The sequence below is a fragment of the Talpa europaea genome, assembly GCF_964194135.1.
Source record: "Talpa europaea genome assembly, chromosome: 6".
In the NCBI taxonomy this organism is placed as follows: domain Eukaryota; kingdom Metazoa; phylum Chordata; class Mammalia; order Eulipotyphla; family Talpidae; genus Talpa; species Talpa europaea.
This window is the reverse complement of record NC_140072.1, coordinates 78,965,648-79,109,826: the sequence shown is the minus strand read 5'-3', so window position 1 is coordinate 79,109,826 and position 144,179 is coordinate 78,965,648.

The following is a 144,179-nucleotide window of genomic DNA, read 5'->3' as shown; positions in this document are numbered from 1 at the left end:
TCAATCCTTTGTTATCTAGTGGAGGATCAGACACTCAATAGTACTCGATGTACTGATTTTGTTGTAAGAAGGCAGCATGTGCGTTCACAACTGTTGCAATCAGAGAAAGCCTGGCTTTGAAATTTAATCTTGCTGCCTATGGGCTTTGTGATATGGAGCAAAGCACTGAACATCTCTGGGAGTGTGGGCCCATCTCTAGAACACAGGTGATTATTTCTTTAGGGTTTTAGGAGATCTACATGACCACATGTATGTGAATACACTTTGAAGATTTGTGAAATGCACTACCTAAATGTGATGTATATGATACCGCTACTGGTCCTGATGTCAGCTGTTGGTGCTGGACCTTCCACATCCTGTGGCTGAAGTTGCAGAAGCGTGTGTGATAGCCCAGCACCCAGCAGGGTTCCTTTAGAGTAATAGATGCCACTAATCAGTACTTCCCATGTCATTTAGATAATCTGCTTCATTTAATGTTGACGTAACCAAAGTGATGGATTTCAGGCTTATATTCTTTCATGTCTTCGGCCCACATTTGCTCCAGGCCCTCAGGAGATGTAAAATGAGCATAACTTCGAGAAACTATTAGGAAAAGGAAAAGCTGTGTCTATACAGCTCAGGTAGCAGATAATTGGCTTCCTAGCCATTGAAGGTTAAGTATAGTGACTCATCGAAACACAATGTTCTTCCTAACAGTCTTTATCATCCACATTTAACCTGGTTTGTTAAATGCAGGAAGCTGACATCTTAAAAAGCTTTTAGAAGTAATGAATCAAAGATTCAAGAATTCTCTTCAAATTTGACATTCACTTCAAATTCAACATTCCCATGCTTTTATTTTTTATTATCAAATTCCTTATTTTAGGGGAAAAATCTTTTTTTTTTATTCCAGTAGACTTTATCTTCAGTCATCACACATTCTCTCAAGATTTTCTGAAGCCCTTAAACACCTACTAATCTGCAAAGGCAAATATGGTTTCCAGACATTTTCTTCTTAATTTTTTTTTTAAAGATTTATTTATTTATACAAGCACTGGGTACAGTCAGAAGTGCGGGAAGGTGAGAGATTTCACCAGAGCCAGAGCAGGGAACAGAGCAGGCAGACCGACGAAATACACTGCTAAGAGCAGCGGGTGGCAGGAGGGATCTGTGCGCCATGTGGGACTCTTGCGGGCAGCCGGGGATCGAACCGGTGCTGCAGAGGTTGCAGGCAGCCTCTCAGCCCAGCGCTCAACCACTATGCCACCAGGGGGGGTCCCCATTTTCTTCTTAATTTTTTTTAAAAAAGATTTATTCATTCAAGTCAAAGTGATAATTTTACCAAGAGGGAGTTAGCAGCAAAAACCTAATAAGAACTTATCTAATATAAACTCAATGTTTTAGCCAACCATACCAAGAACTATATTAATACTTAAAATAAATTATTAGATTGTAAATAGTTTAAAATGTTTAAAAAATAGGGGCCTCCCCGGTGGCGCAGCGGTTGAGCGCTGGGTTGCGAAGCTGCCCGCAGCCTTTGCAGTGCCGGTTCGATCCCCGGCTGCTCCCCGGCCACCGGAGGAGGGTCCCACATGGCGCGCAGACCTCTCCTGCCGCCCGCTGCTCCCCTCAGCAGTGTATTTCGTCACTCTGCCTGTTCTGTTCCCCGCTCTGGCTCTGGTGAATTCTCTCACCCTCCCGCGCTTCTGACTGTACCCAGTGCATGTATAAACAAAACAAATAAATAAATAAATAAAACATGCCTCTATAAAAAAAAAAAAAATAAAAAAATAAAATGTTTAAAAAATAAAATGTTTTCCTCACCCCTTTCTAGTAGATGATTTTGATGAATAATGAGAGAAATGGTATTTCTTGTAACAATGAAAAACAGGGGCACATTGAAAGACCCAATTTTAGGAAGATACTTAAATTATTGTTTATTGAATAATTTGCACCCATTAAAATGGTATTTTCAAAAAAATTAATTACATGGGACTATGTTGGCTAACATACTATTCAGTGGATAACCAGGTATACATTTTTTTATATCAAAGGCATCCCACCTAGAAAATATGTACATATTCATATAGACAGAAGACTGGGAAAAAACCTACCACTGAGGTACTGGGTGATGGAATATATGTAAAATTAATTGCTGTTTTAATTATTTTGTATTTCCAAATGTTCTGTAATAAGAACGTTTAAATTTTATAATCAGATAAAGCTTTGCTTTAAACATGTCTAACAAAACACTTCTGGTTACTACACTGCCAAAGTTTTAAATTATGACAAACATTTAAAGCATTATATTAATACTAACTTCAAAGTATAAAAACAGAGGAGCGGGACAGCAGAACTCAGTTGTCTTTAACCTACCGGGGCCCTTTTCTCTATATGTTTTTTTCTTGGCTTTGTAGGTTCGCTTGATTGGGCAGACAATAGAACTTTCTGGAAGAGTTCCCTGAATCCTGTAGGGAATTGGACTAATAAAACAGCTTGGGTGTCCCCTATCATTAGGTCCTGTTTAAACCCAAATGGAATAGACTGGGGTTGTGGGTGGCGAGGACTGGTGACCCACTTTAGTGCGTGGAGTTTGGTGTGGTTATGGTTATGGGTGGGCCATGATTTTCAATCACTAACTGCTACTTCTCTGCTACTACTTAGTTTCCATACATGGATTAGCTGACATCTGAGGTTAGCACAATGCCTGGCCCCATAGTAAGCACTCAGTAAAAGTTAGCTCTTATTGATCTTCAAAAGAAGTAGAATCCTTTCATCAACTCTGCAGGCATAAGTTAGAACAATCTCAGCAGGTTAGTCTACCAACTGCCTCCTTGTGGGAAGGAAGTAATTAACAGGGGGTGGGGAGGGAGGAGGAGCTCAGAAAACCCCAGAAGTGCTGTGCCAGGAAACACATAGTTGGAGGCAATAGATTAAGGGTTGCAAGAGAGGGTTCAATTTTGGAGAGGCAGCTTGCGGACGAAGTGGAAAAAGCTACATAACCTTACCTGAAGGGCAGCAGATTGGGGGTGTGGGAGCTTCTGCTGCTCCTCAGCCTGCCAGAGACCTTGCCTGAATAGACAAGGATGGGGGAGGTTTCCACCACTCCTGTCACTTCATTTCTAGTTCCTTCTCCTGAACCTGCAACTCAAGAAGATGAGCAATTGAGAGAGTTCAGGCTACATTAATGAACTTAACCCAAGGAACAACCAGAGCCCCTGACTCCTGAATGGAGTATAAGGGGCAAGCAGTAGAAAGTAACATTTCTCATTCTCCCAACCCATTGACTTCTTGCTGCCAACCATGGCAAATGCTATTTCATCAGTTCAAACAGGTGCTCACGTGCACTCAGGGGAAATGAGGCAGGAAGAAATAGCCAGGATGGCAGAAAAATCAGTAATTTAACATTTTGGGCTTTGAATTACTTAGAGAGAAATTAGTTTCCTAAAAGTTTATAAAAGAGGATCCTTGCCCTGGAGGTAAGGAAACTTGAATGAAAATCAACAAGCAACTATAAACCAGAGACACACTAGGTGGGGGGGGGGGGTGAGGAGAGGCGGGATTAGGGTAAAAATAAGGGGGGGTGGGAATTGTATGGGGAATATGACCAAGGTGAAAATGCATACATTGTGCAAAAATGAAAAATGATGTAAAAAATATATAAAATAAAAAAAAAAACTTCAAAAAAAAAAAGAAAAGAAAAGTGATGTGCTTTGGTGCTTTGGTGTTACAAGATGGAAAGCCATTCTTTCACAAACAAAGACAGAATTTTCCCTTTCAAAGACATCTGGATGTTTCTCGTGATTATCAGCTGGCCTAGTGGCAGAATGAGGCTCCACCCAGTTCCATCCTCTGGTGTCTGACTTGCGGCTCAATGTAAGAAGATAAAACTCATCTGTGCCAAGTCACACTTGCTTGGTTCCTGTGTGTTGAGGTAGGGATAGATTTCTACTCGGATTGACTTTATTTATTTATTTATTTATTTAAATAGAGGCATGTTTTATTTATTTATTTATTTATTTGTTTGTTTGTTTTGTTTATACATGCACTGGGTACAGTCAGAAGCGCAGGAGGGTGAGAAAATTCACCAGAGCCAGAGCGGGGAGCAGAGCAGGCAGAAGGACTGAAGCACACTGCTGAGGGGAGCAGCGGGCGGCAGGAGAGGTCTGCTCACCATGTGGGACCCTCCTCCGGTGGCTGGGGAGCAGCCGGGGATTGAACCGGCGCCGCAGGCAGCTTTGCAACCCAGCGCTCAACCGCTGCGCCACGGGGGAGGCCCTCGGATTGACTTTAAATAGCCTCTGGTCCAGCTGTTAGGTGCTGATTTTCATTCACCCATCTGAACTTAGATGTGGTCTCTTTCTACCTCTGGTAAATATAGATTTTTTTTTTCCCTAGTAGGAAAACATAGTGGGCCAGGATAATAATCCAGGAAGAGTCAGATCTCTGATTAAAAAAAAAATGGGGGTGGGAGTGAGGCCTTGACTTCGAGCAAGCATCTTTTTTGGTGGTTTGTCAATTTAGAGATAGGCAAGTTTTCCCCATTATGCCTCCTGGCTTTCCTACTATACGAAGGTGGTCCCCAGGGGAAGGGAAAGTTCTAGGTTCCCTGTACCACCCAAGGGAGGATGACGCTGAGCAGGGAAGAGGACAAGCAGGAGAGAAGACTGGAAGAAGGAAGGAGGATGGATGGAGAACAAGAAGAGACCTGAAGGAGGCACATGGAGCAGAGAGACATTTGAAGAAACTGTGTTGGCTTCTTGGTCTTGTACTGGTTGAAACAGATGTGAGCAATAACTATGTGAGCGATAACAGATGTGAGCAATAACAGGGTGAGCAATAACTATGGTAACTTTTATCTTGATTTTGCTCCTTCTGTCCCAGAGGTGCTGGGCCTGTTTTGCTTCCTTCCTATGGAATCCCACCAGGAGCTGCCTTAGACTTGTGGCAGGTTTTCGGGCCTTGCTTTGGGTCAACCCTGTTTGGCTGGACGTTTACCCATGAGGGAGTGGGCAACTTGGGTACTTGATTTGAAAACTATATTCTGTCTTCTCATTGTTGCACACTAATTATATCAAAGTTCCTTTCCATCAAAAGTCTTACACGCTAGAGTATATTTTGTCTTGATGTGGCAGGTGGTAGAACTTATTTAGAGTGGGCAGGTTTGGGGGTTTTGGAATGCCCCTCTCCTTGTCCTGTAATACTACTAGCCTATCCTTTCATTTAGAACTTCCTCTATGGATTATAATAATTCAAATTGGACTTCAAAAAAATGTATCTGCTAGAGGCTAGCTTTTTGAGGGTCTTAAATGCTTCTTTCAACTGTAAGAATTCACTACAAATGCAAACATTCAAGGGAGGAGTAAAACCTGTAGCTTTGATGGCTAATGATCACCACCAATCATCATTACTTTAGCAAATATTTACTGAGCCTTTACTATCAACTCATTAGTTTATTCACTTGTTCACTTATTTTTCTATTTATTTAACATGAGGTTTATTAAGGTGTAACTGCATATAGCCAAATTTGTGTTCTCTAGTGTATAGTTCTGTGCCTTTTGAAAAAAGCCATGGCAGTAGTATAACCACCCCCACAATCCAACTACAGGATATTTTCATCACCCAGAAGTTCATTCACACCCCCTTCCTGTACCATCAGTTCCTGACAACAATGGACCTATTTTCTACCTCATAGTTTTTCCTTGCCTTTGCTATTTATAAAAATAAAATATCACCTCCTCAGAAACTAACTTTAACTTATGTTCAGCTCTCTTTACAATCTAGTTTAACTATTCCCCTTGGGGAAGGTGTGGGAAACCTTTCAGAGGCGTTTACAGTCTCGGCTGCTAGCCAAGCATTCGATAATTGAGAAGCCAGTGAATAGGAGCTGGGAAAAGGGGGAAGAGAACAAGCCAAGATGGACATTAGGTGGGCAGGGATTGGCACTTTGCCAAACACTCTTCTGCCTGCAAGCCCTGAAGGTGAGCAAGTTCTAGAACACCTTTTATCAGGACTTCTGTTTGCCTACTTTCCCCAGAATGAAAACCAGGTCAGAGGCAAATGTGAACTCCATGAGAATTGTTTCCCTTTTTTGGTTTCTATCTTCCCCTTTCCTCATCCAATGGCATCAGCTTTGAGTGACTCCGGATGTGGAGGGTTAAGGTCAGAGGACACTAGCATTAAACCCACGGTTCTGGCTTCAGTCACTGGGTAGGTAATGGTGCTAGTAGTAAGGGAGAAAAAGGAAGGAAAACAGTGTTTCTTGAATTTGGAGCATGTGCCAGGCAGCCATGATTTCATTCAATCCTCTGAGTACTCTGAGCAAGAGTCCTCCACCTGCCTCAGGAGTCCTGTTCCCCAACCGCCTGCTGTCCAGCATCCACTCTGGTCTCTAATAAACAAGGATCCCTGATCCAAAGCAAAACCTTCTTCCCACCTCCTCTATTGTGCCCAGAAATCTGCGGGTGGTCTAGATGACGAGGGTAACTCATGCTAGTCCTCCCCCTCTGCCCTCTCCTAGCCATGCCCTGGGCTGCATGCAAAGGTCATCCTTGTTCTAACCCTGCCTGAGAAGTCTCTGCTCTGGTTCTTCATTACACCCTGATAACTTTCTATCTAGTCCCTACCAGAATTTATTGCATTCATGTGCTGGTAACTGCAGTTGATAAGCCCTCTTTCTTGCCTTCCTATAATGCAAATTCTTGATAAAGGCAAAGTCCAATTTGAAATTCTTATTTTCTATAACATTACTAACTCAAAGAGTTGAAATTTGAACCTAGAAAATTGGCTGAGACACAACATATTCTTTTTCTAATGTATAAACAGTAGAAGCACATTTGGGAAGAAAGATGATTTTATTTCAGGATGTGTTGTGTTTGAGATTCCTGTGGTCATTGAGGCAACTATGCAGTAGGCAATTGGAGAGGACAGTATGGTGCTGAGGGAGGAGTTTTGGGTTGGACTTTCAGTAAATAGATATGCTTGGTTTGTCCTATGCACTGTTAATTTTGGAGGCTCCTCCCAAAATCAACAAGCAACTATAAACCAGAGACACACTATGGGGGGGGGGGAGGGAGGGGCAGGGAGAGGAAGGATTAGGGTCAAAATAAGGGGGGTGCATTTGTACGGGGAATATAACCAAAATGAAAATGCATACATTGTGCAAAGATGAAAAATGATGTAAGAATTATATAAAATATTAAAAATAAAATAAAATAAAACCTCAGGTGTTCAAATTCAATGAACAGTCCTTTCCCCCTCCTTACCTTTCCACGGCATTTGACACAAGCGATCACTCCTTGTATTAAGGTACTCTTATGATTTGACTTCTGCTCGTCAATCTTCTTGTCTTTTTTAATCTATACTCACTCTCATGGTGATTTCACCCTAATATCACCACTTTATATGCCAATTCTCCCCAGAACCACAAACTGTGTATTCAGTTGGACATTCAATATCTGCACCAGCATGAGTAATTGATTTTCAAAACGGATCTGCTGATGTTCTACTACAGTACTTGATTCTTCCAAAACCTTCCTCATCCCAGCAAAATACACCCCCCCCCCCACAACAGTTACTCTGCTCAAAGCCTCAGAGTTTTCCTTGACTTTTATTCTCATACCCTACCTCTGATTTCTTAGCAAACACTGTTAACTCCACCTTCAAATTATATCCAGTATCTGATCACTTCCTACCATCTCCCTGCTACCCGCCTTGTGTCTAGGTCCTTGATGGGCCACCATCACTGTTTACCTGGATTTTCAGCACTAGCCTCCTGACTGAACTCCTGGTTTTCACCTTTTTGCCCTTCAATCTATTCTCAACACAATAGCTAGGATGCTCCTATTTAAATGTAATTCAGATCACATCACTCCTCTGGTTAAAATCCTCCAATGGCTTGCTATCTCAGAATACAAGCAAATTGCTCTGACCTATAAAGACTTCACGATCTCCTTTTTTTTCAGTTGCTTGGTAACCTGAGCACACACTTGTTATTCCAGGTGTGACACCTCAGCTCTCCACAGACTGGCATGCTCAGTCCTTCACTCTCCATTTTTTTGTTTAAATGTTACCTTCTCAAGATGACATTGATCATTCTATTTAAAATTGTAGCATTCTCTCCTTGACACATCATTTCCTCTTTTCTTCTTTATCTTTTTCCTTGGGGTAAGGATTTTAGTTTGTTTTATTCACTGTGATATTCCCCAGTGTTCAGGACAGTGCTTGGCACTAAGGATGCTGAATAAATGAAATTGCTCATACTGGAGAGCAGAGGGATAATTGATGGCTGGAGGTTAAGAAGGGAGCATGCAGAAAGACAGATGAAAAAAAAAAACAAAACACTAAGTTCTTATTTTAGGAGGCAGGCAAAGTAGGAAGCTGAGAAAGCTCCTGATACCATCATTTGCACAATGACTGAAGCAAATCAATATCAGTGTCACCTTTCGTACACATTTACATTTGTAATGTTTCATGTCTCTAATTGTGGTAGGAAAAAACTTTGTCCTCATGTTAAGGGAACTGCATGTGCTATTAAGATTAGTGGAGAGCATATAAACCTCCTTGACCTTGAAATCATCTTATATCTGAGGTAAGTCTGCTTTACTCATAAACTTAAATCATTTCTGAAACATCAGGCAGATTTTATCATCACCATTATTATTGTTGTTAATAGTAGTAATCATAATACGAGTATAGGTTTTCCTGGTTGTGAACTGGACTAGAAGGATTAGTTTCACTGTGTCTTCTTCCAAACCTTGGATCCCAGGCCCCTCCACAATCTTAGATCCCCTAGCATTCCACAGGATTCTTCAGTGAATTTGTTTTGATACTTAAGAAAGATCATTTTGACTACTTCATGCTTCACTTTATTGACATAAGCGTAAGAAATAAAATTAATATGAATGAGTGGTCAAACAAGAGACACTAATAGGCTAGAGAGAATTTAAATAATGCAGCATTAATGTTCTAGAGTATTCATTGTGTTTTGTTGATGCCCCATAAGGATCTATATTCAAGGATTTTTTTAAGGTACCTAGTTTGACATGTACTCTAGTCACTTTTGATTCCAGCTAGATTTTTTTACTTTAGTGCTCTTACTTTAGAGAAGATAATTCATAGAAGAAATGTCCTTGTAAAGGTCATTTAGATAACTTAAGTCACACAGATCTTTCTCTGTATTCTAGGAACACCCTGTGATTGCTACTTGCTTATCTAAAATCTACCTGGTAGACTTGAGAAAATTTTACACTGACAGTAAAATGTGACCAGCCTAATTAAACCCCTTAAAATATACCAGGTGAGGATTTTTATGTTACTACTCCATGGTGCTTCTTTTATGAAAAATGAGAAGTTTATTTTTAAAACCGCTATATATAATCAAGGAAAGTGTCTTCAAAAAATTGTGTTGGGGGGCCTCCCCTGGTGGCACAGGTGGTTGAGCGTAGCGCTGTGAAGCTGTGTGTGAAGCGAGTGTCTCACATGATGCGGCCTGTACCCCGGTTCTTGTATAAATAAATAAATCTTTAAAAAAAATTGTGTTGGGGCAAGTGAACAGTTTAATGCAAAAGAATGGAACTAGACTACTATTGTTAGCAGGTAGACTGAGAGGTACCCTGGAACCCACAAACTTGCATGCTTTAAATGTGTTCTCCCATCCCCTGCATAAAAACAAAGCATTCTCTTAGTGTGAAAGAGCATTAATAGCATAGTATACATAGAGAGAGAAGAGAAGAAAGAATATAGTTTCCAGTAAAACACCCAAAGTTACCCATGTCTCATGGGTAGATGCCCAGCCAAACAGGGTTGGCCCAAAGCAGGAATGCTGAAGCCCAAAAACTTGTCCATAAGTCTAAGGCACCTTCTGTTGGGGAACCATAGAAAATGGGCAGAAGGGCAAGTCTGGAAGGAAAGAAGTATAAACAAAATACAAGTCAAGATAAATGCTGCTATTGTCAGCCTCCCCACAGGTCTCTCACCCACATCTCTTCCAAGTGTCTCTACATGTCTCGATTCCATGTTTCTCCTTCCATGTCCCCCACTTACCTGGTGTAAGTCCAAAATAGAGAAGCAAACACACTTCTTCACTTTTCTCTCTGATTCACATGCCTCCTCCAAGTCTCTTCCACATCTTCTCTCATTTCCCCTCACCACTCAGCTCCGCCCTTCAATAGGTGGGACAGAAAACAGGGAACCTCCCCTTTTCATGGAGATTACAGCTACACCATCTGATACCATACACACAAATTAATTCAAAATGGAATAAAAACTTAGATGTAAGCCCTGAAACCACAAAATACACAGGAGAAAATATAGGCGATACACTCCTCAACACTGGCTTCAGAGATGTGTCTGTGTTCTAGACTCTTCTGACAAGGGAAACAAAGTTCAAGTAAACAAATGGGACAGCATCAAACCAAAAGGCTTCTGTACAGCAAAAAGGTTATCATCAAAACAAAAGATATTCTTTTGAAAGAGGGAAGATGTTTGTACATTCATGCATCTGATAGGGGATAATATAGAAAGAACTCATAAAACTCAGTAACCAAAAGCCCAACACCAAATTAAAAAATGGGCAGAGGATTTGAATAGACAAAATAACAATGAGATGTCACAACCATGCGAATGGTTACTATAAAAAGACAAAAAAGTAGGTATTGAAGACCATTTGGAGGGCTGGGAACCCTTGTACACATAAGATCCATTATCCCATTTCTGGGTATTCATACAAAGAATACAAAAACACTGACTCAAAGAGATAGATGAATCTTCACGTTCATAGAGGCACTATTTGCAATAGCCAAGAACTGGAAGCAACCTATGTATACTATCCTATTAAAGTTTTTTCACACTAAGTGCCCATTGATAGATGACTGGAAAAAGATGTGACATATCCCAAAGTGATATATCAGCTATTAAAAGAAGAACGATAAAGTCCAATCATTTGCAACAACATGGATAACAACATGGACATTATCCTTAGTGAAATAAGTCAGATAGAAAATAAGAACTATGATTTCACTCATATGTTACATGCAGAAAAAAAAAACACTAAGCAATGAATGAACTAAATAAAAGATAAACTTTTACACTAAGGAAAATTAGTGGTTATTTGAAGGGTGTGAGTGAATCAGGAAAATGAGGATCATGTATGGTGAAAGATGATATTGGACTTTAGGGGTGAATTTAATGTAGTCCATACAGATGTTGATTTATAATAATGCACAACTGAAACTTGCATACTGTTATAATGCAATGACACTTCAAAAAATATATTTAAAAACACAGCTCCTGTATATAAAGCATTTATATTTCAGTAGGAAATACTTAACATTTTATACAGTAAGGACAGAATCTAAAACAATGGTCTAATACCCATAACTGTGTATAATTAAGATATATTAAAAGCTGATCTTATTTTTATTACTTATTGTGACCCATGTTTTATTTCTAATATTCTTATTTAGATGTTTTCAAATATTAGAGTTCATTCTATAGTATGTAGCTATGGGTCCCATGCGTTGGTCCCATCGGTGCTGCGTCTCTGTGTAAAGCTGTCTTTGGTTGCTCCATACTTACATAAAAACTGTATTATTAATGTAAGGAGGACATGGGTCAAATACACGTTTAGTGTTGGAGTTGGACCTATGATCCTTCATATGAATTGAAATATGAAATTAAATCTTTTAGTATTTTACAAAGAAAAAAACAATAGTTTCTAGTAAAAATACAGCTTGAATAAAATTTGAAAACTCAGCTTCCTACAATAAAGTTTGTCCTCTATTAAAACATGGTTTCTTATTGAAAGAAATAAACCGTGAGATGTCAATTTGGTTCCAGAGAAATCCTGTGTTTTTTCTTACATTATGCACATGATTTATTCAGTCACTTGTTGAAAGGTATTAGGTCCAAAGTAATAAAAGAAAAATGGAAGAGAATCTATTATTTTGGCATTTCTTTTCTCTTTTTTCCAAAAGAGTCAGAGGAAGGGCAGTATCTTGCATCACACATAAAATCAATAGGTGAGTTAGTTGGACGTGTTTGCCACTTTAAAGTAGCACAAAGTTCAGGTTTCCTCAGCAAAATCCCCAACTGAATGCATATCAGACAATATGCTAGGATTCTAGGACTTCTCAAGTAAAATAACCTGGAACCCCTTTCTCAAGCTTCGAACTTGTGAGGCTCAGAAACAAAATGACAAGTTACTTCTTGCCCCATATTTCCAGTGGCTAAATGAAGCCCTAATTATCTCTCATTGCTCTCCCCCCAACCTCTTTAATGCACAGCTTCAGCATTGTAATCACTGCTTGCCTTGCTGCCTGCCCCTCTCACCCCTGAAGGCACGGCCATAGGTGGGGACCTAATCCTAAGTAAGCATTTGAGGGTCCAGTAGTTAATGTGTTTAAAAAAAAAAAAAAAAAGACATTCCGGGAAAAACACAGGGATAACTGATAACTTGCCCTTACAAATGAATTTAGAATTTTCTTTTCTCTCCCCAGTCACTAACTTCTTAGAAATATATTAGTGTAAGAAACTTTTTATGGTGCTATACCTGTACAATGATTTCTCAGTTAGACTTGAGAAATGCTTAAAGATAAATTAGTCAATGAGTAAATGGGAGTAATGAGTTAATGCTGCATTCTCAGGGATCTTAAATGCAAATCCTCTCTTTACATAACACATATTTTGAGATGTCCCTTTACTATTATGAAATGAAATTCACAGATAATACGATTGAACTGTACATATAATCAATATACATGTAAATTAAAACATAAAAGAGAAATATAAAGATAACTCAAAATAAAATACTTCAATAGGTAAACTCCTCACCTGATAAACTACTGGAAAGATAAACTCTACAAATTTCCAAAACATTTCACAGGGAATGCAAGTTATCTGGGTGAGAACCACTTAGCACTCTGCCCTCCCTGGTGTTGGGCAGTGCAGTGAGTATGTTTAGAATTAAGCTCTTTGTAATAACTTAGAGCAAGTTACTCATTTCCCTTGAAACTAGTGTCCCCATATTTGAATGAGGACACCACTTCAGGATACAAAAATGCTGTTTGTATTACATTATATATTATATATGAAACACCTAGCACAATGCAGATGTGTTATGTATTGTAAGATGAGCATATTGTAAGATGAGCAAGACTGCAGCCATTTTGAGAATTAACTGCCATCTCAGAAGGGCACAGCTAGGTTTCATTTCTGGGCAGAAACCACAACATAAGGAGAAATGAAACCTAGCTGGCACCATGAGAGCTATCCAATCAGGGTGGACCCTGCCCCGGGTGTGAATAGTCCCTGCATTCTGTCAACAAAGTACAAAAACAGCTGGTTGCTCTGGGAGGGGGTCCCTCTCTCAACCTGAGGAGACTGCTATGTCAGTACTCCAGGCAGAGTTGGGCCCTAGCTTAAGCTAGCAATAAAGCCTTTTTGCGTTTGCATCTCTGGCTCCGTGTGGTCTTTGGGAACCCCAGACGGAGTTGAGGTGCCAACTCCTAACACTATGTCATATTTAGTACATATCATGTGGTATGTCTACTATGTAATATGTCAACTCCCTGCTAGAGTTCACAGAAGGATCTCAATGAATATTGATTCTTGTCATTTCTTTCTCAGAGAAGTCAAAGTCACCATGAGTCAAAGGCCTCTTTACGTCCTTTGCAGTTTCCCCAGTTAGACTTACTGTATCAGGGTGCTCCCCAGGAACAGGGGATGTTCCAGGTTCCCTGGCCCACACAAAGGAGGGTGGAGCTGAGAAGGAAAAAGAGCTGGAGAAGAGACTGAAGAAGAAAAGAAGCAGGATGGAGCCAGAAGGAGACCTACAGGGGGCACATGGAGCAGAGAGACACATGAAGAAACTGCACTTGCCTTTTGGTCATGGACTGGTTGACATAGATGTGGGTGAGTGACCCGCGGAGAGATTAAGAATGGCAGCATTGATCTTGATTTTGAATTTGCTCTTTTCCTCCCAGACTTGTCTGGTTGTTTCTGATCCTTTTCTGTGGGTCCCCAACCAGAAGGTGCTTTAAACTTGTGACTGTGTAGTGCCAGGAAGGGCACTGAGCAGGTTTCTATGATCTGGCAGATGGGTAAAGGAGAGTCCTGGTGCCCTCAGTGGCTTTCTCAGGCTTTTATTGAGATTTTACATGTAGTGCAGCAACCAGGTACACAGTAGGCAAGGGTTCCAGGGGGCCAGGAGGCCAGTAGGCCTCCAAGCCCCTGGCAAGTCTTCACTCTGGGCTTCCCTGGCAAAAGAATGAGCTTCTGGCTTCTCTTTCTTCCCTTTTCTCTCCTGCTTCTCTTCTGCTTCTGCTTCCCTTGGCGAATACCTCTATACTGCTGCTATGGCCCACAGAAGTAAACAATGCAACTATAACAATGTAACAAAATGCAGGCACCCCATCAGGCATATAATCCTAATAGCTGAGAGCAGAAAAGCCTGAAAATCACTTACCCTACAGGCTGGTTTTAGACCTTGCTCTGGGCCAATCCCATTTGAGTGGACTTTTACCCAAGAGGGGATGGGTAACTTTGGGTGTTTGATTTAAAAACTATATTCTTTGTCTTGTCTGTATTGTTTACTAATTGTATTAAAGTTCCATTTCATTAAAGTCTCATATGTTTTGTGTTGATGCTGCCGATGGCAGAACCTATTTAGAGCAGGCAGGTTTGGGGGGTCTGGGGTGCCCCTCTCCCTGCCCTGTAACATTACTACTAGGGGAAATGAGACTTGGGTGTAATTCAAAGATTGAACTGTTAAAGAAACACTGAACTTTACTGCTTCCCTTCCCCCTTTTCCAAGTAGATGAAATAAATATGGGTCAAGTTTCTAGTTCTCCTCTGTTGAGTCTTTTCATGCTAGTGACCTTATGCAGATTCCAACTACCTGTCATTGGAAGCTAGGGCACTTTGCAAGTTGTTGTCAGGTTTGGTGAGGGCTGGACTGTGATTTGGAAAGCAATGTGAAAAGCAATCCATAGCCTGTATGTTTCCAGGACAATGGTTTATGAGGTTTAGGCATTTGCAGAGGGAGGACAGAAGTGGTAAATTGTTTCCCATTCTATACTATTTGTGCAGTTAACATTCTATGCTAACTATGAAGCAGACAATTCGGGGATTTTCTTTTTCGTCTCAAAAAGAATTTGCCAGTTTTTTCTTAAAACTGGTAACCTCCAAATCAAATCATCTAAAATATTTTAGAGAAGGAAAATGCAGCTTTTTAAAGAAAACAACTCAGTGTAGACTCTTAATTTTGCAGTTTGGGGAGAGATTTCTTTCAGTGCATTGAGAGAAAATTTTAAAGGTACATTTTTTTCCGATTCATTTAGAATCTTTGTTAACCATCATGTTTCAACGTTTCAGAAAGCACAGAATTTTTTAAATTCTGCATTAAAAAAAATGAGATCCTTTAAAAATTATATAGAGCAGTAAAATGTCATCCCCTCTTAAATACCCTCATAAACAACTCCAGTTGAATGAAAAGTGCTTGTGGAGGTACAGGCCTCTCTGGTTACTGCCTCTTCTAGGTTTCCCTTCTCTGCTTGATTCTCCTTTTTGATAAGAGATCAGGTAACCATGACAACACTGCACAGTGGAAGTCCTTTCATTTTTGTGCTTTACATAATCCTGAAAATAAATCTGCTATCTGTTTGACATTTGCTTCCTTTTCTTACAAACTTTTCTTCTTTAATCTTAGCACAGTCTCTCCTGAAAGAAACTTGCCACTTGAGAGGATTTGCTGCATCCATGTGACTTCCTATTAGTACCAGGGTTGACTCTGTTCTCTGAGGCTCGATTTCTTGTCATGGATTCTCCCCATACACACTTCAAACTAAATTATCACTCTATTATCTAGTTATTGAAGACTAGCAAGACTGTAATGGTTCACTGGGGCCCTTTCTGATTTTAGATTTACAAAGCCCTAGTTCATGTCATCCAAAATGGCTGTTATTGTTATTAAGCTGCCCTAGGATTCAGCTTTACAAGAGCTAGTTTCACAAGGGCTAGAAAACTTTCTAAAGTCCATGGTGAATATGAATCACTGATTTCTTACTCAAATTTTCACGTGTGATAAGATAGGTTGACCTAAAGTTTCTACAAAAATCAAGACTAATATAATTTAGCATATGAATCTGATAATTTGCTTTTGAAATGAGAATATTGTTCCCATGTGGAAACGTTAGAATTTTCAGCAAACGAAATGATTAGCCTCTTTTTTTGGTCATCCTACCAACATAAAGGAAGATTTGATTCCCTGCTCTAGATTCTAGAAACTTCCATAGTAATTACAACAAAGGAAATTGTTCCACAACAAAGGAAATGACTCAGTTTCCCACATGAATGGCTATGAGGCCATTCAGACAAGTTGAATACTGTATAGTTTCTGTTGACGGGGAGAAAAGTTACCATCAGGGTCAGAATCGGACCATTGTTTTCAAAGCAGACCTAGATGTTATCTTTACCCGCTGGCTTGGATTATGTTCAGGCAAACTGTTATTGATTTGATTTATTTCCCTAATGGCTGCGTTCTGTTCTCTCTCAGGAACTTTAATATACAAGACACATGGAGCTTTCCCCTGCCTGTCTGCCTGTTAAGCATTATTGAGTTTAATGAGTCTATTCAACAGCACCCAACTCTCCTGTCTTTATTTAGACGATCTTCTCGGAGCTGGAGATCAGAGAAAGCACTGCAGGAAGAAGTCTACTAATTTGTTGAATAACCTCATCTTTCCTTATTAAGGCCATATTTGTTCTTGAAGATATGTTAGTCCATGTGTAATCACATGCAGTATAATCATACCATTGTCAAAAATAACTGGACAGTAATGAGCATCATTCAAAACCACTGAGGTAAGCTCAGGGCCTCTCTGTAACCTGCAGATGTTGTGCCCTCACTAAGGATAGCCAGCAGAGAGTGAGAATAAATTCAGCTAGTACTGTATCAGTTCAGAGGACAGAAACTTTTCCTAATTCCCACAAAGACCCTGGCTTTGGGTGGCCTTGGGTAAGTTGGTTTGCGTATTTCACCATCCAACCTTGAACACCTGGCTGGACAACCTCAGTATCAGGATGCTATAATGACAGGCAATATCGAGAAAAGAGTATGAAGATCAATGTTGAGGCAAAGAGGAAAAAGCACAGCGATCTCAGTATCTTAACCTCATACCACTGGATAACCGATAATAAGATTAGATTGAGTTCTGGATTTGATGCGACATAAAGGGGGCAAGTTACTTACCTGTCTGTGATTTGGTATCTTCATCCTAAAACAGGATAACCCCACCTCACAGAATTGTAAAAATCATTGGTAAAATGAACATAAAACTCTTAAATAGTAAGGACTCAATGATCTTATTGGCTGTAACTATTATAATTGTTATTCCCTACTTCCAGCCTCTGACTGTAAATGTAGTGTTTACCTGCAACTTTTTAGTGCTGATGGGGACTGTGACTGCCTGGCGGAGAGAGAGGAGGGTGCATGGAAACTGGAGTGCATGTTAGGAACAAACACATGGAGACAGGACAGGAGGCATTGGGGGCTATGCAGAGGTGCCATATCAACACACATTTAACCAACAAGATTCTTTTTAACTCAAACTAGAAGGATTGAAGTTATTTTATTTATTTTTTTATATCACATTTTGTGATTCTAAACAGAGATTTCTCTGAAGGTGATTAAGAGCTTGCTTTTGACAATTACTATTTAGGAATTCAAAAACTGGTGGGCAGGTTGTTTTACTTCTCTGTCTTACCACCAAAACTTTCTTCCATCATAGGAGGGGCAAGTCTTTTGCTTGTTGCTGGCCAGTAAGTTCATCCCATCCTTCTATCCACCATGGGCAACAACCTTTAAATACTCAAGGAGGCAGGGCCTAGGCCCTCCTCTGTCCACATTTAAATACTGTATGTACTGTATGTTTTTTTTTTTTTCTCTTTAGAAGTTTTTACTGGAAGACAGCCAGGGTTACAAATAGACCTTTAATCTGAATGGGTTCCCAAGAACACCCCTATGCTGTATATACAATAATTTAAATTCTCTGGTCATGGGGAAATTTGAGGCCCAGAATATATGCTCAGCTGCTTTAAACAAAACACCACAACACCATCTCCAGAGTCTGTGAGCCACAGGCAGCAAATGTGTCTAATTTGCTCATTCTTTGAACTTGCTGAATTGAAATACTGTATAGGAATCCCTAGTTAGAAGCCAACTTGGTTTTTTGCTGTTTGATTTTCAACAGTGACAAGAATGGCAGAAAAAGCACTGGCCTGGAAGTTGGATCTGGACTGTAGAGCCAGGTCTAACTATAGTCTTGGGTAAGTCACACAGTCTTTTCCAGCCTCAGGTTGGTCAATCTATACTAGGGGGAGGTCAAACACTTACATTTAACAGGATTGGCTTCAGAATTTGTGAGGCTTAGAGCAAATGAAAATGTGGGAAATAGTGAGGAAAAAGTACTGCTACAGGTACCATACATAATACTTTCATCTCTTCCAAAATCTCTCAACTTAATCATTTTTTTTTTGTTATTTAATGTCATTCTAAAAATAACTAAAATTTAAATTATTAACATGAATTTTACCATTCATCTTTATATTGTACAATGTCCACTGTCCATGCAAATGTAAGAACATTTACCTCTCACAGAACCACTGATACACAATCAGTATTTCACAGCTCTTATGTGCATATCTTTCATTCTTACAGTAGGGGAAAAACACTGCCTCAAACAAACTCAACTGTTTTCATTTCTCTTCTTGATATGTCTACATTTTATCAACACTCCCTACCTTCAGGAAATGGAACCGGGGTCAGTCTCTTTCCCTTTCCTTCTAAGTCATCATTTTCAGTGCAAATGATTGAATAATACAGGGAAGTAACACAAGTCAAAAGGATATGATAGGCTTTTTTGCTGGTTCCATAGAACGCAATTGCCTTTTTTTTTTTTTTTTTTTTGGCCTTGGAAATTAATTCTATTTCAGACAAAAAGTGTAGCCTTTTGGGGCTGATATTCCCCTCCTTTCACCTACTTAGTTGTAATAGTAACACGCTTATCTCATGCTCCCTTTTAATTGTTAAAAAGAAACAACAGACTCAAAATGGAGTCACTTGTATTAAGCCCTTCAAGGCTTAAAATCTAACCTGAATGCAATTACAAACTCCCCCTGGAATGTAGTCTTAACAGATCAGTGTGGAATTTTCTGGCCAACATCCATGAGGTAAATCTTTCCATCCCCCAAAGGAAGATGATGTAATCTGCGACATAGACCCCATCGATTCCCCAAAGATAGGTTACCTAAACCTGAAATAATCTGTTTTTGTTTGACTTCCTTGTGCCTGCCTTTCAAACCCATCCTATTTTATAACTCTTTGTAGCCCCTTTCTACTTGCTAGATGAATACTGCATGATTCATGAGTTCTCTAATAAAGCTCATTAGCTCTTTAAATTTACTCAGTTGGACTTTGTTATTTAACACAGCTATGCTGAGCTCCTAGGTATCTTGGTTCACTGGGAATTCTGTTCTCACAGGACCTCAGGAATGCATATGCAAATAGGACTATAAGTTGCTGTGGACGCACCCATTGCACTATTTTCTTTGCACATACACGTGCCCCGTTCTCTCATTGGTTACCATTTACAAAACACAAAGTGCAATGATAAAAGCATTAGTAACTTTAATCAAGTCCAGGGTGGGGCCCTTCTGCACCCTGGATTACGTGATTACACAATCTTTTTGGTTCATGAAGCCCACCCTGCTCTTTAAATCTCTAGATCCCAATTATGACATAATTCTATCATGACTTTATTCCTCTTGGATAGGCTTTATCTTTATAGAGTGACTTTTGAGTATGACTCCAACTTAAGGAATTGCTAATCTGATCGTGACAATTTTAAAAATCAGCCTTATGGAAGTATAATTTACATACATAAAATTCACTCACTGCAAATGAAGTTTGATTATTTTTAGCAAATTTATACAGTTGTGTACCCATCCCTACAATCCAGTTTTAGAACACTTCCTTAACCCCCTACCCCCCAATTACCTTGTGCCCACTTGCGGTTAATTCCCATCCCTACCCCAGCCCAGTCAACACTGCTAATCATGACAGGTTTACACAACAACTGCTATGGATAAAACATACTGTGGTAGTTCTGGTTCAGTCACAAGGGTAAGATCCTAGTAACTTTGGCTCTCTGGAGTAAGGATCTCTAAGGTATGAGAACTGATGAGAAGGACTTGGACCACCACTGGCCTGGAAACATGCCTTTGTGTGGATTTAAAAAATGTGCCTCCATCAGTCAGAGGTAATACCCATGGCAGAATAGTAAGCAAAGGCCAGCCTATATTTTCAGTCTTCACCTCCCTCTGCAGCCTCCATCTACAGTCTGAGCTCCTTTGCCTCCATCTATAGTACCTGTAGGACTGTACCCAGTATTCTTTGGAAAGGTACTGGTAGTGTAGTGGGAAATGATAGCTTACAGCAGTCCTTCTGTATGAACAGGGGCAACTTGTAAATTTCTCTGAACCTCTGTTTCCATATCTGCACTGTGAGGATAGTAGAATTTACCTTGTAGAGTTGTCATGGGAACAAAGTGTGGCATGAGGAATAATGCATCTAAAGCTTCTAGCACATAGTGCTCCAAAATGTTAGTAATTGTTTTATTGACTGAAAAGCATCACAAGTGCTATTGTTTTCAGCACTCTATCCCAGAAGCAGCAGCAAAAAGAGGGTGTTTGGCTCCCTTTTTAACTCTTAAATTATCAAATGTTGGCCCTCCCTAGTGGCGCAGTAGGTTGAGCGCAGCGCTGTGAAGCTGTCCTCAGCCTCTGTAGCATGGGTTCGATTCCCGGCAGGGCAGGGAGATACCCGAATGGTGCGGCAGACCTCTCCTGTCTCGCCTGCTGCTTCCCTCAGCAGTGTTTTTGTCCATCTGCCTGTTCTGCTCCCTGCTCTGTCTCTGGTGAATTTTTTCACCCTCCTGCACCTTTGGCCTGTACCCCAGTTCTTGTAAATAAATCTTTAAAAAAAATTACCAAATGTTTTCTGCAGAGTTCATTGATAGGTTACTAGTACTTGCCTACAACAACAAGAACTGCCCCGGTGTGTATTGTCCATAGCAGTTGCTGTATAAACACATCACCATCAGCAGAGTTGCCTGGGCTGGGGTGGGAATGGAAATTAACCACAGGTAGACATGAAGCAACTTTTGGACATGTTCTGAAACTGCATTGTAGGGATGGGCCCACACTACATTCTTTTTTAAAAAATTTCACTCTATGGGGCCTCCCCTGATGGCGCAGGTGGTTGAGCAACGCGCTGTGAGGCTGTCAGCAGCCTCTGCAGCAAGAGTTTGATCCCGGCCGGCCGGCGAGGGTCCCACATGGTGAGCAGACCTCTCCTGTCTTGCCCGCTGCCCCCCTCAGCAGTGTATTTCATCAGTCTGCCTGTTCTGTTCCCTGCTCTGTCTCTGGTGAATCCTCTCACCCTCCGCACATCTTGCCTGTACCCCAGTTCTTGTATAAAATAAACAAATAAATCTTTAAAAAAAAATTTCACTCTATGGACAACTTTGCTGGAACACAGCTGTTCTATGAGCTTCTCCTTTTCTTTTCCTCCTTGTCCTTTCCCTTCCCTCCCTTCTTCAATATTTTTAGTTAATTTTCATTTAACTAAAATCTTTCAAAATGCATGTAAGTTTCTGCCAGTAGTTTTTTCAGTTTGGCCCACTCTTTTGACTTATCTGGGTGTTAGTTCCCTCAATTATTTAATGGAAAGGATGGACCACAGAGATCCTAAGGGTTTCTAAGATGTAGTGATCACTGGTTAGCTCTGGGGAAGGAGGAAACATACTTACACAAAAATGCCATAGTCAATTTAGATAGAATTTCTTCTCATCACATCTTCTTTGTGTTCCTTTTTAAATTTTTTCAGAATATTTGTAATATAATTGGAAAGTATTGTAATTGGCCAAATCGAAACAGTTATCTCCTGATAGGTAGAACATTAAAATTTGAAAATTGATGGGAAGCAACCTCCGGACTCCCTTTGGCTCCAGGGTGCTCTTACAATGTAGGATAGCTTTGCTGTGAAGGAAAGAGGTGAGGAACAGGAAGTGAGGAATCTGCACTGGCCAGGTGATGCCCCCACAAACATCCTCACATCGGGTGGGGGTGGGGCTTTCTTTATCCTTGGCTTTGAGTTATAACAGGATTCAATTGAATTTAGAAACTTTTCTGGTTAAAAAAATAATTAATGAAAACTTTGCCCTTTATATGACTGACACCTTTGCCTTTCTTTTTATAATGAGAAGTGATATAAAAAGATGAATGGTAAAAGATGTGAAGGGGACATTTAAGGGATTTGAGTTTAATTCTTTCTTTTTAAAACTTTTATTATGGAAAACACAAAAGCAGAGGGAATAACATAATAAGGTCCCTTGTATCCATCACCTGTATCTGACAATTATCACTCTGGCCAATCTTGTTTCATCTATAGTGTCCCTATTACTAACTACTACCCAGAGATTATTTTGCAATAAATACCAATTACACCCTTTCATATGTAATGTTTTATTATATATCTCTAAAATGTTCCTTTTAATAAAATCACAACCAGAATATAGTTATCATACCTAAAGGAAATAGAATAAGAATTCCTTAATTTCAGCAAATAATCAGTAGTCACATTTTCCTATTTATTTTTTAAAGATTTATTTTATTTATTTATACAAGCACTGGGTACAGTCAGAAGCACGGGAGGGTGAGAGAATTCACCAGAGCCAGAGTGGGGAACAGAACAGGCAGACCGACGACATACACTGCTGAGGGGAGAAGCGGGCATGGCAGGAGAGGTCTGCGAGCCATGTGGGACCCTCGCGGGTGGCCGGGGATCGAACCGGTGCTGCAGAGGCTGCAGGCAGCTTTGCAGCCCAGCGCTCAACCGCTGTGCCACCAGGGGAGGCCCTATCTATTTGTTTTATAATTGATTCAGGATTCAAATAAAGTCCATATTTTGCAGTTTATAAATTTGTTTCACAAAACTCTTATCCAGTGGTTCTTAAAGTCTGGCCTCCTAACCAGAAGCATCAATATCTTCTCGGAACTTCTTAGAAATGTAATTTCCCTGTTATTAGCCAAGATTTACTGAATCAGAAACTCCTGGGGTGGGACTCTCCAAACTGACCTCCATCTCACTGATGTATACCAACGTAAGGAAGTACTATTCTAATTTTTTTAGGGCTCTGTTTTGCTCTCTCTCGCTCTCTCTCTCTCTCACATCCATCTACCTACCTATCTGAAAAACTGCATATGTAGTATACATTTACTTATTGCATGCATTTTTTTTCTTTTTGCATAGAACTGGGGTGTAAGCCAGAGGCGCAATGGTTGAGCAGATTCACCAGAAACAGAGTGTGGAGCAGAACAGGTGGGTTTACTGAAATGTATTGTTAAGGGGAGCAGCAGGCAAGACAGAGAGGTCTGCTGTGCGGTATATGGGTTAGCTCCATGGCTGGGGATCCAACTCAGGCCATAGAGGTGATAGTGCTGAGACTTAACCCCTAGGCCACCAGGGAGGCCCTGATTGCAAGCATTCTTATAGTATTTTAACACTTTCGTAAACAAAATAATACATATACTCACTCCATGTGGATGCATTAATTTAGGCATTAGTAAGTCAGTGTGGTGAACTGCTCTCAGTGGGCTATATTGGTTGTTGTTTGTCAGTTTGAAAATGTCTAAGAGGGGGCCTCCCCGGTGGCGCAGCAGGTTGAGAGCCACGCTGTGAAGCTGTCCGCAGCCTTGCAGCGCGGGTTCAATTCCCTGCCAGCCGGGGAGAACCCCACATGGCACAGCAGACCTCTCCTGCCCTGCCCGCTGCTCCCCCCAGCAGTGTCTTCAGTTGTCTGCCTGTTCTGCTCCCCTCTCTGGTGAATTCTCTCACTCTCCTGTGCCTCTGATTGTACTCCAGTTCTTGTATAAATAAATAAATCTTTGAAAAAACAGAAGAAGTCTAAGAGAAACCTATGTGTATTTTGGAACTATTCAAACTTTATATTTGCTAGAATTAGAAATATTCCATTTTCAGATTTGATATAATATCCACTAAAATAATGGGCTTATTAACACACTATTAATAAGTTGTGCTAAAAATGATAAGACAACTCTTTGGGGGTCCCCTCCCCAATTTTTAGAATCTTTATGGTATAAACACTCGTTCATTGTTAATTTCAGGCTGATGCCACTGAACGCAGTTTTGGGAAGACAGGAACACATCCAGCAATCAAGAGCCAGAAGAGGCCAGCTCCAGCTCACCACTGACCCAACCCACTTAGAATCTGCTCCTAATGGCTGCAGTAACTTGTATACTTTAGGCAAAACCTGCTCATTTCTTTGGCTCTGTGAAACTGGATTAAGACATATGTGATGGTTAACTTTGTCAACTTGACTGAGTCCCAGTGCTCAGATATTTGTTAAAAAAGTATTCTAGGGGTTTCTATGGAGGTATTTTTGGGATAAAATTAACAATCAAATTGTAGGACTTGGAGTAAAGCAAATGTGGGTGGGCCTCATTCAATCAGTTGAAGGCATTTATAGAACAAAGACTGACTTCCCTGAGGAAGGGGGAATTCTGACTGCATCTGCTTTTGGACTCAAACTATAACATTGACTCTTCCATCAGTCTCTTGCTTGCTGGTTTGTCCTGCATATTTTAGACTTACTAAGCCTACAAAATAATGTGAGACAACTCCTTAAAAGAAATCTTTCTCTCTTCTCTATATACACACATACATATGCTGTTGATTCTATTTTCCATAACTCTTTAAAATTTTCATGTAAAATGATAGTCATAACCCTGATTTTATAACTCATAATAGGTGGAGATCAGCAGATAGGCTGATTTAGGGGCTCTTCTCGCCCAGGCATCTTTCTTCTGCCTTATTTTAGGGACTTGAAACTCTCACTTCACTCATATAATGTCAGATCTTGATGGCTTTTGTTAAAACATGAAACAGGACAACAATCAGGTTAGTATCTTATCTTGTAAGTATACTTATATGCTATAAGTATATTAATGGGCTACGTTGGCAGATTTTTCTGTTTACTCAGCACCGAAAAATCAGTAAACTGCTCTAGATATGTTATTGGGCCCCCACGCAGTTAGGGTTCCTATGAGTCTCTATCTATTCAAAGATGGGCCTCTATTGACTCATGTATATACTTAAGCATATCCTTAGCCATGAGAAGGATTTAAGATGGTGTACAAAGAAATATGTAGTACAGCAAGGACACATGGGTTAAAACAAAGTGAAAAAATGGTAGGAGAAAACAATGGAGCCAGGAACAATGCAAATATACAAATTATTTTTCTTGAAATTCTATGGGGTTATAGATGTGAACTATGTAGTTGAGTTAAAATTTTCTAGAAGAATGTGTGAAGCCATGTAAAATAAGTCACATGACATAGAAGATAACAAAAACAAACTCATTGCTTAGAAAAGCCCCAATACTTCTGCCATTGAGACCAGAGTGATGTTCTCCAGAAGGTGTTACAAGACAGAACATTGTGTAATGTAAATGATAATGTCTTTGCAACATGTTTGGACTAAATGAAGTAAAAAGCTTCAAAAGACCCTTTTAAATAATACTTTTCTTTTAGCCAAGGACATTATACCAAAGGACAATTCAGGAAGACCTCAGTAGGTGCCCATGAGGCACCCCAAATATGAAGTCACTGCTAAACTGATTTCAGCTAAGGCTAAGTTATAAATTACCTACCTGTTCTCAAGTGCCAGTCAGTTATGAAATTTCCATAAGTTCATGATAAAAATTACAAATAATGTAGTGAAGAGTGAATGTTCCATAATACTAGATTTCCATAAAACTTCAATTTAAAGGACTATCCTTTTGTTATATCCTTATTTGATAAAAGAAGTCATCAGCCCAAGCCAGCAACCATAATTAAAAATAATTTTAACCAGACTGTGAAATATACAAATTTGGGAAACCATTAATCTAAGAGATAGAAACACATGTATATAATTTTTCTCAGCAGGAGTTTTGATAACTTTATAAATTATGGCAACACCCTAAGATATGCTAGAAGTTATATTCTCTGACATATTTCTGGAATGCAACTTTTAAATGTTACAAGTTTACTACAAAGTCATATATTTTAAAAATCAACTAAGCTGGGGGTAGAATTGATTCATTTTTATAAAAATTTAGCGGTAAACCAGGTTCCGGTTTAAATAGGGGTCACCCCCACTGTACCTCTAAGTTGAGCCAAGGGAGAGCAGGTCCAGGAGTGTCCCCGGGAAGTTATTTCAGATGTTCACTGACTCAGATCAATGGACAAGAGAAGTTCCCAAGTTTTATATCACTGAGCACTATTGCAATTATTCTAACCCAGGAGCATTTTAAAGTAGATATAACTAAGTTTTCATCTAGACCGTGAAACAACAATAATCAAAAACTACAAATAAAACTGTATAGTAATAATATCTATAGAATCCTTAGCTTTGAATAATTCAGCTTTCTTGATAGACTAACAACTACATATTGGCAATGAATGAAATCATCTGGTGGACAGGATTATGAATGATATATAGTTACTATTTATTGAGCACTGTTTTAGGCATTTTACATGTAAATACATTCAAACTCACTAAAACCTTATGATATAATAACTATTATTATCATTATTAGTATAATATCCCCATTTTACAGATGAATAAACGGAGATCATAAGTTGTTAGATAAATGGCATATTACTAATGAGAGGTGGAACTGTGATAGTGTGACCTCAGATGCCACATTTACAGTACTCTTACTGTTTATTTTTTAACTTTATTATTTTTAAAAAAGATTTATTTATGCATATAAGAACTGGGGTACAGACTAGAGGTGTGGGGGATGAGAGGATTCACCAGAGACAGAGTGGGGAATAGAACAGGCAGACTAACTGAAATACACTGCTGAGGGGAGCAGCGAGTGAGACAGGAGAGGTCTGCTGCACCATGTGGGTAGCTCCTTGGCCGGGGATCAAACTTGTGCGTCAGTGGCTGCAGATAGCTTTCTAGGTTGTGCCTTAACCCCTTGCACCAGGGAGGCCCTACAGTAAGATGTTTAATTGACTCCTTACCTAGCTATCAACATGGAAGAAGTTGGGAGATGGCTGCTAAAAATGATAACCTTGAACTTAGAATAATTTGTGACCATTCTTTCCGACAGTAACCAGATCATAAGGACGGTTTTCTTGGAAGGTCATTTCTAGCTTGTAAAATCTCATCATCTTCAGATAAGTCAGGATGCTTACTGTTCTGTTCTCTGGAGTCCTTGGCTTCTAACTCATCCAGAAGGAGCATCAACTTGTTTCAATATGAGTTAGAAACAAGGGGGATGGGGAGTGGAGTGTGACTCTGGTGCTCATGCCATATACAGCATTTTATTGGGTTGGCCAAGAGATTGCTCCTGAATCTCTGGGCTGTGGGAGAGGTACTGAGGTGCAATGTCTGCATGAACACACATATCCATAGTGTCTGTTGAATTCTGGTGACTTGGTGCACATCAAATTTTATTCCATTGAGTCAAAGATATAAGGGAGATAAAAATAAACTGCAAACTATCTTTTATTATGCCTACAGGATTTCTTCCAAGAAAAGGGCATAATGGTCAACAGCAGATTAGCCGTGCCGAAGGCTGGCCTCCTGGGAAGCAGGTGGAAGCGGCAGTCAGCTTGTCATCAGTCTCCTCGGGAGAGTTTGGGGCCCCTCTGTTATGCTCTTAGCCTGGAAGCCTTCCAATCACTCACTCTGACTTCCCACTCCAATTTGTCCCACTTTTCATGGTAAGTTGTCACCATGGAAACACATTATGCCCTTTGGGTTTCTGGTCTGCAGTAATCTGTGCTTTCTCCAGCAGGTGAGTCAATAGAAGTTCAAAGTATTTACAAGTTAGAAAATGACAGGTAACCAGAGCTGATAAGGGTCCAGCTTTTGAGACTATTCTCACCAATGTCCCTGAGCCCAAGCACTGCACTTCTGTCTTCACCCTTCTGGGCACTTTATTCTCTTGGTTTTGGGCTGCTCAGGAAATCAATTCCATTTCTACCTGTAATATTTTCAGCTCAAACTCTTCTCTGCTTTCCTAACCTTTCTTTCTTTCTAACCTGCAGTCTAGAATCTTTGCCCTTTTTGTGTTGCAAACCATTTAAAGTCTCTTAGTTTCTCCTCATGAAAATAACCTTGTTTATCCACAGTTATCTGTCTGGTGATTGACATATCTATATGCAATAGATAATTCACTAGAGGCCAGTACAAATAGTGGAGGCATTTTGCCACAGGGAAAGGGAAAGGAGCAAAAATAGAATTACAGGGGAACAGAGGACATATTTGCCACCAAATTTTTCTCCTCCCAAAATCGTTACTTTTGATTTGACAGAAGAGTATCATCTATTCATGCATAGACTCATTCAATCACTCTTTGTTAGGAAGGCACTGTGCTAAACTGCCAGTCTTGGAGTTATTGGCATCCTGCCTTTGAGGAATTTTTAGCCTAGTAGGAAAGTTGTGGTATGAATTATATGATATAAAATAGGATGTTTTAAAAGGTGGGCAATGATACAGCCATGAGAAATGTACAACGAAGTTGCTATATGATTTTAGATTACCTTGTTATTGAGAAATCAGAAATGAATCAAAATTAAAGAAAGTAGGAATAAGAATTCTAGAGGGAGTAAATTTAAAGGTCAACTTGTCTATGATTCACTCTATAGGTGAAACAAATAGACCCAAATATATCTTTAAAAGTAAATAAGATACATAGTTTAATTGTAACAAAATTTGGTACAGAACACAAGTCTCCGTATTTCTAGCTTGGAGTTATTTTCTCTATATCAAGTAGATTTCCTCAACATGTTCTCAGAACATGTGCGCCAGAAATTGAATCTAAATTAGAAATAGCCAGGAAAGCTGTTTCTTAAAAACTAAGATGACCATATTAATGGGAGACTGTGAAAAGTCATTGTCTTAGAACTCGTTGTTATATTTGGCACTGATTCAGTTTTTGTTATAAGAAACTACATGCATAGGAGATATATGAAAATAAAGGAATAGGAAACAAGACTGTAAGAAAGATTCTAGAAATCAGAGTTATTTATCCAGAAAAAAGAATATTAATGGGGATTTCTTTAGCCTTCAGTGGTTAGGAGGTCTCCAGCCAGCTGTTCTCCATCTCTCCAACGGGCAGAAAATCAGAAAAAATAGACTGACTATCAAGCAGAACAGATGAAGTTAGATGTAAAGAAAGGGTCCCCGATCTAAAGGACTAACACACAGATAAAAAGGCAGATGCAGAAAACGCTGTGTGTTGTTTGTCCTTTTCAGTCTTTATGCCTGAAGAACCTATTGTCCCTTCTAGGCATCCCTCCACTGTCTAGAAGTGAGATTGGAGTGAAAGGCCTTGTAAAAATTCCTCCCCAAATTTGGAAGATTCTTCCTATCCTGATACCCATTCCCCTTTGATCTTATACATTAGGAAATGTGACATTAAGACAAGAGAATCCTTGAACTGAAAGTGGTAATAAAATGTATTTTACAAATGGCTTTTTTAAATCAAGGCTAACCAAGGGATGGAGAAGGAGCCATGTTTGTTTTTCAAGTCTTTCTGTGGAATTTTCCAAGGCTTCCTGCTCCCACTCTTACTTCCTTTCTCTTCCACACTATTATCCTTCAGGGAAATTCTCAGTTGTTGATGAATCTCTGAACTATTAAAGGAGAATGGTTTAAGTCCTTGGTTCTAAAACCCTAGCATAGAATCATCCGGAAAGTTGAAATGAAAAAGTCCAGATCCCATTCTAGAGATCCTGAGTTAGTAGGTGGAAAATAGGGCCCAAGTATCCATAGTTTTGAAAAATTCTCTAGGTGGTCCATTGCCCAGGTTGTGGGTATTTTCTCTCTCAGTGGTGTTTTTGCTTTAGCAGGGATCTATCTCTTGAAAAACACTGAAACTCCAAAATCCCCAGTGAATCTGAGATGGTGAAATTTTTGCTGCAGGTGGTCTGAGAAATAATTCTGGAAAGTTTATCCCCTGAGTTGTCCCATGTGGACTCTCTCTCTACTCTGCACACTTGATAATGACCTTGGTTTTGGCAAAAGGCAGCGTTGCCTTTGCATGGGATTAACTCCAAGGGGCAGAACTTCAAATACTTAGAATGTGTGCCAGCATCCCGAGGAAAGCACATAATGAAACAAGACTGGAAGACCAGAAGATCAGCTTTAGGGAACCTGGTTGGCTAACTATATATAACCTGCTTTTAACTGTTTTGTATTCTTGTAGAAGGTGGTCACAAGAGGAGGTAGAGGAAAGGCTCAGGAAAAATAAAGTGTGTGATACACACAGGTCCCATAGACCCGCAGAACATGCCTCCCTGGGTCACATGGGAAAGACACCAAGGTGGTGAGGAGGCAGAAAAAAGGAGAGAAAGGAAGGATAAGAGCAGAACTTTTATTTCGGTTGCCTTTGGAAGGCAAGGCAGTATGGGCTAAACAGTTTAGGGTTGGCTACTTTGAATAATTTCCCCACTCTGTAGGCTATAGAGGTCACCTATAGCCTGGCACCTGGCCTAGGGATGACTAAGGCCAAGGAATCCACCTCCTGGGATGTAGCGATCAAGTAGAGGAGGTAGGATTCTGGATTGGTTAGTTTGCATATCAAGGGCAAATTTCTGGGTCCTTTGCTGTGTGTAGCACTGAGAATTGACTAGCCCAAGGAGGGACAACCTCTCCCCAGCCAGAAAGTTTTCTTTTTAAAAAGATGTCAAAACATAATACAGAAAATTAAAAATATTTATAATACAATTGATTTCCTCTCTGAGAGGCTTTATTTATTTATTTGGCTATACCCCAAGGGCTGGTCCCCGTAGTGTTGTACATTGCTGAGGTTGTAAAAACTCCAGAAAATCGAACACATTTGCCAGTTTTCCTCCTCTCTTGAGTCATTAAAAAAAAATCAGCAAAGCATGTAAAGGACAATAAGGAATGAGTCTGCAAGGATATTGACGATGAATTGTTTACTGACCCTCAAGCCTCCCTCAGACTTGTCGCAGTGAATCTCCAGCCTTCACAGATAATCAGAGCTCTTCTGAGAAATTCTGTGCTTTATAAATTGGAGTAATTGAGTATCATACTGACAGGAACTCAATATTTTTCTTGGAAGTATTTGGTCAGTTGGAACAGGCTGTTCATTAGTAAATGGTAGCAATGCCCAAACAGTGATTATCAACTAGTATTTGTCCCAATTATGGCATGGCAGAATCTTGCTTGTGCTTCCAAAATATCTTCTTCTTGAATACATAGCTGCCTATCATGAGACTGGATTTCTCCCTCAACCTTGCAGCTAAGCATAGCCATGTGATTAATCTGTCCCCAAAGAAATGTGAGCAAATTGACATATGTAACTTTAATTGTACTGAATGGCAAGGAAATTTCTTCCCTGGTACTCATTTTATTCTGAAATGGAAAACAGTTGTGTTAGCTAGCTGTAGCTTTCCAGAAGGGATGAAGCTAATGTCCCCAGGGAGCAGAGCAATGAGATGGAAGGAACCTGGGACCCTGTGTTGTCTCTTGGAGTCAAGCCAAAATGCCAATCTGGGAATTTTACTTACGAAATAAGCTTATTATTTAAACCACTGTAGTGTGGGTCTCTTGGTTACAGTTGCTGATTGTACCTAATTGATGCTCATAATTTTTGTTTTTTCTGAAAGGGAAGTTTGGTTTTCAGAGAAACAAAGAATCTTAGAATATAGAAAAAGTTAAAGGTCATCTTGTCCAACTTCCCTACTGAGCAAGAATGTCTTCTACAACATCCTTCAGAAGGTACCCAGGCTCTGTGCCAAGGCTTTGTGATAGAATCCATACCACCTCACTAGGAAGCCAGCCATGGGGTTTCTTTGTTTATACCTTTATACCTTTTCCACTGATAAAGGTGACCCCAGATGTAGTGTGTTGCTATAAAACTAATTGGTGTATAAGGCATCAAACTCACCCTTCCCTAAAATATGGTGTGTTACACCCATTTTAGAAAATGTTCCACATAGGAAGTACTCTGAATTCAAATGATTTTTTAAATCACACTATATACCTCCTCCTGAAGGAATATTAGAAAATACATAATTAATATATAGTTAATATATATTATACAATAATATATAATTATGATATATTTTAATATACAATACAATTATTATGTAATATACTCAAAGTGTTCGAAAAATCTGAAATAAAAAAAAATTATTTAATGTGGTTTCATCCAGAGTTTCTCAGACATATTTGGCTAGGAAAACCCCTAGATGCTGCTTTTTAATCTTGAGTTATATCTGTAAATACCATATGCAACCAGTAGAGTCTGTAAAACACACTTAGGAAATGCGGGTCCTAACCCATTATCTGGCCTTAAATGCCACTATTTCCTAAACCACTGAGCAGGTTAATCAGAGCTAAACAGAAACTAACACTACATAGCCCAGAAAAATGTTGGAAATTGTTTATATTGCCTGGTTTTTGGATGTTAGCCCAGTCAGCAGTAAACAGGAAATGTTTTTATTTGAGAATATATCAAGAACTCCAGAGACAAAGGAAACACACATCCAAAATAAAATCCTCACCCAACAAACTATAAACATACAACTTAACTTTTCCTTCTCAGTACGCCCTTTTGCAGGGCTTCCTTGTAGAGAGAAGCTAATCTTTTCTCACAAGAAACCTAATTTCTATTTAATCTCAGCCTGGTTTAGTAGAAAGAATGTGGCTTCTATAGCCAAACAGAGCTAAATTTGAACCCCACTTACTATCTGTGTGATTTTTAAGAAGTTATTTATTATACCTGAGTCTCAGTTTCACTTTTTTGTGAAAAGGAGATTAAAATATCTCATTATGTTTGCAGAACTCAAATGAGACAAAACCAGTAAAACCCCAAGCAAAGCTTTGAGCACATAGTAGGAGATCAACAATGGTAGAGTTATCCTAAGTTCTCTACTTTACCTCACCCCTCTCCTTTTTAAATGTTTATATGTATTTCAGATTGGCCTTACCATATATTTCATAACTATAAGATACATGCTATATTCCCTGGCGATAGCTAAGAAATTTATTTAGCATCCATTTAAAATTAATGTATATAATTTGTTCTTCTTGCTACCTGGGTATCTTTCTCTTCCTTATAGTTGTTATAGACTATGAATAGTCAATTCCACCTTCTCTTTAGTCAAATGGAAAATTTGAGTTACATCTTTGAGGGTGCCCTTACTTAATAGTAATTGATTCATATCTGAATGCTCATTTACACTTTCCAAGTGTTTTTTTTTTCTTTCTTTGCATGGATAAAATATTACTATTAAATTGGTGGTGCAAGGGGTTAAGTCTTAGCACTATGAAGCTATCTGCACCCACTTGCAGCCTGAGTTTGATCCCAGACCAGGGAGTTAACCGACAAGTAGCTAACCTCTCCTGTCTCCCCTTAGCAGTGTCTTTCAGTAGATTTGCCTGTTCTGTTCCCCACTCTGTCTCTGGTGAATCCTCTCACCCCCCTCCCTCACCTCTGGCCTATACCCCAGTTCTTGGAAGCATAAATAAAATAAATCTTTAAGAAAATAATTTTATTTTCCCCTAAATGACACTGAAAGTCAAAACTGCACTTTTAGTAACTCAAGAATTTTTCTTTGACCTGAAACAGGTCAAAGAGTTAACTAAAGCTTAGAAATTTGTTTGAAGTTGTGTTTGTTCATCAAGTTAGTAAAAGGCAAAAGTTTTTCTTGCAGCTATCAGTGAGTAGCTTGTATTATACAAACCCTCCCCTGAGAACAATTATAAAAGCTGAATAACATTTATTAAAAAATCCAGCTATTTGAAGACATTAGAGAACAACCAAGGCAGCCAACCAAGAACTTCAGAGAACAAAACTCCGGAGATATCCCTTGATATAAAAATCTGGTAAAAATAGAACAAGAAAGAACTATTATAGGCTACTCACATTTGTAAGCACAGGTGCAAAAAAATCATATATAAACTATTTATAAAAGGAATTCAGTACTAAGTATAAAATGAATAATATATCATGACCAAGTTGAGTTTATTACAGGAATGCAAGGTTATTTAACATTAGAAAAATCAATCAGTGCAATATTCTACCTTTTTGACAGAATAAAGGGGAACTGTATGATCAACTCAATAGGCGCAGGATAATTATTGGATAAAATTCAGCACCTTTGGGACTTGTAGAGCTAGATATAGACTTCCTTAATGTAAAATTAAAACTGTTTCTGCAAAACCTACAACAAACACTGTATTTAATGTGGAAATATGAAAAGTTTTTCTCCTGTGATAATAAAACAAAGATATCTATATCAGTACTAATCAACATTATATTAGAGGTTCCAGACAATTAAATAAGGCCAAAAATAAAGAAACAGCATAAAGATCAAAAAGGAAAACATAAAATCATCATAATTTACAGACATTATGATTGAGTACATTGAAAACCCATAAAGATAGACCATTATAATTAAAAGATGAATTTAATAAGATTTTTGGATACCAGGCCAATACACAAAATTTAACTGTATATCTACTTGCCAGAAAACATTAGAAATAAAATTTATAATGATATATTGGCATAAGACATTAAATACCTATTAAAATATGTCCAAGGCCCCTCTCTATACTGAAAAACATAAACCATTATGGAGAAAAATTAAAGAAAACTTAAGTAATGGAGAAATATACCATACTCATGGACTGAAAGACTCAATATTTAAAAGTCGTCAGCTCCCCAACCCCAAATTGATTTATAAATTTAAAGCAATTCCAATCAAAATCCCATAAGGTTTGTGTGTGTGCATGCAAATGTGTGTAAATTAGCAAGTTAGTCCTACATTTTACATGGAACATCTAACAACCAAGAATAATCAAGACACTTTTGAAGAACAAAGTTAAAGATTACTCTGCCAGGTATCAAGACTTTTACGATGCTACAGTAATTAAGACAGTGTGGAGTTGCACAAGGAGAGAAAAATGGATCAATGAAAAAAAAACAGAATCCAGAAATAGAACAACACATTTTATGTCATTTGATTCATGACAAAGATTGAAGCTGCAAAGCATTGGGAAGGTTTAGGTTTTTGTGCTGAATGACACTGAGTCAATTGGATATATATATGGAAAAAAAATACATGTGAACTTTGAACTGCATGGGTCCTCTTGTACATGGATTTTCTTGTAAATCAATAATGCAAATTTCTATGTCAATAAATACAGTGCTATAAATGCATTTTCTCTTTCTGATTATATTCCTAATAATACTTCCTTTTCCCCAACTTACTTTATTGAAAAATATAGTATATATTACCCATAGTATACAAAATGTGTATTAATAGATTGTTTTATGTCATTGGTAAGACTCCCACTAAAACACAGGCTGTTAGTTGTTTTCAGGGAGCCAGAAGTTCTATGTGGATTTTTAACTGGGTTGGGTTGCTGCCCCTAATTGCCACAGTTGTTCAAGGGTCAACTGTATTGACTTCTACTTTGCACTCTTCATTAAAGTCAATTCCAAGTGGATTGTGGACTTCAATGTAAGGATAGGGGAGGAATGTAACATTGGAATATGCAAAAATATCTTTCATGGGATACCAAAGGCATTAAGTATAAAGAAAAAAATGGACAAATTGGACTTTATTAAATTAAGAACTTGTCTTTATCAAAAGAGACAAACTGAAAAAGTACACCTGATATATCTAGTTATCATTATATATATATGTATATGTAATAATCTCTATAAATCAGTAAGAATAGGTACCTCTTTCTTGTCCTTCCCTCCAAAAAAATGAGCAAAAATTTTGAGAGGCATTTCATCAAAGATGATAGCTAAATGGTCAATAGACATATAAAAACATGTTCAACATCATTAGTTATCAGGTAAATGCAAATTAGTTAGAGAGGATCCCTTTGCAACTAGTCAACAAGCCCTACACATCTCAGTTGCAACACTGGGTAATATTGACATGCACAAATACCTTCAAAATTCTGAGGAAAAATTATTTTTTTCTATCTAGAATTCCCTATCTAGAAAAACTATCACCTGTGAAGGTAGAATAAAAACATTTCAGACATGTGAGTTCTCAAAAAAAAAAAAAAAAAAGATTTCCTATGTACCCTTCTTTAGAATTTACTAGAGAAAAGTTTCTAAAATTAGATTAAACCAAGAAAGAGAAAGACATGGCATCCAGGAAACTGGAAACCTGGGAGGGAGATGAAAGTATTCCCAGATCATCAATGCTGAGACCCGTGTACAGCAGGTCATGAGAACATGGTCCAGACTGAAGCAGATCAGAAAGTTCAGGAGAGATATGTTCAAGAAGATATGGACTGAACTATAATGAAATGACTTTTAAAATTTAAGACAGACACAGTGATGGGGAGCTTGGGTTGAATTTGTGATTATTCATAGCAAATTTAGGAAATATAAACATAAGAATTATTAATGCCAGGGAAAAGAAAAGAGAAGGGAAAAGTAATTATAATATACTATACAGCTCCACTATGAATAGTATTTGTCATGAAATTACTGATTACTGATCTAAACAAGATTATAACTACATAGGAAGAAGGGGCAGGGAGAAACATTTGTGTTTTGTGGGTGAGGCAATACCTAAAGCTGAAAAAATATTTAGAGATATTTGGGTAAATAACTATAAGAATCAGTTAAAAACACTTTAAAGAGTAGGTGCTTTCAGGGCATAGAAAAAGAAGTAAGAACAGGTAAGAATAACCTTTTCATAATAAGTCTCATAGAGCTATCTTACTGCAAGAATAAGCATGATGAATTTTTATAAACTTAGAAACAAAAAATATAACTATGAGAAGACTTGGATTGTATGTGATCTTGGACAAGTAACTTATGTTCTCTGGACATGAATTGTAAAATAAAAGAACAGGATAAGTAACCTTATATTTTGGACCCACCAAATTTAAATGTTAACCTATCCAGTTTTAGATTTTCAAAACTCAGTTAAGATCCCAGGAATGGAGTCCGAATTTCAGAACTGGAAGGGATAATGGTATCACCTAGGTCTATTCCTCAAGAAAATGTAGAGAAGCCATCTGATTTGTTTAGGGGCACCAGCTCATTTGTAGCTGAGAACACACTGGAATATGAGTGCTCTTAATGCAAACATTCTTTTTTATTTTACAAAAATGCCAGTGAGAGAAGGCTTTGTGAAACAGGTAGATAAAAACCACATAAACCCAATTCTTAAACTCTTATTTCCTGTGGTTAAGATGGGTAAGTGGTTTGCTTGAAACTCCCTTCTACTGCTCCCACCGTCTCTAGCTGCAGGAATGTTTAAAGGCCAGAAAGATGTATTTCTGAAATGAATCCATCTTTCCAATACAGAGTTTACACTAATACAATTTCATTGTGTGACCAAACCTTCTCTGAAGCGATTAGTCATTTTCAGGCTTATGTCCACACTGAGTCTACAGCTGAATCAGAGCCGTGGTTATGACAGAGAAGCAAAATGAGTACATAAAGCCTGAGATGGTTGGCAAACAGTATTACAGGTGACATTGTGCCCAGAGCACTCTCTGCCTGCTGTGAACCTCTTCCCTCCCCCCAGTCACTCTGCAGCGCTCTCGCCTGCATGCAAATGCAAGAGGGAAATCTAAGACCAGTTACTAAGGAGACAAACAGGTGCTCCTGTGAGTCATCCTCTCTTTGGAGGGAACCTGGGTAAATTTTCCATGGTAGAAGCTTTGGGGCTGATTAATTCAATTTTGACATCCATTTCAATGCACAAGAAGTGAATAATTAATTTCAAATTAAACCTTACTTTTCCCAACACAGGTAGGTAAAACATAAAATGACCCACTGAGATATGGGCTGGGGTTACATGAAAATTAAACTGCTGTACTCTTGAAGGGGTGGAGTGGGAGAGGGAGAAGCTTCTGAATGAATGGCAGCTCTGCTTCTGGACCGAAGAAAGGCATAAGTGACAAATCAGTCATTTGGCGCAGCAGAGCTGGAAGGGGGACTGGATGTTAAAATGATCCTATCTTGTTGTGTTAATCCTACAGAACAGCCCGTCCATCCGGGCAGTCGACTTGATAAGATAAAGGATTGGGAGGGGTGGAGGGAGGGGGGGAGGGCAGAAAACAAGAGGGAACACTTAATTTAGTTCTTACTTTCATTCTGGAAGGTGGCTGCATGATGGAAATGGGCTACGATTTCAATCCCAGTAGTGCCACCTAACAACCCTGCATCCTTTAACCTTCTGAGCATCGATAACATGTGAATGATGTCTGCCTCCAAGGCTGTGGTGAGCAGTTACATAAGAAACCACCGAAAAAGTTGTGGGATTTCCTTCCTTTACCCTATGACATAAAAATACAAATTTTGATAGAATCATAGAATCCCAGAGCTGGAAAAGGATATTAATGATCTAATGGGGACTCAGAGTTCTTGAAGACATAAAAAAACCCCTAGACATAGTTCAAAGTTTTAGCTTAGACACTTCCAGTGAAAAGGAATTTCCACATCTTGAGGAAGACTTCTTGTCTTTTGACAACTATTTTAGAATGTCTACCTGCTTATTTTGGTTTGAGCTCCCAGAGTCACACAGCACAAGCCTAGTCACTTCCACAAGAAACAAAATGCTTGTTTTCTTTGGATATGATATATGTTCTAAACATGCTATGCAGTTTCTCTCCACCATTCTGATTGCAGTTTCTCCAAGGTTTTGTGATAGAGAGTGTGGTCAAGGGACCCGAATCTGTTCTCCCTTTCCTATACAGTCACAATTGGGTTGATGGGGCTGTTAGCTGGACTGACTTTCCCAGTCTGCCATGCAGTTAGATGTGGGCACACTGGGTGACTGTGGAATGTGAGCAGAAGTGATGAGTCCCAATTTTTGTTCAGCACCTTATGGCACTGGACATATCTTCTACCTGCCCTTCCTCTATCCTTTCAACAGTAACCTGGGCATGGGAGTGACCCTGTTTCAACAGGTAGTACATGGTAATGTCCTGGCGGATGATAAGCAATGCTGGTAGGAGGAATTTGTTTCCTTGGATGAACAGATGGAACAGTTACTTGCCATTCCAGAACACTCACCTGGAACTGTTGAACAAGGAAAAAGCTGGCCTTGTTCTCTGAGCCATGATATCAATAACTCCTTTTGGATGAGCAGCCCAGCCTTACCCTAACTAAAACAGATCCTCTTAAGCAAAGGTACCTCTTTCCTGAAAAAATGGGCACAATGATTAGATTGTATTGTCGTTTTGCTTTCTATTTCAATGGGTACTATCATGTTGTATAAATAGAATCCAAGGGCCTCCCCAGTGGCGCTGCGGTTGAGCGCTGGGTTGAGAGTCTGCCCGCAGCTTCTGCTGCGCCGGTTCGATACCCGGCTGGCTGCTCCCCGGCCACCGGAGGAGGGTCCCACATGGCGCGCAGACCTCTCCTGCTGCCCGCTGCTCCCCTCAGCAGTGTACTTGGGTCCTTCTGCCTGCTCTGCTCCCCGCTGTGGCTCTGGTGAATTCTCTCACCCTCCCGCGCTTCTGAATGTACCCAGTGCTAGTATAAATAAAATATAAATAAATAAATAAACTTTAAATAAATAAATAAATAGAATTCAAGATGAGTTATTCTTGTGTAGTCACATCATACTGACTATAAAGTAAGCTAAACCTTTAAAACTTTTTTCCTGTGTTGTTACTAATCCACATATTCTCCAACCCATACTTCTGGAAATGGGTTTGGATACAAGGGAAATTTCTTATACTTATTTGTATCAAACATCAACTTCATGGGTCTATACATCATTCAAGCCTGCCAAGATCCTGGTTTTCTGGTTGTCATCCACTTTCTAGGTTGTTCAGCTTAACTTCCCGTGATCCATGCTTTTGAACATCATGCCAGTTATAGCATTAGCTTAGCTTAATTTCATCTTTTGCTGCTTACATTAAGGAATAAGATTTTAAATGTATTTTTTTCCTGCTAAAATGATCCTAGGGTTCTTAGAGTACAGCATAGCAGATTGGAATAGTTCCCTAAAGTGCAGGTAATAGTTACCTTGTTTCATTGCAGTGAATAGTGCAAAAATGTCTATGTGAGCAACAATACCAGGGGCCCAGGCTTGGCCCAGCGTCTGTCTTCTCTAGTCTGCAGCAGGTATCAAAACCTTACCCACCTACAGGATTATATTTCTGTCTCTAATGGAAAAAAAGCTCAACTCTTCTCAGTGAACAATTTCCTTTTTGTTAGTCCTCATTTGCAGACACAAACATATAAACATCTATAAATGGACACACTCATGTAACAGACTAATTGAAAACTAACAACACAACATCACTCTGAAGCTAAAAGCCAAGTTTTATCTTCTAGTAACTATTTAAGATCAGAGTACAACTTCTGAGTAAAAATAGTTTGACTCATTAATTTTAGCAGAAGTGAGGGGGCTGATAATGCTTGCTTTATACAGTTGGAATTTGCCTTCCAAATTACCTTACATTTCTGTATTTTTCTGTTGCCAAACATAACGCCAGTGCTGCCTGAACAACTGGTTTGGGAGGGCAAGCTGGGGAGGCCCTGTTCAGGGGCCCTGTGCTCCTGCGCATCCCTGCCGGCTCTTCCCCTGGGGTTCCAGCAGTGCCTCTTGAATTCCCAGGTTTATTAGGAAATTTCCAGCTGCATGTACTCAGTCCTCTAATCATATGCCTTCTTAAAAGTCGCCTTAAGAAGACTTGATACACACTTGCTAAATCAAAAGCAGTCATCAGAGTTGAACCCTGTTTGGAGTGAATTCAGCCACCAGATCTTAGGAATTTTAGAGTACCTGAGAAATTTGCTATGTTCCCACAAAATAAGTACCTAATCACTGTGTCTGGAGTGGGGTTGGTCTTCACAGAGTCTGCCCTCTCAACACCTGCTATTATCAGTTAGAGTCTTCTGGTTTCTCTGCCTCATGTGATCTCAGAGCAAAAAAAAAAAAAATTTTTTTAATCTCTCAGTGATGAATATTTGCAAAGTTCTTTCCATCTTAGCACCTCTTAGGTTTATTTGCATAGTTCCTTTATGTGCAATATTCTGTAGTCTTAATAAATTTGTGTGGCAAATATTAACTCCCTGTGGTTTCCTTTGAGGCTGTTTTTCCTCATTGACTCAGTGATTTCCCATCTTATTTCCTGCACGCAGTTCCCAATGCTTCTCTGTACTTAGGGCAAACCCACCAGATCTTTCTCAGAATGGAGCAAAACATTTCATCTTTCAGTTTTTCCTTTTGATGACATCCATATTTGAGATCTGCACTGGTCTTAGCGAAAGGCACTAGAAGGAGTTTTTAGCTCAGGGTTGCTTCTTCAGCCATGTCAGTCTGCTAGCATCACAGGCATGCTCATTTCTGGTACAGTGTTTCTTTTTTGTTTTGGTTCTCTGTTAGGATTTCTCTCTCTGCTTACATGACCTTTGTGCTTTTGCATGCTGCCTACTTTATCTATCAGAACATTTAGCGTATTAAACATAGTTTCAATTTTCCCACCTGATCATTACAATATCACCACCATGCCTCTTTCTGATGCTTGCTCTCCTCTGCTCAAACCGTGTTTGCTGCTCAGTATAGTTTGTAGTTTTTTTCTTTTTTTTTTTTTAAGATTTATTTATTCATGCATATAAGAACCGGGGTACAGGCCAGATGCACTTGCGGGAGGGTGAGAGGATTCACCAGAGACAGAGCGGGAAACAGAACAGGCAGACTGATGAAATACACTGCTGAGGGGAGCAGCGGGTGCTACAGGAGAGGTCTGCCATGCCATGCGGGACCCTTGCCGGCCAGCAGGGATTGAACCCGAGCTGCAGAGGCTGCGGACAGCTTCACAGCACTGCATTCAACTGCCTGCGCCACCATGGGAGGCCCTGTAGTTTTTTTCTTAAGAGGTGGATGTGATGTACTGGGTTAGGGATGTACGTGATGTACTGTAAATAAGCCTTTAGTAAACTGTAATGTGATGTGGGGAAGGGATTTGCTCCATAGCCATAGAAGTAGGTCTCAGTCTTAGTGAACCTGTGTCTCTGGATTGTGAACTTCACAAGAGTTTCTCAGTCCTCTCCCCACCCCTTACATTGGACAGGATAGCTAGAGTGTGCTAGAACTGAATTTGTTCCTGCTCTTCAGTGAGTTCAGCTCTTCTGAAACCCAGCATGTTAAGCTCTGGTTAACTAGTTCCCCCTGAGGGCTGTCCTTGTTAAGAAGAACATAACACTCTGGCATATTCAAAATAATTCCTTTCCCTTTGTCCCTGCTAGAGCATTAAGGGGTTTTTCTCTGATATTTACTGTGGGAACCTGGCAGAGTTCTAGGGGCCCTGCATGACTGGATCTCCTGGAGTTTTTAACTCCCAGAGTTGTGTACATTGAGCCTCCAAAAATTCATCAATTTTAGTGCAGGCTTTCCTACCCCAACTCTGGCACTTGCCAAGGTTTACTACTGCGAGTTTCTGACTCTGTGAACTGTGACCCTCAATTCTCCAGTCTTTCGCTCCAATCTTGCAGGTAACAGTTTGCTCTCTGTTCTCCCCTGTCTTAAGGATTAGGAAGAGCTGTTGATTTTTCAGTCTGCTCAGTTTTTATTTGTTGCTAGGACGGAGTGGCAATATTCAAACTCCTTCCATAAAGAACTGGAAACAGGAAGTCTTCCTTTGTGAGATTTAAATGAGTTTTGGAATCCACCTAATTGTGTAGTTTATAAACCTAGCATCTCTCTTTACATCACATGGAGCCCTGTTGACGCTTAGGTCCTAAATTTCCATGTCTCTGTTCACTCATCTCCTTCATCTCTCTACACTGCTCCAAGCCACCACCACTTTCCTACCATTCTCACTATGCCAGGGACTCTCTGTACCTGTCCAAACACCAGAGCCAGAATGACGCTTTCAGACACCTCTTTATATCACTATTCCTCTTTTGAAACCCTCATCAACGAGGCATTGCCATTCCTTGCCAATGCAAATGGGCTAAAAACAGAGAGTTCATAGGTTCTGCAATAAGGCACAGAAAATTCTTCAAGTCTAGGAAGAATGTCCTCACTCAGAATTGGGCTGTTAAGGCTGGGTAATGTGGAGTCCTGAATGGGCAGAACTGCTATCTTGCTTGGATGGAGATAGATATTGTAAACATTGGGGTTTACCCTGAAAGGAAGGTTCACTCTGACAAGTTGCTGGCCATAGCAGATACCCTGAAACATGTGAGGACCAGATGAGTGGAAATGGGGGGCATCTAATGTCCACGCTGTTTTTCTATCCACTTTAACAGTTCAAGAATCAGTGAGGGAGGGCCTCCCTGGTGGCGCAGTGGTTGAGCACTGGGTTGCGAAGCTGCCCGCGGCCTCTGCGGCGCTGGTTCAATCCCCGGCTGCTCCCCGGCCACCGGAGGAGGGTCCCACATGGCGCGCAGACCTCTCCTGCTGCCCGCTGCTCCCCTCAGCAGTGTACTTCGGTCCTTCTGCCTGCTCTGCTCCCCGCTCTGGCTCTGGTGAATTCTCTCACCCTCCCGTGCTTCTGACTGTACCCAGTGCATGTATAAACAAACAAACAAACAAATAAATAAAAATACATGCCTCTTTAAAAAAAAAAAAAATCAGTGAGGGAAACTGCTTTCCCCATCCTCGAGCCCTGTCCTGGTCTTTTATGCTAGAACCTAAGAAACCTTTCCATGACGTCCCACAGCTATTACAAGGCAGCTCATCACTGTAGTCCTTGGCTAGGTTTTCAGATTCCTCTCTGTTTCCCTTTCCTCTCTCTGTCCAGACACAGTGACTTTCTAGCTGTTTGTATTTGCCACCAAAGCTTCCTTCTGCCTCAAAGCTATTCTCTTAGCCTGAACTTCTTTTCTCTCAGCTAAACAACATCCACTCATCTTTCTTATTTCAGTGTAGCCATCAGTTCTTCAGGGAAGACATTTCTGACCTGTCTAGCTAATCAAATCCCATAAGTACAGGGTTTTATAGAATTTTGTACCTCTTCCTAAACTTGGTTTCCACTGTACTTTGCATATCTGTGTTATTACTGATTAATATCTGCTGCTTCCCTGACAGCAGCCACCATGTCTTGTTTTGATTACTAGTGTTTCCCTTGAGCCTAGCCTGGTGTCAGGCCATGCTAGGCACACGATCAATTTAATAAGTGAATTAATGATTGTTATAAAGAGGAATCATTGCATAACTAACATTCTTCTTTTTTTTGGATGTGGTTTGGTATTTTTTGTCAGTGTTGACAGAACTTGTAGAAAGCATAGAATTTCTAGTTTGTTTTTATATATTTTAATAGTCCCATGGCTGTGCGGTGATTCTGGAAGACAAATCAGGCATACCAAAAAGAGGGTGATCTTCATCTTGTTTGTAAATAAGTCACAGTAAGATAACTAACCAACAAGAAAGGAATAACATCACTTCCCAAAATATCACAAAAGACAGGTTCAGAATGATAGAGGAAATTTACCAATATCGATCTCTTTCTTCAGCAATTTTGTACATTTTTTAAAGAATTCCTCTATTCTAGACAAGTCCAATATGATCTGGTGACTCACTGCAGGTAGTGCTGGGTATGCATCGTATAACATATCTCAAGCAGCCAGAGTGGCTGGTATAAGTTTCTGTCTCCAGGAGATGGGGTGGGAAGCTATTCTAGACTAGGGCCCTGAAGAGGGCTAGCCTCTGTCAACCTGTGGCACAAAACAAAAGAAGCAGGAGTCCCAGTCCTATTCTGTGGACTGATAATTGGTGTAGAGAAATGCCACTATTTTCACCACTCCTCTCTGTGGGCTGCATCTGCTTTATTGAATGGTTGTGCAACAGAAAAAATGATTCAAGGGGAAATGAAGGCTGCAGGGTTGTTTACCAAATGTTAACTTTGGTGCAAGCATCAAGTCACTGTGGTGTGCTGTGTACAACAACATGATTTCATCTGGGAGAGATGTTAGACTGGCACAAAATATCCAGGAAATAAGACTGAGTCTGGAAGCCTTTCTTGATGGGCAGTCAGCCGACATGAAGGAAGGACTCACTTTATAAATATCTGATGACTGTTGAATGGTATGTGTGTCTCACTAGAGAAACACCATGCATCTTAAGAGCATTTTTGTGGAGAACATGATGTTTTGTTGATTGTTAAACCAGAAGCTTAAGGGGAAAAAAAATTCTTATTTATCCCAGATGTCTACTGGAAATCCAATGTACTAAATGGGGAATCTATCCAACGCCTGGAAAGGTAAAGTCTCATTTGGATTTGCTTTGCAGGGGATGGTAATAGAATGTGCACTGACACTTCACATCCACTAAATATTTTGCAGATTATGAAATTTAATTTGAAAAATAGTTAAAAAATTTCCCCAAACATGTGATGATTCAACTCAAGATAATTGACCTTTCAAAACTTGTGGATTAAAAGGTGAACAAAGATAACTGGGGATTTGTGAAACACAATAGAAATATGTGGTTGTGAGAATGTTAATATCAAAAGGAACCATTACAGATTTTGAAAAGCAGGGTAATAGGGGTAATGGCAGAAAGTGGTCATCTGTGTTTTGTGTTGGGCTGTCCAACATCCATGCCCTTTCATAGCATCCTGCTTTCACTGAGGGAAATTGTCTTTTTCCCGTTTTTACTGTCCTCGTGGCAGAGAGAGCCCATGCCTTCATTCAAGGAAAATGAAAGGAATCCATCCTCCCTCCCCTTGGACTTTAACCATCAGACTCACTGTCTCAGGAATGGGAATCTTGAGCAAGTGCTGAAGGGATGAGAGAAATGAGCCATTACTGCAATGCCTGGGGCGGGGCTGACCAATCTAATGTGATGCGTGGACTGTGGTTCTTCTCATTCTCTAGGTTCTCTTGGCTCCTGCTGCTTTTAATGGCTTAATGTACCTCGCCTCTGGCTGATTCACTGAATCCTTCTGTCCTTTCAACGAATTCCTTTGGCTTAAGGTGGCCAGAGATGGTGACTAATACACAAATGGTAAATTAGCATGAAGAAGGTTATTGAGATTGTATGATAAAAAGTGTTCAGAACCAGGGTCACAGGTTCAGGAAAAGGCAGGGCTTAGGATATTCTGAGCCAGAGTCAGGGAATATTTCTGGGTCCAGATTCCAGGAGGTTAAAAGAAATGAGAGGTGTGAAACTTTTCAGGTTTGAAGGTAGACCTCAGAATCAGAAAAAAAGCTACATTACCTCCCCCTACCACAATGATCAAGGACACAGAAAAACAGGATTACAGAAATGACTCAAGTTTTTTTTTCATAATGGAAATTTGATAAAGAAAATTAGATACACCAAGTTTACAAGATTTAAAAAGCAGACAGAGGAAGGTGAGGCAACATAAAGACAGACAAATAGGGAAAGCAGATACCTCCTAACCCTGACTAGAGGGACAAAGGAGAAGGTTTGCAAGTCTACCATGTATTGGGGAGGGGGTTTCTGTACTTCAGAGACCAGAACATAGAGGGGACATGCTGGCAAGTGGAATGGGAGTTGTGGAGGAGATGCAATGATTCCTTGGGGTACCCTCTCCATGGCACAGAAATGCTTCTCTTGCCATGCTGCCCTCCAGGCTCCTAGTGTCTCCCGTTGGCTGGGCCCTACTGGAAATCAGGCAATGCTAGTCTGGAAGTTGCAGGAGGCATGCATGTGACAGCAAATAGGCAACAGCCCCACTGATGGAGATTAGGGCAAACAAGCCTGAAAGGGCATGGCAATATTCTAAGGAAAGTTCTGAGGAGGAATCAAATAGCTGTCTGATTTTACTGTAGTGAAATAGTCCTATTACTTTCTTAGTGCTTCCATAACATATCATCACAAATGTATTAATTGAAAACAACAAAAATCTTATAATTCTAGAGGTCAGAAGTAAAAAATCAGTTTCATTGTGCTAAAGTCAAGATGTCATCAGGGCTGGCTCATTTTGGAGACTAACAAAGAGAATCTATGTTTTGTCCTTTTCAGCTTCTAGAAGTTGCCTGTATACCTGGACTTATTATTTCTCCTTCAAATCAGTCTCTTGGTCTATTGCCTTATTTCCTTCTCTGCCTCTCACCTTCCTGACTCCGTCTTAGAATGTCTCTTTGTAATGGCATTGGCGCTACCTGGATAATTCAGGAAAATCTCTTCATTTCAAGATCCTTAATGTAATCACACCAGCAAAGTCTCTCTTCTTATGCAAGATACTCACAGCTTCCAGGGACTAGGCCAGGAACATCTCTGGGCCATTATTTAGCCTACTGTGTGGTGAATGCTTAGAGCTGAGTCAAACTGCATAGTATTGCTTGAGACAAGTAGTAGGGTGCTTATTAACTGCTTGTGTCCTGAGATCTTGCTCATTACAGTAAAATAGAACTCATTGTTCTCTGCATGTGAGCTGGACTGCTGTGGAGTTAGCATCACAGAAGGAGTGGACATTTGAATGGGGCTCTTAGGAGGAGGTTTTGTGGAGAAAACATTTCCATTGGTCCTTAGGTTGAGCCACCCAGTCCAGCATCAGTGACAGAATCCACATGTAAGTTTAGATTCTTTGCTGCCTTTCCTCATGTCCCTCGCTATGGAGTTAAAAATGACACAGTATGAAAAAGGTAATAGAAGTGAAGGAACCTACTGGATTTCATGAAGAATCCAAGAAGTGTTTGCTTTGCAGGCGTAAACAATAAGAAAATAATCTAAGCTTAGGTTAGGGGTTGAAAGGGCTTAGCCTGGGTAAGTGTTTGGAAACTTGAGATAATACATGAAAGAATTAACATAAAATGTAACTTTAAGCTGGGAAAAACTCATCATATCTGAAGAGTATAAGATTTGATATTCTTTATTGCTGTAGAATTTATCTCAAAAGACATAGTTTGTCCTTTAACAACTCAGAAAGAATCCCCTAGGATTCTTCCCCTAGAATTTCTACATCCCCCAGGACTACATGATGGCCTCAAATCTCTAATCAATAAGCAGTCTCAGGCTGACAGAGATAATGATTCTGTTGTGGTCATTGTCAAGGCAGTAGCCTTAACTTGTTTAAGGTATAAAATTATAAAATAAGAAAAAATTAAGTATAGAGAAGACAAAGTATAACACACCTAGGTTCTTAATACATATGTGTTAAATATATGAATATTTCATGAACGCTTGATAGTATATACATATATATATGTAATGAATTAGAGAATTTAGTATTGTAGGAACTTTCAGATTTGTCTTGTGCATTCAATTTAAAATGTATAGTTGTACTGCTGGTAGGAATGTAAACTGGTCCAACCACTATGGAAAGCTGTGTGGAGGTTACTCTACCTGCTAAAAATGGATCTTCCATATGATCTAGCAATTCCACTCCTAGGTCTCTACCCAAGGACACCAGAACATTAATTCAAAAGGACATCTGCACACCAATGTTGATTGCAGCACTTTTTACAATAAGTAAGTTTGGAAACAACCCAAAGGCCCAAAAATAGATGACTGGATCAAGATGATGTGGTGCATATTCACAATGGAATATTACTCAGCAATCAAAAAGATAAACTCATGCCATTTGCTGCAACATGGATGGAGCTGGAAGGGATCATGCTCAGTGAAATAAGCCAGAAAGAAAAAGAAAAAGAATCAATGGTTTCACTTATAGGAGGAATGTAGAGGATCCAAATAAGGGATTGGGGGAAAAAAGCAATTACAATAAAGTGAAAATCAAAATCAACAAGCAACTATAAACCAGAATGTTCTGCAGGGGGTGGGGGGTTGGGGGAGAAAAGAGTACTATCAAAACAGAGGTTGGAAGAGCACAAGGGACAATGGTGATGGTACACAGGTGAATTGGAGGTGGGAATTTCAGGGGACTATAACAGAGTTGAGAAAGCTTATAATGTACAAAAATGAAGGATGATGTAAAAAATATATAAAATAAAAAATAAAAAATTATCTATAAAAAATGTGTAGTTATCTTTAGGCTTGCTATTTAATCAAAAAGGCAAAAGAAAAATAGATTTACCCTGTAAGGACTGTTATACTGTTTAAAAGAACAAAATTTTAATTCATTAGATTTGTGAAAGTTTCTGAGTACACTCTGAAGGATGTAATTTTAAGCCTGCTCATATAGGTATTTGAAAGGTTTGAAAAGAAGACAAAGAGAAAGACACCATATGACTTCACTCATATGTGGAAGGTGAAGAAACAAGGCTAATGAACAAATGAAACAAAACAAAGACAAACTCTTACAATATAATAACAAAATAGAGGCTAGTGGAAAGGAAGGGGCAAGTGGGGTGGGTAAATCAAGTAAAAGGGGTCACTTGTATGGCGAAGGATGGGCCTTCACGAGACTTCTGGTGGTGAACAAAATGTGGCACAAATAGAGGTTGATTTAAAATAATGGACACTTGAAACCTAAATAGTGTTATAACCAATGTTACTTCAATAAAAAATTGAAAATTCATATATAATAAATTTATAAAAAAAGAAACTGAGGGCCTCCCTGTGGCGCAAGAGATTAAACATCGCACTAGGAAGAAATCTGCAGCCTGGGCAGCACGAGTTCAATCCCTGGCCATGCAGGGAGCAACCCACATGGTGCAGCAGACCTTTCCTGACTTGCCCACTTCTCCCTCAGCAGTGTACTTCGGTCAATCTGCCTGTTCTGTTCCCCACTCTGTCTCTGGTGAATCCTCTCACCCCCCGCATCTCTGGCCTGTACTCTAGCTCTTGTATGAATAAATAAATAAATCTCAAAAAAAAAAGTAACTGAATACATTTTTTGACTAGAGGTTTAAAAGGACTGCACTGAGTTTGTGTGTGGGATTCATTGTTACAGATGCTCAGAACGTTCAAAGTGAGAGGATCAGGCACAAGTTAATGACCTCCTTGTTTTCATTTTATAAAATTAGCCTAACAAGTTATTAAGTTAAATCTCAAGTCTTAAACAATATTCTAAATTTATTATTTAATCAATGAGTTTAAATCCAATAACTATAAATGGTATTTTCTGGGCACAACTCCTTCTCAAATATCAGAACACTACATCGACAGCTCACAACCTATATGTGAAAGCTTGGGCTGGATTAGTCTGGCGTTCTTCCTAGCAGAAAGCAATTTAACTAGGATTACATAAGTGGAGGTCAAGAAGACTGCCTAAAGCATACCTTTTCATATCAGAAATTTTTGACATGCTGTAAATCACATGCCTACTCCTACATTTGTCCTTCATTCTTAGCATTGTCACCTCTGCATACAGTTGTTTCACAGGTATCTCCTGTAAATTATTTGTTTGGTTGGTTTTCTGGCTACTACCAAAACTTGGCACTGAAATTCTCCACTTTCCCATTGTCACTCCTTGTCGTGCCTCCACTTTGGTGGGTGTGGAATCATTGTTTGCTTTTCAGTTTTCCTGTGAAGTTTGGAGAACAGAGATTGATTTGTCTTCACATGTGTCGCTTTGATAACTTGCTCATGACTTCCTTCTTTGCAAGTTAGATTTTTGCCTTTTTTTCCCCCCTCATCTTCCTTTCTCATTTTCTTTGCTTTGCTCTGGTGGGACTCTCTTAGAAAGTGCTTTGTGAGATTATGTGTTGATGACATTTGGTAAACATGAACTACATTTTCTAATGTAAAACCAAAAAGAATAATGTGTATTTTGGAGTAATGCAATGGGAGTGAACTTTGGATGACTGCAGGGCTGATGTGGCAGGATCTTTTGTAATTTTTGAGGCAGCAGGGAAAACAAATCTGGACTAAATAGGCAGAAAGGAGCTGAAAGGCATCCTATTACCTGAGTATTAGGGCAGCCAACTAGTCAATCCCAGACAGCCCTGCCTGCTCACATTTTCCAGGTCATCTGTGTTATCAGTCCATTGTGTAACCAAGACAATTTATAGCCTGCCCCTGGTTGCTTATGTTTATGATCTTCCTAGTGTGTGCTAAAAGCTCTAATTCAGTCCATTTTGCTGAGTTCCTTATGTGTACATTAGTCTTTTTTTTTTTTTGCCTTGATTATTTTTCGATGGGGAATTTACTAGGACTTTAGAATCCTTTAATAGGCAGGGTGTAGTTTGCCATCTCACTTGAAATTAATATAAAATGTGCAAATGTAGAATGAATGATGAGGTCTTAGGTGCATCTGCTTTGTCTTATTTCTCCATTCGGGAAAATCAATTCACATTATTTCCTCTTAAGTTACTCTCACATATGTTATACATCCCCAAATGAACTGCTTCCTCACAGAGAATTTTTGCTTATATATGGGACATTTATAGTCTAAAAGCCACACTAACAAAATTATCACTCCAGGTACTTAGGAGAATGTATTCTTTAGGAAAATCATACACTTTTGGTTTAAAAGTTATGAATTATAAATAGTGAATAATATATAGTCTTAAAAATAATTTTCAGACAATAAAGGAAATCTATATTAATAAAATTCTGAAATTTTGGGCCTCCCTGGTGGCACAGGCAGTTGAGTGCCACACTGTGAAGCTGTCTGCAGCCTCTGCAGCATGGGTTCAATCCCGGCCAGCCGGCAAGAATCCCACATGGTGAAGCACACCTCTCCTGTCTCTCCCACTGCTCCCCTCAGCAATGTATTTTGTCAGTCTTCCTGTTCTGTTCCCTGCTCTGTCTCTGGTGAATCCTCTCACCCTCCTGCACATCTGGCCTGTACCCTGGTTCTTGTATAAATAAATAAATCTTTTAAAAAATTCTGAAATTTAAATTAAAAACTGATATAAGTAAAGCCAGATATTCTCTGTATTAACTGATTGTTTAATTATGTCTTAAATGAGTAGTTTTCAACTTGGGGATAGCAAAATACATGTGACAATTAGTGATCATGGATTTTGATATAAAGTATTAAAGAATGCTTGTTTAAAAATGTAATATTGATGCAATATAATACTGCTAATCACTAAAAAAAAAAATTCTGAAATTTAAGTTTTCCTCTAACCTCCTATCATTAGCTGTGTCAAAGACAGGGTAACTTTTTACTAAAATTAATGTTCTCTTCTTTCTTGGCTATATTTGTATCTGGATGGGATCGCACTACCAGTGGTGTTTGAGCAAAAATTATGGGTGTCACTCCCAGACTAGGCAGTTAAGAACTGGAATGCCTTTGTGGTATACTCTCTTTTCTGCAATAGCAGGGCAATTGCAGAGGTCCATTGATGGACCCTGGAGCTCTCTTTAGATGGTAGAACCATAGTTTGAAGGAGCCTGGGTCTCTGAATGACTACGTGGAACTCCCTGCTAATACTCATTGGAATATTGTGTGAATAATAAAAACACATATTATGTTAAGTCACTAAGATTTGGGATCATTACTGCAGTTAGTCTGTCATGACTTACACATTGGATAATACTGTGGCATTACTTACAATAGCTAAGATATGGAAACGACTGGAGTATTGATTGATAGAGGATCAGATTAAGAACAGATTATATATCCATACAATGGAATATCACCCCAACTATAAGGAAAGATGAATGACACCATTTATAGCAAAATGGAAGAAATTTGAGGGAACTGTATGAAGTGAAGTAAGCCAGAAAGACAAAGGCAAATGTTGGATGATTTCACATATATGAGTATTTATAAGGAGACTAAATGAATGAACTGACAAAATAATGTAAACTAGCAGACACTGATAAATGAGGTTTCTCAGGTGAGGGGGAGGGAGAAAAGGTGAAGGAGATATAAGAGATTGTGGTGGGTAAAAAAAATTTTTTTGATTGACAGCCAGAATACAATGCACCATCTTGGGGACTCATGAGTGATAATTTTTTTAAAAAGCCAGTGAATTTAATTTATTTTTCCAGTTAGAGGAATAAAATTATACAGAGTATATAATGATCATGGAGAAAGATTTTTTTTTTTTGAAGATTTATTTATTTACTTATGCAAGCACTGGGTACAATCAGAAGTGCGGGAGGGTAAGAGGATTCACCAGAGACAGAGCGGGGAACAGAAAAGGAAGACTGACGAAATACACTGCTGAGAGGAGTAGTGGGTGAGGCAGGAGAGGTCTGTTGCGCCATATAGGATTCTCACCTGCTGGCGGGGATTGAACTACTCTGCAGAGGCTGCAGACAGCTTCATAGTGCGGCGCTCAACCACCTGCGCCACCAGGGAGGCCCGTTTCCCATGCTTTTTGATTTCACTTGCTCCAAAGTCCTTTTGCTTTACAACATATTACATAATCTCTTAAGATGATTAATAAGAAATGGGTCTGCATTTTATTGTTAGAGTGACTGTAAGACACAAATACAATACAATCCCTGTTTTATAATTTAGGTTATGCTCTGAGTCATGCTGGATCTTTGGTAGGCTTCAGTGAAGTGAGTGACTTTCACTAAAAAGAAAAGGCATTGGACAAACATTAACACCTGTTCAGAAAAAATGATTGTGAATGCTGATTAACTGGTATCCTTAAAGGTCTCAGCTTTTTTTTTCTTTCTTTTGTTTAATCTTTTGACAAAAACTACCAGTCAATGTGTTGATATAAAAGCCTACATTTTATAGACAAAACTAATTTGTTAATGTATAATGTAATTAAGCTTTTTCTCTTCTTGGCTACAAAGTACATGGAAAGATGCTCAATAAGAGTAATCATTAGGGGAATGCAAATCAAAACCAAAATGAGACTTTTCTTCATACCTGGTAAGATGCTTATTTAAAAAAAAACACAAAATAAGATATGTTGGTGAGGATGCAGAGAAATTGGAATTCATGTGCATTGCTTATGGAATGTAAAATAGTTAAGCCATTGTAGATTACAGTAGGGCAGTTCTTCGAAAGAATTCAATATAGAATTACTGTATGAGCCATCAATTCTACTTCCGGCTATACACTCATAAGACCTGAAAGCAGAGACTTGAACAAATATTTGCATATCAGTCTTCACATCAGTATTATTCACAATAACCAAAAAGTAGAAGCTAACCAAGTGTCAATCGATGAATGGATAAACAAAATGCTGTGTATACATACAATGGGATATTATTCAGCCTTTCAGGAGAATGAAATTGTGACACGTTACAACATGGATGGAACTTGAAGATGTTATGCTAAGCAACTGTATGATTTTTACATATATGGGGTATCTAGCACAGTGAAATTCATAGACACAGGAAGTAGGTTTATTGCCAGGGGTTTGGGGAAGAAAGAATGAGGAGCTATTTAATGGATATGGAATTTCATTAAAATCTTTCAGTATGTAAAAATGAAAAGAGTTCTGGATGGGGTATGATTGCACAACACTTTGAATGTACTTAATGCCACTGAACTGTACACTTAAAATGGTTAAGATGGTAAATTTTATGTTATATATTTTACCACATAAATTTTTTTTCTTAATATGTTCAAGCCAAGTTGTTTTCTACTGAGATTAATGTGGGGGAAAAGAATGTAACACTGATTTAATTTTTCTCTTTGAGAAAGGATGAATGTTGGGGAAGGTAGTATAGGAATAGGCATTTACATTAACATAACTGAGACTTTTAGTTTAATATCAGTTGCCAGAGTTGAGTGCACTTTTCTGATCATGACACAATAATATTATTTATCTGTGCAAAACCTCTCTATTTTTATTTTATTATTTTCTGCTTCATTCCTGATATCCCACTTCCAGCTTTGGTTCTAGACTTGGATAAACATTTTGAAGTGGATATATATAGATATACACACATGCACATAGACATTCACTATATACACATATATATATAGTCATGTATTTAAATACGTACGTTTTTAAGTATGTACAATCAATATCATGCTATAGATCTCAATGTATACTTTTTTCTTTAGCACTATTTTTTTTTTGAAAGCTCTATGGTATTTTATGTACCTCCATTGTGTTGTTTTATATTTATACATATGAGATATATATATCTCAATGAGATATATATATATATATATATATCATTGCAAAATGAGCTTCTGCTATAGTTTTAAAAAAATCCATTCTCTGAGCATGATCCCTTCTAGCTCCATCCATGTTGCTGCAAACTGCATGTGTTTATTTTTTTTGATTGCTGAGTAATATTCTATTGTGTATATGTACCACATCTTCTTGATCCAGTCATCTATTTTTGAGCATTTGGGTTGTTTCCATAGCTTAGCTGTTGTAAACAATGCTGCTATAAACATAGGCATGCTCAGTGAAGTAAGTCAGAAAGAAAAAGAAAAATACCGGATGGTCTCACTCATAGCAGGAATTTAGAAAGCCTAAATAAGAGACCAGGAAAAAGGCTAATCAATACAAAGTAAAAATCAAAATCAACAAGCAACTATAAACCAGAGACACACTATGGGGGGCAGGGGGAAGGAGGGGTATGGAGAGGAGGGACTAGAGTCAAAATAAGTGGGGGGGTGCAATTGTATGGGGACTATAACCATAATGAAAATGCGTACAGTGTGCAAAGATGAAAAATGATGTAAGAATTATATAAAATAAAATATTAAAAAAAATCCATTCTCTTAGTAATGGGCACTCCCACAAAATAAAATGCTGTGTTGAACTTTCTTTTTGTCACCCTTGAACAGTGGATATTTTTCTCTGGTTTTACAACCAAGAGTAAGTATGCACATACTGAATTTCACCAAGTTCTGTCCATTTTTTCTCTAACATAATTGTAATAGTCATATGCCTCCAATAGTAGTACATGAGATAATCTTTTTTCTTAAATCCTTGCCAACAATTATTTCCCAATTATTTTTTGCCAACCTATATATAAAGGATTATATTTTATTCTTTTAATTTGCATTACTCTGATTACTAATGAGATTGTACATCTTATTCATATATTCCAACCATTCTGATTTTCCCTGTATATACTACTCCTTCAAATTGGTTGCCCTTTTTTATTTGGGATTCCAATTTTTTTCTTATTATCAAGATTTCCTTGAAATACTAGCCTTTAGCTTTTTGAAACTGCAAATATTTCCGTCCAATCTTTTATTTAAACTTTTTTACTGTGCTCTTTATTGAACAATCCTTATTTCTGGTGTAGTAAAAGTCAATATGCTTAATACTTTTGGAGTTCTATTTGAAATCTACTCATACTCTGAGGTCACAGAAGTAGCCTCTGACACTTTTTCTGTTTTTTTTTTTTTTTTTTGAAGACATTGGAACATTTCTTTATGGGGTAGGGATAAACTTTATTATTCTCCCTATATAAAAAGGCCAGAATTTCCCCAAGTATTTTCCATAGAAGACTAATTATGTGAGATGCTGAATGGGTAACAGTAAACCAAAGAGATCTGTATTTAAATAACTTTGGGATTAATCTGGTTAAACAATGGTAAAAAAGATATTTATCATGTAGTTATTTCATAGTCTCTAATGTGCCCTATACATTTTGAATATTCAAATAGGACCATAGCAGGGATAGGTAAAATACCAGTGCAGGGGCCAAATGTGGTTTTCCATGGTCTATTTTTGTACAATACTTAAGCTGAGATTTTTATTACATTTTTAAAGGATGGTTTAAAAAAAGATGAAGAAGTATATGTAACAGAGACCAGATGTAACCCAGGAAGCCTTAACTACTTATTATTTGGGCTTTTATAGAAACTTGCCAATTTCTAGGCTATAGTATGCAAGACGTCCAAATACGTCAATCCATATCCTTTGGTAGAGGATCCTCTCACTTATTAGCAATTTGCAGTGCACACACCAGGAAGCACTGACCTGCTGGCTCCACATAGTAGCAACAAAAGCAAAGCTCTGACAATTTTTCAGTTAATTTGAATGCTGAGTCATAAAATCACTAAAGATTTAACTGATCATATTGGTTATTCAGTTCCAACCTTCCACCCTGTGTTGGTCCAATCAATTAAAAAAACTGACTTTTTTCTTTATTTGCTTGTGCACAGAAGGGAAACACCTTCAGAAACAGCTCCACACACTGCATTTCCTCCCCTGTGGCTACTCTGTTACCCACAGTGACAGTTCAGTATATTTGTGTCCCTGTTTCAACCTACTCACTCTGAGCTCTAATTCCATTTTTATTTTTCCATTGCTTCAATCTTGCTGAAAATACTCCATTGACTAATCTTATATTTCACAACCTGACTCTCCTATTTTTTTACCTGAAACTGTTTCTTAAAGGTTATATCTAAGATCATTTCCTTTCTACATATTTTAAAATACATTTTGAAAGCGACATATTAAAAAGTATTTACTATGTGGATCTCTAAAAGCTGCAAAGAGCTACAAGGTGGCCAATATAACAAGAATAAAAACAATCGACGAGGGTGTGATGTGCAAAAGTTTAAAAAATGTCCAGTTCATTGAATTCATGTTAAAGTACTAGTTATTTTAGAGATTAACTTTGGCAAAAGATAGGGAGAATCTAGAAAGCTTCCACCAAATCACAGCCAAAACAAAGGTGGCTAAAAAGGAGTGTGAGGGTACTTTGAATATGAGCGTGACATGTTTCTTAAGAATATAGACAAGGGAAAAAAATAGAAACTTTTCAGTGCAGAAACCTGGCAAACACCACCTTAACCAAATGGCCACATTTAGCACCACAAGTGACATCCTGTGTCTGCTGCATCCCCTGATACAATATGATGAGAAGGGCACTTCACTTCTGTGGCAGTCTTTCCAAAAACCCAATAAACCACATTTTACCTAAGAGAAACCACAGAACAGCCTAGATGGAGGGACATGCTAGAAAGTGCCAGACTAGTACTCCTCAAAGCTGTAAAGACTGAGGTGATGAAAAAACAAGGAAACACTGAGAAACTTGCACTGGAAGACAAAAAGATACCAAGTAAATATGATGGCTAAACATGATGTGGTATTCTAGATTGGAATCTGAAACAGGCAAAGAGCAGTAAGGATGAACTGATGAAATGCAAATAAGATCCAGAGTTCAGTTAATAGCAGTGTATCAATATTGGTTTCTCAGTGCAAGGATTTTTAAGGAACCCACTAACCATTCCTTTCAAGTTTCCAGCCTGCTCTTCTACTTGACAAGTCCAACATCCAAATGGATTTCCAGCCTCCAGCCAGCCCTGCTCACCTCCATCTGGCCAGCCCCCCACAATCCAGATAGGCAGTAGCCCAAATTCCTTAATCTATCACTGCTATTGTTTCTCTGAGGAAGCCTGAAGCTCAATTTTGGTGTATTTCAGTTGTTGACTTTAGGCTCCCTAGTAGTCTAAAGTCTAAAAATCAAGGGGAGATTCTGTCAACTGACAAGGAGGTCGGTTAAGTCCTCATCCTCCAATTTATATTTAACTTTCTGCCCTTATGGGAAGGAAGTTAGTTAAACCCCTACAAGTATGAGTATAGAAACAATTTTACCACCTCTTAGATTTTTGTCAATATACTAAATTGTAGAATACTACTATGTCTAATCTATCACATCCATCCATTTATTTTCACATTTTCAAGATCTGAATATAAGGCCAGCATATACATATTTAATGGCAAAATTGTCAGTAGTTTTATGGCAATATTTAAGTGCAATAAAATAAAAGGTGAAAATAAAGTTAAAAGTTTGTTTAAAAAATGAAAGGGGTGTATCACATGTAGGGCAACAGTAAATGAGATGACTTTGTAACATGTTAAACGGTGGACTCAAGTTCCTCAGTAGTCCAACAAGATTAGCAGAGGGAGATTAACCAGGGCAATGACAGGAAGTATCAAGGAGTATTCTATGGGAAAAAGCACAATAGAGATGAGAAGGTGAAAATTGAGAGACTGAAGGAGTGAAGATGGCTGCTTATGGATGGGTGACCTCACCAGAGAAGAGAGGCAGGTAGTGGGAATGGATTTGGACAGGCAGGGTGATGGTGAGTTCCATAGGATGGGAGGTGTGCAGATCAGAATATTATCTGTATGAAACCATGGAGCAATTTTGAATAGGAAGGGTTCTTTACCACCAGAGGAGAGAAAATATAATTAATATTTTTTTTCAGATACATCAATCATTTAACTGAGAGTTACAAATCAAAAACGAAATACAAAATACATATTTTAATAGCAAAATGCATTTATATAGAGGAGAACAAGCAATCATTTTGTTTTTGCACTAATGTCTCGAGTCAATGAATTTTGATTATGGTAAGAGACCTAAATTAGAAACAAGGCAGTGCCTTGTGATTGAAAAGACACTAAACCCTAGAATATTCTTTGAAGGCAGGCGTAGAATATCTTAGCTTGAAGAGAAAATAGACTGTGCTGGAGAGTTGGTGTGCATTTTCTGTAAGATATTGCTCTACTCCAGCTCTTACCAGATCTATGCCTCTAAGATTTGAAAAGCATTTTTTAAGCCCAAGGTCATGGCTGCATGTGAAAAATCGATGACCATACAGGGTTTTCCCATTTAGCTTTTCATTTTTACATTCTCAGGTCAAGCTGGTGAATGTAACGCTCAGGAAAATGATAGACTACTCTGCTCAAAGCTGTGGGAAGTATAAGGAGAAATATGGTATGCATTCCCTTGAGTGGCCACCTTTGGACTTGGGACTGGCCTTCGACACTCCCAATAACCTGTAAGGAAGGGGCTTCCCACTGGCTAATGAGATCAGAATCCAATGATTCTGATTCTGAATATATTCTTTGGCATAGTCACTTGTGGCTGTGTGCAGCCTGTTATAAAGGAGCAGGCTTTCACAGAGGTAGAGAAGTCTCCATTAAACCCAGGTCATCTGCTGAGTGTCAGGAGCTTCTTTTCCTCGAGGAAGGAAGTCATTTCTAAATCAGAGCCTCTGAGATTTTTTTTGTATTCATCACATACAAACAAGAATTGCTCTGGTAGCTTATTTTCCTGGCATGTTTTCTGGGAAAGTGTGTAAAATTCTTCCATCACTTCAACTTATTTAATATTTTTGTTATAAGCATGATGCTTTGATTCCTAAAGATGGAGAAAAGCACAGACAGGACTGGGCCTTTGGGTAGGAGCAGATGTGTTTTTACTTAACAGTCATGTCAGGCTGACAGGGCTGTTGTAGCTATAAGTGACACAGGCTGTTTTCCTCACTGTTGATACTATGCTCTCCCCTCCTGCCAAAATAGCAAGGTCTTGTCCATTATAGAAGACAGATAACGCTACTGTGTTGTCTCCAGCCAGAGTGCTCTCCCGCAGTCTCCCTGAAAAGCCAGGTCTGCCTTTGAAGGACCTCCTGGTGGGTGTGAAGGTGTCTAGGGTGTAGGAATGGTATGGTCAGCAAGCTGTGCAGCTTCTGCATGCTCCAGATTGGAAGAGGGGTTCAGGATCACCATTACCCATATCTATTAATAAAATGAACTGAAACACCAGCTTCCTCCCATCACCCCATCTATGATTCATAGAACCTTTTACTCGAGTGGACTGAGGACAGCAGATGCACATCTATCATTTAAATGTAGCTTGGCATTTCAGTGTTGTGTTTCATCTCTGATTCTTCCCCCACCTGCCTCCCCACCTCCACTTCCACATGCTGTTCTTGCCCATCTCATCACTGTTATTCTCATCAAGTCCGTGGATATTCGTGGCCTCTAGAGACTGAATTTGCCACACTAACTTTATTATGAATAACATAATTTGGTTCTTCTGCTTCTTTTTATAGCTATATATCCCAGGTAAATTATTGGTTTATTTAGTTATATGGGCCCATGCTCTTTCTAAGTGTTATCTTTAATTCTTTAATTCTTACAACAAGGTAGGCATAGTAATTTCATTTTGAAGACAAACGCATTGAGTGTGCTTTGAGAATGAGTGGATGAGCATACGAATGAATGAACCTGATTATTCACTTTTTGGAGTATCTGTTGGAAAATTTAAATCATGAGCTGTCTTTCCTCCTCTGATCTTTTCTATTCTAAAAACTTGCTCTTGAAACACAGAAGCAGACTCAATAAATGATAAATTTCATGTTCATCTAGAGAATATGATTTGTTACAAAGGACCTACTTACTTCCTTGCTTCAAGTTTCCAATAAGAATGATTTTGGGAAATTTCCTCTGTTTTGGAATACCACTTGGTTGGTAATTTTCTTTGGAGTTATAAAGTATTTTCACACCTGTCTCATCCTTTTATCAATCCTAAGGGAAGTTAGGATGAAAAATAGTAGTCCCATTCTAAAGTCATAGAAACTAAGGCCCAGAGTTCAGTGGTTAGTCATGGTCAGATAGCTTATTGGTACAGAGCAGGGCCTTGACCTCAAGTACCCCAGCTGTCAGTTCAATGAATCAATATCAAATTCTCAATTTAGTATGAGCTCTTCACCCACATCCTGTGACTCAGAGGATACACTCCTGTTTTTGTTGCACTTGTTTCATTTCTGTGCAAAGTAATAACAAATCTGTACTTCTCAAGCTGGACATGATTCATTAAGCTTCTGCAAAGTTTTAACCTTTTCCAAGACCAGAGACAGATGGAATAGGCCATAATGAGGTTGACTTTGCTTGGTGGGAATTGCCGGTTGGACTAGATAAAGAGCATCCAGCCTGCAGGGTGAATTCTCAAGTGGCATTTAGGATTTAGTGATATGCAGTCTTTGGCAGCAGGCAGGCAGGGGATAAAACATTACTGTTTACCAAATCGAAGCAGATGTTGTACTCTATGAAAGGTGGAATGGAGGCCCCTCCCTCCTCCAAAAGATTGTTGAAATTGAGTTCTGCTTTAAAGTGTGTTGAGCTGAAAAATATTGGCTCCAGTCACATAGACCTTGTGACTATGTTATAAGACAAACTGAACAGGCAGAGGACATGGTCTCAAATCAATAATGTGCACAAGAGTCTATTGTATTTCCTGGCAAATGAAATAAACATAAGGCTGAACCATGGACTTAATGCATATTCCTGTGGTAAGTTTGGATTCACTCATACATGTATCCAGGATGCACTCTTAGTTGGGTGACAGGTATTTGTCAGGGCCACCATATGAGCATAGCAAGTTCAACTGCACAAGTCATGCACTCTCTGCAGGTCAACGAAAAGACTCTTAGTGTGAGCAGCTGGCTTCTATTGCCATACTATGTCAACTCCTGAAGGGATATGTGACTGTTTCCTTTCTTTTTTAAATTCCAGCTTACTGGACCTCCTCAGTGGCGCAGCGGTTGAGTCCTGGATTGGGAAGCTGCCCACAGCCTCTGCAGCACCGGTTCGATCCCCGGCTGCCGGGCGAGGGTCCCACATGGCACGCAGACCTCTCCTGCTGCTCGCTGCTCCCCTCAGCAGTGTACTTCGTCAGTCTGCCTGTTCTGCTCCCCGCTCTGGCTCTGGTGAATTCTCTCACCCTCCCGTGCTTCTGACTGTGCCCGGTGCGTGTATAAATAAATAAATAAATCTTTAAAAAAAAATACCAAAAAAATTAAAAAAAAAATTCCAGCTTACTGAAGTGTAATTGGTAAATAACATTGTATCTAAAATGTACAGAGTGGTATTATATATCATTCATCATTCTTTACATTACACACATACATAGAACTGTGGTGTTTCTTAGTTTTAAAATGGAACAACATAAAAAACAGTAAGTTTGAATATTTGACATTTTCAGGAAATGACTTTTTCAGTGAAGTGATACTGCCTTACAGTCAATTAGAAAAAATATACATGCATCTATCTTTTATTTTCACATAATCATGAAGGAGTTTAATGGAAGACTTGAATATTAGTAACTTTTAGTTTCCTCCCTCCTCCCAACCTCCTTTCCTCACCCTCGCTGCCACCTCCCACTTCTCCCTCCCTTCTTCCCTTACTAAGCACTTACTCTCCCTCAGACTCTCCTCTCTGTACCGGTGACACAATAGTGAGCACAACAGGCCTGGTCCTTTGCCTCATGGAGCTTACATTTGAGGTAGGGGCTGTGGGGTGAATTGGGGTGATTACATTTGAGGTAGGGGCTGTGGGGTGATTTGAGATAGCAAACCACTAACTATGCAGGTAAGTATAATGTTTATAGTAATAATGTTTGTAAGTGTAGAAAAGTAGGGTGCTTGAACATGAAAGACAGATAGAAGCGCATGAGTTTAAGATAGATTTCGAAAGCTGAATCAATAGGCCTGGTGATTTGTTAGCTATAGTGGAGCTGGTAGGAAGGGTGACTGAAGAGTCAAGGACATGACTGATTGATTAGCCAGATGGAAGGCAACCTATCTGGAAGGGAGGACAGAATAGGAAGGTTAGTGAGTTCAATCGAAGGGGAACATCTAAGTGAAGATTTCATCAATTGCTATCTCCCTTCTCTTTCTCCCCTTCCCACCCCCTTTCAGAGAAAAGGGTCTGAAAGTTCTTCAGTTCACCTGAAAGAAAGTTACCATATTTAGGTGCCATGCAGGTGGGTCCTCAATAGTTTAGTGCAGGCTTTTCCGCAGCTGCTGTGAGGACGTTCCAGTCTCCCGCTCTTTGGAACCGTGGTGGTGATCCACGTTGACATTTAGTGGCCTGCCATTTGCGTGCTTGTCTTTGCTATGTATTATATTGTGAACTTCCTGAGGATGAAGGTAGCTCTCATTCTATTTTAATATTTTTTGTCTCCCTCGGTCTGATGCAGAGCATGACATTTAGTAGGTAACAGTAATTATTTGTTCAATTGAATTATAAAGCAGTTGTATGAATGTCATCTCTAAGGAATGCGTGTTCTTTTGTACTTGCCTATTCTTTTTGTGGTCCTCCCTGGCAGGATTTATCCCAGTGTGTGACTCTTTTCATGGAAACAGAGTGTTTCTTTTGCCAACTTCAGCATCTCTAGTCCTGAACAAGGTTGGTTTCAATAATAATTGTTTAGTCTGAGAAGAAGGGGGAAAAGTTATATAAAATCTCTGAAAGCATTCTGCATATTATACAGGCCAGGGAACAAAAAAAAAAAATGTGCTGCTGATGAACCTGAAGAGCCACAGAAAAAATGATGAGGCTATATAAATATATTAGAATATGCTTACCTACAGACCAGTCAATTTTGCATTAGCTAAATTTGATTCAGGTATTAAACCCTAGATTAATTTCCACATTTGACAAAAATTGGACTAATTTGACACATTCTCAAACTTTAAAGGATGGTGACTTTTTTTTTTTTGGTAGTTTTTCAATGGTGTAAGGAACACTTGTTCCTTAAGTTTTGGTTTCTTCCCTCCTCCCAACCTCCTTCCCTCACCCTCGCGGCCACCTCCCACTTCTCCCTCCCTTCTTCCCTTACTGAGCACTTACTCTCCCTCAGACTCTCCTCTCTGTACCGGTGACACAATAGTGAGCACAACAGGCCTGGTCCTTGGCCTCACGAGCTTATATTTGAGGTGGGGGCTGTGGGGTGAATGGGGTGATTTGAGATAGCAAACCATTAACTATGCAGGTAAGTATAATGTTTATAGTAATAATGTTTGTAAGGGCTTGGGGAAACTTGGGGCTTGATGGAAACTCCCAGCAAGTCAATTGGTGGAGGCTCCAATCTATTACTACTGTTTTCATCAAGGTTTTTCATTTGTATTTGTTTTGTTTACCAGTCTCTAAAATTTCCTCTGAAGAACAATTCTATGACTTAAATGAAAAAAAAAATTAAAAACCAGAGTTATGGAACCATTCTAAGACCGTTCTGAAATAATTGTAATATTTTTGATTGTAAAATTCTAAATGAAGAGCTGGTGGTGGTAAGCTGGTTGTGTTTGGGAAACAACAGTTAGGTCTCCTAGAAAGTACGAAAACATCAGAAGGCTACAGATATGTCTGCAGAACATTGTTAAATAAAACAAAATCTAGTGAAGTAAATTTAAAGATTTTATTGGCTTTACTAAATAATTCATGAATTGGACATCATCTCATCTAACAAGTACAAGGGAACTCTAAAGGGCTATCGAAAGGGATAGGTTTTAAAAGGCAAGACAGCAAGTTATAAACAAACAAAAGAGATCATTTTAGGTTTCAGTGACCTACCTATAGGGCATGGCAGATTACCTTGTTCTACTTTGAGGGATGAAGAGGTTTACCTCATGGGTGTGAGCAGAAAATTCCACACTGACCAGTTAAAATTACATTTCTGGGGAAGGTTTTAAGTGCAATTGGCTTAGGTTTTAAGTCTTGGAGTGCTTAATACAAATGGCACTATTTTGGCCTATAAAATTTTTTAACAACACATTTCTAATAATTACATTTCTCTCACTTTTTAAAAACTGCCTGTTCTCTTGTGTGTATTTGTCAACTAAACTGTGAATTCTTTGAAAGGGATAACAATAATTTCTTTTTTGTCTCCTCTGAGTTTAGCACAGTGCTTGGCATGATAAAGTTATACCAAATGAATAAATGGATGGATGAATGGCCAGATGGATGGACATAGAGACAGATGGACAGATGACTGGATGATTTCAACTATTAAGAGAACAACTGTGAAATAACACTAAGACCTGTGCGACTTGGTAATTGTGTGCTAATCTTGTCTCAGCAATTCTGTTTTTGTCAGGCCCTGAATAAATTAATTTTGTATCTCATTATGTTAAATATAAAATTAAAAAATAGAGTGTGTTTTGCAAATCAAGAATATTGAGTCACTGTTTCTTGGGAATAAAGAGTGCATGAGCAAATTAATCACAAAGGCTTATGTTAGTGTGTTATAATGTTAATTACAAAACATCACTGCTGTTGATGCAGTTAATCCTGAATATGAACAGTTGGTTCAAATCTTGAGACAATATTCTGCTGGACAAAACTATTATTCATTACTCAGGGGACCTTCCACCAATGTTTGATATGATATAGACCTTATCGGATTTCTGTAGATTCAGTAACAACAATGAGATAGAAGCCAATGGCGACATCAAAAGGCAAATTTGAAGAGCAGAAGCAAACACCGTTGCAAAAGGTGAAGGTTTCTATCCCTTGCCCATGGGCCATGTTGGATGGATATCTGTATGGATAAAATTTTAGTAAAACCTAGTAAGTTGCTTTTCTGTGCAATTTCTGGTGCTGAAGGAAATTAGAGATATGTTACTAAATCAAGGGAGATAGGACATATACATATAAAAAAGAAAATGTTAAGGACCACAGAGAAATAGTGTTCAAGGGGCATGAGAATTCATGAGGAGGAGAATAATCTTTCCCTAAATATTACTTATTACTTGGATTACTTATGCTTCAGTTTTCAAATAAAATAAAACCTTTCATCTTTTCAATAGAGTCTTTAGCATAAATAAATATGTAGAGAGTATTTCTGGCAAAGGTACACATTCCCTAAAGAAGGCATTTCCATAAACATAACCTTCTCTCTGTGGCAAGCAACTCCATTTTGTTTCCATCCATAAAGACACTTGAAGTTGCAAAGCTGTCCCGGATTCCAGGCCAAAGTTGAATCATCAGATTGCCTGACCTCACAACACCATCTGTTTTGTATTAAAAATGTGTGTGTATGTGTTTAGCAAATGAAAATGAGAATTTCCTAGCCCCTACATTCTTGGTTATTTTTACACCAACCAATGTTTGTGCAATACTGTGAAAATAATGTATCTCTGATATATTTAAAGTACTTCATTTTTTCAAAATAGGATATTAATATACTCCAGAAAGGCTAAGAATAAAACTGGTGTGCCTACTCTCCCTAAAAACATTAACTTCTGATTTTCTTGTAAATACTCTTTAAATTTGGATGTTAGTTTATCTTCTTTAAAAAAATGATATATAGACATAGATGCTAGATCTAAATTGTTTGAAGTTTGAAGAAAAAAGACATAACCTCATCCTTATTTAATTCACATTTTTCCATAAATTTCCTTTCAGTTATTTTTATACTCCTGTCCTTGCTTTCTGCTCATTCCTCACACTCCCTTGTTTGGATTCTGCCACTGAGATTGTTCTTTTTTTTTTTTTTCAAAGATTTATCCATTTATTTATACAAGCACTGGGTATAGTCAGAAGCGCGGGAGGGTGAGAGAATTCACCAGAGCCAGATCAGGGAACAGAACAGACAGACTGATGAAATACACTGCTGAAGGGAGCTGCAGGTGCGGCAGGAGAGGTCTGTCACGCCATGTGGGACCCTAACCGGCGGCCGGGGATCGAACTGGTGCTGCAGAGGCTGTGGGCAGCTTCGCAGCCCAGTGCTTAACTGCTGCGCCACAGGGGAGGCCCACTGAGATTGCTCTTATTGAAGTCCTAAGCCCAGTGGCTCCTTTCAGTTCTCAGCTTGCTTGGTCCACTCATGGCATCCAGCACCACTGAGGCTGGAGTACTCTCCCCACTGCCCCTGTTCCAGGCCCTCTGGGTTGACTCATTTTGGGTACACAATGTGTTCTTTCCCTTCCTTCTCAGACTTTTGCATGTTCTTCACCTACTCCTTGGAAGGGCCTCCTCCTAGTTCCTCCTGCCCCTTCACGCAGGGAATCTTTTCTTTCAGAATTCAGAAGAAAAGTCAGATAATAGATTAGATCATGACAATTCAGCTTCAAAATACACCAGATATGTAATTGCAGGTTCTCTCTCTCAGTATAAAACCAAGCTGTGGAAACAACCTCAATGTCCAAAGACAGATGAGTAGGTGTGATATATGTGACCAAAAGAATACTACTCATTTATAAAATAAGATGCTCCCATGTCTTTTGCTAAAAATGAACATGGAGGGGATTATGCTAAGGAAATAAGAAGCAGAAAGACAAATACCAGAGGGTGTCACTTATATGTTATGTGTGGTGTCACTTATGTAGAGAAATAAAGGGTCAGATCAAACCAAACCAGTTAACAAACCCCAGAAATCTGTTGGCAACCTGGAGGCTATCAGAGGGCTTGGGGAGAGCTAAGTGGGAAGGGGGCACAGTGGACTATGGTGGAGGACTGTGGGTTCTTTGGTGGTGGAAGTGGTGTGGAAACATACCCCTGAAGGGTATGATCCTATAATTCTCAATCATACACAGTGTTGTAAAGCAATGTACCTCAACAAAGCAAAGCAAAGCAAAACAAAACAAAACAAAACCAAAAACTAAACCTTATCTAGGAAATAGGAAATGGAATTTTTCTCTGAGAATATGTCATAGAATTTGAAAAATGCCAAATTTGACATGGATAAAAAAAATTGCTTTTGTTATAGTTGAGCAGATGATGGATAGCTGCAGTTGTGGTATATGTATAATGTTATATCCTGTCTTTTCATACTTAATGCATATCTCCATGTTGCCCCCATTAGAATTTCTACTTTTCAAAATCATACATGTACACATGTATAGGAATGCTTAAGTTGAAAATAGTCCAAAGTTCCATCAAACAGGAATGGATAAATTGTGGTGTTTTCATTAAATGGAATATTACATATAACAACTTAGATGAATCTTACAAATATATGAGGTCATGAAGCCAGAAACAAAAGAGTACAATATATAATATGACTCCATGAATACACATTTCAAATGCAGGGACTAGTGATTCATGATGTTGAAATCAGGATATTGGTGACTGGGAAGGAGCGTTCTGAGTACTGGTGAAGTTCTAATTCTTGACTCGGTGCTGTTATACGATATGCTTATATAGTGAAAAATGCACTGAACTTTTATGATTTGCATACTTTCCCTTGTAATACTTCAATAAAATGTTTACTTAAAATCAAAGAAATTAAGGAATTTTACATGCACATCTTTCAAAAAGTCAAATAGTTCTACAAGGTTTAAAAGCAACATTTTTCTGTTTCCCATTCAATTCTACAATGCCCATCTGCTAGAACATCTCTTTGAATTTGTATTAGCTGATGTTTTTATTTTGACCTCCACATTGCTAAATAACCTGCTTGATTGTACTACTCAGTGCTTCAGTTTTAAGCATTATTTATTGATTTCCCAAGATAGAAGATGAGTATGTTGTTTTTTTCTTCATTGACTCCCAGTATATAGGTATGTCCTTCCCAACATAGTGTGGATTATTTTAATTTATAATTTTAGTTTGATAGATATTGAATGCTTATATATTTTCTTTTCTTTTTTTCTTATATATAAGTGCTATTTATAGTTGAGACATGTAATAAACTATGATCACCTTTTTTTTGGTGCACTACTTATTTTCCCTGTTACTTTTGCTTTGTATGTTTACCTAGTTTTCAGAGAATTTCAATTCCGAATGCTCCACCAATTGTTTAAATCTTCTTTCAAACAAGTCAGACTTATTTGTTAAAATAGTTTCATCTTGAAGAATCCTCCTTCAGATTCTTGTGACTTGCTCTGCCGTCTATAATTGTTTTATAGATCTTATGCTAAAATTTCTCTTCATAATTACTCTGGGGATTCACTTCATTTTCTTCTATTTTGGTTTCCTATTTCCATATTCTATGTAGTCTTCCTTTTCTTGGTTTATAATCTTGGTTTTCATGGAAAGCTTCCTTCAGTAACTTTTTTAAAAAAGGATAAATTGGACATAAAAAATGCTAAGGTCTTGCATGCATTAAGTTTTTTTTTTTTCTTTCACACTTAATGGATGGTTTGGTTTGGTATTGAATTCTTTGTTGAAAATAGTTGCCTTTGAGAACTTTGAAGATATTGCCTCTCTGCTGATATTCAGAAGTCTGTGGCCATTCTAAAGGCTTATTTTTTGTGTATGGAGACTGTTTATTCTCTATTGTAGGGACTTGTCTTTGTAATTAATGAAATAAAATTTCATTAGAGTTTATGTTCTCGTCTATTTTCTACGTGCCTTTCTATGTGTTGGCCTATTTTCATCTAATATGCTGGCCACAGAGTGGGCCCTTTTTAATCTGAAAATTCAAGTCTTTCTACTCTAGGAAATGTTCTTGAATTATTTTGTTAAGTATTTCTCTGTTCTGTGCTCTTTGCTAATTCTTGCTAGAATTGCCACTATTGGAGATCCTAGATTTTCTAATTTTATTACCTTTTGTTACCAATTTTCTGTCTTTCTTCATGCTTGTAATATTCTCTTATCTTCCACAGGATGTCAATAATTTTTTCCCTTTTCTGTGCATAGTCTTTGTTTTCTACAAGTTACTGTTTTTACTGGGTATTTATATTTGGTCTTAGACTATCAAGTTAATGGCTGCTTAAATATCTGGTAATCTTGATAATATTTTAGTAAACTTGATCATACTTAAGGGGTTGAGAACTCTGAGCATGTGGGTGGGACTTACTGATTATAATAGGTGACAAACCACTTTGCTTCGAGTGGGACAGTCCCAGCTTTAACACTGAAAGTCCCACATACCAGGAAAGCCCTCAGTTCCAGATGAGGTTATTCTAGTTGTAATTGTTTCTATAGGATGAACTATTTGGCAATTTTCATTGAGAGCCCAATGTCAGTGTCTTCATTTATTTTCCTTGAACTGGCAGAGTCCCCAGGGCATGCTCCTCCAATTTCCTACATAGAGATCAAAGTCCTGCCTGTGAACACTTTTGGCGTCCCATTGGGATAGTTCAGCAGAGTGTCTCAGCTTCCAATATGAATTCAGAGCTCCCTCCCACTTTTGCTGTGTGTGATTTTTCCCATTCATTGATTATGGAGGGCCCGCCATGTGTCACACTGTTTTAAGCACTGGGGAGGAGGCAGTGAATAAAAAATAAACTTTTCTCCCTCTCTGCCATTATGAAAAGTAGACAACCAATTAATTTATATTTTTAAAAAATACACTGTGGCAAAAAGTTATAAATTTTATGAATAAAGAAGAAAAGAGGAGAGGAAGACAGACTAGGGTAAGAGACTATTTTAAATAGAATGGTCAGAGAAGAACTTTCTGAGAAAATTTCATTGAGCAGAGACTTGAAGGATATAAGGTTGCTAGTTAGGTGGATATTTGGATGCCTCCCAACAAAGGGGAACAGGCCAGATCCCCAAGGCAGGAATTTGCCTGATGTCTATGGAGAAGAGCCAAGAACGGTATGGCTGTAACATAGCGAGCTACTAAGTAATGGGGAAAATAGCCATTCTAATTGCTATATGGAAAATAGACTGTGGAGATGAAGGGAGCAGAAAGAACAATAGATTATTGTACCAATCTAGTCATGTGATGGTGGTGTCTTGGATCAGGTGCTGAGAGATTCTGGATATATTTTCTGGATTTACTAATGGATTGGTTATGAGGTGACAGAGAAAAAGAAAAATCAAGGATTTCTCCAATGTTTTTGTGTGAGCATCTGGAAGAACGGAATCACCATTTACTGACATAGGGAGGTTGTGGGAAGCAGGGTTTAGAGAGACATCATGAATTCAATTTTTCACGTTAAGTGTGAGGTACCTGTGGAACACATACATATAGAGTACTAGTTGGATGTAGGAGTCTGGTATTCAGGGAAGAGGTTGTAGATATGTATTCAGGAGATGGCAAAAAGCCATGAGGTTGAGTGAGATTGATTAGGGACTAATGTAGATTTAGAAGTGGAAAAAGGAAAGAATTCTGTAGTACATCAATATTTAGAGAAGATAGAAAATAACTAGCAAAAGGGATTGAGAGAGAGGCACCAGTGAGGAAGGGAATCAAGGGAATTATTTGGTAGTCAACATAATAAATATTTCAGGAAAAAGACAGTGAGGGTCTGCTGAAAGAGCACTTGAATTTAGAAATCCTTTGATCCATTGAGTCCAGAGAATCAGTGTAGTAACATCTCCAGAGAAAACCTTGGTCATTTGCTGAGGTTGAAGGGGAAATTTTCTCCCAGTTGTTCAGAACAGAAGAAGAGATAACAGGATATTTAATTGCTTCTTAGACTTTCAACCAACCCCTGTTATTTTAGTGCTTCCTTCCCTTCCTTCCACTTTAAAGTCAATACCCCTGATTTCTAAGACTTTAAAGACTCCTTTGATGTAAATTAGGTTGATTCATAACTTTCTCCCATTGTCCATTTAGGAATTCACCTTCTTAGATGTACTGTCATTTACCGCATGATAATCTAGCGTATTCAAACTTTACAAATAAAATTGTTATTATCTCTTCTTTTTTACCCTTGTCTTTGTCAATCTAAGTCCCTTAAAAAGATCCTTTCTCTATCATTTAGGGAAGGAGCAATAGTATATACATATTGGCTATGTATAATCCATCTTCTTTACTGGAAGCCATGACCATCATTTTTAACGGTACAAAGTTGTCAACTCTTTGGATGTACATCATTTACTTAACTGTTTTCCAATGTTTGGACATTTGGGTGTCTTCCAGTGACATATAACACTATGCTATAAATTTTCTTGCATATAGCAATGTCCATGATTATGATTTTTTATTCTGGACTGGTTCCCAGAAATTCAATAAATGGGTTGAAATATATTAACATTTGATAGAATAAAAAGCAATATCGTGAATGTTTCAGAGTACAGTCTTTGGAATATGAGTCAGAATGCTTTTGTTTGGATCCCCAATTTATCATTTTTTAGCTATGTGACCTTGAACTCAATGAGTTCCAGTTTTCTCTTCTTTCAAATAGGGATAATAATGATAGGATTACTGAAGAGAGTGGGGGTGGATTAATACCCGTGAATTACTTACAGGATGACTAGTGCACAATTACTTAGTAGTCAACAAACATCCTCATTGTTACCATTGTCATCACCATCATGACCCTTGATAAAAAATTTTCAAGTTGCTTTTCAAAAGGGGTTTAACAACATAAAAGGTACTCATATAGTATATGTGCTGCCGAAGCGAGCACAAAAGGTACTCATATAAACACCTCTTTGCCAATCAAACTAAGTCACAAGGATTGAATTTCTCTATAGTTATTTTTGTAGTAAAAACATGAACTTCAGGACTATGTTATTTCCAGCCTATAAAAGTAAAAGCTTAGCAAATAATAAGTGAATTCTAATATAAGGACTTCAAATGTGTAAATTACATTATACATGAATTCAACTTGAGCAAAATCAATTATTCCCCCAAGAAGGTCAAAGGGAAGGAGGATATGGAGAAGGAAAGAGAAAAACTATAGCTAAACCTACAGTGATTTTTTGCACCCATTTCACTTAATGAATGGGTTTGAGGCAGAAAATTAACCTTGATTTTCCTCAGTTGTTCTGAGTTTTAATTGGCCTCTTTTAGTGTGGAGATCTTACTCATATGGATTGTGGCTCGAGTTTTAGAGAGGAATTCACACCCTATGCCTACCGGAGCGGAGACTTCATGTGGGCCATTTTGAAAGTCATCATAGTCAGAATTCGTAAGTGATGTTCAAGGGTAACTTGGATCACATGTGAGACTGCCACTACATCCAAAGGTTTGTGAACAGGTGTTTGTGACTTAGAGACCCAACCTTTTTTTTCTGTTTGGGGATTTTGATTTTGCTACTAGCTATGTGATTTTCACTGACTATCTATGCACCCTGCTTTTTCCTATAAGGACACCCTTCCCTTCTTAGTTTCCTGGTAGATTTGGACCCATCCTTCAAGGTCGAGCTGAAGCCTAAAGCTTCTAGGTCCCTGTCAGCACACTAGGTGGTTGTGCCCAGACCCCCATGAGCAGACTGCTAGCCAGCAGCCATCATTTTAAGTCTTGATTATGTGTATGTCTCTTTCCCTACCAAACTACCAGTTTCTCTAGGATAGCAACTATGTATAATTTAATTTGGTAACTTTAGTGCCTAGTTAAATACCTGACACATAGGATGCATTTAATAAATACTGTTGTATGAATGAATGAAGAATGGGAAGTGGGGTATAAAGAACTATGGTATACAAGTCATAATATCCAAGAGTTTCAAAATGAAAACTGGATAATAAGAATAATAATTACTCAGTTATCAAAGAATTTCTGTATGCCAAAAGATTTATATGAAATATAACCTTTCACAAATCTCTTATGCATGTTACAGATTTAAAAAAGGACATCTTTAGAAGTTAAGCAACTTGCTCAGCATTCCATGACTTCTTAAGAGCAAGGATATGAACAAGGATATGAATCCAGTTTGTGTATTTCTACTACTCTCTCCTGATCCATTGAATCATCCAATCAGATGTGGAAGAGAAATCAAGTGGGATGATTAAAAATCATCCACTGAATTTAGTATTAGAGGACTGTTGGGACCTTTCCTGATTTCAAGGGGTGTATTCCTATGTGACCAACTTTATTTCTGACCCAACTTCTTTTTTTTTTAAGATTTATTAATTTATGCATATAAGACTGGGGTACAGGCCAGAGGTGGAGAGGGGAAGGGTGAGGGGATTCACCAGAGTCAGAGTGGGGAGCAGAACAGGCAGACTGACTGAAACACACTGCTAAGGGGAGCAGTGAGTGAGGCAGGAGAGGTCTACTGAGCCATGTGGGTAGTTCCCTGGCTGGCTGGGGATAGAATTCAAGCTGCAGAGGCTGCAGACAGCTTCACAGCACTGTACTTAACCCCTTGCACCACCAGGGAGGCCAAGTCTGACCCAACTTCTGATGAAGTTCCTGATTACAAATTATATCTTCATAACACATCTCTTCATTGACAGAAGTGTCTTGAGTCTCCTTTGAGAGACCACCAGATCCCTCAAAGAAAGCACAAGTCCACCTTGGAGAAGTGGGTGATGAGATAGTTCAGGGGAGTCAGGCCTTGAACTCATTCTCAGGGAGAATGAGAGATACGTCCTTGCATCATTTTGGACATGAGCCTCTAGATTCAGGTCCTTGGGCATAATTTTCTGAGAGAAGAGGAAGAGTTTGTGTGTGATAGGGGGGGAAGGGGTTCATCCCTGAGATGAGCTCCCAAGGATTGATGACAGCAGTAAAAACTGGTTTCTGAGCTAGTGAGAATTCATCTATTTATGTAGCACCAGGACAATGACTAAAGCCCACTTGCTTGCTGGATTAAAATATTATGCTGATGTGGTGCTCAATGGAGGCTTGCTAAGTATGAGTCATGATGATGAACCACTGTAGCAAGATATATTGAAACACTCAAACTTCCATACTCAAAGTCATTGTTGCCTATGATGGTTCCAAAATCTAAAATCTCCCCAACTTTTTGCTTTTATAACTATACTAAATCAAGTGCAGCAGGGTGGTCTTGACCAAGTCTATGTGGAAATTGGACCTGTGGAAATAGAAAATTCTTCCTCTTGGACTCCCAACTGACCATAATAGGGATGAGAATTCCATTTTGACTGGAGAGAGACTGGGGCATGGGCAGGGGAAATGGGAGAGATGGAGAGAAAGAACCACAGAAGGCAAGTAGTGTTCATCTTCCAACCTAATCTACACCAGGGATCACATTTGACCATCTGAAAGATGATTTGCAAGAAAAAGGCAAGGAAACTTCAGCAAGGGAATTTCATGAGACTTGGGGCCAAAGCAACTCTGTTTGAGAATCCAGGTGACAAAGTACAGCACCGAATAGGAGAGAGGGCACCTGTGCTGGGGAACTCTGTTGTTGTGAGGCCCAGCACAGACTTCCTGAAGAGTACAGTGCCCGGGAAGCTGTGGGAGCCACTGGAACACTGAGTTCTATTCTCTCCAAGGACCTAGAACTGTGACCATGTAAGGCGGTCCCATTGCAAGCAGCAGATCCTGCTGGGCAGGTGGGGTAGGAGGGCATGTGAGAACTTGTCCTGAACATGCCTGAGATGTACTTGAAGACTCCCAGAGACAGACCTATGTCACTTAAGAAAGAGATTAAGTTCTGAGAAATGCATCCTTAGGTGTGTTTGTTATGATGTTCATTGTGTGACCATCATGTGTACAAATACCATAGGGTGAATTTACACAAACCTAGATGGTATAGCCCACACCTAGGACCACCATTGTACACACAGACTGTTGTTGACTGAAATGTCATTCTAGGAGCAGGGCTATGTGGGAAGGTTGTGGGAGTGAGAGGTGGGTGAGTCAGGATCTACAGTTGTACATTTAATGTGATAATGTTATTCTTTGTGAATCCACAGGCTGCTGAGACCTGGGAGCATCTGAGTGGCATCAGCTCAAAGAGGAGGCATTAAGTATATGTGTGAATCTTTGAGTGAATGCTGCCCTGAGCTGGTAGAGCTCTCAACAAGTGTACAATAGAAAGATGGTATAAAGAAAGTGCAGATAAGAAAGTTGACGCATGGAATAAATGTGTCTAATTCTTCTAGGGTTGCCCCTATGTTGAGGGGAGAACCTCAGTTTCCCTCCACGTCCTGTGCTCTTTCCACTAGATGAAGTTATTGTGGAATGACACCCAAGAATTGTGCCATGAACAGCAAATGTGCCACATCAAGGCAGCCCTGACAGCAGGGACTACATGACGCCACAATGATGCCACTTGGTCGCACTCGAGCTGCACAGTGACAGTTCTCATCTTATTTTCAGCATGGAGTGTGACATGGAGTATGTGTCAGAAGACAAGTCTGGTCACTGGTTTTTTGCCCCAAGTGTTTGACCTGTAGGTAGATCAAAGGTCATATGAAGGTGTGTATGTGTGTGTGTGTTAATGCATGTGCTAGTGCATATGTACACTGTCTACTGTGGATTCCTCCCATCTATCCAGCATCTGAGGGACACCCAGCTTGACACTGGTGATCCTGGATGGACTGTCTACACAGCGATGGGAGCTCGAAGTCTGCTCTTGTTCTCACTATAGTGCGCAAGCGGTGAGCCTTCCAGACCTGGGATAACTCTGAGCTCGGTTCTCAACAAGTCATTCTCGTTGCTCTTCGCTATGGACCCGACATGATAGCATTTCCAGGGAGGAACAGTGGTGGGGTCACGTGTTGCCTGGTGGTTTTTAGCTTCCTATAATCCCCTTCGCCCCTGAGTTAGCCACCCGAAATACATAAACAGCTAATAAAATTATGTGTCTGCTATGAAAACACAGTTGAAGAGAATTAAGTTAGCACATTCTCTTCCTAGCAGATTTCTGCCCTGCAGCTTATTCTACACAGAAATTATTTCTCCATTCTTCCTGCCTTCTTTGGAACTCCCAGGACTGTTTGTGACTTCCTGGTGATACACAGTGCTGTATCTGACAGGCTTCTGTGTGCTTGCCATCTCTCTTCTTCTGGATCCCCAGCTTCCTGAGTAGGGATGTACCTTACTCACCTCTGAGTCCCCCACAGCCTATAGAAGCCCACAACAAATACTAACTTAATCAGTGAGAATTACTTGAACAGGAAAATGGAAACCACAACACAAATATCATTTCAACCTAATCTTTGTCACTGAGAAGCAGAGGAACAACTGAAGTTCCTGCCCTGCCAGGCAACAGGCTAGATTTCTAATCTAATGCGGCCATCTCCTAGTCTTCAAGATCTCTGCAGCATGGGGGTGGGGGGTGGGAAGTGAGGGGGTGGGGGTGTGTGTACAGCAGTGCCCGGCTCATGTGAACTCATAGGATCCTCCTGCACATGATTCTGGTTGTTGATCTTGACTGGGTAGCCTAAGCCTTATTTTCCAGCATTCATGACAAGTTGGATTGTTAGAGAATAACTTTACAATAATTTATTTTTGATTAAATTAGCTTGAGTTGGCTTATGCTGCTGGAAATCAAGAACTCTGATTCAACCAAAACTCTGTATTGGAAATGGTCTGGACAGCTTAAAACTAGAAAACAACAAGCCCTAACCTCATGATTTCAGAGTCAGAAAATGAAAAAACCAACCAGCTAAATAACAAATTCCCTAAAAGTTTGACACGAAAGGTTTTTTTTTTTTTTTTTTAACATCAGTTAAAGTCAGTATTGCCTGACCTCTATAAGAGAAATTGGGCATTGTTTAGGAAAGATTGAAACCCTGAAAACTGGAATGATAATATGCGGACACACTTTGGATGGGTACATGCTCACGTATTCAGAATACTCAATCTCAAAACCCGCTGGAGACTCCCAACAGAAACATTCCTTCATTGCTCTGAGGCAGTTCCTATTTGTGCAAAGATTTAACATTGACCTCATCTCAGGTATTTATCTTCAGAGTCAGCCAATTTGCCTCAAAACCCATCGTCCTATTCCTCATTATTTTAAGACCAATTGTAAGACCAGGGTCAGAATCCAGGAGCACCAGGGAGGCGGTAACAAGCCTACCCCAGAAGGAAGACTTTCTCAACTAAATGGTTACAAAATTTTGTCAGTTTTTACTGAAAAATTCCACAAATATCATAAATATTTGTGGAAATGGATGCTGATGGTACTAGAGCAATGGATAAGTAGTATAACTTTAGATCAGCTGAATTTATCCACTGCATCACTTAGCAATCTGGATTCAATCAACTAGTTTAAGTAGCTGGGAGTTTGAATGTTTTCTTCACTGATTGACTAAAACCTCACTTTATGGTGGTCTTCATTTATTATAGTTGAGAGACTAGAAATTCTTTGGTATAATGTAAAGTAGGAAGTGAAAGGCTTGGAAAATGGGCCTGTTGAAGGGGATTTATATTGTGTAACCTATTCACCCATACTCTAAACATATTGCCCAAGAAGTCCCATAAATCATCTCTTTATCAAGGCTTAGAAATTCATCAAACACCCCCTTCACCAAGGTGTTGAGAAATATATTTATTAGTGAGGAGAATGTCTGCACATTTGGAATGTCTGCACATTTGATAAGTGCTACAGTACTTTTCTTTTATAGTCGCTGTAGCACAGGGACTCTAGAGAGAAATACTGCAATTGAAAGTCATCCCTATTTCACATGGGGATACCAGGAAACTGGGATGGCATAGTTTATATAACACTAAGAGAAGCAAAGGAAGTATGACTTCAAATACAGATATCAAGACCAGTATGTAAATCAAGATAAACAAGCAACAAACTTTATGAGTGACTAGTTCATTGGTTCTCAAACTTTTGTGTACACCAGACCTGGAAGGTTTGTTTAACCACAGATGGATCTTGGGCCCCATCCCCAGAGTTTCCAATTCAGTAGGTATAGAAGGGAATCAGGAATTTGCATTTCTGGCTAATAGAGTCCCAGTTTGGATTGATGCTGCTGACCCAAGGGTACTTAGAAAACCATTGAGTTGATTGGTCTTGAATCCTGAGAAGCAATCTGTATAAGCAGACCATAAAGATTTTGCTTAATTTTTAATTTACCACCCAACTCTAAGAATTATCACAAAGACCTTACCTGAACTTCCTCACGAGTCACCCTTTTCTACCCTAATTCCAGGTTGAGTCACTTTACAGACTAGTGTCCCTTCGTTGGAGGTAGGCTGAGACCTACGGCAGGACCTTGAAATCATCTGAAATTCCCCTATTGTATATCATTCTGTAACTTCTCTAGGGTCCCATGCTCACTTGTCAGGAGAAGAAATACCTATTCCATTCAGGAAATCAGACACTGTCTCTGAGCAACATTAATTTCCGGGGAGCCAGAATGCCACACTTTACCATGGTCAGGTTACCAGGTATCATGATAAATGGAGATTTAGCCTGACTTCCACTTCACAGCAGGCTCATGAGACTACATAGTTCTTTCCCTAGTTCCTCAGTGAATTTTTAGCACAGATTTACTCAACAATCTTCAGAATCCCCTCATTGGATCCTTGGAATAGGATTATTCTAGTTGGAGGATCAATTATAAACCCTAGCTCTCCCCACTCCTACTGAGACAATAAATCAAAAGCAATGCCTCATCCTTGGTAAAATTAAAAAAATAAACACCATCATTATTGGTCTGAAAGATATGGGAGTGGAATTACATTTCACAACCCCTTTTCATTGTCTTTTTGGCTAGTATTAAAATAGATTGATTTTGGATAATTACAGAAATTCGTTTATAGTTCAATCAGTAGTAATTGCAATTGCAACTATTCTTCTATATGTGAGTTCTTTACTAAAGCAAATCTGCACACCCCTGGCACACATATGCAGCTGTTGATCTCTAACCATGCTAAGCAGAAAACCCCTGAAATACTTTGCTTTCACCAGTGGAGAGCAGGATACCCGAGGTTTATTGCTTCAGAGTCACATCACCTCTTTGACCTTGTGCCACAGATCTGCAGAAGTCTTGGTTATCTTATGGAATAGCAAGTCCCACAGCACTGAGGAGATAAATACCTGAGGAGAAAACATTATTGGACATGATTACTGTGACTGAGGGTGATAGATGTTGGTACATTAAACTCCATGAAAATATGAGCCTTGAAAGCTCAGGGAAGTATTTTGAGGATCCGGTAGGGACACATTGAGATAACCTTAAAAACCAAAGATGATTTGCTGCATCTTATATATCCTACCACTGAAGAAAATACTCAGTGGAAACATTTGGATTTTATAGAAAATAAATACACATTCTGCTTCTTCCTATTACTGTTGAAATGAAAATAGCTTTGATTGGAACCCAGAGCAAGATAATTCTCTCTAGCTGGCCAGGGCTGTAGTGGCAGATTAACACTGCTTGAAGTATTTGTGGCAGATGGTGATATCAGATGAAACCCATGGAAAGTCCGACTGGAATTACCACAGAGAAGATTCCTCAGGCTTTAGAGCAAGTGAAGGAGCTGTTCACTTTTGGAACCTGTGTCTGGCCATTACAGTATATTCACCTGCATTTCCTCATTTATTTCCTCACAACAAGGCAAGCTGACATTTTCATTTTTACCATTAAGAATTTTATTATCAAATGATTATATCTCTTATGAAAGTTCAAGGCCCTGCTGGAGAGCAAGAGGGTTAAAATTCCAAGTTTTGAATCACAGTTTGGTCCTTCTAGTGACCAGCCCTCATCCAGAAAACATCCAGGCGTCCAACCCAGAATTGCTTCATAGAACAAAACACTCTTATCACAAGGGTTTCTGAAGTCCTATGTCAGGAACTGGGGTCAAAGAACAAACATTTCAAAGATGCTCTTGGTAATCTTATCATTTAGGAATTTTCAAGTGTTTCAGGAGCTCTCTGTCAAGAAGCTGGGATGGCTATAGATAAACATATATACACACACAAAATATCATTGTACCTAAACTTGATTCCATAGCCACTCATGATTCCAGTATAATCTTAATAAACTTTGTATTTAAATCCACCATAGTCATCATCTACTGCATCTGAGAACCCTAACCAATCCTCTCACTGGAACAAACTTCTGGTCACCATAGTACACCGAGAGATTCCTTACATAGTGATATGAGCATTCCTGTAAAGGGACAGCTACCATTGTATGTAAAATAAGTTGACATTCCAAACCAAACATTGATCTCTGGTAAGTTAGTTAGCATGACTCCATCCCTGTTAAGCTTAGTCTCCTCCAGGAATACTAATCAGTCCAGTTACTTTGTGACAGTCAGCTGAGAGGTGCTGTTCTAGCAGTTACTATGATAGCTCTTTCTCGCAACACAAAATTTCTGCTGCCACCCACTCCTTAGAACTCATTATAGTATATTCACTTGTGTTTCCTCATTTATTTCTCCACAACAAGGCAAGCTGGCATTTTCATTTTTACCATTAAGAATTTTATTATCAAATGATTATATCTCTTATGAAAGTTCAAATTTTACATCAAGGTGCAAACACTCCACTTGAAAAAGAAGTGATACTTTCTTCCAAGAATTCTCTGTGCCCCTCACTGCCTCCCAGAGGTTGTGTCTTGACTGCACCTGACCACACAGAGTGGCTAGAGTTCCAGCACATACCAGGCAGGGCAAGGGCTGCCTGCCTTCTGGCCTCATTGGTCTCCGGAGGGAGAATGCAAATCCTCACCCAAATGGGGAGATATTTGCACATATTTTATATAATATGCAAAGAAACCAGCATTCCAGGCAATATGGTTTCCACCTCTAATGCTCTCCCAGAAGGTAGATTTGTGGGGAAAACAACAAGAAGTACTCTGCTGAGGTCTTGGAATTTATGATAAAGAAAATTCCCCTCATTTGTGCAAACACCTGATTTCAATTTTGAAAAAGTGGACTGTTGCAACAGTCACACACAAAGAGAGAAGATGTGCATGTGATAGCCGTAGGAAAGGTGAAGGGTAATTGAATTTTCAGTCTTTTATGCTACTGGCCTCTGTGGCTATCACCTGTGGCCTTGATTGTGCTAATGCAGGAGGCACTTGGGAGTGTGGGCTCCGGGCACGCATGCCTGATGGTGGGCACCTGGAGTATGGTGTGGGCATGTGTGAGTGGGCACACCTGAGCCTGGAGGCTGGGGCTATAAGGGCAGCATCACTTAGTGACAGGAGGAGCAGCTATGATAGGACAAGTAACTAGAGAGGCAGGACCACGAGATGATACCAGAGAGAGTGCAAGGAGAAAATCTTACAGATTTTCTGAGTGCTGGGAGCCTGCCAGGCCTCCCTGCCTTGCCAGCCTTCAGACTTGCCCCAAAACAATTGGCGTAGAAAGAGCATTAAAGCCGAAAAACCACTGAGGGCTCCAGGACTCTGCTTCACCCCCTTGCCTGCCCTATGCCTGGTTGCCTCACTAAAAACAGGGTAGAAAACAAACTGGAAGGAAGGAAGTAGGAAGACACATCTAGGGTAAGTGAAGTATCAGGCTTTTCTGCCCTCCCACCACTAGGATTAATGATGCCTTGTGGCGGGCACATCAGGCATGAATGCATGCCTGATGGCGGGCACCTGGAGTAGGTATGGGCATGTGTAAGTGGGTACACCTGGGCTGAGAGACCGGGCTTATAAGGGCGGCGTCACGGGGATGCCAGAAGAAGCAGAGAGAGCAGAACCAGGAGCAGAGTGAAAGAGAGGCAGAGAGAACCATGAGAGGAGCAGAGAACAAGGCCACCAGAGAACACCGGAGAGCCCAGAAAGAGTGAAGACTTGCCAGCACCCCTGTCTGCCGTGTACCCAGTAAAATCCCAATAGAAAGCCTGAAAAGCCACTGAGTCCTCTAGGATTCCCTCCTTCACCCCATCAGCTGGATCAGAAAACCTGCACTGTCCTCTCCTACCCCCTACAACACAGTCTTATTTTGCCCAAAAGGGAAGAAAGTCCAGTGTAGTGCCAGCGATTACACTGAAATGCATCTTCTATCCCTACTGAATGCAAAATTTGATAAATAAAACACTGGATATTATAGCAAACAAGTGAAAGAAATAAGCTGGCGACCATACGGAATTCAAGAAGATTGTGTACCCTACCTGGCTGGCTCCAGGGTTTCCTCCAGAGGTGTTGTAGGGTAAGTAAAGTATCAGGATTTCCCACCCTCCCGCCATTAGATTAAATGCATGCCTGATTACGGACACCGGGAGTAGGGTGTGGGCATGCATAACTGGCTACATCTGGGCTAAGACTGGGCTTATAAGGGCAGTGTTATGGGGATGCCAGGAGAGCAAAAGAGAGACCAGAACAGACCAGAACAAGACAGAGAGCGAGACAATGAGAGAACGCTGGAGAGCCCAGAAAGAGTGAAGTCTTGCTGGGGAGCTGGGAGGCTGGTACCCCTGCCTGCCGTGTACCTGGTAAAATCCCAATAAAAGCCTGCAAAAGCCACCAAGGGCTCCAGGACTCTCCTTTACTCTGCCTGCTCCAATCATAGAAAATCTGCTCTTTCCCTTCCTGCCTCTACAGGTGTCCAAGACATGCAACGGGCTCTTGGGAGAAGTCACTCTCTTCCTTTCATCCAGAGCAGAGTCAGGTGTGTGAGTGGCTTGTAACTCTCACTTGGGCCACTCTCAAATCAGCATCCCACAAAGAAATGTGGGACATGCCCCCACACAATCACAGTCCTGTGCACCCTGCTACCCACATATACCTCTACACTCAGCCTGCAGTCATGTGTCCATGCTCCCCAATCACAGAGGCAGTCCTCCTTTTGTGATCATCAACACCTGATTTGTTGAGAGTAGAAAAAAATAAAATTCAAAGATTTCCCAAACCACCTGCCATCCTTCTTAATCAAACTTATTGCCTAAAGCTGGTAGGTAGCAATGCAATTGGCCCATCTCACTCATTACTCCTTTTTTCTGTCAAGATGGTATTTTAATCTTGAATTTAGAGATATAAGAATTTAAAGAAATCCTCAGCCATCTAGTGTTAACAGAATGAAAGTTAAGCTGCATTCAAAGCAAGTAAGAAGCAAATCAGAACCCAAAACTCGGGTCTTCGGCACCTACACTAGTCTACTGCAGAGTATGGCCTCAGGTCACCCCAGGAGCCTGTTCTATACCTATGTCTCTGCTTGTTCTGTTGGCATTTTTGTTATTTTGAACTCCTAAGTTGTCTTTGCTCTAGTGTCTGGTATCTTTATTTCTCATTCTCCTGTAACTTTAAAGGTGCCCTTCCATAGCCAGAGTCACATAGAGGGCACTGGGATTCATCAGTACCTGGAATTGTGAGCCTGAGCCTGTGAGTAATGGGGAGAGTTCTCCTGCAGGACTCCGAACAGGGAGGCATGGGGGCGAGGTGTTTCAGAGGGGATCTATGTGAGGTGGTGAGAGATTTTTCATCTCTTCTCAGATGACGTATGTCTGTGATGTTAGTGAGTTATACACATTCCTAAAGTAACAAAATTCTCATGAAAACAGTCACCTGGCTGACTAGCTTCATTTGGAGAGCTTGAAATCCTCATGAAAATAACCCATCCATTGAAAGTCTCCTTTTCAGAGAGCATAGACTCAAAAGTCTAAAGGAGAGAGAGCGTAGCTCGCCAGGTCAATTGGTTGCATGTAGGCCATGTACATGCTTTCGCGCCTTTGAAGTTTGCTTTCAACTCCCACAACGTGACTTGGTTCAAGGACCCGCCTCAGTCTTTTAAACTGAAATTGTCATTTACATTGTCACCCTATCTGAAATTTACTAACACACTGAACTGCTTACATTACCTTTTCAGAAACTTAGAAGCCCAAAATATTTCTTTCCTTACTTTGTTCTTTGCATAGCAAATCATTCCCGGAGGCTTTTTTCGTCTACCATTGATACTCCAAGACCAACATAAATAGACTTCTGTGGTACTTGAACTCTTATTCATCCCATAGAGAGGACAGATCAAGGTGTCCTAGTTGCTCTTCACCCTCGCTGTTACCACTCTGTGGCATTACCATTCATTCATTCATTCAATCATTCATTCAGGTGGCATGTATTAATCTTCTGTTAAGGACTCAGCCCTATATAAATGCCATTGCGTATTTTGAAATGAAATTTTTCTTTGTCAAGGTGACATTGGTTTATGATACCATATATGATTTAGGGGAATAGGTTTATACATTCTCAGATGTATGTTACCACCATACATACATCAAAGCACCCATAGTCCTTTCCCCTAGTACATTGTGCCCCCTCCACCTTTGCTCCTACCTCCTCTAAGCCTTCCTCTCTAGTAGCCTCAATTCTGCAGTCATATTTCTAGGGTTTGGTTTGCTTTAATGTTGTCAGTTCCGCTGGGTTTTTTCTCCCTTTATATTCCACATGTGAATGAAGTAGTATTTGCCTTTTTCCTTATGGCTTATTTCACTTAACATAATCCTCTGCAGTCTCATCCATTTTGTCACAAATGGCAATTCATCCTTTTTTATAACTGAGTGGTATGTATGTATACCACATCTTAATCAACTGCTCTTTTTTTAATATTTTATTTTATATAATTCTTACATCATTTTTCATTTTTTGCACAATGTATGCATTTTCATTTTGGTTATATTCCCCATACAATTACACCCCCCCTTATTTTGACCCTAGTCCTGTCTCTCCCCGCCCCTCCCCTCTGACCTCCCCACCCCATAGTGTGTCTCTGGTTTGCAGCAGCATCGATGGATCTAGAAGGGATCATGCTCAGTGAAATAAGTCAGAAAGAAATAGCAAAATACCGGATGGTCTCACTCATAGCAGGAATTTAGAAAACCTAAATAAGGGACCAGGAAAAAGACTAATTAATACAAAGTAAAAATCAAAATCAACAAGCACCTAAAAATCAACTGCTCTTTTGATGGGCATTTAGGTTGTTTCAATAACTTAACGCCGTTGTGTTTTGAAAGTAGACACAACTTTCTTTTTTTTTTATTTCATGTATTTTTTTAAATAATAAATTTTATTTTTATATTCCCCATACATTTGCAACCCCCCCATTCTGACCCCAATCCCTCCCCTCCAGCCTACCACTCCCCAAAAACTGTCTCTGGTTCATAGCTTTTTGTTGATTTTGATTTTCACTTTATTATAGTTATTCATTTTCCTGGTCCCTTATTTAAGTTGTCTAGATTCCTGCTATGAGTGAGACCATCCGGTATTTTTCTTTTTCTTTTTGGCTTATTTCGCTGAGCATGATCCCTTCCAGTGCCATCCATGTTGCTGCAAATTGCATGTGTTTATCTTTTTTGAATGCTGAGCAATATTCCATGGTATATATATACCACATCTTCTTGATCCAGTCATCTATTTTTGGGCATTTGGGCTGTTTCCAAGGCTTAGCTATTGTAAATAGTGCTGCTATAAACATAGGGGTGCAGGTGTTCTTTGGAATTGATGTTTCTGTGTCCTTTGGGTAAATACCTAGGAGTGGAATTGCTGGATCATATGGAAGCTCTATGTTTAGTAGGTCCAGAAATCTCCACACAGCTCTCCATAGTGGTTGGACCAGTTTGCATTCCCACCAACAGTGCAGAAGAGTTCCTTTTTCTCCACACCCTCACCAACATTTGTTGTTGCTAGTTTTTTTAATATGTGCCATTCTCACTGGTGTAAGATGGTATCTCATGGTAGTTTTGATTACAAGTGATGCTGAACATTTTTTCATATGCCTGTTGGCCATTTGCATTTCCTCTTCAGAGAAGTTTCTTTTTAGCTCTTCTGCCCATTTTTTGACTGGATTATTTTCTTTGTTGTTGTTGAGTCTCATCAGCTCTTTGCAGATTTTTGTGATCAGTCCTTTATCATTAGTGTTGGGTGCAAAAATGTTCTCCCAGTCAGTGGGGTTTCTCTTTGTTTTTGTTATTGTCTCTTTTGCTGTGCAGAAGCTCTTTAATTTGATGTAGTCCCAGCTGTTTATCTTTGCCTTCACTATCACTGCTTTGGGTGATGTGTCTGTAAAGATGTCTTTGATCTGCAAATCACGTAGTGTTTCGCCTATATTTCCTTCTATGTATTTTATGGTTTCAGGTCTTATGTCTAGTTCTTTAATCCATTTTGAGTTGATTTTTGTGTATGGTGTGAGGTAGTGGTCAAGCTTCATTCTTTTGCATGTAGCGACCCAGTTTTCCCAGCACCATTTATTGAACAAACTTTCTTTGCTCCAATGCATAGTCTTTGCTCCTTTGTCAAAGATTAGTTGACCATAAATCTGTGGGTTTATTTCTGGATTTTCTATTCAATTCCATTGGTCTGTATGTCTGTTCTAGACACAACTTTCTAATCAGGAACTTATCTTCTAGTTGGGTTGTGAGACACAACTGATGCTTATATGGAATACAATATAATTATAAAAACATATTCTTATGTCATGAGCAATACAAATTGAGCAAGCTCTTCCATAATAAATACAGTATATTCTTTTAATCATACGGAAAGATGCGGAATTTCCTCACTTGGCAGAGTTCTCGAAACTCTAGAAAAGACTAAAAAGTGTTTGAACTATACAATGTTTCTGACAAGTCTTGCTATTATGTAGTGGCCATGGGCTCCTTGTCAGCAGGACTGGGGGGGTCCAGGATTCCTAACTCAGCTGGTGGTTTCCACATTCCTGCTAACTGCTCTGTCTCCCTTTCTTTCAACCAGCACTAAAGAGGCAAACTTGCCAGTCACGTGGGAGAAGCTGACAGAACAAACCACAGAAATCCATCTTCATAAAATGCAGCAAGACCCCAACCAGAGGGGAGTAAACATTCTTCTTTCTAAAAGAGAAAGAATCGTGTTTATGAGGAAAACTGTCAAGAATCTTTTCTTGTATCTTCTGGAAGAATTTCTTTCCTAGATTTACATTAAACATTAGCATTTCTCTTAGCAACAGAAGTTACAACCTGCAATTTAATCATCTTGTTTTTGTTGCACACTAACATTGTTTTTTTCTGAAATTGATATGAGTAGAATTGGAAAGATTCTATATTCACATTTGAGAATTTTAACTTTAGGTTTTAGAAAACATTAGTTTATTTATTTTTAAAACACACACACACACACACACATACATGTATTACATCATTGCTCATTTCTGTACAATGTTTGATTTCTCCTCTCAGGTGTAGTCCCCATAAAATTCCCACCACCGAGTCACACATGAACCACCACCATGGACTTTTGTGCTCTCTCACCACTGCAAAACATTAGTTTAAACAGTGGCTTGAAAGTCCTACTATATTCTACTCCAGTATTATGAGTAATATTTTACTTTTATTTCTGATCTCATTGACCCATCTTCTTTTGTCACTCAAAGTTCAAGTCAAACCACTGGCTATGTAAATAGTCTGTGGTGTACCGCTTGGACCTGTGTTCCTTTCCTAGGGTTGACTCATCTAACAAGACTAAATTGTTTCAGATTTGGAAACTATTTTTCTTGTACAGGAAAGTCTGTTCATTTTTACAGTCTCCTGAAAATTCTGATGAAATTCAGAGAGGGCCTTCTGTAGTGAGGCTTTCCTTGCAAATGACCTCAGCTGTTAGACTCATGTAACCACCCCACAGAACCCATGGCACAGGGTTTCCAGTATTTGAAGGCCCTCTCTCTCCATCTATCCACCCACCTATCCGTCCTTCAACCTCTACTCAAGCATGTGGTTATCACTTCCCATAACAGTGTTGGGCAAAAAAAATACACAGATAGGGCCTCCCCAGTGGCGCAGCAGTTGAGCACTGGGCTGCGAAGCTGCCTGCAGCCTCTGTGGCGCCAGTTCAATCCCTGGCCAAAGGCGAGGGTTCCACATGGCACGCAGAGCTCTCCTGCCGCAGTGTATTTCGTCAGTCTGCCTGTTCTGTTCCCCACTCTGGTTCTGGTGAATTCTGTCACCCTTCCGCGCTTCTGACTGTACCCAGTGCTTGTATAAAAAAAAAAAATAAATCTTAAAAAAAAATACACACAAGAATGACATGAAAACAAAGATAGTAGTGTAGCAGGGAGGTTAGGAAGATAGAAAGATACTCAGACTATTTGTAATTGCACATAGGCACATGGTTCTGGCTGTATTTTCACTGCTGTATTTCTAAGGCTGAGATTGGTGCCCAGCACAGAGTAGGCACTCAAATCCTTATTGACCAAACTGGATGAATAAAGCACAGGGACACTAGTGTGGTTGAAACAAAGCAAATGAGACAGAGTAAGAGAGCTATGATGGAGGGCAGAGTGGTTTCAGGCTGGGGTTGGGTATGAGGAGTTTGGATGCTGCAAGGCTCTCTAAGGACTTTGGTTTAAACTCTGAGAAAGATGGGACACCATAGGGATATCAGCAGAGGAGCACCATGATCTGACTTATATTTGAAGAAAATCCTTCTGACTGGTGTGTAAGGACCGATTGTGGAAACTAAGACAGAAGCAGTGAGAACGGCCAGGAGGCTACAGCAATCATTAAGAGATGATGAAGCTTAAACCAGGGGGGAAGCAATGAGCTGTAGTCAAGTCTGAATGTTTGAAGCTATTGCTGAAGGGATTTGCCATGAGTTGTGAGAGGAGGAGAGTATAGAGTCAAGATGACGCTGTTATTTGACCTGAGAAGTCAAAGGAATGACATCATCTTCCCCCATCCCCATACCCCATATCTACCAACTAGTTCCTTGCTTTCTTGAGATTTCTGGCCAAATGTCCCTTTTTCCTTCCTTTCTTTCTTTCTTTCTTTCTTTCTTTCTTTCTTTCTTTCTTTCTTTCTTTCTTTCTTTCTTTCTTTCTTTCTTTCTTTCTTTCTTTCTTTCTTTCTTTCTTTCTTCCTTTCTTCCTTTCTTCCTTTCTTCCTTTCTTCCTTTCTTCCTTTCTTCCTTTCTTCCTTTCTTCCTTTCTTCCTTTCTTCCTTTCTTCCTTTCTTCCCTCCTTCCTTCCTTCCCTCCTTCCCTCCTTCCCTCCTTCCCTCCTTCCCTCCTTCCCTCCTTCCCTCCTTCCCTCCTTCCCTCCTTCCCTCCTCCTTCCTCTTCCTCTTCCTCTTCCTCTTCCTCTTCCTCTTCTTCTTCTTCTTCTTCTTCTTCTTTCTTCTTCTTTCTTCTTCTTCTCCTATTTTGTAAAAATAGCAAACATGAAGGCTGTTCACATATGCATGCTTCTTCCATGTACTATTTAACTCAGGTGTGAACATGTGACTCATTTTGCAAGCAGATGGGGATTGTGTATTTTCAGTGAAACCCCTAACAGCTGGTATGTGTTTTCCCTCATTTTCATCAGTGTCTGCCAGGGAGTTAGAAATGTTTGCTTGGTTCCATCTTCAGAGTAAGGGACATGTAGCTAAGTCCCTGTGAACCTTCAGTAGTCACATGGCACAAGCTAGAAAAAAATCTTTGTTATAAACGCTACAATGTTAGGGAGTGTTTGTTACTGCAAAATACTATGCCTGTTCTGACTGATAAGTCACCCTAAACAAAACAGCAGTCTTGACCCCTTCCCCGGGCCCTCACCTCTTTCATTTTACCCCCTAAAAAAGCACACACTGATTCTCTTTCTTGGTCTTTTTAATTCTCTCCACTCTCACTTGTGCTCCATGAGGACAACCCTGGTCTGATGTGTTCACTGCTATGTCTGCCACTCAAAACTGCCTGGTTCATAGCTGGCACGAAGGAAATATTTGACCTGTGATTGAATAAATGCCTGGGACTTAAGGTAGTACTTTACAGAACGAGAGCACTAAAACTGCCTCTCTAAGGATGCTCAGGAGTGTGTGCCAAGGAGAGGAAGTGGCCTATGAAAATCCCTGACATGTCCAGAGGCTCAGCATTATTACAGTGTAGGATAAGGGAAGGCAGCCATGGAAGGACTTAGGGTTTGGGGAGATGGCATGGTGGAAGATGAGACTAGAGACATAGGTTTAGGAAAGCCCATCTCTGCTCTACACTTGGACTTGATTTCTTTGAATGATGAAAAGCCAATGGAGTTTTTAAATCAGGAAGTGACAAGGTCAGTTTTGATTCTGTTGGAACAAATTACTTTCAGGGAACAAACTGATATTTTTGTTCAATGAATATTTCATTTCTTTTTTACACACCGCAGATATGTCACCCTTCATCAAGTCATTCATTCTTCTCTCCCCATCAAATTTTTATTGCTTGCTGTGACGAATGTATCATGTAAGGCACATGGGGAACCAGCTGAAGTGAAAGATACTCCATGCCTTAAATGAGTTTTCCTAATCTGGGATTCAAACTAAGAAACTAATAAATTGTGCCTAATTACATATGTCATGTCAGCAAAATCCTGCACCAGGGTCTCTGGCTTATGTGGATCTTTCTATCCATCAACACACCACTCTTTGTTCTACATAAAAACTTCTCCAAAGTTCATTTCTTCACATTATTTTCTTCTAAAGGATCCATCATAACCATCATCATTGTTATTGCTATTGTCTTCATTATCATCCTCATCTCATCTCCCAAGATAATTAATATCCATCTCACACTTAAGTTAATATTTATATAACACTACACATTACTTTGATAAACATTATCTCATTCAATTCTGATTAGAACCTTAGGAAGTATTATTCTCTTTACCATACATTTGAAAAAACAAAGCAAAACACCATGTTCTGAGAAGTTACAATTTGTTCAAAGTCATATCCTCAGAAAGGCCTGAAATCCAGGTTGTGCTGAATCCAGAGAATAAGAAATGTCCATGTCCACATGAGATTTTCTAACATAACTTTCTGTTTCATTTGTTTCTCCCTCTGGACAACAGATACTTTCTGAGCATCCGTGATATTTCAGACACTGTCTTGGGACTACAGACATCACAATAAGGAAAACATGTACAGTTTCCTCTTTCTTAGAATTTAATAGTAGGTACTATAGCGTCTCAGGCAGGGGTCCTTTCTCTCATTGGTTCATGGACAGGAACCCTTGCCAGTTTCCCCACCTCCATGCAGTGCCTTCATTAGTTGTGTGATGTTTACTCCTGTTTGAGCACAAACCTTTTGGACTCAGCAGTTCCTGTCCCACTAGCTACTGGACAGTAGCCTCTCACTGGCTGAAAATATTGTGGCCTGGTCCTCAGACTGTTCTAGGCAACAAGCTGAAGCTACTTAGAAAGTCTTGGTCACTTGTCCCTTACCTCACCACACCTTGCTCACTGCATCCCAAACTGCCGGAGTCTTGGCAACCTCTAGGACTGACACACAGACAGCCAAGGGGCCAGCTCAGTCGGGATTGCATGCACCATAGGCAGCCACAGTCTGATCGTTCTGCACTGGGCACCCCAGCTGAATGAATTTTGCAATTTTTTTTTTTTCCTACAAAAGCCTGCCAGTCAGCAAGGTCACTTTTTCTCCAAGCCAGGGTTCCCACTTCTAGCCCTGCTCTCTCTTCCTTTCTGTGCTCCTGCTTCTGCTCCCCCATGAAGGCTGGGCTGCTCAGAAGATGCTGCAGCCAGTAGGTGTCCAACAAACAGTCCCTTATCACTGATATTCCCTGAGCACCTGCAGACCTGCAGGGGACAGCCCAACTTTCTGACTCCAATTTGCCAGGAGACCTAGTCCCCTGCTACCAGAAACTATCTAAACCTAAACAGGAACAAAGAATTTCTAACTGTGAGCTGGACCTTTGATCCAGAGAGCTCAAAGTAATGGTGGCCAACCAGGCAAGAATTACTAGACGGCATATGGTCTATTCTAATGACCTTAATTCAAGTGGCAAAGATGATCTATGGGCTGGGGAGCTGTCATAGTCATCATAGTTCACACTCTCTCACTTTCTATTTAAGTCACTTGCTAACTTTTAAGTGACTTCTGGAGTTGGGAACAGAGCTGAGTGGCGCCGGAGCGCTCCCAACAGGGAAGATAGCCTAGTAAGGTATGGGGTTCACCTTGTGCCTGTGTATAGTTCTGCTTATCCATGGCCTTTGCCCAGTGGGGCTAACCTTGAGCATCTGACAATTCTCCACCCCTAAATCCTACCGACTAAATGCCCAGTGTGGTGGTGAGGAGTGGGAAGGGAGCTGCCCTCAACAGAAACAAAATGATTTCAGACACAGAGAGCAATATGGAAACAGGCCAAAATAGAGTGCAGCTTCTTGTCTGGAAAATGAATACTGTAAATAGATGAAGCTCCACACCAGGGCCAGTGAGAGTGACAGAAAATAGGGATGATGAGAATGGGAAGTTGCACATGTTGTTTTTTTAATGCAAATGACTATTTCTGATGACTATGAAAGCAATGCAGACGCTGTGTGGAAATTTTGGAAAATGCAAAAGGAAGTATAAAGAAAATATTCAAAATAATTGTAACCTTTTGAAATGTTTTAGCTTTTTTTTTTGCCAGTCACAAATACATGAATAAAATTCCTCTCCTATTTAAAATATTTTATATTTTGCAATTACACACAACTTGGTGATGAACATCTTTGTTCCCAGATATGTTTCTAAATTATCTCATAGTGGTCACTTTCAATGTGACAAAGAATTAAAACATCCAAAGAGGAGATGAGAGGCTGTCCATCTGGTTGGATAGAGGACATCCTGGGGGAATGACAGAAAAATGAGTTCATAAAAGAAGTCAAGATCCTCTCCTCCGGTGCTTGTACTGCTGCAATTTCAGACTATAGTTGACCTTGTAGACTAAGAAAGAAATCATGTAAGAGTCTTTGTGATTCATACTTTCATCCTTTACATTTTAGTTTGATTTTATTTGGCAATTTGGCCAAAGCATTCCTTGCCCAGAATCTTACTTTGTTTGTTGATAAGCTCAACATGCTGCCTAACCTTTTTCTCTCCCTGTATGGGGTGGTAGGAAGCTGAAATGGACATTTCTCATGCTCCCCTGTTGTAAGGCTTCAGGATGTGGTTTAGAGGTTGCCAATCAGTAGCATTCATGACAGGCTGGGGTTTGGAATTGACCCAAGAAGAAGAGGGCTGAAAAAAGGCAGTAGGCATCTATTTTGCATCAAAAATAAGGCCCAATTTCCATCTGCCCACCTATTCGATCCTGGTTCCTTCTCCTCTCAACCCTGGATGCAACCACTGTTGTAAGATAGGTATAAACACCTTCAATTCCCTTTTCTGCATATTTTCCAACTATACCTAAATTCATACTTCCCATTTTTTTGTTCAATCAATTTTTATGTTAGTAAAATACATATAACATTGAATCTACCACCAGAGACTCTTTTAACTGTTTTAATAGTTCAGCAGTATTAAATACACTCATCACCTATGAACCATCACCACCATCCATCTCTAGAACTCTTCGTCTTCATAATCTGGAACACCTTATCTATTAAACCGTAACACCCTACATCACCCCCAATCCTCATGCCCTGGCAACCACCATTCTACTTTTTGTCTCTATGAATTTGGGTATTCTAAGTCCCTCATAGGAGTGGACTCATACAGTATTTGTCCTTTTGTATCTGCCTATTTCACTTAACATAATGTCCTCAAGTTTCATTCATGTTGTAGCATGTGTCAAATTTCCTTTCTTTTGAAGGATGAGTAATATTCCATGTTTGTATAGATCACATTTTGATTATCCATTCATCCAGAGGTAGACACTTAGGTTACCTGCATGTTTTAGTTATAGTAGATAATGCTGCTAAGAACATGAGTGTACAATTATCTCTTCAAGACTGCTTGCAGGCTGTCAGTGAGCTGAAACCTAAAATACCTGGCATAGGCTCTGACTCTTAGTAAGTGGTGAGGAATCTCACTACTACTACTATCACCCATCTACGCTCATCTATAAACGGGTTATTCTATTAGTCCTTGCTGCATTGGTATCACTTTGTTATTATTACTGCAGGATGTGTGTCTTCTTTTGAGAGAGGCTGACATGCTCTGTTCTGTATTGCCCACTAGCTTTTTGAATGAAACCCACTGTGACGTGAACTCCTAACTCATGAAACTACTTGATGCTTTTAATTTACTAATTATACTTAATACATACATGAGTCATGCTTGCATTTTTTCCTGAAGAAAACCACTTCCTGTGCACCAGCGATACCTATACTTCTCAATAGTTTTGCAAATAAAGGTTAAAATTAAGTTAATATCTTCAGAATGGCAATTTTCAAATGAAGTGAATTGTGCTCATGAACATATTCTATTTAAAGAAAAGGAATATATGACTCCATTTTAAAAAGGCTTTTAGAGTTACTCCAGCAATCATAGAGTGCAGAGAAAATGTGACTGGGAGTAGTCAGAAAGTTCCAGAGATGGTGTCTGTGTTGGCCCCTTATTAGCAGGGAAAAACCCTCAATATTTCTGAACCTCAATAGTCTCATATTTATATTTACCCTGTGAGCCTGTTAAGATTTAATGAGATAATATACTTCATTGCTGGACATATTGTTAATACTGTTCATTTATGCCTACCCTTCTGGTATCATTTCCACAGCTTTATGAGTTCACCGTTGATTTATTGAGTACCAGCTATGTTCCGGCAGGCACCTTCATAGATTATAGGGTAGAGGGATGCATCAAAGAGACAGCATCTTCAGAGGGTCTTTAAACTAGTGAGAAAGACAAGCTGTGGCTAAATAAATGTCAGAGAATAAGAGCAATGCCATTGTGTTCTGGGTCTGTAGCACCCAGCAGAGGAGGGACTTCACAGCCGTGTCACTTGAGTGCGAAGGATGAGAACAAGTTCACCAGGCAGGTGAGAAGAGCAGCTGTAAAAGCAAAGACAGAGAGCATGAAGTGTTCTAAAATTGGTGAGCATTTTCTCTCTCTAGAATGCCTCGCCAAATTCCTCACAGTCTGTCCTTTGGCATTCATGTTCAAATCTCTGGGCTCTGGAATCAATTGAGAAGTTATGAATTATTAATGACTATCAGAGCCTGGAACTTGGAGCTGCATCAGTGAGTCCAGGTCTACAAATCTAGCTAGAAAATGCTTAGCTCATACTTTTCTGTTACCTTTTCACAGGGAAGGCTAAACAAATCACATAGGTGGTGTTTGGCTATAAAAATTCCTGCCTGTCATTGTTAAATCATGAGAGAATTTTATTTTGAAATCATATCACTGACACTATTTTCTGAAGGTATGTTCAGATGCCGGCTGGGTAGACACTACTAAAAATGAGAAATGATCAATGATTCTTTCTGCAAATAAAAGAGTAAGAAGTTATCTAGTGGGCAGAAAAATCTGTTTCTCCATGTCCATTTAATAAAGAAAATTCCAGGGCATGAGTCAGTTTGTCATTAAAAGTGGCCATTCCCAAATATAGTTCTTACGTCCCCATACTCTTTTATAAACCACAGGCATCTGCCAGCTGCTGCTGCTGAAACAGGAATGTTTATATCCATGCAGAGGGAGAGAAACATGGTAGAAAATGAGAATGCTGAAACCAATAAGAAGAAATACTGGAAGAAAAAAATGTACAATCAACTTGCTGTGTGTTTTAAAAGAAATTCCAGTCCAGTTGTAGCTGAGAGATGACTCAGCCTGTCTACAGAGCACCAAGAGAAATGAGGCAGGAGAGATGAACAAAACAAGATTCTATTTTACATAATTTTCATTTTCATGCAAAGACCTATTCAAACAGCTCATGAAATTAGCCAGCAATTTAACTACCTCACTCTTTAGAGTGTCAGGGAAAGTGCATGAGATTTTTCTAGATAAGGATTGACAGCTGGTCCATAAAAAGACTATCATAGACCATATATTCTCTACTCTATTGATAGAACACTAGAGACATACCAAGCCCTTCAAAAAGGACTGGGAGAGTGATGTATATGTATTTTTTGGTTGCTACAGAGACCCACTCAAATGACCTCAACAAGGGGGCCTGGGGTTTTATCAATGATTCTCAAATGAGATCTGCATTTCACCCAGAGTTTCTGATTTACTGTGTCTGGGGTGTGATCTGGATTTTTTTTAACACCTCCCCCCCCCCAGGTAAATCTAATGACTAAAGAGTTTGACACCCACTAAGAGAGATATATAACAACTGAAACTGGAACAGAAAGATACCAGGAAGTAAACAATCAGGGTTACCGCATCGAGTCAAGGGCCACCAGCCACAGGGTGCTCTGTGTGAAGGGTGCCCCCTAGAGTGCATCTCCAGAGGTGCAATCCTGTGGTGGTTTTGAGGACTGTTCTCTCTTTCATTGGGGACACACAGATTGCTTCTCAAGTCTTGAAAGTTGCCTCATGCACTTTCATTATAGATATGATCCAAGTTTTTCAATTTTCCAATTTAAAATTCCTGAGAGACGAATTTAATATATCTACCTAATCTTTTTGAAACAGATGACAAAAATCACCTGCTTCTGCTCAGCCTATGGGTGTGGTGCACTTGAACCAGGCAGTGACTCCATCCACCATGAGTAGGGAAACATGTGGTCCTGGCCATTATGGGACCAGAGCTGTCAGGAAGGCATCTTCCCTTGAGAAGTGTGAGCAGGAGGAGGACTGGTATCTTAAACACAATGAGTTTGGCAGAGCTGACAGATTTCATTAACAAGGACTGATTCTTGGGTGAATGTAGAATTAACCGACCAAATCAGGACACTTTTGAAAGTGAGAAGGTGCTATTAAAAACATTGGAAAATAGGTGTAAACTGCACAGCCTTGGGCAAAGTGGTAAATAAGTCTGGCTTAAATTTTTAAAAGTAAAAGACAAAAAAAGGCCGAGACAAAATTTCAGAATCTGATGATGTGAGGGTAATCATATACATATAGGTGGAAGAACCATAGTGATAAGGTCTGTGAAGAAATACATTCAGGCACTGCTCATCAGGGTGGGAATTCTAGAGGTGTAGGTTCTCTCATTTGGACAATTCTAGATATGCAAATTGCCCAATGTGATTAATTTCTTAGCAAATTACCTCAAACTTGGTGGCTTAAAAGAACACAAATTTATTATGTCACAGTTCTGGAAGCTAGAAATCTGAAATTAAAGTGTCTGTAGGCTTGAGGAAATAATCCTTTCTTGCCTCTTGCAGCTTCTGGTGTCTCCAGGCCTGCCTTGGCTTTTGGCATCATAATTCCGGCATCTGCCCCCACCTTCACATGGCCTGCCCCTCTTATCTTTGTATGTCTTATGCTCTTCTTTCTATTAAGAGGGACAGAAATCTTTGCTGTCATTTGATTTAGCATCTTCCTGGTCTTTTGGGGCACCAGCATCCAAACCATGATGAAGTAAGGATCTCAGAGTCAGCTTCACTTAATGGCCTGAAAAGGAGGTGCTCAAGATTTCATTTGCCAGACTATGTTGCAAGTGGATGAAAAACCATCTAAAACTGGTCTCAGTAATAAAGCAAATTTATAAGCTCATGAAAAGTCAAGCATAGGATTAGCTTCAGGTGAGGCTTAAACCAGCAACTCTGTCAGGTCACTGAGGACCAGCTTCATTCCCAAGCTCCAGTTTGCTCTCCGCAGAGTTGTTTTCTCACAAAACTGCCTTCACTTATGGTCCTATGATGGCCAATTATGGCTCCTGGGACGGTGAATAGTCTTCTTTAGGATCAACAGCGAAGGACAGTCCTCTTTTCAATGATGCAAATTGAACCACTAGAGTTTTTTTGTCTTTTTTTTTTTTAAGATTTATTTATTAATTTATACAAGCACTGGGTACAGTCAGAAGCGCAGGAGGATGAGAGAATTCACCAGAGCCAGAGCAGGGAACAGAACAGGCAGACTGACGAAATACACTGTTAGGGGAGCAACAGGTGGCAGGAGAGGTCTGTGCGCCATGTGGGCCCCTTGCCGGCAGCCGGGGATCGAACCAGCGCTGCAGAGGCTGCGGGCAGCTTCGCAGCCCAGCGCTCAACCGCTGCACCACCAGTGGAGGCCCTTTTTTGTCTCTCTTTAATCCAGTTTGGTTTAAGGACATGGGAGACTCTGATTGGTTTAAGGCAATTGGCACTCACTCCTACAGCTGGGATGTAATCAGGCTGAGATTTAAGATACGGTGAAGAAGAAAAATGATGAGGATCCTGGCAACATAACCACAATCAGAGAATGACTGCAAGTCTCATCAATTAATGAAAATGACTGGAAGTATTTACTGAGAGTTCAGCATGCACCACGCACTGCACATGAATTCTGTTGTACATTCACCACAGCTATAAGAGATACTGTAATTATCTCCATTTTACAGATCAGGAAACAGGCGTAAGATGTTAAGTAGTTATTCAAAGTCACTCAGCTAGTAAGTGCATTATTTTGAAGGTGAGGAGGACAGTCTACTGTCATGGTCAAATTTACTTTCACACATCTTTTTCTGACAGTACTATGGTGGAAAGACTGGAGGGACAAGAGAAGATGCTGAGAAGTGAGTAACCTCAATAAGCAGCAATGTGTACCTGAACCACGACATGAGCAGCAGGGAATAGAAGTATCTGCAAGGAGAAATATTCAGGAAGTAGAATCAGGGGATTGGATAGCTGCACATAGAAGGACAATATAGGAATCAGTGATGAGCTCCAGGTCTCCAACTGGAATGAGTCAGCTCATTTACTGCCATTAATGGAAATTGTAAAAATAGTGTGTTTACATCTAGTACATCTGCTCACTTTGTACCAAGGACTTCACATGGATTTGCTCATTTAATCTTCACAATATCCTTATAATGCTATATTTCCCATGACCCAAAATCTCAGTTGCAGTCATCAATAGCATTTTTTTTTTTTAGGTGATGTGTGTGTGTGAGTGGGGGATGGAGGTCAGCTAAGACACAGCTGAGGTTTGGCTAATATCTCTCATCCTCTACTTGGGACCAGTGAAAGAGGCCTGTCTTACCCAACAACACCATGTATTGCAAAGATGTAGCCAACTAAGCCAGTGTGATACTGGCTTAGGAAAGATTAAGAAATCAATATAATATTCCCTAAAGATTTGAAGACAGCATGAAGAAATGGAAGATGTGTCATTGCCATTTACAGTCTAAATCAATACACACACTTTAGAGAACAATTTGGCAATAGCTAGTACAGTTAAAAAATATCCTTAACCTATAAGCTACCAATTCCACTCTCATGCAGCAGAAAAGAATGCTATTATATGGAAACTGGATAGATGACAGAGGTGGCAGTATGAATCAGGATGGAAAGGATAGACTCTTCAATAAATGGAATGAGGACATTAAGCATGAAAAATTGAAGTTAGATTTCTATCATACACTAATACAAAAATAAATTTTGAATGAATAAAAGATCAAAAATTATCTTTATGAGAACACCTTAAGGCTTTGGAATGGAGAATAATTTCTTATAAAATCATAAGTCACTAAGGGAACAATTGATATATTTGAATATTAACTTAATATTCAAATAACATAACCTTTTAATGTCCTTTAATAACATAGCCAGACATTGTAACTAACATTACCTCTTACTACAATCACTTAATATCCAGAGACTATCTAGAATATTTATACATCTGTAAAAAATGGTAAACAACATACTGAAACCAGCAAAGTATATTAAGGAGGAATTGAAAAAGGACGGCATTTAAATTACCAATATATATATGAGAGATTTCTTAACTTGAAGAAAAAAACAGATGAAAATCACAATGACATATTATTTCAGCCCCATCAATTTGGCAAAGATTAAAATGTTTGACATTATCAAGAGTTGGCAAGGGAAAAAAGTCAATGTCATGGGATATTGAAAAAGAAAAGATAGAGGACATTTTTTTTTAGATTAAAAGGGATTAAAGAAGACTAAACGTATATGACAATTAAATGCAATATTCAATAATGATCTTTGATGGAGGGGAAAATTATAAAGAACATTATTAAGTCAATGGAGGAAGGTAGGGACATGGAAAAATGGAAACTCTGTTATTGTTATTGGCCATATAAATGGATACCACCACTTTAGAGGATAATTTGGCAATTTCTAGTGAAGTTAAGTGTCTAGCCCCATAACTCATCAGTTTTACTCCTGAGATATTTCTCTTAAGAAATTATGTAAGTAGGGCCTCCCTGGTGGCGCAGGGGGTTAAGTACCACACTATGAAGCAATCTGAACCCTCTGCAGCACCAGTTCGATACCCGGACTGCCAGGGAGCAACCCATATGGCGCAGCAGACCTCTTCTGTCTCGTCCGCTGCTCCCCTCAGCAGTGTATTTCAGTTTAGTCTGCCTGTTCTGTTCCCAGTCTGTCTCTGGTGAGTGCTCTCACCCCCTGCTTCTGTGGCCTATGCCCTAGCTCTTGTATGCATAAATAAATAATTCTTTAAAAAAAAATTATGTAAGTAGACAGTTCAAGGCTCACTATGGTGTTGCTTTCACAGAAAAGAATGACTAAATTAGATGTTCACTAGCTGCAGAATAAAGAAAGCAGCTATTTTCAGTAGAGAACTAGTTCCTATGTGTATCAATGTTTTAAAATTTCAAAAATAATATTAATGAGTGAAGAAAGCAATTCATAGAAAGATGAGTGCAATATTATACCATTTCTATGCTGTTAAAATAGTTCAAAACAATACTAAATTGTGTTGATGGAGCCATACACAAGTAGGCAATGCTGACAAATATGGAGAATGATAGATATCAAAAGAATGGAGAGGAATCTAATCTTCAATTGTATCTGTAATTTAATTAAGAAAATAATTTAGAAACAATATAGCAAAACATTAACATGTGACAGAGCTGTGGGGAAAGGAGGGATTGGGGTCAAAATAAGGGGGTTGCAATTGTATGGGGAATATAAAAATAAAATTAAAATAAAAAAAGAAAATGGATTTTTTTTCTATTATTCTCTCTATTATAAGCAGTAAAATATTCACAATATAATTTTGAAATCTTTGGCAAGACAGGACAGATAAAAAGCTATTTTATTTACCTTCACTGTAAGCATGCTCTAACCTCAGGAGATGAAGCTCGCAAGAGAGGCTGATTTCAGAAGGTATTTCTTGCAAGAAGACAAGATTGCTGCAATGGTTTTGTGTCCATAGAGAGTACTAAATTGACACTGTGAGCAATGAGCTGACATTAAATTGTTACATTTCTAGAGTTTAAAAATGTGTGCATCTCTATTTGCAAGGGATTTAAGACAATGGCTGCTAGCCTCAGCTCTGTAGCCAAACAACTAAAGGAAGACAAATGACCTAAATGTTAATTGTTAATAAAACAAACCCACCAAGGGCTGGGCTCCTCTCAGGAGGAATCCCTGGCTATTATTGAACCAGGGGAAGTATCAAGATGGGGATCAGAGGGTCTGACGGCCCCTTCCCAATCCTTGCTACTAAAGGGGACCTCCGGTCAAGCACCTTCAAGCTCTTGAGGAAACCCCAGGCTGGCATCCCAGCTGTCCCTTGAACACCCTCAGCAAAACTGACTGCAACCCAGACTCTCGTCCTATCTTGGAATGTGGTTGAAACTTGGAGCTCAGACTGGGCTTGCATAGAGTCTATTCCTGCTTTTAAATATATAAATTTTATGCCTTAAGGTGTTCCACCCTCTAACCTGAGACCGAACAGGGTATTTAAGAATTCATGCATTTGCGGGCCTCCCCGGTGGCGCAGCGGTTGAGCGCTGGGTTGCAAAGCTGCCCACAGCCTCTGCAACGCCGGTTCGATTCCCGGCTGCTCCCCTGCCACCAGAGGAGGGTCCCGCATGGTGCGCAGACCTCTCCTGCCGCCCGCTGCTCCCCTCAGCAGTGTACTTCGGTCCTTCTGCCTGCTCTGCTGCCCGCTCTGGCTCTGGTGAATTCTCTCACCCTCCCGCGCTTCTGACTGTACCCAGTGCATGTATAAACGAAACAAACGAACAAACAAATAAATAAATAAAAAACATAAAAAAAAAAAAAAGAATTCATGCATTTAATAAGCATTCAGAATAACGAGGTTTTCTTTTGTGCCAAGCGGTGGGCTGGAGTAAGCAGCTAGAGATGAACTAGGGTGAGTCCTGACCTTCAAGGAGCTCATAACCTTTTGTGGGAGGCAGATGTGAGTAGGAATGTTGTCAGAGAGAAGTGTGCTTCTTGTTAGAGAATGCTCTTGCACTGGGAAGAGGGGATAGGGCACATTGATGGCAGCCGATGAAGTTCTGTGGAGGAGGCTATGTCTGAACTGAGTTTGAAGGGTAAATCTACAGCCAGGAAAAGTGACCAAGAGGGCATATGAAAAGCTTGGGAGTTTAGAAGAGCATGTTGATCTTGGGGCCCTGCCTTTGAAAGAGGAAAGTTGGAAAAGAGAGAGCCCCAAAATTTTCAAGGCATGTAGTACTGTAATTCAGCAGTCGCCATGTTGAAGCCTGGTTGGGCTGCAGATTTCTAAATTTGGAGGTTTCCAATGTGGAACAGTGAATGCCTTGATTTGTGCCCAGACATGGCGGGCCTAACAATGCACACCTGTTTGATGGAGCTGTTTGTCCTTTCGCGCCTCCCCCTTTCAGTGTAATCTCAGGTTCTGCAAACAGTTCACCAAGAGGTCTGGGGCAACAGAGAGGAGAGGAAGCTGGAAAGAACATGGCAGAGTGTGCAGGAGTCCTGTCAACCCCCTCAGACTTCCTGTACACCCTGGAGTCAGAATGCTGAAGTTTGAGTCCTGTCTCTGGATTACAGTTATGTGTCTTAGGACAAATCATTCACCTCTCTGAGCGTTAGTTTGCATATTTGTCAAGTCAGGCTACTAGTAATTCCCACCGCATGGGGTGGTTGTATGGGCTAAGTAAAATGAGCTTATAAGGCAGATGGCACTATGCATATTACTTTTTTTAAAAGTTAATGTTCATTATTGTTGTTATTATGTGCACATTTCTGTTATTAAAAAAAGAAGACCCTCTCAATGCTGTTTCACTCTGTCTTCTCTATGTAGCCACTGGACAGCGACTTCCATCAAACTTAACTTTGTGTTACAAAAACAACATCTACTGGATGTTCTTTCTCTTGGCCTAATGCCTTGGAGATCTTGACAGGGGACCCTCACCCCTGGTTAAAAAACCTGGTGGGGTCATTATAGATTTTCAAGGAGGGGAGACACACAACTAGATAATGCTGCTTGTGACATAATTTAATTATCTTGGGATCAACTTTATACCACATGCCTAAAACATTTTATAAGTTCTCATGTCTGCATTTGTCAACAGCCTTGATTTTTCATTTTTGGGGAGAACATATTCAGAACATTACCGTGTCTATTATACTACTCCCAACCTAGAGATGTTGTATTTTTGCATGTTGTTGAAAAAAGTCTTTGTCATTCTCTAGGCTATCATTCCCTGCATGAGTCAGATATTTGCTTCTCAACTGTCTGGTCTCTGCAAGCGGATGAGCCTTTCCAAGTCCCACAGCACTTCTCTCTGAGGAACTCTGGCTTGGCTGCCACCTACTGGCGAGTTTCGTGAGGAAAAAAATAGCTCTTGAGAAACACTTCAAATGTCCTCTTCTAATGAGACCCTCCTCTGCTGTGAGTCATTCCGGATGATAGCGTGATAGGTATTTACTCATCTTTGTAAAAGATGACTAAGTGCTTCTGGCAAAATTGCAGGCTGTCTTTGAAAAACAATTCCATTTTGTTTTCTTCAAATATGAATTTTGGGATCTCCTAAGTATATTAATGATTTTTCTTTTCAAAATGTACCCTACCAGCAAAGAACTAGGCTGCATGGAGGAAGGGGAGGGTGTACCGCTAGTATCTATCAAGACTTTAGAATGTACCAAATTCTGTTTTAAGCACCGAGAATATCTCACTTAATCCTTATTTCAGTTCTGGAGTAGGCAATGTAATAAAAACAAAGGTAATGTTTTTCTTATTCACTGTCACTGTTGTGGTTGTTATTTTTTACATGAGAGAATTTCTGAGGGGCAAGACTAACATTCTCACCAGGTCTGTCAGTGACCAAGTCTGTTACCTTTCCTGAGGGATGCCTTTGCTTCTCTGCCTGCTGGGTTCCACTCTCAGCTCACCCCGCAGGGATCTGGTGAGCCCAAAATGCATCCTTCTGAGCACTTGTTATCAGTCCTGATCCAAACACATTCCCTTTCCTCATGGACTGTAGTCTAGTGGGAGAAAAAAGTAAATAAGAACATAGCTTGCAACATAGCTTGACAAAAGCGATAGTGAGGTGAGCACAGGGGGCAGGAGGCCAAATAAGTGACTCATAGTGTAACTGTGGGGCACTCAGAGTAGAATTCCCGGAGGAGGTGATGGAGGTAATTGCTACGGGAAGAAGGGGATCAAGGCAGGACATTTCAAGAAGAATAAGGAACCTGAGGTGCAAATGTGTGCCAAGTCCGAGGAAGACATTGGAGAATTTCAGGGAGGGATCAAGGAAGTGGTGGTTCATGTTGACCTTTTTTTCTTTTTTAAGATTTATTTATTAATACAAGAACTGGGGTACAGGCCAGAGGTGTGGGAGGGTAAGAGAATTTACCAGAGAGAGCTGGGAGCAGAACAGGCAGATGAACCGAAGACACTGCTGAGGGGAGCAGCGGGCGAGGCAGGAGAGGTCTGCTGCACCATGTGGGAATCTCCCTGGCTAGCTGGGAATCAAACCTGTGCTGCAGAGGCTGTGGACAGCCTCACAGCACTGTGCTCAACCCGTTGTGCCACCGGGGAGGCCCCTCATGTTGACTTTTGTGTTCTGTGTCTGTCAGCATGCTGGCAACCTCATTCTGAAAAGAACAATGTTTTGCAAAGGAAAGTTTCTAGGGGGAAATTTTTCTTTTCCTTTGTGACCTGAGATAGATTTGTGGATGCTGCCCCTGGGTCTCCCTGGGCAGCTGGGCAGTAATGCTGTGATAAAGCTTCAGGCTTCATCTCAGGTCTGGTGGACTGGACAACATCATGCTTGCAAGACATCATAGCACTGCAGGTTACACCCTGATGCATGCTCAACCCCTACATTGGGAAGATGTCTCTTGTCTCTTTCCTATTAGACATCACTACAGAGGAGAAAGAAACCACTGCAATAGAATGGGTTGAAGAGAAGACTCACTGTGGTGCATACTGCCAGTAACTTCTATAGATGGTGTGAAGAAACTGGAAGCTCTTCTGTAAGGGAGAACATGGAGAAGGCCACTTTTCCCTTTGTTTCTCCATGGTCCTCCATGTTGGTCTTCAGCACAATTCCCTTAGCTGCATATTTACTGGGCAAAGTCATTTTACCAAGTCATGAGTCAAGCATGCAGAAGACGGTTACAGGTCTGCAGTGCATGTAAGCAACTGGATTCGACTTCATACTCTGGCAGCTGCCTGATCATTTTTGTCTCTCCTGTTACTACCTGCCTAATTGGGTCACTTCACCTGGACCCTTTAGACTTTCTTGGTTAACTTTCCACACTTAACATTTTGATTCGGTTAAAACAGTTGTTTCATAGCTTCTTGAATCCCAGCCTGGTGTTTCTTCAGAATTTTGCTGTGTGTCTCTCAATCAAATCTCCCCTCATGGGGAGAAATTGTACTCCAGTGATTGCGTTCCTTTATTTAGGTTTCTGCAGTAGCAGTGGGAGACCGACTAGGACCATAGCTAAAGTCCAAAACAGGAGAAATTGTTATGGTAACTTGCTGTGGAATATGGGAGGATTTGGCACCAATTCTTCCATTTTTTGACTTACATTTAGCATCCCGTTAAATCTTTTTTTGTACTCTGATGGTTAAGAACACGGACTCAAGTCCTGTCACTATCTAACTTGAATAATCTTAGGCAATTTATTTAACCTCTTTGTGCTTCATTTTCTTCATCTGTGAACTGGCATCATAATCACACTTCATTCATTGTGCTGTTCAGATGATAAATGAGCCACAACTGCCCAGCACTGAGCAGAGCCCAGCCCACAGGAAGCTCTATTGAGCACTTGCTGTCTTCTGGTGGTTTAGCATTTGCTTCTCTGACTGCTTCCTGTGGTTCCTTCAATCATGATCAAATCATCATTTACTTCCCCCAGGTCTTATTGAGATGATATTTGCCTGAAGGAGTTCACAGTGTTGGTCAGAAAGAGACTTCCACAACACTAAAGAACACCCACAGGGCCGTAGGAAAGTCCTTGCACACCCAGGGACCAGTTCACTCTTCCTACTCAACAAAATTACACTTCCTCTAGTGCCACCTTCCAAAGGCCCAGTTATGAGTTGTTGTAGTTAGTGTGCTATTTCTTCTGAATCATCTAAAGTAAACTTGTGTAGTAGATGTAACACTTTTATATTGGATTTCCCTGTTAAATTTTGTCATTTATGTTCCTAGAGGACAATATTTTATGGTGTGTTATTTTACACCTTTTAGTCATAGAGTCTGCTTCATTTATTTCTTTGTTCTTGACTGGAGTTAGAATAGATGTCTACCTTGGTATTTTCAATATATTCCATAAGCCTGAACCAAAGCCTGACATGGAACTTTGCAACTACAATTTCCTCCTCTTCAGAATTCCTCTGTGCAGTAATAAAGTACTGTTACTCCTTAGTCATTTTGTTTGTGATGAAAGAGCCAAAAATTACATCCTGCTGGAAATTTGTCTCGAAAACAAAATTCTATTTTTATTTGGATTTGTTTTCTTCATGTATATTATGTTTCAGTCTTTTTTTTTTGTTTTTGTTTTTTAAAAGATTTATTTATTTATTTATACAAGCACTGGGTACAGTCAGACGCGAGGGAGGGTGAGAGAATCCACCAGAGCCAGAGCGGGGAACAGAACAGGCAGAAGGACCAAAGTACATTGCTGAGGGGAGCAGGAGAGGTCTGCACACCATGTGGGATCCTCACCTGGTGGCCGGGGATCGAACCAGCGCTGCAGAGGCTGTGGGCAGCCTCACAGCCCAGTGCTCAACCGTTGCACCACCAGGGAGGCCCAGTCTTTGTTTTGTTTTTTTGGAATTCTAACATTCTAGCTTTCTCTGTTTTATCGTAGGGAAGGTGAAAATTTAAGAAAACAATTTTTAATACTTGAATTCAGTTTTACTTTTCTTTTTGCAAATATGTAAGTGATAAAATGATCTTTCCTGATGTTAGCTCTTCTGCTCTATAGAAGGGACCACAATAGACTCAACTTGTGACTTTGCAAGTAAGTAGTGGCATTTTTGTTCACTGCAGTAATTTTTGACAGAAATTTCTAGGTGGCTCTAGAGGAGGTGCGAAATTTCTTAGTGATTTCTGAGAAAATAGCTCAGAAATTCTGAGCTTTAATACAGGGTATAAAACATTTGAATAGGTTGCCATTAGTGTACATTCTATGATTGAGTCCCCTAGTCTGTAGGTGATTTCAAATTCATATACATCACCTTTTCATAAAAGGATGGGAAAATGATAAGCCCATGTAGCACCTCCTTGGTGAAAGTGTTCATGTATCTGCTGTTTGTGAAATAACAAGTCCCCATGTTGCACCCTGAGCTAGTGGTAGCCCTGGGTGCCCTTTGGCAGCTCTATGAAGTAAGTGGAGGACATCAAAGGTGCCTCACCTCACCTCTCTTAAATCCCACTCTGGTGTCCGAGCCCGCGGACTGGTCAATGAGGTTCTCGGGGGGAGAGCAGCGACCTGAAAGAACAGGGGTACACCACGGAGGGAGACACGTACACTCGGTTCAGCTAAAGCATGTCTCTTTTACTTTCGGTTTCGGCGGGGCTTTGCAGCTGGGGACCGGAAGCGGAAGAAGCAGGCCAACAGTGCCTAGCCAATGATTAAACACATAACCTTATTTGGTGCGCCGGAGGCCGTCATGCGCACTGGGCCAAAAGAAGCACAGCTAATCCCGGAAGGGCACATGCCCTTATTTGGTGCGCCGGAGGTCGTCATGCGCACTGGGCCGAAAGGAGCACAGCCAATCATGGAAGGGGGAAGTATCCTGATGCCACGAGGTAAGGCGCCAACACTCTGGGATCCCTTTTTCTGTGGATAGTCTTTGGCATTGCTATTGTCTTTCTTCCGTCTCTTCTTTCTTGCTTCTTTGGAAAGAAAAGATAAATATGTAAAATTTACTTTTGATGCCTAATTTCATTTTAAAACCCTCTGTCTCTATACTTATCATCTATATTAATGATTTTAAAATTAATTTATTTGATTTTTCCAAAAAAAATAAACATGTATAGGATGTATTTACTGAAAAACTTATATACTTATAAAAGAAATCAAGGAGTTCTAAATAAATAGACATACCATGTTCATGGATTAGAAGATTCAACCAACTAAAGATGTCAGTTATTCCCAAACCTGTAAGTTCAATGCCATTCCTGAAAAAAAACCCTGTAAGATTTTTGTAGATGTAAACAAATTCATGCCAAAATTTATATGAAAAGATAAAAGATTTAGAATTAAACAATTTTGAAAAATTAAAGTGGGAGGAATTACCTTACTCAATTTTAAGACTAACTGCATACTATAGTAATCAAGACAGTGTGGTGATATCAAAGGTTAGAAACATAGATCAACAGAACAGAATAAAGAATTAAGAAACCAACACATATGTGTTCAACTGATCTTTTAATTTCAAAAGCAATTCAATTGAGGAAATATAGTCTTTTCAACAAATGATACTAGAGCAATTAGACATCCATAGGCCAAAACCAACCAACCAACCAACCAACCAACCAACCAACCAACCAAACAAACAACAGGCTTCAACTAAACTTACACATTAAGTGGAAACTTAAAATAGATTAAACACAAAAGATAGAACAATTAAATGTTTAGTGGAAAATGGGAGAAAATCTTCAAACCTACTTTAGATAAGTTCCTAAATGTGATACCAAAAATATCATTCATAAAAGAAAAAGATCAATAAATTAGACTTCATCAAAATGAAAAGGTTTTTGTGATCTAATTGACTTTATCAAAGGATTCATGAATCAGGGAGCACTCCATCCAGTGAGTAGAAGTGGATTACAAGGGGTTTGCACAAAATGGGTAGTTTTCACAGTTAGAAAGCTGGTGAGAAAAGGTTATCAAAAGAAAAGAAGTATTATTTTTTGCATAGTCACCTTTCTTCAGGGGAAGGCAGAGGGATCTTAGGCAGATCACTTTACTAATGCAAATCAGGAAACTCCAGATTGATTGGTTTAGAGTTACATTTTTGGTGGAAGATGCAATTAGGTTAGGTATCATGTCTGTGTGGGCTCTGGCATACAATGACTCTTTTTTGGGTCTATTCTTTTTATATTTTTAAAAGGAAACCTCAAAAAATATGACATTCAAAGAATGTCAAGCAACTGAGGCTACCATCTTCACTACAAGGAGGGATCATGGCTTCAAAGGGGAGGAAGAAACAGAAAGTTGAGAAGAGCAAATATATGGTTAACACGTATTTGCCCTGCCATGCTGGTAAGTGTTTCTGATATTGAAGATGCTCAAATCAGACTGCCACAAGATTCTCAGAGTTGTTTTCCTTAAAATACCCTGCTCTGGCATGCACATTCCTTATGAACTAAGAACAGTGAAGACCCTGAAAGCTGAAGAGAAACTCCTGCCTTTTCTCTTATCCTTTTTCCCTACCTCTAGTGAAAGAAGTGATCATTGTTCCCCTTAATGATCTAGAAGAATGTAGTTTGGGGTATCATCCAGGTATAGGTTTCTGAGTAGACATGTCTTCTCTGAGAAACTCATCATTAATTTCAGAGTAAAGATGAAATTATTACCTCCTTGTCATGCAAAGTCTCCCTCCTCTTGGTCTGGAGTATCTTACCTCATGCCTTGGTTTAGGATTTAAACTCCTCTGCAGTAAAATAATGAGGGACCTACATAATCATTATAGTTCCCTTGTGTGCAGATTATTAAAATTCATCTTTGCCAACCCACCTGATGCTGTTTTGATTACTTGACCAGTGTGAGAATTCAGAGGGGTGGGAGAATTGTCCTGACAATATAAAAAATTATGTCTGTCAATAGCACTCTTTTGGTTTAGGCTTTTCTCTCTAAATTATTTTAGGCAAGAGGCAAAAACCTTCTTCTGTCAATTGGGCTTTAATTACCTTCATCACAAAACAATCCACATGCCAAAGTGGCACATTTTGAGGTCTTATATTCTGCTTCACTGCCTCCTTGTTACACTTTTGTTTGCTTTCCTCCTGTTAATCTGTCTTTTGTCAGAGAAAATAAAAAAAGTTTTACTCTGCAAAATGAATGAATAGGACTGAAAAAACAAGCTCCAGACTGGAAGAGAATTAGCTACAAAACATGTATCTGACAAAAGATTTACATCTAGAATATAAAAGTTTTACAACTCAGCTATGAAAATTACAAAATACAAAAAATTCAATTAGAAAATAGGCTAAAGATAAATAGACAGTCACCAAAGAGGATATACAGATGGCAAATGAGCACCTGAAAAATTGTTCACCATCATTAAGCACTAGGGAAATATAAATTAAACTTCACAGCACACCTATTAGGACAGTTAACATTTAAAAATGCTGATATATCAAATGCTGGCAAGGATGCTGAGCAGTTGGATCACTCATATATTGCTGGTAATAATGTAAAATGATACAGCCACTATGGGAAATCACACTCCTAGGCATTTATCCCAAGAAATGAAAAATTATATCTACACAAAAATGTGTACACAAATGTTCGTAGAGCTATTTGTAATGCCAAAAATTTGGGAAAAGTCATATATCCTTCAATGGGTGAATGATTAAAAAATGGTGACATATCCATACCATATGGAACTCTATTCGCAATAAAATAAATAAATTACTGATTCATGCAGTGGTTTGAATGAATCCAAGAAAACTATGCTGAAAGATGAATTTCAAGGAAATTATGAAGAAAGAGCTGATCCAAGGGGTTACTAACTGTGTCATTTCATTTATATCATATTATTGAAATCATGGAATTATAGAAATGGAGAACAGATTGATGGTCACCAGGAATCAGGGAGTGAACATAACCATAAAGGGGTAGCATGAGGGATCTTTGTGGGGATGGAGTCATTGTATATCTTGTGATAAAATTGCATACAACTATATAAAACACACACATATACATGAGTGCATTTAAAACTAGGAGAGCTGTATAATGTCTATGGATTGTACTAATATTAACTTCCTGACTTTGATATTGTACTATCTCCTCAGTCTTCCCTGTTTTAACTCCCACATAGGCACATACAACCTGGAGAAAAACCATAAATGTCAGCGATCTCCTCCTTGCAAATATTTCCCAAGTACCCAAGTAATGTTTGCAGCTCAAAGTCATCTCAATCACTGTCTCAATTTTCCAGAAATGATTTGGGCTTTTTTTTTTTTTAGCTTTCACTTATAAATCTCATATTTAACTTGTTTAAGAAAACAATACATTATTCTGCAAATAAGCTTCAGATTTTCCACCTGCCATCTATGATGTTGTTGCCTCTCCTTTCATCACTTTGTGTCCACTATCTGCTTGCTCTCCAGTTGTGTTTAACTTGTCTCTTATTTTTCCTTCTTTCTATGGACATCCTAGTTCAGGTTCTTATGATTTCATATCAGCTCTTTGCAATAGTCCTCAAACTATTCCCCCAGCTTGGGTCACTTTGTTCCTTAATGACATTCCCTCCAAACACTGCTGCGAATGTAACCTCCCTAAAACATCATTCTCAGTCTGACGTTTGTCTGCTCAAAAACTTTCAATGACTTCATTTTCTAAAGGAACAAGTTCAAACTCCTTATTTAGAATTCAACCTTCCTTTTATTGATCTCGATTTATCTTTACAAAGTTGGTTCCCACTGTTTTCCTAAAAGAACCAAATAGGCTGGTAGACTCATAATGTCTTAAATACACTGGCAAATTCCCATGTTGGTGCCTTTATTCCAGCTATTTCATCTGCCCAGAATGCTTCTCCATGTTGACATTTCTGTTTTTTCCCATTCCTATAGATCTTGGCCTACCTCTCATTTACTTCTCAGTTTCCAAACAATGTCTCTGAACCCGCATATTCATTGTTTACCTCTAATTTGTCGCACCACAAACATTGACCAGGTTTACTTTGTCCATTTCAGCATATTATGTCTGTGTCCAGCACTTCATAAGATGTTCCTCAAGAGCAGAGGCCATGCCATACATATATGTATTTACCAGTTTACTTTGCACAGTCCCCTGCTAGCATCCAGAGCTCAGGACATGTCTCTGGCTCATTTATGGGCCTGAATAATAGACATTATGTAGGGGAAAATTAGCTTATTGTGTCTCATTCTTTCTTAACCTTGAGTACAAAGTCATATAGATTATCATGAAGTCACAGAAAAGTGAATATGAAGTGATTAACACTCATGCTGATAAGTGGCTGCCTCCTGGGAATTACTGAAACAGTGTTTCTTGGGATGTGCTATGGTTTGGCCAAAGGGGTCCATATCCATCCAGACAGACAAGCAATCAGTGCTTGCAGCGCTCAGATGAAGGAAGAAAAGCCATTTGCAGAAATCAATTCAATAAAGATGCAGGGCTTAAAAAAATCACACTTTCAGCAAATATGTAAGCAAAAGCTAAGAAGTCAGCAGGAAGTGGACATTCCAGCAGGGAAAATGAGAGAAAATCCAACATAAGATAGAAGCAGGTCCCCAGGCTGTGGCAAGTATTACAAGGTGGGCCTCTGTGTAGCCCCCACCATACAGGACAGTCCCTTCTCCTACATCAAGAGAACAGGAGTTTGATGCTAGAATCCAGTTGGGTTATCACAAAGTAGTGAATGAATATTGTTCTTATTAGCACTTGGGTTCTGCCATGTTCAGCAAATTCCTTTGTTGTCTTTACAATTTCCAGCTTGAAGAACACACCTGGGTTATGCCTAGGCTGGGTGGACCCAGGTGACTCTTCCAGAGTGAACAGAGACCAGGGAGAAGCCCTCTCAGAAATTTCTTCATGCAATGCACTTTTATTGTTGTGTCAGTTACAAAGCTCAACATTAAAGTTGAACAGGAGGGAGTGAAGAGGGAGTAGAGGACTAACATCGACTGAACACGTACTATATGCTAGGCCCTCTGTATAGCAATTCAGGGACGTTATCTGAAATCCTTGCAGGAGTAATCAAAGTTGAAACTTCATTGCACAAAAAAAGACACGGAAGTTTAAAAGTGGTGACACCAACTTGACTGATATCACAGCTGGGAAACTTTGAAGCTGGACTCCATCCATCGCTAAAACTTACAGTGTACAGCTTCCTTTCAGCTCCTGAAGATCTGTAGCTGCATGCAGGCTTCCTTCTCCAAGCCATTGGAGTCTCTAAAGTAGGAGCTGTTTCAGTGACTTAACACAACAACATAAACAATGGCCTTTGCTACTTGGTGAAGGGGTTTCAAAACTCCTGTAGGAAGTGACAGGTGTATCAATGCAGCTTGCAAGTCCTTCCGAGGGCAGCATGGGACAGTCCCTGATTGCATGCGTGCCCTGCTGTCATCAGTGTGTTATTCAGGGTTATTACTCAGCGCCAGGTAAAGGGAAACTGGATAGAAAAGAACACATAAGAATAGCTTCCTTTTTATTTTTTATTATTTTTATTATTATTATTTTTTGCTTTGCAACCCTTACACACATTATCCAATTTAATTCTCATTTTCCAAGAAAGGAATCAGTCTCCAAAAGGGTAAGGAAGTTCACAAGTTCACACAGCCCTTGCTGACCAGGGCCACCCAGGCTCAGGCATCCTGTCTCTAGAACTCATTCTTCCTCTGCTGTGCTGCAGATGCAACAGTTGCCAGACTTGCCTGTTCTTTTCACCAGGGTCAAAGTTGTCCCAGCAGCAGCCTTGACCTGGCAGCCCTGGGGCTGTGTTCCAAACTCTCCCTCCCACAGTTTCTTGAGGCCTGGATTCTTTTTAAAAGGGGAGTAAATCCTTTCATTCCATGAAAGATGTAGCAAACTGCAAACGGTAATAAGAAAGGTAGCAGCCTTAATTTAAATTTGCACTAAAGTGAAAATAGGCAGCAACCAATGGAAAAAGTTCTAGGCATTGGATTCAGACAGAACTGAATTCAAACCTGGCTCAATTATTAGATGGGAAATGTGTGACCTTGAGCTTGTTGATTCACGTCTCTGAGCCTTAGATTCCTCATCTATCAAGTGAGACGCTACTTACTACTAAGGGCGAGCAGAAAGAGTACACAAAAGCGCCCCCTACTGTGCCTGGCACATATTACATGCTGCATCAACCATAATCATTCTGTTCATGATCATCACAACTTACCCGTATTTTTGAGTTCCCCAAATGGATAACCATACAGAAGAATTAGAAAATGTTGTTTGCTGACTTTCCTCCATTTATTTGGTAGCTCTATAATTGTGGGCACATCACTTACCCTCTTAGCCCTAGGTTTGTCATATTAAAACCAGACTGTTGTGAGGATAAGTGAAATAATATATGAGAAGGTGCTTTGTAATGTGTGAAAATCTATGCCCATAGATTTTATCTTACACTTGTGAGTACAAAAATAGTATTAGCCTATGGCGATGACACTATGGATCAGAATACAGACCAAGGGTCACAGAGTGTTGATGGTAGAATCTTGCTGGAGCTGTAAAGAAATTGTGCATTCATGCCATACTTTATCAGTATGTATATATATAAATGGACATAGAAACTTTATACTGATATAGAATAATGTTGTATGAGCACATAAGTCTTCTATTTGTGCAGCACATAAATTCAGTATTTGGCTTGTCCTTTTGTCTTGCAATACTTTCTAGCACTATCCTCAGGCCAATCTGAGAATAAATACATATTGACACACAAAAATAAAACCTGATTCCGAAAGCTGTGTCACCAAACACCCAGAAGGAACCCCGAGGTCATAATCAGTCCTACTGGTAATATAACCCTGACATGGAGATCTGAGAGGGCCAGGATCAGCAGGAAGCATTTACTCACATGGGCTTCCTTGGAGGCAAACAGAAAGCAAATAAAGAAGAAGCCGTTTGTAAGATTCCCCAGACAAATAAGGTCAGGAATCAGCTCCACAGAGCAGAAAGCTCCTTTGAAGCTGTCTGCACGCAGATGCTGTTCGCTACTCTTTCTGCTCTGGGGTCTGGGAGCCCAGGTCACCATGTGCAGGACCCTCAGAGTCTAAAGAGAAAGGTGTTGTCACAGTCACAAAATGCCTTTTCTATGTTCTTAGTGTTTATCGACTTGCTACAAATTCTTGGGGTGTGTTTTACTAGAGGATTCTCTTGACTCCAGAGTACTTGTTAATATGACCTGACATACGGAACAGTTTTACTTTAGGGAGTAAATACAGTCTTTTAGGATATAATTAAGTGCAAGAGGGAAAAACACAGGTGATTTTATTGGAGCTACTAGCCAAGTGGATATATTGATAGTTAACAGCCATCAAGCTCCTGAAATGTGAAATCTAATTAAATTCAATTTGATTAATGAGATTAATCACCCCAAATAGGATAATGTGATAAATAATCCCTCACCCAGGGAAAATCATCATTACAATGCTACAGGTGCCTCATCTTGAGGAGTGCTGAAATGCAAAAATCCAAGTTCATGAACTGAATGGTATGACTGACAATGAGGTGCTGTCCTGAAGGCCCGGAGACATGACTGCTGCTTCTCCCACGGACTCTGCTTGCAGCCCAGCCAGCTGGTTGTGCTCTGAGCCCCAGAGGTATTTCCTTCACTCAGTATTAATTTCCAAACACTGCCATTACAAATTATCACAAACTAGTGGCTTAAAAGGACACAAAATCTTATTCTTTTATAGTTTTATAGATCAGAAGTCTGATATGATTCTCTCTGTGCTGATATCAAGGTGTTGGCAGGAATGTATTTTTTTTGGTGAGTAATTTTCTTGCCTGTTCCAGCAGAAGCCTCCAACCTTCCTGTCCATGGCCCCTTTCTCCATCTGCCACGCCAGTAGAGTAACAGCTTTGACTCCCTCCCTCTGACTCTGCATCCAGTTTAGCACACGCATTTAGTGTGCACACATCTGTCAAAACCCATAGAACATACAACACCAGGAGTGAGCCCTAATCTGTGAACTTTGAGTGATAATGATGTGTCAATGTAGGTTCATTGTTTGTAACAAATGTGCCACTGTGGTGGCGGATGTTGGTAGTGGGAGGAGTGTTGGGGGAAAGGATGTGCAACCCATTTCACATCAGGATTGCCTTGTAACAAGAGGACATGCACATCTAGGGTAGGGAGTAGAGGGAAATCTCTACTTTCTGCTCAACTCTTCTGTGAATTAAACATTCTTCAAAAATATGTACACTTTTTAAAGCCTTTTAAGGGGAAATTGATCTGAGCTATATTTCAGAAAAGGTTGGGAACCTCTGCATTCAGAGATGAGCATCTTGAACGGAGACCTACATTTATTTTAACTTTATATCCTTAGAGCTGCACAAATGCCTGCTGAATCCCTGACGAAAGATGAGAGGAAATAGGGTTGTGGTGCTGTTTCATGCAGCCCAGGGGCAGCTTCCATAACTGATTTTTTGCAGTGTGGCAGCCCCTCCTGGAGTACAGGGCTGAAGTGGGGACCTGGACCCAGCGCTATATAACTCTATGCCAAGTCCTTCTCTACTGTCCCACTCCAGGCTCACAATAACCTACAGATAAATATTAACATTTTCATTCCTTTTATTGATGCAACATTAGTTGACACAATTGTTTGTGTTTTAGGATCTTTCCCTTCAGGTGTTGTTACCACACCACACCCACAACCCAAACCCCCACTCTCTACCGCAGTACTGCTGCTCTTCGCTGTCTTCTTGTCCCTCCTCCTTCTCTTTCCCGGTCTAGTAGCTTCAGTTCTAGAGTCAACTTTTTAGGGTTTGTTGCTAATTTGGTTTTATTTAACCTTTTGTTTGATTTCTTTAAGCTCCATATGTAAATTACACCTTCTGGTCTTTCTCCTTCTGACTTACTTCACTTAGCACATTTCCCTCCTGCTCCCTCCACGTTGCTACAAATGGCAAGAATCATTTTTGATAGCTGAGTGGTATTCCATTATGCATATATACCACATCTTTCTGACCCATTCATCTGTATTTGGGCATTTAGGTTGTTTCCATAACTTGGCTATCGCAAATAGTGCTGCAGTGAAGGTAGAAGTCCAGGTTTCTCTTAAATTGTTTTTGTATTCTTCAGGTAGATAACTAGGAGTGGAATTGCTGGGTCATACTGCAGATCCATTTCTTTTGAACGATCTCCATACTGTTTTCCATAAGAGCTCAACCAATCTATAGTCCCACCAATTAATGTAAGAGGATTCCTTTTTTCACACATCCTTGCCAACCCTTGTTGTTTCTGCTCTTTTTGCTATGGGCCATTCCCACAGGTGTGAGGTGGCATCTCATTGTGATTTTGATTTGCATTTCCCTAATGAACATTTTGCATGTGCCTGTTGGTCATCTGTAGGTCTTCTTTGGGAAAGTAACTATTTAGCTCTTCTAACCATTTTTTTTTAATTAGGTTATTTGTTTTCTTTTTGTTGAGTTATACAAGTTCTTTGTAGATCTTGGATATCAACCCCACGTCAGATGTAGGATGTGCAATTATTTTTTCCTATTCAGTTGGCAGTCTTTTTGTTTTAGTGACAGTTTCTTTCACTGTGCACATTTTTTTTTCAGTTTGATGTAGTCTCTATTATTTATATTTTCTTTTTTCCCCCTCTCCCTGTTGGAGGGAAATCCACAAAGCCATCACTGCAGCCTATGTGGTGAAGAATTTTGCCTATGTCTTCTTCTATGTATTTTACAGCTTCAGGTTTTGCATCCAAGTCTTTCACTCATATTGAGTTAAGTTTTGTGTGTGATGGGTTAATAATACTTTTTTGCATGTGGCTGTCCAGTTTTTCTACACCATTTATTGAAGAAACCCATTTCTCTGATGTGTACTCTTGGATCCTTTTTTGGAAATTAAGTGTCCATATAATTGTGGGTTTATTTTTCAACTCTCAATTCTATTCCATAGGTCTTTGTGTCTGTGTTCCAGTATATCCTGTATAGGTTAAAATACCTTTGCAGTAGTTTGAAGTCTGGGAGTGTGATACCATTGTTCTTCCTCCTTTTGTCAGGATTGCTTTGGCTATTTGGGGTCTTTTGTGGTTCCATATGAGTTTCAGTATTATTTGTGCTATTTCTTTGAAGAGGGGCTCACAAAAGTTAAGTAACTTGCTGAATAACAGATTGAAGAATCTGAATTCAAATCTAGGTTTGTGTAGTTTCACGCCAATCTTCCTCCTCAAGTGATAAAAGTAAGGAAAAGCTTTTATTTGTGTGTTTTTAGTTCTGGGTATAAAAAACGTGTGGGAAAATATACCTGCATATCTCATGAAGTACCAGGGGAGGGTTCGCTGTTGAAGGCAGATTTGTATTTTCATGGCTGGTTGCCAGTGAAGAATTCCCACCCATAACGTGCCAATGGGGCCTGTGACTGTCCCAGAAAAGGGAAGTAATGGCTAACTAAGGCCACCACATTGACCAAAAAGTGCTAGAGTAGAGAGCTACCAGCAGAGGGTGCTGTGCAGACATGGTGGACCCTGATCATCCCCTGGGGACCCTGCCAAACACAAACACAACAAACACACAAAGCCCAGAGCAGGCAGGGCTAAGCCGGGAAAGGGAAATGTCTTTTTGAGCTAAATTCACTTCCTTCCCTTGAGACAAAGCTTTGGAGAGTGGTTTTACCTCTTGCAAGATAAACCAATTGTGGTTTTCTTCCTCTTACATAATGCTTCCTTTTTACCACATGCATGTCAAGAGGCAGTGCAGAGAAGTAGAAAGAGCAGTGAAAGTGAGCAAGTCCAATCCCAGATCTCCATTTTAATAAGGTGTGGGTTTTCTTTGAATTTCCTTTTCGTCTTCTGAATATCAAAGGCTTACATTTACAGGTCTGTTCTGAAGACTAAAGACTAAAGAGCAATGGTCTTATTAAAAATAGTTACATTTTCAAAATAAAAATAGAAGAGTGACAAGGTTTTCCATTTTTGCAAATCTTTTCAACAGTTGGCTTTCACATATTTTTTTCATTCAGACTGTTGTGATAGCACACATCATGTAGCTTCTAGAAAATTCTATAGTATACTCATAAAGGAATGGAAGCAAAAATGCAAAGAACACTGTGACAGATACATCTCTGTGAAAGTGGAGAGAGCATCACAGCACAGTGAATAGGCATCTTTTTCCCCAACCCCATTTACATTTAGTCACCTTGGACTACAATTCCCAGCAGGCCATTAACCAGACTTCCTGAAGGGGGACACCTGGGAAAGAGTGAGGTGGATATGGATTGGTGGTTTAACAAAGCAGGGGTGGGGGTGGAGAGATAACACAGAGGAGAGCCGTGTAAAGACACTTGAAAGAGATATGTGGACAAGACACATGTGGGAAGGATCTTCCTGGTCCTTGGCAGAGACAATGGCAGCCATAATTTTGACCTCATGGTGAATTATGAAGTACATTTTGAATTTTGGATCTCTCCTTCCAGCTCTTTGGAACCTATCTCATCCCTTCCTTGTGGTTCCCCACCAGCAGGTGCCTTAGACTTGTGGGAAGCTTTGGGCCTCCGCTACCCCACTCCAGGTGGAGCCAGTTTGGGTGGGCATTTGCCCACAAGGGGATGGGTAATTTTTGGAGTTCTATTGGAAACTATTATTTGAAATTCTTCTTTTTCTATGCACACCATTTCTACTAAAATTGTTCACACTAAGAGTCTGCAACCTTTGCCTTTTTGCATGTAGGTGGCTGGATCTCCTTTTAGAATGTGCACCCCTTAACATTTTGGGGTCCTCTGGTCCCTCTCAGTTACATACTTACAACATATTTGTGTTCAAAGCAAATAGCTTTGCTCCAGGTACTCAATAAGAGATAGTGCTTACATTGTTCTCCTGAGTGCTTATCCCAATTGTGGATAGTGTTTCTAGCCTGTAATACAAGACGATCTAGGTGGTAATTTGGTCCTTGGAAAAAGTATCTGACATGAGGGTTATGAGAGACTTTTCTCAGCATGCAAAGGACCTGAAATGAAATTGAGTAATCAATGAGATGAATCAGACATTGCGCAGTTGGAACAAGCCTGAGTTTATGGCCTGGCCTTCCACTATTTCTCAAGGTGATGTCTATCCTGAACATACAAAATCCAGAAGTCACTCTGTGAGCAGTTGGTTAACCAAACATTCTATTTTAAATTAACATAAAATCTGCTTTTCAATGATTTCCAAAATGTTTCATTTCCTTCCTGCTTTTGATGATGAGATGCATTTACTGTGCTCCCATCTCCTCCCCAGCAGGTGTCCAAGCCCAAGTCTGATGAATCCTGCTTTAACAACTTTTGCCTCCTGCTGAGATGTGTGCCACTTCTGTGGGCCTGAATTGCCCTGCATCCGCCCAGGTGGGCATGAGGCCTTCTGCAGTCACCTGCTAACACCAACCAGCAAGGCTGTTTCCACGGCAGAACAGGTGGGCTGTGTCTGGGCCTCTTTTGAGATCTGTCACCTAGATTCCTCTTCTTCCCTACCTCCTATGCTTCTAGCCAAACTTTTTCTCCTTGATCCATGGACTCTCTCAGACCTCTTTGAAATCCTCATTTCCTCCCTGCTTCTCTCTGTCCACTCATCCTGAACCCTCTCGACTGTCACTGCTCAAGCCCTTCCTCCCCTCTCTTTGTCCACATAGTGTAGTAGGACGCCCTTCGTGTCCCAGGATCATGCTGTGCTCTCTTGTATATAATTAAAATGCTGTCTACAAAGAGCAGCTGTACCCATTTTTTTTAGATGAGGAAAACATGGCATTAAGTAAATTGCCCAGAAATTAAGTAACTTGCCCAGGTTCCATAGTGTGTTGTCACTGAGACAAGGTTGTGACCCTATGGCCACCAGATTTGCCACCTCACTCTCGATGTGTCTTGTAAGTAGCTGCTTTGTTTGAGGTGGTCCCTCTTCACTGTCTTTCCCATATACCACCTTTGCAATATCTCACCACATGCGTGCACACACACACACATGCACACACGCCCTACGATGGAGCACTCCAAAAGGATCTTCTAGTGGACTACAAACTGATTGTGTACCTGTGATGTTCCAGGAACTGCTGTAGGCCCTGGGCAAAGAGAAGGGGCCAGGCCTTTTCTCATGGAACTTTCCATTTCTTTCTGCACTGACATTGAGTCTCATTCAGTCTCTTTTGCTACCCCAATTGTCTTCTGTCTTTATCCCAGAAACACTTTTATCTTGTCCAGATAAGGACTAGAGAGTTGTGCTCTGTATTTAGCAACTTCCTCCCAGCCTCTGTTGTTTCAAGGACACTCTGTCTGCCATTCCCCATTTGGTTCCTAGCCTTTAAGCCATAAGCTGGCCAGGAGCCACTGCTTTTCCTCACGCCTACTTTCCTTCATACCCACTACAGGAGAAAATCACCATTTCAGGGAAGCAGGCCTTCCTGGGACCTCTCACATACTCACAGAAGCCCTACCTCCCATTGTCTGTTGAAGACTAAAAGCTGGCATTGGCCCAAGTGGCTGCTAAGTGATGGCACCTTGGCCTCTGTCGAGATGCCAGGGCCCAGTGAAGCCAACAGCATACCAACTGCCCCCTGAGGGCTGGCTCTGAGTAAGAAAGAGACAAGTTATAGAAAAGGAAACTGAAGTTGAGGAGACTAGGGTTCATTCCTTCATTCATTTTTTTTTTTTAAGATTTATTTATTTATACAAGCACTGGGCACAGTCGGAAGTGTGGGAGGGTGAGAGAATTCACCAGAGCCAGAACAGGGAGCAAAACAGGCAGACAGACGAAGTACACTGCTGAGGGGAGCAGCAGGTGGGGCAGGAGAGATCTGTGCACCATATGGGACCCTCGCCCGGCAGCCAGGGATCCAACCAGGTTGCAGAGGCTGCGGGCAGCTTTGCAACCCAGCGTTCAACCACTGCGCCACTGAGGAGGCCCCATTCATTCATTTTTATTTACCTTCTTTGTTTCAGGGGCTATTCTTGGCCTGGGTGATAGCAATGAATGAAACTAAAGAATCTACCCTTGTAGAGTTTGCAATATATTTTGAAAGATAAAACATAAACAAATAAATATATACAATAATGTCAGATAGTGATCACTATTATAATGAAAAATAAAGCAGTGTCTGCAGATAGAGCTGAAGGAAGTAATAATGGATAATATTTTAGACAGCATGCTGAGAGAGGAACTTTCTGGCAGCGGTGGCATTTAAGTGAAATACTGAGTGAAGTAGGCCTATCCGAGGGAGAGCACTTCTGACAGAGAAAACCTTTGCAAAGTCCCTATGGTGGGAGCGTGCTTGTTGGTTTTGACTAGAAGAGGACGCCAGCACGACTGGAGGGAGAAGGAAGACAAAGGAGGAGTGGAGGTGGGACCCCAAGGGGTCATGTGAGCCTAAGACTTCTGATATAAAGTAAATGTCTATGAATGGGAAATTTTTCCTTAATAATAATGTATGTGTGCAAAATAGTTGTGAAAGAATTTTGGGAATTTTAAATGAGAAGGCTTTCCCCTCCCCCCATAATATTACATTTATGTTACTTGTTGAATGTAAATGTACTGATTTTTGTAATCATATCCAAGTATTGAAAGACTAATACTTGTGAATTTTATTAAACATTAGAAATGTTGGGTAACATTGACAATGTTTAAATATTTAAAGTAAATTAAAATTTTACGTTAAATTTATGTATTTTGGTTTCTTAGTTATGTAAGTAGTCTAAGACGATTTAGAGGATTATTGATTATTTAGTTTCAAATAACTGTTATTCGGGCCTCCCCTGGTGGCGCAGCGGTTGAGCACTGGGCTGTGAAGCTGCCCGCAACCTCTGCGGCGCCGGTTCGATCCCCAGCTGCCGGTGAGGGTCCCACATGGCGCGACAGACCTCTCCTGCCACGCCCACTGCCCCCCTCAGCAGTGTATTTCATCAGTCTGCCTGTTCTGTTCCCCGCTCTGGCTCTGGTGAATCCTCTCACCCTCCTGCGCTTCTGACTATACCCAGTGCTTGTATAGATAAATAAACAAATCTTTTAAAAAAAAATTGTCTCCAAAAAAAAAAAACTGTTATTCATTTAACAAGTGCCTGCATAAGATTACGATACTTAAATTTTTTTACTGTGTGTTAAGAAAACAGTTCCTTTTTGACATTGTCTTTAAGAGATGTAAAAAAGAATAATTGCTTAAAAACTCTTTGATTGTCAGGGTGTTTTTCTTTGAACATGACTCCTGCTGACTAGATCACAAGAATAATTGACTTTACACAGGTTTCAGGAGTATGTGCACAGGGCAAGGGCGCAGAACTATTAAAGTGAAACAGCTTTCCCTGTAGTACTTTCTACATAGGCTCAAAGTCTTCTCTTCTGGGGAATATAAATGGACTAAGCATAAAACGTCTGCAAAGTGACTGTGTCCAAGTTGGTTTATAGAAGGAGGATGGTGGTATTTAACTCAGAATAACTCATAGATACCACAAGACTGTAACTTCCATGTAGTACTTGAAATGTTTCCCTTTTGATTTAAAAATGACCTCACAGATAAACACACTGACAGCCACATGCATTCATGCGTGCGTGCATGCACACCCCCCCCACACACACACACCTTGAGCTGGGGTACTTTTGGGTTCCCTCTGACTTTACTATTTTTACATTCTTATAATGGAATACTTTATGTTTTCTGACCTTGTAATTGGTGAAGTTCAAGACACACTACCTCAAAATATGACACTTGACATAGTGAATATTTTGGACTGAGGGTGTTCGGGAGAATGGCAGGAGAAGGAATGTCATTTTGACCTTCCCTCCATTCTTCTCCCTTGAAAGAGGTCATAACACTTCATGTGAATGATGCCCTCCCTTTATCCCTGAAGTCTAAATCTGATGCCGTCCTTATCTCTGAAGACTATTACACTTACCGTATATGCTTTAATCTACCATATTTCTACATGACTGCCCATTCTTCATGAGGCCCAGCATAAAAATATTTAGGTCCACTCTTTCTTTGTGGACTTCATTTCCTTTCAAAGGCTTCTGTGCCATGTAAAACCTCTGTTAAATAAATTTATAAATTTCTCTCCTTTTCATCTATGCTAATGCATGTTTACCTTGCCACCAAGCAATTAATTTTCCTATACTGTCTACTTGGAGACAACATCAGATCCCACAGGTCAAGGCATTCCCCCAGCCAAAGGCTCCCCCACTTAAGATGCCAGTGGCAAGTCCTGGGTGTTTCCTGCGCTCTGACTTATTTGGCTATAAATTGAAGGCTCCATGGTCCCTCCTTGGGACATGATTAATTTACTAGAACAGCTTATTCAGAGAAATATTTACTTACATTTATCATTTTATTATAAAATATATAAAGGATACATATGACAGTCAGGTGAAAGGTACATAAATGAGGTTCAAAAAGTGTTTGAGTACAGGCTTCTCTCCCCATGGAACTGGAGTACATCCCAACAAATGGATATGTTCACCAACCCAGAAACTCAGAAAATCTTGATATTCAAGAGTTTTTATAGAATTTAGTCTGTAGCTCCTCTCTGGTGGTAGGTTGGACTGAAATTTCCATCCCTTTCATTAATTGTGCTCTCTGGTGACCAGCCCCGACAAGGTTATCCAAGATCTTCACCCTAAGTCACCCCATTTGAATAAACTTAGGTGTGCTCCAGTCTTGGTATACTGCAAAAGTCACTCTTATGACTCAGAAAATGCCAAAGGTTGTAGAAGCTTTTGTTCCAGGAGTCAGGCAAGGACAGACTTGATATATCTCTTATACCACATCTGTCTTTGGCAGTTTCATTTTCAGACCCAGTCAGGGACCCTAAAAGGGAAACCTGTTCCTGCCCTACAGGTTCCCGCTATAAAAATAAGCAAAATACCTGTCTGTCCCCAGTACTTTGCTCCTTGCTTCTACATGTTAGCTTATTTAATCTCCACAACACCGTGAGCTAATTTTAATATTTTCAACGCTACAAATGAGAAACTTCAGGCTCGGAGAACTTGCCTGCCTTGCCTGAGAGCCCTGGAGCTGAAGGCTCTCCCTATGATACTAAACCACTTCCTGGAACCATGGTATCCCATCTGGTGTGTGCCGCACTGCTCTGCGACTCTCTTTCTTGCAGCCCTATGGTGAGATGAAAACAACCCAACACAAAATAAAACTCCTAACCTGTGATTTAAGTTTATGCAACTCAACCACCCCTATAGAACACACGGTCAGGACTGAGTTCAATGAAGCCTGGGTGACTCTTGGTTTCTAGCACACTGATAACCTCTTAACTTTTGAGATTGTGGCTTCAGTGCTATATCTCTGGAAGCTACTGATTATGTTTCTGTAAGAAGGTGTTTATACATCAATTCCAAAGAGCACCTGCACCCCTATGTTTATAGCAGCACTATTTACAATAGCTAAGCTTTGGAAACAACCCAAATGCCCAAAAATGGATGACTGGATCAAGAAGATGTGATACATATACACCATGGAATATTACTCAGCATTCAGAAAAGATAAACACATGCAATTTGCAGCAACATGGATGGCACTGGAAGGGATCATGCTCAGCGAAATAAGCCAGAAAGAAAAAGAAAAATACTGGATGGTCTCACTCATAGCAGGAATCTAGAAAACTTAAATAAGGGACCAGGAAAAAGAATAACTATAAGAAAGTGAAACTCAAAATCAAACAACTATGAACCAGAGACACTCTATGGGGGGTGGGGGTCGGGGAAAGGAGGGGTTAGGGTCAAAATAAGGGGGTTGCAATTGTATGGGGAATATAAAAATAAAATTAAAATTAAAAAAAAAAAGATGCTGGAACTGATAAATGAAAGCCACCATTTGCATTATTCAGCCAGTACTTTGTAAGGGCCTGAGTATTCTCTACAAATACTATAGTGAGATACCTATGCAATGAATTTGAAAAAGTTGAGCACCTTTACTTATAAAAATTGTATTTATAAAACAAAATTATAATTTATCTGATAGTATAAAAAAAACTTAGATAAGGGACCAGGAAAAAGAATAACTATAAGAAAGAAAATATCAAAATCAATAAACAACTATGAACCAGAGACACTCTATGGGGCCGGGGGCGGGGCAGGGAAAGGAGGGCTTGGGGTCAAAATAAGGGGGTTGTAATTGTATGGCAAATATAAAAATAAAATTTAAACAAAAAAATAAATAAAAGATTTACCAGAAATTAAAAAAAATCCAATATTTTTTGGAATGAATCTGAGGCTGGAAATAATATGTTTAAATCTGTTCACAATGTAATTAATGATGTAACACTGTTTGCTAAGATACCAAGGGTATTAAAATTTTTGACAAGTTAAATTTTTGAAAATAAAAGAAAATCTTGTTGGAACTGTAAAAAAAAAAAAAGGTGTTTATAGATGTCTGCATTGGAGAGGTTGAGGAGACTAGACTAGCTTTGAGTCATAATGATTTTTGCCATCCATGACATCACTTCTTACGCAAAGAGGGTTACAAATCACTTGCTCCCTGGAGGCCCTGAGGGGCCATCTGGAGGAGGTCCAGGACACTTGCTTTCCTTCATCACAGGGGAAATGCTGATTTATAAGCTCCCTTCTGTCCTGAGCTGCATTATGCTCAGCATATTCATTACAATCTTTTAAGCAGGAGCAAGAGTAAGCCTTATTTTCCAAACACTCAAAATAGCAAAATTCAAATAGAAAGAACAGACAAATTAGGGACTGACTCATCACAAAATAATTATTTGCTTTAAGATTCACTGATGATTTCATTTGTGTAACAGACTCCCCAAAGTTTTTTAAAATGTCATTTTGTAACAGGGTGGTCCCAGGAAAGGGGGAGGTTCCAGGTTCCCTGCCCCACCCAAAGGGATGGTGGAGCTGAGCAGGGAGAGGAGAAGCTGCAGAGGAGACTGAGGAAGGAAGCAGGATGGAGCCAGAAGGAGATCTGGAGGAGAAGCATGGAGCCTAGAGACATGTGAAGAAACTGTGCTTGTCTTTTGGTCATGGACAGGGTGACACAGATGTGGGTGAGACCCGTGGGGAGGTGAGAATGGCACCTTTTATCTTGATGTTGATTTTGCTCTTTTCCTTCCGGGCTTGTCTGGTTGTTTCTGACCCTTTTCTGTGGGTCCCCACTGGAAGATGCTTTAGACTTGTGGCAGGCTTTGGGGCCTTGCTCTGGGCCAATCTTATTTGGCGGAGTTTTACCCACAAGGGGACGGGTAACTCTGGGTGCTTGATTTAGAAACTAGATTCTTTGCCTTTCCTGTACTGTTTCCTAATTGTATTAATGTTCCTTCTCATTAAGTCTCATGTTTTGTGTTAATGCGGTGGATGGCAGAACCCTATATAAAGTAGGCAGGTTTGTGGAGTTTGGGCTGCCCCTCTCCCTGCCCTGTAACAATTTGATTAATAAAAACTCTATAAAATATCTAATAGCATGTGACAATGGATGTTCTTTTAGGGTTTTATAGATTTCAAAAGGATTTGACTTGTGTTTTTTATATTTTACTTCATCTGTATGACTGCTTTGCAAGATAGAGTGAGTATTGTCGTTTCCAAGTTTCTAGATGAGAAAACCTAGGCAAAGAGATTTAAGTCCTTTGCCAATAGTTATGTAACTGGGCAGTGTCAGAACTGAAGATAGACCTCAAATCTTTTGACTCCGTCAAAACATTTTTTCCTTTGTAAGCCTACTTCTTTCTCGATTTATATTTTCCTATGAGACTGAACTCAGGTAATTAGAAGCAATTTCAGAGTATATTCAAATTTGTAATAGAGATCCACTTGTAAAATGTAATTTGACTTTTTCCAGAGATGGATAAGGTTGAGGAGAAGACATAAAAATATACAAGGTATGCAAGGTATATATTTTCATGTCCTCTTCTCAGAAGCTAACTACACATCTACCTTCAATGAAACTTTTTTTTAAAACACAAATGGTTAGGTCATACTACAAATACCTGCAAGAAGAATTTTCTAGGTGTAGGTTTGTTTAGTGTGAGGGTGTCTTTTTAAAATGAAGGATTTAGCTAAAACTGAAAAGCAGAAATCCGAACGTGGTCAGAGTGAGCCAGTCTGAGGACTGGTGAAGAGAGTCATATTTTCAAAGTGGATGACTCCTGGGTTTAGAGATTTATGCCATTTCCTTCAGTCAAACCTAATGAAATTAATCTGTACTTATCTCCTCTAGAAGAGGAGTTATAATTAATCATATGCAATTGAAGATCATCAGGGATAAATTCTGCCTAGCTTTAGGACCTGGGTCTAGATTATATTAAAGATCTAGCCTATAATGTTCCTCATACATTGATAACTCTAGTGATTATACCATTCCCCTCAGAAGTCTTCCATAGTTCCCCAGTGCCTCTTGGACCTAACACTGTGTTCACAGCCCTCCATTGTCTCTCCCAACCTGTTCTCATAGCCTTTATGTGATCCTACTGTATCAGGGTGGTCCCCAGGAAAAGGGGAGTTTCCAGGTTTCCTGCCCCACACAAGGTAAGGTGGAGCTGAGCAGGAAGAGAGAGGAAGCCGGAGAAAGAGATTGAGAGGAAGGAAGCAGGATGGAGCCAGAAGGAGACCTGGAGGAGGCACATGGAGCAGAGAGATTTGTGAAGAAACTACACTTGCGTTTTGGTCCTGGACGGGTTGAAACAGATGTAGGTGAGAGACCCGTGGGGATGTTAACAATGGCAGCTTTTACCTTGATTTTGATTTTGTTCTTTTCCTCCCTGACTTGTCTGGCTGTTTCTGACTATTTTTTATGCGTCTCCAACTGAAGGTGCTTTAGACTTATGGGAGGCTTTTGGCCCTCGGTGACCCTGTTTTGGGCCAATCCTGTTTGACTGGACATTTACCCAAGAGAGGAAGGGTAACTTTGAGTGCTGGATTTGGAAATTATTTCTTTGGTTTTTCTGTATTGCACACTAATTGCATTAAATTTCCTTTCCATTGAAGGTCTTACACACTAGAGTATGTTTTGTCTTGATGTGGAGGACGGAAGAACCTACTTAGTATGGGCAGGTTTTAGGGTTGTGGGGTGCACTCTCCTTGCCCTGTAACATTACTACCCCTCTAGGGAGCTGTATGGCTTGGTAGCCCACATCAGAGTGCTCACGGCTTGCAAAAAGCATAGATTTTTTGGGGGTTTTATCCATGATCCTTAACTAAGATACCTTTTCTTTTCCCCTTCCTGCTAAATTCTACCCTTTTGTTAAGGCTTGCCAAGGTGCAAAGGGGATTATTCTGCATTCTCCTAGGCTGGCAAATAATTAACCAAGCATCAGATTGATAAGGGAAAAAAACCAAAAGAATGTTTAATAACAACATGAATACCTCTTATATACATGGGAGAGACCCAGCACCACTGAGTAACTAGTCATGTGACCTTAGATACCATCTTAAATAATTTTAGACAAGAAAGGTGGATGAGAGATGGAGAGGGAAGATCTGTTAGAGAGGTTACTGAGAGAGCATAAATGACAAACATATGAGATTTAACTTCTGCCTTCCCCAAAAGAAGAGATAAGGAGATACTCTTCCTTGGAAAGATCCTTACGGAGAGAAGCTTACATATAAATATCAAAAGCAATCTCTACCCAGTCTTTTTTTTTTGGCCAGAAAGAGAAACTGGGGGGTGGGTGATGGGTGGATGGGCAGATTTTTGCTCCCCTATAGGATTAAACAAAATAGTTCATTTTTCATGAAGTCACTACTTGGCTAGAATTCTTCCTTCTCTGTGTTCTGTGTTGGTTCATCTCTATCACTTTTGTAACAACCATCAGTTTCTTATGTCTTGGTATTAGGTGTATATTTTAAGTTCTTTGTTAGACCATGTCTAACCTATCTCTGTATCTCCAGTGTGCCCAGCAGTTATCCGACACATAATTAGTGAGTAACTAGTAAAATCACTTGTGGAATTGAATTTTGGAAATTTATTTCAAATGAAATTACAAATTTTTCCCTTAAAAGTCTTGCTTGGAAGAAAATGAAATTATTTTAATTTCTCTATCTTGTAATCACCAACAAAAGTAAGGGTGTAAATTGTTGGGGAGTAGTTATGGAAGCTGACCACGTAACTGTAATCCAAAAAGGGGAGGTTCCATGTACCCTGTCCCATTTCATGAAGGGTGGAACTGTGCATCAAGGGGAAGCTAAAAAAGACTTGGGAGGGGAGTCTTAGTGAGAAAACTTGGAGGAGGTACATGGAGCAGAGAGACATATGAAGAAGCCACACTTACTTCTTGGCTTTGGACTTGTACCAGGGACGTGGGGGACATGGAAGTGAAACAATGCTATGAGGTGCTGTAGCGGGTCAAAAGATAGTGCCCAATAGAAGACATATCACTGTCTGTGGGTTCCTCACCTGTGTGCACAATTGCAAGACTGCTTATGCTTAGGGGACAACAACAATGGGGTTTTTTTTTTTTTTATAAATTTTATTGTTATATTCCCCATACAATTGCAGCCCCCCCATTCTGACCCCAATCCCTCCCCTCCCGCCCCCGCCCCCCTAAAAGTGTCTCTGGTTCATAGTTTTTTGTTGATTTTGATTTTCACTTTCTTATAGTTATTCATTTTCCTGGTCCCTTATTTAAGTTTTCTAGATTCCTGCTATGAGTGAGACCATCCGGTATTTTTCTTTTTCTTTTTGGCTTATTTCGCTGAGCATGATCCCTTCCAGCGCCACCCATGTTGCTGCAAATTGCATGTGTTTATCTTTTTTGAATGCTGAGTAATATTCCATGGTATATATGTACCACATCTTCTTGATCCAGTCATCTATTTTTGGGCATTTGGGTTGTTTCCAAAGCTTAGCTATTGTAAACAGTGCTGCTATAAACATAGGGGTGCAGGTGCTCTTTGGAATTGATGTTTCTGTGTCCTTTGGGTAAATACCTAGGAGTGGAATTGCTGGATCATATGGAAGCTCTATGTTTAGTAGGTCCAGAAATCTCCACACAGCTCTCCATATTGGTTGGACCAGTTTGCACTCCCACCAACAGTGCAGAAGAGGTCCTTTTTCTCCACACCCTCGCCAGCATTTGTTGTTGCTAGTTTTTTTAATATGTGCCATTCTCACTGGTGTAAGATGGTATCTCATGGTAGTTTTGATTTGCATTTCCCTGATGGCAAGTGATGTTGAACATTTTTTCATATGCCTGTTGGACATTTGCATTTCCTCTTCAGAGAAGTTTCTTTATAGCTCTTCTGCCCATTTTTTGACTGGATTATTTTCTTTGTTGTTGTTGAGTCTCATCAGCTCTTTGTAGATTTTTGTGATCAGTCCTTAATCATTAGTGTTGGGTGCAAAAATGTTCTCCCAGTTGGTGGGGTTTCTCTTTGTTTTTGTTATTGTCTCTTTTGCTGTGCAGAAGCTCTTTAATTTGATGTAGTCCCAGCTGTTTATCTTTGCCTTCACTATCACTGCTTTGGGTGATGTGTCTGTAAAGATGTCTTTGATGTGCAAATCACGTAGTGTTTCGCCTATATTTCCTTCTATATATTTTATGGTTTCAGGTCTTATGTCTAGTTCTTTAATCCATTTTGAGTTGACTTTTGTGTATGGTGTGAGGTAGTGGTCAAGCTTCATTCTTTTGCATGTAGCGACCCAGTTTTCCCAGCACCATTTATTGAACAAACTTTCTTTGCTCCAATGCATATTCTTTGCTCCTTTGTCAAAGATTAGTTGACCATAAATCTGTGGGTTTATTTCTGGATTTTCTATTCGATTCCATTGGTCTGTATGTCTGTTCTTGTTCCAATACCATGCAGTTTTGATGATTATGGCTTTGTAGTATAGTTTGAAGTCTGGGAGTGTGATGCCTCCATTCCCTTCTTTTTTTTTCAGGAGAGCTTTGGCTATTCGGGGTTTTTTGTGATTCCATATGAATTTCATCAATAATTGTTCTATTTCTTTGAAGAATGACATTGAAATTTTGATTGGAATAGCATTGAATCTGTATATTGCTTTTGGAAGGATGGCCATTTTAATAAAGTTTATTCTTCCAATCCACGAGCAGGGGATGTCTCTCCATTTCTTTGTGTCTTCTTCTATTTCTTTTAACAGTGTTTTATAGTTTTCTTTGTATAGGTCCTTTACCTCTTTTGTTAGATTTATTTTTTTTTTTTTTGTCTATGCAAGTGTCCTTTTTTTTTTTTTTCTTTTTTTTTTTTTATAAATTTTATTGTTATATTCCCCATACAATTGCAGCCCCTCATTCTGACCCCAATCCCTCCCCTCCCGCCCCCGCCCCCCTAAAAGTGTCTCTGGTTCATAGTTTTTTGTTGATTTTGATTTTCACTTTCTTATAGTTATTCATTTTCCTGGTCCCTTATTTAAGTTTTCTAGATTCCTGCTATGAGTGAGACCATCCGGTATTTTTCTTTTTCTTTTTGGCTTATTTCGCTGAGCATGATCCCTTCCAGCGCCATCCATGTTGCAGCAAATTGCATGTGTTTATCTTTTTTGAATGCTGAGTAATATTCCATGGTATATATGTACCACATCTTCTTGATCCAGTCATCTATTTTTGGGCATTTGGGTTGTTTCCAAAGCTTAGCTATTGTAAACAGTGCTGCTATAAACATAGGGGTGCAGGTGTTCTTTGGAATTGATGTTTCTGTGTCCTTTGGGTAAATACCTAGGAGTGGAATTGCTGGATCATATGGAAGCTCTATGTTTAGTAGGTCCAGAAATCTCCACACAGCTTTCCACAGTGGTTGGACCAGTTTGCACTCCCACCAACAGTGCAGAAGAGTTCCTTTTTCTCCACACCCTCGCCAACATTTGTTGTTGCTAGTTTTTTTAATATGTGCCATTCTCACTGGTGTAAGATGGTATCTCATGGTAGTTTTGATTTGCATTTCCCTGATGACAAGTGATGTTGAACATTTTTTCATATGCCTGTTGGCCATTTGCATTTCCTCTTCAGAGAAGTTTCTTTTTAGCTCTTCTGCCCATTTTTGGACTGGATTATTTTCTTTGTTGTTGTTGAGTCTCATCAGCTCTTTGCAGATTTTTGTGATCAGTCCTTTATCATTAGTGTTGGGTGCAAAAATGTTCTCCCAGTTGGTGGGGTTTCTCTGTGTTTTTGTTATTGTCTCTTTTGCTGTGCAAAAGCTCTTTAATTTGATGTAGTCCCAGCTGTTTATCTTTGCCTTCACTATCACTGCTTTGGGTGATGTGTCTGTAAAGATGTCTTTGATGTGCAAATCACGTAGTGTTTCGCCTATATTTCCTTCTATATATTTTATGGTTTCAGGTCTTATGTCTAGTTCTTTAATCCATTTTGAGTTGATTTTTGTGTATGGTGTGAGGTGGTGGTCAAGCTTCATTCTTTTGCATGTAGCGACCCAGTTTTCCCAGCACCATTTATTGAACAAACTTTCTTTGCTCCAATGCATATTCTTTGCTCCTTTGTCAAAGATTAGTTGACCATAAATCTGTGGGTTTATTTCTGGATTTTCTATTCGATTCCATTGGTCTGTATGTCTGTTCTTGTTCCAATACCATGCAGTTTTGATGATTATGGCTTTGTAGTATAGTTTGAAGTCTGGGAGTGTGATGCCTCCATTCCCTTCTTTTTTTTTCAGGAGAGCTTTGGCTATTCGGGGTTTTTTGTGATTCCATATGAATTTCATCAATAATTGTTCTATTTCTTTGAAGAATGACATTGAAATTTTGATTGGAATAGCATTGAATCTGTATATTGCTTTTGGAAGGATGGCCATTTTAATAATGTTTATTCTTCCAATCCACGAGCAGGGGATGTCTCTCCATTTCTTTGTGTCTTCTTCTATTTCTTTTAACAGTGTTTTATAGTTTTCTTTGTATAGGTCCTTTACCTCTTTTGTTAGATTTATTCCCAAATATTTGATTTTTTTTGTTTCAATAACAAAAGGGATGGTTTTTTTGATTTCTTCTTCTTCAGATTTATTGTTTGTGTATAGGAAGGCTACTGACTTTTGCGTGTTGATTTTGTATCCTGCCACTTTACTGAACTGATTGATGAGTTGAATTAGCTTTTCTGTGGAGTTTTTGGGGTTCTCTATGTATAATATCATATCGTCTGCAAATAGTGATAGTTTGACTTCTTCTTTTCCTATTTGGATTCCTTGGATGTCTTTCTCTTGTCTTATTGCCCTGGCTAGGACTTCCAGTATTATATTGAAAAGCAGTGGTGAGAGTGGACATCCTTGTCTTGTTCCAGATCTTAATGGAATTGCTTTCAGCTTTTCACCATTGAGAATGATACTGGCTGTTGGCTTGTCATAGATGGCCTTTATGATGTTGAGGTATGTTCCTTGTATCCCAAGAATTTCAAGGGCTTTTATCATGAATGGGTGTTGCACTTTGTCAAAAGCTTTCTCAGCATCTATTGATATTATCATATGGTTTTTATATTTCTTTTTGTTGATGTGTTGGATAACGTTGATTGATTTTCGGATGTTAAACCATCCTTGTGCCCCTGGAATGAATCCTACTTGGTCGTGGTGAATTATCTTATGGATACATTGTTGGATTCTGATGGCTAAAATTTTATTGAGGATTTTTGCATCAGTGTTCATTAGGGAGATTGGCCTGTAGTTTTCCTTTTTTGTGTTGTCCTTGTTTGGTTTTGGTATTAGTGTAATGTTGGCTTCATAGAACGTGTTTGGTATTGTCCCTTCCTTCTCAATTTTTTGGAAGAGTTTGTGAAGGATAGGCACTAATTCGTCTCTGAATGTTTGGTAGAATTCATTTGTAAATCCATCAGGTCCTGGGCTTTTGTTTTTGGGGAGGTTTTTGATTACCATTTCAGTTTCGCTGCTTGTAATTGGTCTGTGTCGGTGTTCTCTTTCTTCATTATCTAGCTTTGGGTGATTGTAGAGTTGTAGGAATTTGTCCATCTCCTCTAGATTGTTAAACTTGTTTCCATATAACTGTTCATAGTAGTTACTGATTATTCTTTTGATTTCTGCTGTGTCCGTTGTGATTTCTCCTCTTTCATTGATGATCCTGTTTATTTGTGCTTTCTCCCTTTTTTCCTTTGTGAGCCTGGCTAGGGGTTTGTCTATTTTATTGATTTTTTTCAAAGAACCAGCTCTTGGTTTCATTGATCTTTTGGATTGTTTTTTTAGTTTCAATTTCATTTATTTCTGCTTTGGTTTTTATTATTTCTTTTCTTCTACTGGTTTTGGGGTTTTTTTGTTGTTCTTTTTCTAGATCTTTGAGCTACGAGATTAGGTTGTTTCTTTGCGTTCTTTCTTGTTGCTTGATGTGAGCTTCTATTGCTATATATTTTCCTCTTATTACTGCTTTTGCTGCATCCCATACATTTAGGATATTGGTGTCCTCCTTGTCGTTCAATTCAAAGAATTTTTTAATTTCTTCTTGATCTCCTCATTAGTCCAGTGGTCTTCCAGTAGTGTGGTTTTTAATCTCCATGAGGTAGGAAAGTTCCTTGCCTTCTTTTTATGGTTTATTTCTAGTTTGATGCCTTCATGGTCAGAAAAGATGGTTGATATGATTTCAATCTTGGTGTATCTGTTGATGTTTGTCTTGTGCCCCAGTATGTGATCGATCCTGGAGAATGATCCGTGTGCGCTTGAGAAAAATGTGTACTCCGTTTTTTGGGGGTTTAGTGTTCTATAGATGTCTGTTAAGCCCAATTGCTCTAGGTCCTTATTTAGAGCTTTGGTTTCTTTACTTATTTTTTGTCTTGTTGATCTATCCATTGTTGATAGTGGTGTGTTGAAGTCTCCCACTACGTATGTGTTTTCTCTGATGTCTGTTTTCAGAGAGGACAACAGTTGTCTGATATATTTTGGTGCTCCTTCGTTTGGTGAGTATATGTTAATGAGTGTTATTTCTTATTGAAGTACTGTCCCCTTGATCATAATGTAGTGACCATTGGGGTCTCTTTTTATCTTTTTGAGTTTGAAATCTGTTTTATCTGATATAAGTATAGCTGTTCCTGCTTTCTTTTTTGGTCCATTTGCTTGTAGGATTGTTTTCCATCCTTTAACTTTGAGCCTATTTTTATCTTTTGTAGCTAAATGTGTTTCCTGGAGACAGCAAAAGGTTGGGTTTTGTTTCTTAATCCAGGCTGCAACTCTGTGTCTTTTTATTGAAGAGTTTAGTCCATTTACATTTAGAGTTAATATTGATATGTTAACATCTGTATTTGCCATTGTGTTTGTCTTTCCTTTGATTTTATTTATTTATTCTTTTAATAACTTTTTTTTTTTTTGGCCTTCTTTCATTGTTATTCGTCCCTCTGAGGTTCTGGCTTTAGGACTCCTTGTAGTATTTATTGGAGTGGGGGTCTAGTTGCAATGAAATTCCGGAGTTTCTGTTTGTCTGGGAAGGTCCATATTCTTTCTTCAAAGAGGAAGGAGAGCTTTGCGGGATAGAGTATTCTTGGTTGGCATCTGTTTTCTTGGAGTCTGTTGACTATGTCCCTCCACTCTCTCCTTGCCCGTAGTGTTTCTTCGGAGAAGTCTGATGTCAGCCTGATTGGCTTTCCTTTGAATGTTATCTGTTTCTTCCCTCTTGCCAGCTTCATTATTTTTTCCTTGTCCTGGATTCTTGGGAGCTTTACTATTATGTGTCTTGCTGTATTTTTTCTTTCGTCGTGGAAGTTTGGTGTTCTTCTTGCTTCTTGTATATCAATTTTCAGCTCCTTCTTCACATTTGGGAAGTTCTCTTCAATTATCTCTTTGAATATTTTCTCTGTTCCTACTTCTCTCTCCTCTCCTTCTGGTATTCCTATAACTCTTATATTTCCTTTCCTCATGGAGTCAGATAGTTCCCGAAGTCTTTCTTCATTCTTTTTCCTTCGTACTTCTCTTTCCTTTTCTGTTTTGGTTCTTTTTATTTCTGTGTCTTCAAGAGCACTTATTCGTTCTTCCATTTCATCAATTCTGCTTTCATTGCTTTTCCCAGAATTCTTTAGTTCTTCCACTAATTCTTTGATCTCCTGCATTTCTTTTACTTCCCTCTTTAGGGACTCAATTTCATTCTTCTGATTGTTGATTATTTTTCCCTTATCATTGTTTTCCTTTATGACTTCTGTCACTTTTTTAATCACGGCAATTTTAAATTCTCTTTCTGGAAGGCTCAGAAGTTCTTCCAAGTTACTGTCGTTGCAATCTGGGGGCTGGTTTTCTTTTTGTGGTGTGCTTTTTCTCTGGAGAGTCGCTAGGTTGCGTGTGGTTCTTCTCCTCCCTACTGTCTGTTTTCTAATTTGCCGTATGCATTGGGACACTGTGTTGTTGGGACTGGCCTGCATCTTGGGTGGGCTTCTCTTCTCCCCTCTGGTTCCTCCAGGAGTCATCTGTCAGTTTCAAGCAGTCTTTATTGGAGAAAGGTCCCTGTCCTAAAATGTCGATGTGGGGACACACTCCCCTGTGCGCCTGGTCTGCCCCGGCGGTGGGTTCCTGCTCCACCTCTGGGCTTGGACTGCAGGCAAGAGGGGGTCTGGCGTGGGTGAACTTCCCCCGCTCACCTCTGGCTCCTGAGGAAGCCTTCTGCAGGTAGTCTTTACTGAAGAAATGTCCCTGTTCTAAAATGGTGATGTGGGACACACTCCCTGCGCGCCCGGTGTCAGGCACACTCTTCTGCGTGCCTGGTCTGCCCCGGCTGTGGGTGCTCGCTCTCCCTGTGGGCTCAGACTACTTGTTTGGAAGGGTCCGGGTGTGGGCTAACTCCCCAGCTGGCCACTAGCTCCTTCAGGAACCTGTGCTGGCTACAAGTCGCTAGGTGGCGCCAAAGATCTCTCCTAGAGCCCTTGGGGAGCTGATTTTCCACCCCGTGGGACAGGGAGCAAAGCGGGGATGGTAGGGTACACCTCAACGGCTTTGGGGTGCTGTGTCTGCCTTGTGCCCCACCGTCGTGGGGAACCCACGCCCCTAATTTCGTGCCCCGGGTCTCAGTTCCAAAGCCCTCAGTTCCAGGACGCGGGCTGTAGCCCAGTTCAGTGGCGCGGGAATGGCGCCTTTTGCACCGCTCCCGTGCCTGGGCACCTGGTTCCTGCTTACTCAGGGAGGGACCTTCACCTCAGTGAGGACCTCCGCGCGTCTCTCCGCAAGCCTAGGTCGTCTCCCAAGCCTAGGTCGCAGGCGCGGGGACCTGGGCAGCCGTGATCCTGGTCTGCAGTTGCTTTTCAAGCGCGCCGAGCGCGCCGCTATCCGCGCAAGCTTACCGGCAGCCCGGGCTGTGTGCGCGTCTCCCGGGGTCTTTGTTCTTCTCTAATGGCGCCCGGAGCTGTTCGCTCACCGCCGCGGGGAATCCTGCAGGGTTCGCCTCAGCTCCCGTTCAAGGGGTGTGGTGGCTGCAATAGTTCCTTTCCACTCACAGTCCCGCTTGCTGCGTCGTTTGTTCTTGGTGGCAGTTTTGGTTTGTTGTTTCCCTCCTCTCTGCGGGTCGGAGAGTGCCGCCTCTGTGGGCGGGGGAGGGGAGCAGGGTTCTGCGCTTCCCTCCCTTCTGGTCCTCTTTTATGGCCACTTTCTTCTTCGGGCAGTTTGCTGGAGTCACCCGTTTATCTTCCGTGTCCCAGTTCTCACTGGGACCTGCCGCTTTTCCTCCCTATTAACTTTTTTTTAATGGGAGATCTTACTCGCAGCGTCTCCTCGCCGCCATGTTGCTCCGCCCCTAACAATGGGGTTTATTTAATAAACAAGGAAAGCAAAGAATTTCTAAGGCCAGAAATGGCCAGCTCTCTCACCCCAGATTGTGTTCACAGTTTTCAGAAGTCCCAAACAAGGGCCTCCCTGGTGGCACAGGGGTTAAAGTCTCAGGCTATCAAGTTATCGCCAGCCAGTACGACTTGAGTTTGATCCCCAGTCAGGAAGCTAACCCACATGGTGCAGCAGACCTCTCCTGTCTCACCCGCTGCTCCCCTCAGAGTGTATTTCAGTAGCTCTGCCTGTTCTGCTCCCCACTCTGTCTTTGGTGAATACTCTCACACCCCGCACCTCTGGTTTATACCCCAGTTCTTGAATGCATAAATAAATAAATAAAAATAAATCTGAAAAAAAAAAAAAAAAAAAAGAAGTCCCAAACAAAAGGCCACTCATCCAAGGTGGTGCTGTCCCGCCAACAAGGGCCTGGAGCTTGTGACAGCCAGCAAGCAGCAGGCCCAAATGCCCCATGCAGCCACAGCAGGAGGTGCTTATAAGGGGGCTACTGAGATAACACCACTGCAGTACAGCAACAGTTGGAAGGTGGGGACAGGGGACCAGCAGAAGGTGGGGACAGGCAAAACCAAACACCGGACCTGACAGTAATGGAGGCAACAGCACCAAGAGGCAGTGCCGGACAATGAGGAGAAGTTAACAACTCTTATAAGTGACTGGACACAGAGTGTTTTCTTCCCTCAGAGGTTGGCTGCTGGATGCTTCTTCTTTCTTCTTTCTTTGCCGGAGGCTGGGTACCGAGTCTTTCTTCCTTCTTCAGAGGCCAGGAACAGAGTGTCTAAAGCTGGCTGGCTCCTGCCCTGCCTTGTATCCTCTTTCAGGGTCTCCCATCCTACCTGCCTGATTAAGCCATTTTCAATTCTAAGCGACTGATTGGACCATTTTAGGACCAATCAGCCCATTTGGCACCAAATGATTAGCTAGTGAACGGATGAACATTATTGGCTCATTTTGTTTGCATTTCATTGGTTCATTCTACAGTCTAGGCACAAAATATATAATAAAAAGGAAGACCACAACTTGTGTGCTGGGGGACCAGTTTTTGGAGACACTTGGAAGAGACATAGGTGAGAGACCTAAGGGAAGGCTGGCAATGGCAACCTTTATCTTTGACTTGTAATTTGTGTGATTTTTTTAATATTTTATTTTATATAATCCTTACATCATTTTTCATTTTTGCACAATGTATGCATTTTCATTTTGGTTATATTCCCCATACAATTGCACCCTCCCTTATTTTGACCCTAGTCCTTCTTCTCCCCACTCCTCCCCCCCATAGTGTGTCTCTGGTTTATAGCTGCTTGTTGATTTTGATTTTTACTTTGTATTAATTAGTCTTTTTCCTGGTCTCTTACTTAGGTTTTATAAATTCCTGCTATGAGTGAGACCATCTGGTATTTTTCTTTTTCTTTCTGACTTATTTCGCTGAGCATGATCCTTTCTAGCTCTATCCATGTTGCTGCAAATTGCGTGTGTTTATCTTTTTTTGATTGCTGAGTAATATTCCATTGTGTGTATGTACCACATCTTGATCCAGTCATCTATTTTGGGGCATTTGGGTTGTTTCCATACCTTAGCTATTGTAAATAGTGCTGCTATAAACATAGGGGTGCAGGTGTTCATTGGAATTGATGTTTCTGTGTCCTTTGGGTAAATACCTAGGAGTGGAATTGCTGGATCATATGGAAGCTCTATCTTCAGTAGGTTGAGGAATCTCCACATAGTTCTCCATAGTGGTTGGACCAGTTTGCACTCCCACCAGCAATGCAGGAGAGTTCCTTTTTCTCCACAACCTCGCCAACATTTGTTGTTGCTAGCTTTTTTAACATGTGACATTCTCACTGGTGTAAGATGGTATCTCATTGTAGTTTTGATTTGCATTTCCCTGATTACAAGTGATGTTGAACATTTTTTCATATGCCTGTTGGTCATTTGCATTTCCTCTTCAGAGAAGTTTCTTTTTAGCTCTTCTGCCCATTTTTTGACTGGATTATTTTCTTTGTTGTTGTTGAGTCTCATCAGCTCTTTGTAGATTTTTGTGATCTGTCCTTTATCATTAGTGTTGTGTGCAAAAATGTTCTCCCAGTTGGTGGGCTTTCTCTTTGTTTTGGTTATTGTTTCTTTTGCTGTGCAGAAGCTCTTTAATTTGATGTAGTCCCAGCTGTTTATCTTTGCCTTCACTATCACTGCTTTGGGTAATGTGTCTGTAAAGATGTCTTTGAGGTGCATGTCATGTAGTGTTTCACCTATATTTCCTTCTATGTATTTTATGGTGTCAGTCTCATTATTAAAATCATAATCAATCATCTTCTCTGACTATGTAATTTGATTTTGCTCCTTTCCTTCCAGACTTGCCTGGCCTTTTCTGCCCTTTTCCTATATATCCCCGCCAGAAGGTGCCTTAGACTGCGGCAAGTTCTTGGGCTTCAGTGGCCCTGCTTTTGTTCAACCCTATTTGACTAGGCATTTACCCACAAGGGGATAGGGAACTTTGGGTGTTTCATTGGGAAATATAACTTTTTTCTTCTTTGTATACAAACTATTTCTTTAAGTTCTTTTCTATTGAAGGTCTTATGAGCTGAGAGTATGCTCACCTTTATGCAGCAGATGGTAGAACCTATTTAGAGCATGCAGGTTTGGGGATCCCCTCAACCTGTGAGCTAACAAAGCTACCACATGTGTGAGCTGAGAAAAAACTCTGTGTACTGCGTTAATAGGAGAATTTTATCTAATAACTAAAAGCTAAATGGCCATTTAAAATAGTTACAAAGTATTCTATGGGGACGGGGGCGGGGGCGGAGAGCAAATATTGTTTAAAAATGAACAAGGATGTAAAAAATAAAATAATAAAAATAAAAAAATAAAAAACAAAGTATAATGGCATTTCTTTTTAGGTCTCCATTGAAAACGCACAGTTCCAGTATCATAGCGCTAGCAACATTTATAAAACAAAAATACTTTCTTCCAGTTAAACAATATATAGAGTTGCTTGAGTGGGTACCTAATCTCTCAAGCAAAAAGAACTGAATCTAAAACCCCAGAACACTCTTGGCTTTCATTTTGGCAAACAAAATTTTGTTTCCTTTCCTCAAGGACAACATTCTTCACCAAAGGAGGTACTTTGTCCTGACTGGAAAAAGAACAATCTTGGAAAATGGAAAAAAAAGCGCAAAGGTTTCAGCGTTATGAGAGAGTCCTGAGTCTTGCCACTCCAGCCCTGTGATTTCCTGAATGCACACTGCTGGGGAAACTAAGAGACCCTGAGAGCTGAGAACCTTGTCTCTACCCTCTGACCAAATAGTGGAATGGAGCTTCAGGGCACATAAGACACTGCCTGCAGGCTTTCTGAAAGAACCTTCCATTCTGCTCCTCCTTCGGCTTAACTGCCCCTCTTTGGGGTGATGGGGACTCCTGCATCTACTCAAGTCCCATGTGGCCCCCTTCAGCTGGCCCCCACCTGCCGCTCTTCTTCTGCATCAGCACTTGGGCAGGTGGCATGCCCCTGCATTTTTGAGGGACTGTGGCAGAAGCTGTCTTGCTCTCTGGTGGATTCAGCTTGGGTAGCCCATTTTATTATTTTTTTAAAATTTGTTTTAGAAGTGGGGTACAGGCCAGAGTCATGGGGGTTGAAAAGATTCACCAGAGACAGAGTGGGGAGCAGAACAGGCAGATGTACAGAAACACACTGCTGAGGGGCAGCAGTGGGCAACACAGGAGAGGTCTGCTGCACCCTGTGGGTAGCTCCCTGCCAGCTGGGGCTCAAACTCGCACCCCAAAGGTTGCGGATAGCTTCAGAGCACTGCACTCAACCTGCTGTGCCACCAGGGAGGCCCCAGGTAACCCATTTTAAACTTTGGTTCTCTCTTCTCTCCCAGCTCTTTGGGTCCTAAACAATCTCTTCCTTGTGTTTCTGGCCAGGAGGTTGGTTTGGATTCGTTCTCCTGCAGGATCTGCTCTTGGGCTTTGACCACTTGACTTTGGGTCCTGCCTGCTTGGCTGAACATTTGGCCATGAGGGGGTGGTTGACTTCAGTGTTTGAGAGTCTATATCTCGAAATCCTTTTCTCCCCTACTCATCTTCTCCCACTGTCTATTCCCTTTGAACCTCTTGCCAATTAAGAATGTTTGGACACACCAGAGTTTGATTAGTTTGATTTTACCCATATGGGTGAACATGAATGCTTACAAATGGCAACATATATTTTTCTTCTTAAAAGTTTGGGGTCCTGATAGCCCTTGATTTTGCCTGGTAGCAGTTTTCCCCTGTCTCTTAATAACTTTTGATCTCTCTCTCTCTCTCTCTCTCTCTCTCTCTCTCTCTCTCTCTCTCTCTCTCTCTCTCTCTCTCTCTCACACACACACACACACACACACACTAATACACACCCCTAGGCTTAAAGACACTAATAGCTCATACACGTCCATTACTGTTAGTCCCAGGAACCTTGATTACACTCAGATTCCCAACTCTATCTGGGTTATTTTACCCATGGAAAGTTGTTGAAATTTGTGATTGCCATTGAAAATCTCTGATTTCACAATATAAGCTTATATTTTAGCTTTCACCCTTCCTCCTCAAGCCTATTTTTCCTTCTATCCTCTTCAGCTACTGATCTTGCTGGGTATAAAGCCATACCCAGCATGGATGCCTGGCTGACCTGCAGTTCTCTCTCCACTCTACTTTCAGTGCAGAATGTGGCCTCCACATACCCCTTTTCACACCTTTCCCTACTGAGATTTGAACAGGTTTAACTGCAAACTTCTCTGTAGGTGTGGACTCTAATCATCCTCATCATATTAAAGCAGACCCTTTTTTGCTTTAGCTTATGAGCTGGTGTTAATCTGAATAGGTCCAGTTAAAAATAAGTTTAGGACTGATCAAATGACTTGGGTAGC